Here is a 144,179-nt window from a genome sequence, read left to right as displayed (position 1 = left end):
TTCTAACTCCTTATTGAAAGCTGGTACGGATGACTCAAAGATTCTTGGGAGCAGCAATATACAGCTCACATCTGTTAGTGTGAGTCACCAAACTCAAGAATAGTGCCTACACTTTGATCCAAGACAAGAGCCATAAAAGATGCCTGTCTATAAATATATGTAAAAAAGTACATGCGATGGTTGAACATGTCCCTTCATCTCCATTAATCATGTTTTAACAGTACACTCCACAAATGGACACAGTAGTAGGAGTGGGGAGTTCTATACAGTTGGACATGATAACCAGAGGCATACATGCTGAATGATGGTGTGATCAATGCATGTTTGCCGGCCTATCGTTTTCTTTGAACCCTAAAGCAGCATAACAGGCTGTGAAAGGCCGTTGATGTTTTGGATGACGATGAGGCAGTGAGCTGTAACAACTCTCTCCAGAAAAACAAAATCTCCTACAAGTCTCAAAGGAAAGCTGTGTGAGGGAGGCATCCAATTCCACCTTCCTTTCAGCAATTGTCCGCCAGGCACGGAGGAATGAAAAAGGGGGGATTGAGGGGGCAAGAAAGCAAAGGAGATTGAGACACAGAGAGGAGAGATGGAGTTGGGAGGGAGGGGGTGCAAAAGAGATGCAGACAAGGAGTGGAAAGCAGGGGGATATGAATGCATGGAATAGTGCAAGTGTAAAGTACAGAGAGGAGGAAAGAAAGGTGGTGAGAATACAGAGGATTTTCTTGTCTTCCTCCTCCTCACTCTCCCTTTCCCCCTCTGGCAATGTAGTGGTTATTTACTGAGGCCTTTCCTCTCCCCATGGAATGGGAGGGAAATGGGCTCTTAACTGGGTTTCCATACATCACCCACTGACACTGATGCTCCTAGTTTTGAAATGCCTACATCTGATGTTTCTTTTTAAAATCAATTATTTACAATGTATCCAAAGAGTCTGGCAATTCATCACAGCTAATTGCAGTGCATCGCCCCTGCCATCGATCATGCCAGCACCATCTTATTCTCTTTCAACTCTCTGCTTTAAATGGTGGAGGCAAGGAAGTGAGAGTTTAGAGCAGCGTAGGCAGTGAAATAGTTGAATGTGAGCTCAAAATGTCGAGGCAAAAAAAAAAAAAAAGAAAATTTCTCAAGATAAGATAAAATGTAATTTTTCATCATAATTTTTTAACTTTACCTCCCAAGTTTACATGAGCCCAAATAACATTAGCCATTGCAACCATTAATTACGAGTATTATAGAATACTTATTGACTCATTGGCAATAATTACTTACAGTACCATGGTAGAAGGTAATGCCCATTCCTTGCATTTTTTGGCTTGAGTAATATGTATAGCAAATTGACGGGACTGAAACTGATTTTTTCAAACTTGGAGGAATTCTGGGTGCACGTGTAGCCCACAGGGCAGATAAAGTTGGCATCGAGTGTGCATGGAAATATGTTTAATTTTCTCCTCATTGTGTGTGCGCCCAAGCAAGAGCTTTCACAAACCGGCAATTTTACATGGCGCCAATGAAATATGATTGTATTATGAAATAAACCAATAAATACATTAACCTTTCCAAATCAAAACATGTCATCTCCTCCTAGCTGTTTGGTCGCGTGTTCCTGTTCGATTAAACAACAAAAAACAAAAACACATTTGTTTTCTGTTTCATTTTAGTCAACTTGTTGCTTCTCACACTTTGATGTAAATAATAGCACTACTAATGTAAAAACCCTATCTCCCTCTTAGTAGAGGGAAGTATGTTGTTCACTTTATAAGCAAGCCTGCAGACGTTCACCATGCACATGCAAAAGAGGGGCATTTGAGTTCACTGTTGTTGCTATGAACTGAGTTTTGCATCTACATGACCTTCTCTCCATCACATTCCGCCTGGATAAAATGCATGTCAGGTACAGATCAAGGCAGAGGTAACAGGAAAACGAGGGGAGGGAGGGAGGGCTAGCTAATATGTAAAAGGCTGTAAGAAGAAAAAATGGGGAAGTAAGAGCAAGCAGAATGATGGGAAGATGATCATGGGGAACGAAGTGTGGACAGGGGGTGGGGGGTGGTGGTGGGGGGGGGTTTGAGGGGGAGGGAGAAAGAGCTCTGATTGACAATTTGCATCCTCTTCAGAGAGTATCAGAGGGACATGATTGAATCCAGTCAGGCTGAACCCATTAGGGGAGCGCTGCTGTCGGAGGCCGAGCAGAAAGCCATTCACCGGCACCCAGTCCCTGCTCTTCACCCGTCTCCATTTATATTCATGCTGGGGCTGAGTTATTGAGGAAGAAGAGTGAGAGAGAGGGAGAAAAGGGGAGTGAGGGAGGGCCTCATCCATCCATCCATTTGCTATTTGTGAAGCGTAAAGTTCTTACTGCCTCCAAGATCGCTCACTTAACCTGGGTACGAGTGATCCCATTTGCATGTGATTTTCATGGGTCAATATGTCTATAAATTGGATGCAAATTGTAGACATGTAAAGTCTCAAACCACTTAAAAGCTCTGGGGGGAAAACCACTTAAAAGCTCATGGGGAAAGTGAAAAGGACATCTGCATTTTCACCAGTTAAAATGTCTCTTCTCATTAGCCCCCCTTGTCAATGTTGCCATAACTGAAACCTATCGGCTGCGTTTTCTTGGGAGACGGCCATGTGACACATCTTGGCAGAGCCAAGGCATCCATTTTGCTGAGGGCTTTTATTTGTACTTCTAGGTAAATCTTTGGGCATGATGAAAGCACCAGAGATACATAGCCCTTCAGGGTCAGATCAGCCCAGTCGCCATGGGGTACTGGGAAGAGTTCCTGCCACTTGTCCCACCGTCATCTCTCCATTCACCACGGTCAGACAGCCGCTCCAGAGCAGCCTGAGAGTTTGACTAGGTGACAAAGGAGGTGGAGTGTGGCGGCGAGTCTTCCCTGTGTCACCATTTATCTCTCAAACACAGCACATATGCCCACAGCTACAATATTGCAGCTGCTATGGTTTGCACCAGCTAGCTGTCAGACTGGAGAAGATGGAACCACAGCGACAGACTGTCATCTCAGGGGTGGAAATGAGGAGTTGGGAGGGAAGATATCATCCTTTGTTCATGAATGCTTGGATTGGACTTTTGCTGTATTCAATGGCTGTGCATAACTTGGAAGACAGTTGCAAAACAGGATACCTTGGCATTTGGAAAAAGATTATACTTATGTTTTAGTTTCTACCTTAGAATTGTACTCAGCAGGATTTCAAATGGTCTATTAGGCTCATTTCATAGAGGCTACCATGGCGCCAGTAATCCACTTTTTATACATTTGCTCTTTGCTTTCATGTAATTATCAAGGCACAAATTTGATAAGCACAGACAGAGCATTTTAAGAATTCAGCCATAGCTGAAATTATACTTGAAGTTATAAATATGCAGGAACTCTTCAAGGAGAACTAATGAGATGACCATTCACCAATCTCACTATCCCCCATTACCTTGGGACCACTGTGGAGTAGATTGGCTACAATAGCACATTTACTTCTCCGTGGAGCAATTTGTCTGTTTCTAATGTTACTGTGTCTGTCCAACCTCTCTCTCTCTCTCTCTCTCTCTCTCCCTCTCTCTCTCTCTCTCTCTCTCTCTCTCCCTCCCTCTTACTTACTCTCTCACTCATTTGCTATGTCCTGCCTCTTTCTCTGTGTCCATGAGGTTTAAAATAGAGTCACATTGGGATCATGTTCAAGAGGACGGTGATCAAGTTATGAATGTTCCAATTAGCAGAAGGTGGAGCGAAAGGGTCCTGAAAGTGGTGCTCAAGTGACTGGTGCACTAAGTCTGCCAGGTCCATAGTTTTTATTTAGACAGGCTTAATGCAGGCTATTGACTTCTCAATGAGGACCAGGATTAGGTCAAATATGCTTCACTCACTAATGCATGTCTAATGGTTCTACTATAGATCGGCCATAAAAGTGGATGATCATAAATATCATTGGATTTTAAAACATTTATGAGTGAAATCCAATGCCCTACTTCTAAAATTGTGAGTCACTTTGCAATAAATGCTCAATCCAGACATATACTTAAAGTTAATCACGTCCACAAAATATTTGCAATTGTTCTGTGATTCATTGTAGAAATTTTAATGATTTCATCATTGTTCCATAGCAGTCTAAAACATCTGTTTTATCATGCAGTCTATTGTGTTACACTTTCTCCTCTCGGCAAATCCATAGCAGGGTAATGACAGAGCAGGAGCAGTATGTGTCTAGGTTTGCAGAACTGAGATGATCCCTGACAACCCTGTCAGGTCCACCCTGGTTGTCATGGCTACTTCTATGTCTACATGTCAGCCAACTAGAGCAGAGTTTTACCTGTCACCTGCTCATCTGTCACCTTTGACCCCTGACGAAAAACCAAAAGGATGTTTGGCTCAACATCAGAAGGCCGACACACTCACTCAACACTGTCTGACAGTCTGTTTCTCTGTCAGTGCTGTGTGACATTCTTTGGACTGAAAGCAAGACACAAAAGTACATGGCAGAGCCTTATTCAGTAAGAATTTCCTACCAGTTACAGTTTGACATACGTCACTGCTGGCAAAATGAAAGGAAATAATTCTGTCACTACCTTGCTGACAAAGGCCTGATGAAAGCTGGCGTGGCACAGGATTGGGTTTGGAGTATAGTGATCTAGAGCTAAAGTGTTATCTCCATGTCCATTGCATGTTGTACAACTGATGTACACATATAGTATACAACAACTACAACACCTGCAGCTGTCTATGTATCCTCAGAGGATTAGGCATTTTCATTGCATGCTCTTTCTTTTCATGGAATATAGTACCTATCAGTTTCTGATTTATATTAGACATACACTTTAGTTCATTTCAATATTGGCTTTCACTTCCCTGCGACAGTTCTCTTTTTCCTGTTACCTCTCACACATTTTGACACCAACAGATACATCTCTCTAGCACTCTACTCTTTTTCTTCCTCTCTATTTCTCCTAATCTCTCTCTCTCTTTTACACACATACACATACCTGTGTACATGCCACAGACCAAAACAAACTGTTTGTTTAAACAAGTACTGCTCTTTTGTTCCCTGCAGTGAGTAGGGTCAGGAAGAGGTTGGCAGCAGATAGCGTGTGTCCAATGGATCACTGCTCAGGAGTCAATTAACTTGGGCCTGTGCAAATGAACAGAACAAGGGCGTAATCAGCTCCAATCTCCCGCTAAGTCCTGCCTCCTGACTCATCTATTAAAGCACGCTGGTAAATTGACTGCTCTGGACTTTAATGGAATGAATCTTAAGTGGTGAAGGTTGGAGACTGTTAAGAAACACGGTCTGGCATTTTTTAGAAGAGGCAGAGAGTAAGACTAAGAGAGATGGAGTAAAAGATACAGAGATCCTGGCCATGCCTGTCTAATGAAATGATTTCCTGGACACGCTCCATTCAGATAACCTCCTCTTTCAGCACATGGCATCAGTGTTGCCATTATGAGGCAGAGCAGGGTGCATTACAAGGATCTTTAATTAATTACCTTCCCTTAGTCACAAACACAGCTTTAGTCACTCTGCGCTGTCCCTCCACAAACACTAATCCAGGAAATGCATGCTGACAATCCTCTCTAGGCTGTCCTCTGTCCTTAACACTAATTTATCTGCCCATTTTACGCATGGAAATTCACTCCGGCGACATTATGGGTCAAAGATGATTTCCCAAGGGTGATTTAACTGGCCCCCCTCCTCTTTCCATGAATTCAATTATTTCACTGATTTTTCTAAGATGAGACGTGACTGTATTTATTGTACCACCAACAGATTGTTACTGTACACTACCTACAGTCAACTCTACCAACTCACAGGTCTCTCCCTATGCATTTATACATTGCTATTCTATACATAATGCAGTTATTCCATAGATTTGGATATCTGCTTGCTGTGTGAGAATAATTTGTGTACATTTACTCTCCATGTGGCCTGGATCACATAATTTAGCAGTATGTCAGAGTTCACTCTCAGACTATTTTTCTCCTCCTCTCTAACCTTCAACACAGTGAGTCAGGCTCACAGCTGTGCTTTATTGGCTATGTATCTCAAGTTAATCTATCCATCAGGCTTTGCTCTATTTCCTGTGGAGACAAAATGACTGTAGTGGCCCTGGATTTCTCATACACTTAATTTGTAGGTGGGAGATAAGTGACAGAAGGAGGGAATACAGGGAAATGGAGGGGGGAAAAAACTATGTTAATTGAACCTATTTTCTCTGACCATCAACATCACGATTCTTTCCAAGTTGGACTGCAAGACATCCCTGTAAAAATAACATTGTATATTTTAAAAGCCTTTGTAAAGTTGAAGAGAAATAAAACAACAGAAACTTTACCATGCTCTGTGTACCAGATGTGACATTAGAAGTGAGTAAAACTTTCAAATAAAATATGTCTCCCTTGTTCCTCCCATATTTCATTTCACTGGAGTTCTGCTCAGTGAGCGGCGCAATAAAAGTTTGAGCCATTTTTAAAGGCCTTTAAATCGAATCTGTGGATTGGACACAATGGGAAAGAGGGAAAGAAAGGGCACAGTCATCAGCAGACTGCAAGGTATTAGAAGCTCCTCTTATAGGAAGGCCAGAAGCTTCTGTCAATGTCAGCTGGCACAATGGAGCTTGATCTGAGCTGGAGTACTCATAGGATATCACATTGTTACTTTGTTCAGCCTATATGCACCTATTCCTCTCCACATAATATCCCCACAGAGATGGAAGTTTCATGTTTCATGTATATGTCTGTGTGAGTGGGTGCCACCTACACATAACCAGTACATATTCACAAGTACATGTGTATGCTGCATGCTTGAGTTTTCAAAACACCTGAAGGTCATAGAGTTCTTTATGAGCCAAAGTCTTGTCCAGTGCACATTTACTTAAATGCCAAACTCAGACAGCAAGGCGACAAACTCTAATAACTCTAATACACTACACAGAGGCCTGTTAGTATGGCTTACAGCTGATGATCATTAATGAGTAGAGCAACAGTCCAACCTCTACAGGAACATCCAGATGTATTGAGCCTGTCTTTGTTGGACCGGTGTACGAACCCAGTAGAATCCATTTATCTGTTACTGTAGCTCCCCGGTGAGCTGTGCGTTCTCCGACCCAATAAAAAACTCACAAGCTATGCTGACAGCTCTGTGCTGCAGAGGGCTCTGATCAAAAAGAGCTACAGCCATTCTAATAGCCACATCTCATTGCATTATATTTCACACAGTAAATATGGCATCAACCTGTCAAGCCACAGTGAAATTTAGGACACTGAGCCTGCAGCCCATTTTTTTTTTTTTTACCTCGCCGAAGCTTCTCAATGTAAAAACAGGACAGAGTTATAGATTTATATTCACTTTGTAGAAGATGCCAGAGGCACTAAGTAGCAAGTACATGCTTTATTGACTTGCTTTATAAGGTCCCTGGCATATAAACACGCTGTAAACACACTTGAGGCACATAAAACAATTTGTTGCAAATTGCAGCCATAGTTACAAAATCTCTTATTCTGCACTTGATATGATCTAAAGGATTTAGGTATGATGACAAGAATACTTGTCCTTGAAGAGCACATATAATTCTGTTCTGCAATCTTGCTTTTGCCGGAGCAGTTAGCACCAGCTGTTTCATTTTAGTTTACTGTAGCTGGAGATGGCTTTGAAAGAACTCATCATTTTGCATTATATAGCACACATTCTTTAATGTTTGCTTCAGAGGCAGCGCAAGCATGTTTCCTCTACACTTTTTCTGCTCTATCATCAGTTCTGATTGTTTTTTTCCCCTCCCGACTGAGTCTGTAGTAGTAGATATCAAGGGCATTAGCAGATACCAGATAATCCCAGTTCAAGCTTCATTCCAGAGAGATAGCAGACAAAACGTTCAATTGTCTTCAAGAGATTCAGCGCGGAATGAAATACAGCTGCTCCTCCACCGGCACGGCTGACACAGCCTGCTGGTCTGACGATGGTGTTGTTAGGGTTCATTTAACGGTCAAGACTTTGCACACAAAACCTAGGCCCTTTCAGAAACCTTAAGCAGGTCTACGTGGGATCAGTCTGCAGTACTAAAATGCATCAGGCTTTTCAAACCTGGAAACACAAACCATGTGTGCTCTATGCATTTTAGAACTGTACTTATGAGACTTTCTCCACTAGAGATATTAAAAGCCAGCAGTGAGGATCTAATGATTTCTAAATCGAGCTGAATCGGGTGCTGTTATCCTTTAATGAAAGCCAAGAGGAAAGCATTTCTCTAATGAGGCAATTGGGCTGGAAAAGGGAATGATGGAGAGCTCACTCAGGTGTGCTGCTCTCAGTGGGAGTCTGGTTTGAATTTGAATGGTTAGAAGTGCTGCTTTGAATACATTCTTGAGTTGAAACAGGACAGTGAAATATGAGATAGACTAATTTCCATGGTTTGAGAAACGTTGTGTTAACTGACCAAAATTGCTAAATCTTCCATCTAATCATTCTCTGTGACTACAATGAAAGCTGCTATTTAAAAAAAAAAAAAAAAAAAAAGTGTGCAAAATAAATCAAAATGTCACCTTTTTTGTCTACCCTATTGCCGTCTCTATAGTTGTACAATGTTGCACGTTAAACAAGATTACATTTTTTTCTTTCTTTTTTTCCCCTCATACAGTACAATATAGCAGCCAGTGCTGAGCCAGGAGTGAAGGAGCCAAACTGATTTCATTACCCTCAGAGAGAATATGACAGGCCTAGGAAATGCCACTTTAGGAATCCCGTGGGTGCCGCATGTTCTACCGCCACGCACCCTGCACTCTTAATGGAATCTGTGTGCTTCTGGTTTCCATATCAGTAGAGCTGAAATGTCAGAGGAGTAATATGGACATCCCCTCGTGACACTGCAGACTTAATTAAAGATCCTGGACACATCTTGAAGATTGCAAGAAGAAAAATACTGATGACTGTTTGATGGGAATGTTTTTTGTACTTGTGGGTTGTGCTTCTGTCACATGGTGTTATCAAGGAGGTGTTACAAAACTGAATGTTACATGTGTTTATGTAGAGCCAGGTTATGTTCACTGCATCACTAATGTCTGAATAGTTGAACATGCATGCATCCATATCACAGGATATTTATGAAGGGTTCCTACACAGTGAAGCTTCTTGAGTTTCAAGAAGGTGTGCAAAGTTTTTGCCCACTATAAAATAAACATGCATAAGCCGCCTCTTCAAGCCTTATATACACAGCCTGAGTAGTTCACCAGTGGCCCTGGGCTCCCCCACCTCATTTATAGCCTCATCCACTGCTGTTTGCAGTCAACTTACTGGATTTCTATATTCTAATTTTCACTTTGCAACATGTGGCTCCCACCATGCAGTGTCAGCCTCCCACACAGCTGAGGAAAAGTTTTTTGTTGCTTTTTTAAAAGCTGAAGGCTAGGAATGGTGGAATAGCAGTAGGTGTTTTGGGCTAATGTCAGATTCGAACATGCATCATGCACAAGGATAAACATGAAAACATTTTTAGAGAATGCAGTACCTGTCTCTGATACTTTTCTGCCAATGCATCGATTGTGAATAAGCTGTTGCTGAGTTCAAATGTAGTGGTTACAAAGCAGCTTCAAAGGATGGGAGATAAATCAGGAAACTCTGGGTTTATGCATGTTGGTGATCTTTCTCTTTTGTGTGGGACTGTGTTTTCATCACACCTAGAAGCAGTATCACAGAGCTGAATGCAGGATCCTGGCTGCAGTGAGCATGCAGCAACACAGGGAGCTTTGTATACTCTTACAGCCAACTGATTAATTTGCAGCTAGATTGATATTCTGCCACCGACCTCTGCCAGTGTATTGGAGCACCTTTTAGCATATGGTGGGAGACCAGGAATAGTTCTGACCTAGTTGGAGCTTCTGCACTTCACCATCAAACTTCTGTCTCCCTCCAGATTCTGGGTTCCCGTGTACTGGGCACTGCAGCCAAGTATTCTCACAAACTTAACACCGTAAATCTTGCCATACTTTCCAACAAGCACTCATTTTTCACAGGCTACAGTTAAGCCACCACAAATTTGTCCAATCTTGTATCATAGAAGAGTGTTTTATTTGAAGTAGCTGTATTATAGGCTATGAGTCAACCTCAGATATTAAGAGATTTTAAGTTTCTATATGTGATCTATATTTGATCATGACATCAGCAAATCTTATTTATATTTTTTGCTTAACCTGAAATTGCTGACATCTGAACTCCGTAAGTTTTATCCATCAATCTATCGCTGTGTGGTTTTTGACTGCTGTTGCCCAAAGCAAAAAGTGTTCATGGCAATATTAATGGAGAGGCTCTCAAGGAGAAATAGTAATGCATTTCATACTAATACATTAAAGGAGTTGCAAAATGGAGTTGTTTTTCTCATGTAGTCTATAATATTATTGAACGCAATGCACTTAATACTGTTTTTCATTATTTTGTGATGTGAATCGAAAGATCTCCACTGCAGTTCTGCGTATTGATTGACAAGCCAGGGGTCCTGAGAGCTTTGACAAACAGATATAAGTGGAAATAATCCATGCTGGCCACATTGAGGGGCCTGTCCATTTATATACATGAAGGTCAGTCAATCAATACGTGGTATTAAAACAAGAAACACAAGGTGATGCTTTGTCAGATCAATGTGTTAACAATCCACCACTGCAACTCGACAAAGTTCTGACCTTTTCAGTTAAACTGTAAATCTTCTCCTTGGATCTCTCACTGCTCGGTTTTGTCTGCTTTTAGCTTTGAATCAATTCCATGTAAGGCTGAAGTCTGAATTAAACTGAATGTATAAAATATTTATGGGAAGCATATGAAACATGTTTTTTAAGTTGTTTTTTTATGGCATTTCTGTCCAATAAAATACATAGAGAGACACAGAAAAAGGAGAAGAAAGGGGAGGACGATATGCTGCAAAGGTCTGATTCAAACCCAGGATGTTTTTGTTGCTTTGTATATACCTTAGATCACCGACCTACCAGGATAACATAATCATGAATTATGATAGAGGCTATTAATTATTCATGAATATCCCATGTAGCTCCTATGAAGCTGTTTTCAAGTAATTCCGCATAGGATACAAAACCAAAGCTTATGTGAAGTGTTACAGAAGAAGGTTATCTGTTCTACTGCATTTTTTTCCTCTGAGAGGGTCTCTGCAGCACCATGGACAGCTCTCCCAAAAGTGCTATTTATTCATGGTGCTATGTAAGTTCAGCACCATGGATAGCTCCTGCACATTCACTGCAGCCTGATGTGCTCTCTTACATGGCCAAATCCCACAGACAGAGGCCTTGTGGTTTGACCCCATGATTTCCCCCTGTGTCCTCCTGTTAAGCTGGAACGCTTGTGTGCCGTTGTGTTGTCGCTGTTATTTCATTATGACTTCCCCGTAATGAATAAAACACCTGTTTGATGAGCTGCACCTGAGCACTTTTGGGACAGTTTTGCAATACATACGGTTTTGTCGGAAGATGGGAACTCCAGTTGGAGTCTATTTCACGCTATTTGAGACCTATCTACTTCTGCTTCCACAGTCATCTTAGACGCTGCTCGCGTCAAAAAATAAAAATAAATAAATAAATAAAAATGAAATAACAGGCCCTCTGCAGGTGTTCTCACTCACAGGTAGTTCAGCCTTTTGGTGATATTCTCAATATGCTCATTATAATACATGTGGCTGTGTCTACCTGTGCTGCATAGCAATACATCAAAAGCACATACCTTTGTGAAGCAGATAAGTCTTCCTAAGGGCTGCCACATAACAGTATTTTTACAAACCTGGCGGCTGAAAAACGTTGCTCAGTTTCAAGATATTTCAAACTCCTTGCGGAGGTCTCAATCAAACTCTAATTAAGTTGTTCCTGAACCCCAAGGCTTATAGTTAAGAAAAGTGTTACACTGTGGATACCTGATGTAAATGGCCGGTAAGACCTGGAAAGGTGAAAAGAGGTCTTGAGGTTGATGTAAACCCCAGGTGTAATGCCTGGTGAAGCGATAAGGCCCTGTTTGTTTTTCCCTTCTACTGCTGTAAGCTAAAAATTGACTGGCACTATCTAAGCCTCTGGCGATTATCTGACGTGCCAGAGAGGTTCATGCTGCAAAGACTAATTAGTTTCATTAACTTGCACTCAAGATAAAAAACAATTGCTTTCATGTAATTGAAATGCTGGTTTCCTATCCCTCAGCTCTCCCTTTACCCGCTGCAATGTCTCTGCTCACTATTCTCAGACATTCTTGTATAATGTTTCCCAACTCTCCCCAAAGCCCCCACATGCATACCCCACGCTCTCTCTATAGTTTTATCTCACCATCATCCCTCTCTTAGCCTCTCTGCTAATTAATTTCCTTACAGAGTAACACTTCATTAGCTTTGTGGGCTCCTGTGAGTGCACCACTACTACTGTTCTTTCTTTATGGGGTTTCTGTGACAAAGTGGCTGAGAGCTCTCCTTTACTCACCACTTGTCCCTTACATGTTCATCTCACACATTACACCATATTATTTTCTGCATGCATTTGCTACACTTTACCATTGCTATTACGTTACAGTTCACATCAAAGCACATGAGTAAGTTAAAGCAACATGCAGTCATAAGCTAGTTTTAGTTACTTTTATGTTGCAAGTTAGAACGTAGTTTAACTTTTTGTTCATTTGTTCACACCCACCATGCAGGTCTAGGGGGCCACCCAGCATTTCCTGATTTTTACGGTATCGGTCATGGCTGACATCACTGGGCCAAACCAAATGTGCTGTTTTCCTTAATGTAGTAAAGTTTCATTTGTTTGATGCTTTCTAAAGTAATCTCTGAGGATTACTTACCTTTTTATAGAGTCATTTAGTGATGTAAATGAGCCTGAAAATGTTACATGATTTCCTTGTAATAAGATTACTGTGGAGGTCAACAGCATGTACAAATGCATTAAAAAGGTTAATAGACTAAAACGCTCTGGGGATGGCCAGGCTTCAACATTGTTTTGTGGCACTGAAAAGTGCATTTTCTCTGGACATTGTAAGGTGCCAAATTTGTAGAGTTTTTAATCTTTTATACTGGTGATGGCAATTATTGTTGTGCTATTTTTGCACAGTTTTTCCCAGAGATCATTTTCTCTTAAAGTGTTATTCTGTACAAACCTTTTGCTGCTGCCAGAAGAAATGTGTACTTCCCGTGGACCAGAAGATTATTTCTGGGAAAGACGTACCTGACACTTGACAAATGTAAACACCTCTATGTACTGGGTATATGGTGAAAAACTATTTTGTTCGAGCAGTTGTAAATAGAGAGTAGCAAAACAAACATTTACTTGAAAATGCCACAGAATATTATAACCATTTTACTATCCGATTTTTAGATATAAAAAGGCATCACTCTCACCAGTACATCATCATCATTGCCACCATCGTTGGTACCCATGGCCACCCTGGGGCACACCGGTAGCTCACCTGGTAGAGCGTGTACCACTTGTCAAGGCTGAGTCCTTACCACTGCGGCCTGGGTTTGAATGTGAGCATGCAAGCAAATAAAGCAAAAATGCCTAATAATAATAATAATAATAATAATAATAATAATAATAATAATAATAATAATAATAATAATATCCATTGCCATCTCATGTAACACCATCAGCTACTGTAACATCATCATCATTGTCATCATGAAGGAAACAATAATGACTCCTGCAGCATCAACATCAGCAATATTGATAACTGAAACAGATGTTGTAGGCCACGATATGACTGCAAATGCTAATAACTGACTTCATCCTTAAGGCTCAGCTTGTGTTCGGGAGTAAATCCAGTGGCTCCACTAGGCAGTGATCCAGCGGAACAGCCCATGCAGTTTATCTAGGGCTTTAGATACATACAGACACATAATGAGGTGCTTATTGATAAAGCTGTAAACATCCAGGTTACTGGTCACACACACACACACACACACACACACACACATTGAGTCTAGGTGTGTGTGTGTGTGGTTTACATACCTTCCTCATAATCCTCTCTTTTCTTTTTCTCCTGAATATTTTTCACTGCATTCTCATCCCTAATCATTCGTCTCCATATTGAATATGGCTGCCTCTCTTTACCCCTCTGCTCTTTTATAATTCAAGCACTCTGTGCTAACTTCCCTTGCTCTTTCTCTCAACATGTTCTCCTCTTGTGCTTCGGCCATCCGTCTTTACAGCATACATCACAACTTCCCTGCCCGCTCCCTCTCTTGCTCCCATGATCCATCACTGCTCCTCAGAAAGCGGAGTGATATGTGGCCTCTCCTACATTTGGACTCATGAGCCAAGCAAGGAGAGCTCACTGAACCATACAAATCTCTGGTTCTTTCTCACATTGTGCTCATTTAATTCACCCTCCTTTTCTCCCTTTCTATGGCACACCAGTCATCTGTTTTTCATCTTTTTCTTCTTTTTTTTTAACAAGAGAGATGAGGGATGGCGCTTGATTTTGTGTGGTCTTATTTGCAAAGGAATGCACACCAGGGTTTGACAGAGAGGCACAGCAGGAATTGGCTCAGGCCTGCTTGCCCTATGAAGAGGTATCGGCATTTCGACAAGGGGGGTCTGCGCCCACCATGAATGACCTTTTGAAACAGAGTGTGAATGTATCGTACCCTGTCGAATCTCTAGCTAGCCCATGGCAGCCTTGTTCTCTGAGACCTTGGGCTGCATAAATGAAAGATTTAAAGATTCAGATCTTTCCTTCCAACAAAAACACGTGGCAATGTGTGTTCCCATGTGTTTTTGTCACATTTATGTTCCAGATGTTTAGCATGAGGAGTTTGCCAGTAAACATGAAGAAATAAATCCATCAAAAATAATTTCAAATACATAAAGGCCAGATTTTTCTTGATTAGCTGTTGAAATTATAAAACATTACTTAATAGTGGTTGGCTGCATTCAGTTTTATGCAATCTACAAATTTGATGGACTTTTATAAATGACTCAATAATATGCTGTAAACATTTATGGGCTTTCCTTGAGGCTAGCCACAGGGATGACCATAACCCTTTTAAGGGATCAGCAAAACAGTTAAGAGCATACAGCCAATCTCTATTACCAATAAGAATATTAAATGCAAATTGCATTAATTAATTTAATTAATGTGGACAGTTATGAGATTGTTCTCCATGTCATGATTTACAGGGTGCTTTAAACTCTTGACAAAAACAATTAGTCACATTTACAAGATTTTCAGCTTCTTATTATGGCAAAAAAAAAACTGTCAGAAAAATTTTCTGTAACACCTAATTTTTGGATCTTGCACAGGGACTTTGGAGTAGAACATACTAAAAGTGATTATGTGATGCAGCTATAATTGATTACGGTTTAATATGAACGGAAAGTGACAGTAATAACAGGATGAGCACACAGACTGACAGTCAGAGAGAGAGACAGTCTTCCTTCCTCTGAAGTATTACCTCCTGAATTTCCATTTCAGTCGGTGGCGTCCTCCTGGGAGGGACCCAGCCCTGGAGCCTGGGTGGGCGGAGTCAAGCCCCTTCATTGCCAACACTGGTTAGCATCGAGTGGTGCAGCCTGACATCTCTATGCTGCGCTCCTTCTGCTGCTTTATTCTCAGAGCGGCTCACGCACCTGTAAGGAACTATAGAGAGTTTGCATGCAACACAATACCTGTCTTCCTGATCCTCCATCTCCACATCTCCCTATCTCTCTAGTGCCCTCCTCCTCTCCCTGCACAAACACCTCACTATCTTCGCCTGCTTTAAGCACAACGTGATAACGGTGAACTGTCCTAGCCTCTGTGTAAACTTAGAAGTTAAAAGTCTCACCAAATTCTGCTTTCACTTTCCCATAGTCATCACCACATTAACTGGAAAATAATTGAATGCCTGAGCCTATAAGGACGACTCAGTAGACTCTTGTCTGCCCTGAGGGCTTGTTTCCTCCCAGCTCAGTCATGGGTCATTTCACTTGGTCATTACACATTAGTGTCTGTTGGACTTGAAAATGGAGATCCTATTTAGAGTGTAATCTACCCATATAATCTGGGTTAAAGGGTGGCTGAAGCCTCCCTAAACAATAAGCCTGTCTTCTCCAGTATGTTTTGTGTGTTGTATGCCAGGATGTGCTGAGGAGTTGAAGCAGCGATTTCTGTCTGTAAGTAGGATGCACTGATGCTCACTGACATAAATAGGTCCTGCATATTTGGTAACACATCGCCTGGATATATTTGGATGTGCTGCAATAAAACATCTATTTGCTCTCTCTGTCTCTCTCTCTCTCTCCCTCTCTCTCTCTCTCTCTCTCTCTCTCTCTCTCTCTCTCTCACCCGCTCGCACTCTGTCTCTTTTTTCTATCACCCTCTCTCTTTCTCCTCCAGTGTTTTTGCCCGACTGTAGAAAGTGAAATGTTTGTTTTATCTCATTGTGCAAATGAAGTGTAGGTAAGTAACAGAAAAAAAATTCTACTGTTGTTTGTGGAGGGACAGATACGCATGATATCCTCTTGAATACAGATGTGGCTGAGAGGAATATGGATGAAGTAATCATGCGTAATTTTCGGGTAAGAGTAACTGGTTCTTTCTTTTTCTCCCTCTCTCTCTCTCTTTTCTCTCTCCCTCTTTCTTTCTCTCCACTGTCAATACTGTAAGTAAGATGAAAGGGCTGTTTAGGTGAAATACAATAAAGACATCTCTGCCTCCGGACCCACTGGCTTTGGATCAATTTCTGCCAGGCATGTTTTCCTGTAACTTACATACATGAATACCATTATAAGATGGATCTGTAGTTAGTCACAGAGATTTTTCTCCTTTGATTTAAGACCCAGCGATGTAAAAGAACATCCTTATCTCACCCATCTTTGTTGTGCTTAGGGTTTACGCTGGGGATTAAGGGCATCTGCCAAATGTCAGAGAGATGATTCATTACATTGATATGTACATTACACTGGAATATTTGTGTTTGTTATAGGTGCCTCTACACTAGCATAAACTCCCCTCATAATGAAAACCAAGGAGTTATTCCCTCTGGCTGAATGTGGCATTTTGATTTTTAAGCTTGGCTACTTGTGCTTACTTTGTATTCTCGAGGACTAAAATGTAGACCTGTCATCCTTAAAATACACTGGTTTTATGGACACTTTAATGTTTCCTTTTGTCTATAATACCAGAAATGTTGTGAGCGCATTGCATGACCAAACATTAACTGAAGTAAAATGAAAAAATAAATATATGAATATAAATAAAAATAAAAAATAAGGCAGCCAAATATCATGCCTCCTCACAGGCTTCCAAAATATGAGTCAAATTGTTTCAATCTAGTCCAAAGTTGAGGAATGCTCTGCCAAAACAATTTTGCCCGAGGACTGAAATCGATACCAAAGTGGAGAGCATCGGCACGTCAGTGAAAGATACACAAGACTTCCAGGAAGCCATTGCCTTACAGCTGTATGATAAACTATGAAACCAGATTCTTACAAATCCTAATTCTGTCACAGAATATCATTTCATGCATACAAAAACGCATCTTGACTAGAACATGCATCAGTACCTACATAAATCAAAGAAGGTGTTATGTATTTCCCTACAGTAGGGTGATAATGATGCAACATGCCTTACCATCCTCAAAATCAAGGAAAAAGCTATGGAATTTACCAAGCTGGTATTTGTGGAACAGCCTGTCCTGCTGTGCTGTGCATTTTAATTTCCTGTTATTCACTGCTACTTCAAACTTTAACAGTTTGCAGGACAGAATGTAAGTTGAATGGGATCGTAGTTGGTTAAACACTGCATCTTGTTTTAAAATTATGTTTCAGCTTGACCAGTGGCCTCGCTAATTCCTTCAGAAAAGCAATATCTATAGTCACATGGAGAAATTTTTGGTCGTGGTGGCAAGAGACTCTACAAAGCCCAGTGACTCATACACAAACACACGCTTGTTCATCTTTACCTCTGAGCTCACTACTGATATCCCGCTGTGGAAACAAGTGGAGCAAAAGACTCAGCTCCAACTTTGGTGATTTTCATGTTTTAACATAAACTGACGAACTACATGCTCCCCTACGGGCTGAGAAAATCCATGCAGCCCTTAGGTTTATGAACCCTTTTCAAAACAAATTAAATAAATTCAAAAATGAAATGACAACTTCAAAACAAGGTTGCTGGTTTAGATGCTGAAATATTGACATGCCGAATATATGGGTTTGTCACCCTGCAACAACAAAGTAAAATATTTGGATGCCATTTCTTACTGCATAGTACAACAAATTGTGTATTAAATGCCTGTCTATGAAAAATAAAACTGCATAACAAGACCTAAATATACAAACACCTAAATCATCAGCCTGTTTGGATCATTCTCCGAGCCAGCTGCAGTTGGTATGTGAAGTGATAAGATGGAATGGCAGTGGCCCAATGTTGATCTGAAGGCAGACTATCAAAGCTAAATGTCCATTCATCTGGTGTGCCTCATTCTCGAAATCGTCTCTTTGTGTTTACTCCTTTGTGTTTGAGTACACATCCTTCAATACACAATGGTGAACACATTTTTGCTCCTGTTAATGTGGATTCTCTGTTGCATGTTCGTGTGCGCATGTGTGTGTATGTGGCATGTGATTCTGTGTGCACACTCTGTGTGCAAATATGCTTACAAGTCACAATGTTTCCCTTTCTGTTGGCAACAGCTAAGACATCTTATGAAAGCACACAGCTTTTAAATAAACAGGGAAAGTGTTTGATGTGTAAATGTGTATTCTGCACATGTAAATAAAATGCTATCAGCCTCTCAGCATCAGTCTGTCAGATTTTTGATTTGTCTCCAAGTGTTCTCCTTCTTCACCTATGTACACTCTTCTGTACTTTTTCTCTCTGCTTTGACAAAAAAGCTAACTGGGAAGTGTAGCCTGAGGCATAGCAAGAGAGCCTTTGTTTAAAAGGTTATACGTTTGTGCTCATGCTGATAGAGAACTTACAAGCCCAGTGCCTTAGCAACTGTTTGAAATAATTTCATCTGTGACGCAGTGATCACACATTCAGCTGAATATGACAAAGCAGTGAATCGATAGGCTGGAGATGTTCGTCTTGTGGATTATGGAACAATTATGTATAATTGGATCTTTTGTATGGGTTTACTGCTATATGGCAGTGGAAATGATGATTTTATGTTAAACAAAGAAGAAGAAGAAACAGGAGGTGAGTCTCATAAGCATGTCGTGCACACATACAGACACACACACATACACACACACACACACACACACACACATATGTACATGCACACACACATCAGCATACATTAATGGCAACACAGTTTTGTGCTATTTAATGTTACTGCACCAAGTGAATAGCGATAAAGATTTTTTTTTGTCATTCGTTATTCATTAAGTATGATGTCTATAAATTGAACTGAACTGAACTGAACTGAATTGAATGGTATTGAACTGAACTGAACTGAACTGAATTGAATGGTATTGAACTGAACTGAATTGAGTTGAACTGAATTGTGCCACTGACAGACTAGACCACTTGACCCGTTGAAATCAAGAGACAAGACATCTTGTGTGAAGATGTCTGGTTGAACCGACATTTGGCTTTCATATGCAATAATCTGTCTTTACTGTATATTGACTGTTTTAAAGCATGAACAGTAACATGACGATGAGCTGGCGCTTAATATTACAGTATGTGCAATGAGATTTATGGCTCTGGTGCATTGTTATCACCAAAGGAATAAGAGGTACTGTAAGTGTGACTTGCTTACAGAAAATTCAAGATGATTCAGTGTTTGCTTCATCTTAATCTAAAGGCAGCTTTGTTACAGGGAGAAAGAAAAAAAAAACACCCATACTACCTGTCTATCTCTCTATCTATTGATCAGCCAGCTGGAACTAGTCTCTGATATGTTCGGGAAAAGCAGCCATGTTGCTTTAATCTTGTGGTGACTTTTCACACTACACAAGTACTACGACTGCACACATGCATTTGGTTAAATAACCTGATACATAACCGGTTATCATTCATGGGCATCTTTTTCTTCAGGCTACAAGTCACCGGGATAAGCCGTGTACAGTCTCAACATATTCCCATATTTATTTGACCTACACTGAATCCTTGTACCTTTCCAGATAATATTTATACTGAAAATAGGGAGAATGTCCCTTTGATTCCCTCCACGTTGTCATTAGAATTTGAATATGCTGCCTCTGTATTCAGCTTTTGCCAAGGAGTAGATGCTTTGTTGGTCACTATATATGCTGCAGGTGTTTATGCTTCACATACAGAGGTAGTTGGTATTTGTGAGTGATGTCTGCGGGTGTGCCTGTGTGTATATGTGTGTCTGTGTTTGTGTGTAGTATGTATGAATAAAGGCTGTGTATATGTGCAGTGCAATTATATTCTTCTCTGCCATAAAAAGCAGCCTTTGAAACTAGAATAAACCGAGAATAAACCCCGTCGGATGCAATGAAAATCCTCTAAAGGTCACTACTAACCAAGCTCCACCCTCCAGAGTTGCTCTTGGAAAAGAAAGCAATCGCATTCTCCCCCCTTGATGTCGCCATGATGACTGTTTACTTCGCCACCCAAAACATTTGTTCATTTCATTTGTGGCTTTTAGAGGAACTAAATATCCCAGAGATGTTTAGCCCCTCCGATGTCTGATGTTACCATGAGCTCATTAAAAATGCATGATCTGCATCCCAGCTTTTGGCTGTTGGATAACCGCCTTTCCCTCTCTCTCTCTCTCTCTCTCTCTCCCCATTTGACGGAATTTAAAAGTTGTTATTAATATGACTAATCTTGTCTTCAACAGGATTTTCACACACACACACACACAAACGCACACACATACACACACACACACACACACACACACACACACACACAGCATGATGTCACATCTTCTAGCACAGATTAATTAGTAGCCACTACACATGAACTGCAGTATAGATTCGGCATATGAGAACTGCAAAAGACAAAAAAAACATATACTTGTTTGTTCAGTATAAGTTATGCCATCCATGCACTTGATATTGATCTGCATGTCTCAAGATGTATCCACATGCAGCATTGTATCCACTGTAACATGCTTCTGTATTTTACAGTAACAATGATTAGCTGCATGGGGATGAGGAGAAATTAGCACAGTAAGAAAGCCATTCACGTGTCCAGAATCAGGTTGTGTGTGTGTGTGTGTGTGTGTGTGTGTGTGTGTGTGTGAGAGAGAGAGAGAGAGAGAGAGAGAGAGAGAGCTAGAGACACTCTCCAATTTCAGTATTGATATCCCAGATTTTACACTGCAGGCACCAAACTGTCTGAACACTTTAAGAGAAGCCCCCTTGCAGCAATCAAGCTTCTGCTTTACACCAACAGAAGCTCATGCACCTCCCAATCAATGCTCAGCTGGCCTAATTGTTTAAAAAGCTTTTACTGCATCACTTCCAGGGGCAAATCTATGGCCTCTGTCATTGACCAGATGCAGATGCAGATGCAGATATGTCTTCTTTCAATCATCATAACTCATCAGTTCTTTTCACTTCCACAAACTGGCCCACAAATAGAACCCGGGTCAAAGGTCTGCGATCAAATGTTAAAAGATTAATAAAACAGTGGAGGGCAGGGAACTTTTTCCCCTTCCCTGTGTTGTAACATCCATAATGCATGACCCACTATCAAGGATTGTCACAGCTGAGAGCGACAGACTTGGTGCAGCATGCCGGCCGGTCATTCCAGGTCGCAAACCCAGTAATCTATATTTCAGGAGTTTTCCTGTGAAAGTGAAGCCCCTCTGTTCTTTATGATGAGTTATAAAAGATTCTTTTTTGTTTTCCTCTATACTTTTTTAATCTTAGTTTTAAGTGCCTCATCAATCTTTTATGCTGCCGGTCCTCCTGTCTTTTGTGTGATGGCTTTGATGTTAGCCTGTGCTCTCTGTACCTGGATCCCCATGTATTTTTCATACTCCCTTCAACACGCGGTTGCGCATCCACAATGCACACCATATTTGAATTGTCAAAACTATTAATGCAGTACGCATAAAGCATGATAGCGCCCAGGGAATTAAATGCAGTATTTACAGAGAAGCGCTATCAGATGAATGTGAGGACTAATTCTGTCCAAGCTCAAAAGCCCCAATTTCACAGCACTTGCCTTTTGGAACAGGAACCAATTTGTCCAACACTTTAAGGCTCGCACCCTGGAAGTTTTGATAACTTGTTACGACTCACAGGATGATCATAGTGAAAATAATAGACAAATACTGCAGCAATGAATTGTGGTTCACTTGTTTAGTTCAAGGATGGATGCACTAAGTCCAAGCAGTGCCATGGCAGTTCTCTGTTTGAGGCTCTCGACACTCACGCTGTTGGATGTACAGCACCAAGTAGCACCGGGTCAGGTGGGGGTATCATTAATTAAAAGCATGTGCTCCATGGAAGCGCCTCTCTGCAATGCAATAAAACAAGTTTATAGGCCTCCGCTGCCCACATTCCTTTTCCTCGCTTTTCATCTGTATGACAAAATGCCCTCTCTCTGGTCAGGGTATAACTCTCCGCCTGCTGACAGCTTCAGGATTACGACTGTGGGGAAGGGGGTGAGATGAGAGGGAAGGGGGAGGTAACAACTGGGCTCCTCAAAGTCATCATGGCAGTCATAGATTACAGAGTATCCTCTCCCTCGCTCTTCTTGGCAGTCTGACAGCGTATAGGACCATGCATACTGATCAGTTGGGAAAGACGATGTGAGGAGGAGAAAGGAAGGCAAGACAGGATCATATCGCCTGAATCTTGGCAAGAAAAGCCACCTGATCCTGCAACCTCTGCTTCAGCCCAGGCGCCTCTCACTCTCCCACTCAATAGGTGGAGACGGAGCAAGCTGCGCAATATGTGTGGAGACCTAGCTGTCTCTCTAGTTACATTCACACCAGGCCTTCATCCTCAATTCTGGATTACCTGTTAACATGTAACCAATATCGAATACTTTACATTATATACTTACAGTAATACTGAAAAGACACACATGCTGAGAGCATCATCATTAGCATCAGTTTTTAGAGCTTTTCTCTTGCGTCTTTCAAAACACATTTTAGTCGCAGGATGTGCCTAGTGAACACCTGTGAGGCTGGTTATTCTGCTTTTGTTCCATAGCTTGTTGTCCTCCTGTGGTAATGCTGGCTCGGCTGAACTCGGCACCAAAAATTATGGCCAAGTCTCTGGTGAATGGCATAACATTTATTTATTGTCATAGCAACACTGAAATTTTCAATTTGAGCATTCCGTCTGCCAATCACATATGGGTCGCCTCAGCATGCTTCAGAATCTGATTTTGCACCATACATCCATGTGGCCCAACCTCAAATTGAAAAATATGACTCGATTCAGCCTTTTGGTGTTCATACTGATTACAAAATGTCAGGTCTCTGTCACTTGTGATATGGGAAAAATGAGAATTGGGACAATTTCAGCTGTGGTGTGAACGTAGCCTCCATCTCTCTTCCCATCAGTCTATCTTGGCTCTGTCTTTCCCTCTCTTGGCTCTGTCTGTGTGGCTGTCTATCTGTCTGTGGCTGTCACCTTTGTATCAGTCACTTGCTGTCTGTCTCTCCTCAGTCTCTTTCACCTTCCTATTTCAACCAATTTTCTCTCTTGCTCTGCTCTCTCTTGTGCTCTCTCTCCCTCTGTTAACGACATCATTTTGTCCCTTCAGAACCTGGCTCTACTCCTCCAAATCCCAGATGGATTAACATACATTACACATTTCACAGTGACTCTGTAATAAAAGACTGTATTCAGCTTGTTTCTCTGAGCGCAGAAACCAGTGTGCAGGACTCCCCAAGGTCAGTGCAGACCTGAATGGCCCACCTTAATTGATTTTGGGGGTGTGCCAGTACTTTGGCATGCCGTCTATTTTACATCGCCTAGTGGCCCAGGTGTTGCTTTTAGATTACACTGTGTGCTTGCACAGGCACAGAGAAGGCCTGTAATCAGGTTAGCTGAATAAAGAGACACAGCTCCTCACCCTCTTCATAAAATTACAGCCATTGTCAACACTCAGGACCACTTATCCCTAAGGCTGTCTGACAGGCAACATGGAGCTGTGTCTGATGGGTTGACTGGGGCAGGGTGTGAAGGTAGGCAGAGGATGGAGGTGCGGTGCGGCTGGAAGTGACAGGACAGCAGGCCACAGCAAAAGCGAGAACAGCCAGCTGAATTGCCATCATAACGTGCAAAAGACATGCCATCTGACACCATGGTCCAACACTCACCCAGACCCTGCCTCAACCCCCCCACAATCAGGTCTCTCTCCGGAGACATTTGGCAGAGATCACGGAGCATCTGCGATTAACTCCAAATTTAGTTATGATTCCCTCACTCCCTTATCACTGATCCGGCTGTCTGGTTTATGTGATCGGCACGCACGGAGTATACTTGTATTTACAATTCACATGGCTGACTGTCTGTCTATTAGGAAAATCACTCAAACAAACTGGAGCAGAGCCATTTCACACCATGACCTCACCACCCACAGTCTACAAATAATTAATAGTGCTGTAGGAAGTGGAAGCACACATCATTAACTTTCATCACGGCATCTCTGTGGATGAAAACGAAGCAATCAATGAGAAATTCTTAATAAAATCAGACCTGAGGACAATATCATGTGGAAACACATACATCTATCACTATCCTTGGAGAGATTAGAATAGGAATTATTGATATTGGCCCTGAGCCTGTACATGCCATTCAAAAATATATTTTAGTTGAATTACAAAATATACATTGGAAACAACTCGCAAACATGTGGTAGGCATGCAGCCTCTGGTTACAAAAGTGATAGAGAGCATACACGAGTGCTCATGTAACATAAAATGTGTTAATGTTTCATGCATAAGGAACATTTAATTGATATATTGGGAAATTCAAACTGTGATGCAGGTTTTGTGTGTTAAAAATCTGTTGAGAGTCCAATATTGCCAGAGTCATCCATTTATACGCTATGTTATGGTTCTGGGGATTAACTTGCATTCATTTCATTTACTGACTGGGAATGCATTATATTTCAATAGTTCTCCAGATTTCATTAAAAAGCAACATGAAAAAAAAAAAAACACTGAATTCTTCTCTGATACCTATCTACTTTTTCAATTACCATTTTTCATTTTTCCCCCACTCACTAATCCCATCCCAGAACGTATAGCAGAGGGAAGTGTGAGGTGCATAGGGTGTGCATCACTCCACAGGAAACACGCATCTGCAACATTAAGCCTCAGCATTAAGCCTCAGGATGTTCTCTGCATGCCAAAGAATTCCCACAGCTTTTACCTTTCCCCTGTGACACCCTGGGCTCTAGTTTCCCGGCGCAGCGCGGGGTGGCGCAGTGAGGCGAACCCCGCGCAGAGCTAGTTTCGACCGGCGAAGCGGGAGAGGCGGACAGTGTCCAAGTTTCGCAGGCGGAGGTTCGCCGAGATGGGAGTGGCGGCGCAGCGGGGGGAGGTGCCGACAGATTCGGCTTGGCGTAGTGACAGTTTCGTGCTAAAAGGCTTCGCCGAGGTGCGCCAAAAGCTCGCCGTCTGAAACCACGTCTACTTTCAGCGCAAGGCGGAGCGGAGCCGGCGCAGTGGAAGTTTGGCTGCCTGGCGCACATCACCAAAACCTCACAATCAGCACAAACGGTGCCAATCTCCTTTGATCTGACATCAGCTGTGACGGGACAGTTGATATGGAGATATATGTATGTGCTGATTGTGATCGTAGTATTGAATAGTGTTTTTTTCGGTATTTATTGCATCGTTCATGTGTCTAACATCCCGGAAGCCTGCCTGTGAGGTTTTGGTGACGTGTCCGCACTGCTCGCCGGTCTCCGCTCCGCGCCTGTCTCCTGAGCTCCGCTCCGCCCGCGGCAATAGACCTCCATGTCAGCTGTGTAAACTTTCATTACGCCTTCACGCAGCGCATTTTAAAGGCAAGGACAGGGGCTCATTTGATTGGTTACATGTGAATCGGCTGTGTCAAACCCACTCCATGCCTTCTCTCCTCCCCTCCGCCGGTAGGAGGGATGGCGGAGTACTTGCGCCACCGAGAACGGCGTGCCAAACTTGGAAAATCCGCCTGGCCACACCCAGTTGGCGAAGCGCATCTGCGCTACGCCCCCGCCTCGCCTGGTCTGCGAAACTAGAGCCCCCTGTGTTCACACGAGCGGTGACCGAGGCGCTCATAGGAATTTGTTTTGCCTATGGAAATACACATGAGGTGGAAATAAAGAATGTAGCTAATCTGCACCTGTGCTCAAATATTTATATATATATAGAGATTAAAGAGTGAGTTTTCTCAACCAAAAAAAAAAAAAAAAAAAAAAAAAAAACAGCTTTAAAGGTCACTTAATAAATTGTGGTAATTCACATTGTAATACTGAACGTAAATGTGCAGTGCATAAAGCATTTAGATTATGCATGGTGAATTATGTACATAAGCAAAAGATCTGTATGCATGTGCCACTTTTGCAGAATAGTTCAGTAATTGGTTTTATGTAATAAAACTTTTCCCCAAGTATTTCATCTGCCTCGGTATACCATGACCTCAAAGTTATCAACCGACAACCAGACTTTAGTGGATCAGGGATTTAAGATGAATAACGCAAATCAGCTTACTCACAATAACACAAAAGGTCTGCTGAATACAGAGAGGCGCAGTCAGCACTTTGCGCGAGGCGGCAGCAGGAAATGAGCTCTACTGACAGTGTAAATCATAGATCAGTTCATTAGCAAAATGGCACTGATGGATTTACACCGAGGTCAGAACATTAGCAAGCTCCTGGAGGATCTGGGCTCTTTGCTGCAACTATGTGTAATGATCCAGCCCTGTATGCCTTTTGGCACAAGACTTTGTTCAACACCACAGGGAAAAACTTAAGAGACACACAGTTCAAGTGAGGGCATGTGCACCAAAAATAGGGCTGAGCATGACAGTAGCTTTCTCACATCCCTAATACAACATACACATACACACACAAAAAAAAGAAAGCATCTGACAACATGTTTATCGAATGAGTGAAACATTTGTTCAGCTTGCCTTCCACAGTGGCTTTGTCTCCCAAGGTTGCCACCTTATGTTTCACAATAAACTCCAAAACCTATTAGTTACAAAACAGTATTGCTATGCATGTTACCAAGCAACAATGAGCGTATCTCTTCACTGCATACATTAAAGAATGCGCCTGATTTCCTAAAAGCGGCGTGGCAGCATGGTGGGTTAGTAGTCGGTATTGGCGCCTTGCAACAAGTAGGTCTCTGGTCAATTTTCAGCCCTGGGCCTGAGACGAGTTTGCATGTTCTCGGCATATTTGTGTGGGCTGTGTGGGTCAGGTGGACTGGAGACTAAGATCCTCATAGGTATGAATGTGAAAGTGGTCGTGTTTGTGTCTGTCTGTGCTAGCCCTGTGTTGGACTGGCAAACTGTCCAAGGTCTTTTGCTGCCTTCTGTTCAGTGCTTGCTGAGATGAGCTCCTGCGGGACCCTCAATAGGAGTAGGCGGTTAAAGGCACTGAAGGAATGAGAAGTCTGCTGCTGATGATCTACATATTCTTTTTTTCCAAATCAATCATGGTGTGAGGCCGACATGTAACACTGATTGATGATCCTTTTATAATGCGAGGAGGCTGATGGCTTATGAGGAAATAAACGTGTTTGAGATTGATTTGTGCCAGCAAAAGAATAGAAAGGTTCCAGTGTGCCAAGACGAAGAAAGTAGGCTGTGAGTCACGGGCTACTTTCTTTCTTCTGCACAAAGATTTCTTTCTATTCTTCGCTGGCACGAGTTACATTTATCTGAAACCCATCCTGCTGGAAGTAAAACGGGGCATTGATTTAGATGGTCTTATCCTCAAAAGGTAGCAGGCAGAAAATCACCAGAATCACAATGGTACTGCCGAATGAAATATAAACTCCTGTGGCCTATGGGCAATAACTGACAATTTATTTAGCTAGTTACAGTTCCATGCAGGGAAACTAGCCAGTGGTGACTAATGACTCCCTTAACTGTAGTACATTCTTGCTTTTGCATTTATTACAGCTTTATTCAGCGTCACACAACCATTGTATTCATTCAGTGACTATGACTGGCTGTCACCTGTATTTGAACCCAATGGCTGATATCATTCAACTACCCTGAGGGGATGTGAGTGTCATTGTTCGCATCAGAGCTGTCCAATGCTGACTGCCTGGTGCTGTGGGCCTGCCATGGCATGTTGTAGTTTGTTGCATTTCCTCTTGAGCACCAGCACCCTGCCACTGACTACTGAGTGCACCTCAGTCCATATGAGGTCACGCAAAGGTGAAGCCACTAGCCTCTATGACTCTGGTGTATAGTGTGGTTTACTGCTGTGTAAGGAGTGTATTCCAGCCTTCCCTCTCACTCCAGCAGACTAGAATGAGTGTCAGTCCCCTGAGAGGAGCTGTCATGGCCAGGAAATGTGCCCTGCACTAAGAGCTACGAAACCCAAAGAGGAAAAAGGCCCTTTTTCTGCTACCGCTGACCAATCGGTTACACGTCAAACTGTGAGGCAATGAATGTGAGTTCGAACTGGAGCTGTAAAAGGCAATGACTTCTAATTAAAAATGGTTTAGCTGAGAAGGTATTTATCAAATCTTTGGCCAGGATTTTATGAGACATGAAATGGATTCTGCTCAGAGTTGAACACTCCCTCCTCCAGGATTTGGGAGAGCAGTAGAATGCCAATTACACACCTGGAGAATTCTGCACCACCAATCAGTAAATATTATTTAAAAAAAAAAAAAAAAAAAAAAAAAAAAAAAAACATTTATTAAATGTGAGGTGGCCCACAGTGAATCCCAATGATGACAATATTTTGGTGGAATTCACTACATTATAATTTAAGCAACATTTAGGTGCATTTAATCCTTCAGTGGGACCTTTGTTACCTTTTCCAATTAGAAATGTTTCCTTGGCTTCATATCGCAATCTTTTTTGTCGGCATGTAAGAACCGATTGACTGAAAATTTGAGGTTAACACGGAAATAAAAGAGAAATTTAGATTGGAAATAATTTAGAAAATCAACAGTAACACAAGCAGTCCACAAGTTTTGACCTCAATTTGCCCAAATTAAATTATGGTGTTAGATAATAACACTGTGCACAGGGTGAATTGAGACTGAAAAGCAAAATAATCCTTCAAACAACAACAAGTAAGTCCTCCATCCAGAAAAAGCTGGCCCCACCGATGTTACAGCAGATCTTTATTGGTGCGAATGAGTGTGTTGTGTAAAGTTTACTGATGTCACATAATTTCTGAGACTTGCATTTCCAATCAGTTAACTATCACTGCCATTTGAACCCACCAGCAGTGTGTGAGCTTGCCTTGTTGTAAGCTCAACTCAGTCTTCATATTTTTCTCTCATCAGATGATCCAAACCAAAATCAGTTGCTTCCCTACAGAGCTTCTCTTGTGCACCCAAGGTATGCCCTTTTCATTACAGTTATTTTTTGCACTGTAATGATATATATCGGTAAAAAATATATAACTGAAAATCTAGGTTACCTAAGTAATACATTTCTTGTTAAATTTTGATGCAACCTCTGCCATGGCCCCACACTATCTTGTTTACTTTTCGCTGTCTGGCTGTAGCTCTAAAGTTGGGCTAAATATGTAGTGATATAGCATCAATAACAGCTTGGAGTTGTGTCCAGACAGAAGTTCAACCCCTATGATCTGAGCAAAAATAAATCATTACATTTTTGAGCAACGGCATTTCAAAAGCATTTTTAATGCCCTAGCAACCATGATGGGAGATGACCTCACAATTTTGGCACAACTGCTTAGTCAAACATGTTGCAGGACAGTAACCACCACACATTTTTGTTATGTGGCTGGATGATGGCAGTAAGAACAGAAGCTAAATCATTTTATAGACTTTCAAAAATTCATAAAGGAGATAAAAAAAATTGAAGTAAATAGTAATCATTACTGTTTGCTCAGAACATTCCATAACTTCTCAATATTTTAACCACATTTAGCTGTCCAATTAGATATTAATATTGATGATCAAAATTAATCAGTGTGATTGATGAAATGGTTTACGGCTTGAAAATAGATCTTTTCCAAAAAAGGATGTATGCCATGCTTCTTTGCTTTAAAGAAAGCAAAAAAAACAAAAAAACAAATACAACAATGCTTGGTGAAGTAAATTTCTAATATAAATATTTTACATCAGCATCTTAAACAGCACATTATACACACATAATGCATAATAAAAATAAAGCCTCTTGTTATTTAAGCGCATGCATGTGCACTTGCGAGCCTTTATACGTGTGCGTGACTGCAAGATTATTTTGTTTGTGTTTTATTTTGTGAATTTATGCATGTGTGTGTGTCTCTTTCCCTCTCTGTCCGTGTGTGTGTGTGTGTGTGTGTGTGTGTGTCTGTGGGTGGGAGGGTGGGTGGGTTGGTGGGTGCATGACACATGGGAATGGATAACGTGCGCATGAGACTGCCCCACCAGGGCAAGAGAAACATGCATTGGAAGTGGAGTGGCGGAGGCAAGGGCAGCATGACAGCATGCTTGGCTTGTTCAGCTGATGACCCCCGACAAGCCACGCTCAGCCCACTCATCACCTACCTCCAGGCTTTCTTTCCTCAAAAAACAATAGGCTCTTTCAGTCGGCCTCTCCAAGCTGTGGGCTGTAGATTGGCAGCTTCCCAGAAAAAATATACGGTTTAATAAAATATTTGTACGTGGGAGAGCTGGTGAATATGGCCAAAATAATAGCATTAGGTACCAGATTTAGCACCATTAAAGGTTTTGAAACATTAAGGTTTCAGGAAGCTCGGTAGTGTTGTGGGGGTGTGAACCTGGCACAGAATCATTCCATTTGTCCCTTCACTGTACATCAACACAGCAATTATGTCACCATTCCTCATTTCATTTCATTTTGCTGGTAAGAGAAGAGTGGAAATGGCAGCTATGCTCTGTGTAGCGAGGCATGAGTGGCTATCTGATTGTCTGGACAGTATAACACTGATGTTATGATGATTGCCATATACCAAGGTGTTCTCAGTGACCAGATGTTATTCCACATGCGTGTTTATGGGATGTTCTGAAATGGTGCCTATTAAAGTCATTGCACTGCAACATTATAAATTATGAGGGTCCAGAGTGATCAAATGTAATCCATATACTGTATTAGTACATACATATTAACATGTACTGCAGGAGATGAGAGGACCATTTAACAAAAAAAATACAGAGCTATTATTGATGTGCTGTCTTTAATATGATCCTACCCTGCAGATTTTGCTAAGTAAGTGGATTGGCTTAAAGATTTTACTACCTGTCTGCTTTGCTCTCCTCAGGAATCCTTCTTTATCTTTATTACAAGGGCGGTCGTATAGATGAGGCGATATGCTATTGTTAAAACATTTGCTGTTTGCAATTGCCCACTAAATTGTGTTTCACATTCAGCCGTTACAATCAGATAAATGCTCTGCCGTTTTTGCGAGAGTTATGGGGTCACTGTCTCTACGTTGCAAAGAGTTCATCGCTGAACTGTAGGTCACTAGTGCCAAAGAAAAAGTTGTTTCCTGCATTCTCCCACACAATGCTAGAAATTTCCTCTTGTTGTCACGTCAACAGAGCTGCACAGCATAGCCAGAGAATGGCGGAGCCGACTGAAATGTCAGCCCTTTAGAGGAGGGAAAGCAGAGCTTGCACAAAAAGAGGAAAAACTGAAAAATCGAGGCAGTTAGAGAGAGGGGAGGAGCATGAGGAGGAGAAGCGGGGAGGGTGCGCAAACACAAAACAAAATCCAAATGATAGAACCATGCTGGAATCCAATTTAGAGCGCTAATCAGAGCAATGCTAAAAGAGAGAGAGGAGCAGAGGTGAAGTGGAACAGCGTGTCTGATGGGATTCTGTGAGCACACATCAGAGCCCGTCTAGGCCTGCGTCATGGAGCAGATAGAGATTGTGTGCTTGACTGTGGAAAACTCTGAATGGTAGGGAATCTGACGTAGTTATTTACCACAAAGGGCCTGATGATATGAATCAGAGATTGGATTTCACAGCTGTTATCTTATTTTCACTTTGTGGGCTGGCTGTCTGTCTGGCTGCAGCAGACATGACCAACCTTGTCCTTTTAGCCACAATCAAATAACCTTTTCTCTCCACACATTCAGCAACAATTTATCTCAGGTTTTTTGAGCTGAAAAGTAATGACTAAGTTTCATAAATGCAGTTCAGTATATTATTTTGTGTTCTCAGGCAGCTTTTGCAACTTTTTGCCTTCATTATAGGACGATAAATACAGATTGATTTGTGGTTTGTCCTGACACTTTCACGGCACTCTTGGGAATCTGAACTTGACTCCACTCCTGGTTGAATTGGAGCTGGTCATGTAACTGTGCCCTAACCTCAGACAAGACCTTACGGTAATGTTCCTGTAAGTGTCTTTCGACTCTCCTGAAGGCAGATCATATTTCATGTTTTTATTGAAAAGAGTGCACATTTGAGTTCATAATCGCCTCTGCATTACGCCAGGGGCCCATTCCTCTCTCGCTTTCCTGATTTATGTTTCACTAATCTCTTCTAGTGGCTTGTATAGAGTGTGAATGTAGCTAGTGGCTGACCTGGATATCACAGAGCATTATAAAGCACTACAGGAAGTCTCGGGCTATGAAAAATTGTGTGGAGGGGGCAATGCAGTGAGTACACATCTATTCTTAATGCCCCCTCTGCCCTGAGGGCCACCCCCAGGGGTACCATAGGGGTTTCATACATCTATTAGCTGCAGCTCATCCACAGTTAGCATCCAGACTGGGTTGTCTTGAGTTTGCCATTTACAGTGGATAATTTTGTCCTGTTTTAAGTGTTGAATTTTTCAGCGTTAACATTTTTTTTTATGGTTCAACACTCTGACTTTCTGAAGGCCACCCTGCCTTTTTCTTTTTTTTTTTTTTAGAACTGTTCAAACCCATTTGTGCAGTAGATTTAACTGGAAATTTTGCTAAAGAATTTGAAGCATGTTTGTCTAATTTTTCTTCATTCTGGGTGGTCTTTGTAATCTAATTAGATACTTAAAGCAGTCCGTGCAGCCTGCTTTGGGGCTGGGATTCTCTGTTAAGGTGGACTGGCTCTGTTTGGGTTATGGTTGTTTTCCTGAGTGTAATTTGCACATCAGGGAGAGAGCTCCAGCTGTGATGAAAGGAAAGTGATTCATAATTCATGGAGTTGTAAATGTGGGCACAACGGGCTAATGGGCGATATGGCGTTATGTATTGAAATACAGCATAATACAGCATAATGAAATTTAAGAATATTTTATTAGGTCTTTAATAGCAGCTAAGGTTTTCAAATGAATTTGGAATTTATGGTTATATAGGTAGCAAGGTAATTTCATTTGACAGGACTAGTTTTCCCTCACAAACATAGGTGCTTACCAGTAATGTACAGCAGCCAGCAGCCAAAACAGAAAATACGAGGACCTGTGGGCAGAACAAATAAACTTCTTTTAGTATAAAAATGTGATATCTCTAATCTTATGTTATCAAGGTGTCTTTCAATATATGAGACGGAAAAAACTGGAACTAATCTCCCTTTTGAAGTGCCACTTACGTGATCACAGGTCAGACGTTATTGCAAAAGAAATCATTAAAACATACATAAGGGTACTGTCATAGGACAGATTATAAAGGCAGAGAGGGATAGAAAAAGCGCGAGAGAGAGAAAAAGAAAGAGACAGCAGCGATAGTACGCCAAGGTAGAGCAATTCCTTTGTTCTCATGCCACACACAGAAAAAGGCCACATCAATGATGTCGGCTGTTTCCAGCAAGAAGCATAAAAGAGAGAGAGAGAGAGAGAGAGAGAGAGAGAGAGAGAGAGAGGAGAGAGAGTAGGGGGAAAGTAAGGGGTGATCCATTTGAGATTCTGGAAGGGTCTCAGTCCTCCCCGTCACTCGTCCATCCTTTTCAGGCAACACAAAGAGCATTATGCATGAAGCCCAGAAGGTCTTTGAGCACGCACCATGCTGTCACCCTGCTCCTCCGTACAAAGTCACTCAGCCTCCCTTTCTCCAGGAATACACAATGCTGCATAACATGCTAAAATACATCCAAATCAATGGGAGGTTAAGAGGTGATAATTCTTACAGCTTCCTGCCTTGACCAGCTCCTCACTGTTCCTGCTGAAGAATGATTAACAGCCAGCCACTCATCTTTCAGAAATTACATCGTTTTCCACCTCAGTGGAGTCTGGAGGGAAAAAAAGTGTCTCTGAGGGAGCCCTAAAAGACATTCAAACAAGTTGTGTCCTTCTCTTTTGAAGTGCCAGAGTGCCCTCTTCATTTTTTTTTTTTTTTTTTTTTTTTTCAGATTTCTCTGGATTTCTACCTGGATAGAAGCACAAAACTTTCTTCTCCTGGTGGGAAATTCAGTGATGGGATTAAAGATAGGATTATTGCAACCTCCCAAACATCACGCAGGTGTGTTTTGCAGATAAAGTTAGAAGAAAAAGCTGTATAGGAAGGGGAGATAAAGAAAGATACAGCCTGAGCGAGATCCTACAGAGAGCAGGCTGTGTGCGATGGTATGTCCAGATAAAGAATTGAAGAGACAAAGCTACATTCATATTGTCATACATTTTTTTTTAATAACGCCACCACTGCCACACATCCTATCATACCCAACAATCTGAGATTCAAAAAAAAAAAAATCAGTCAAAGATTTCAGTGTTCACCTGTTTACTGATGTTCTTATTTATGCCGTCAATTCTCAAATATGAATCATTTTATCTTAAAGGAAATGATTTCCTGTCCTCCGATGTTCAGATAGGCTTTTTCTCACAGTCAAAAAATAAGCAAATCCTGTGGATTGGAGACTCTAAATTGCCTATAATAAGTGACAATGTTTGCACATCATGTGTTTTCTATCTGTGCTGACTCTGTGCAGGACTGGTGACCTGTCCTGGCTGTTTCAAACAGCTTTTGCTTAGTGTATGCTGGAACAGGTTGTTGGCCCCCACAACCCTGAATAGAAATAAGTGAGTGAACACAATGAATGAATGAAAAAGTCTGCCCTATTCCTGTCACAACTTCTGGTTGTGGCAGTAATAGGGCTGGTGCATGCACTGCTGCAACAGCACAGATCGTTCTCTTTTTGGTGATGGACATTGTTTTTTGGTGATGGACATTGTCCGCGGCGACGACACTGTGGAAAAGAATTTCCCTGAGGGGACACTAAAGTCTAAGTCTAAAGGTGCCAGTGGATATAGTGCTAATGAATACAACAAAAGAGACAGAGATGCCACGCACTTTGCTCTGAACTCAAACGTTATTGCAAAAAGGCCTAACAGAATGATTTGTCTGGTGATCCTCAATAAACGTCATAAATCTTTGTAACACAATCTATTTGCAGATATTCAATACACTCAATACATCCTTGTAATAGTGCTGTCACGAAAAAGGCTGCATGATGAGTGAGCTTTGCATGGGGCTGAAACACATATGTCACTTAGAATTCAGCTGTGTCGAACCCTGGACCGCACCAGTTCAGACAAATATTGGTTTTGTGTCAAAAAGCTACTTGAAAGTTGGACGTGTTAATCTTCTTGCTAATGGCCTGGCGAAGGCCTCCTTATTATTCTGGCCCCAGACTCCCTCTACAGAGGATATCTCCGCAAGGTTAATTAGTGGAGGGTCCCCTGAGGTTCCCCACTCGATGTGGGCTTAAGATAGTGGAGGTGCCTCTACACACAACAAACAAGGTTAATGGAGCCTCAGATAGCTCCTTCCCACTCTTTCCCTCTTCCACATGCATCCACATGGAGAGCATACTGTGCCTCAGTTATTTATCAGCTTGGAAGGTGGAAGGGGTGGCTCTCTGGGGAGTTCAAACTGTAGGTATTAGCTATTGAGATGACATTCACATCTGCTTGCGGTTATTGCATTATTTAAGTAATACCTCGGTTGGTAATGGAAAACGGCAGAATGGTAAACAACCAACTGCTATTTGTGGCTATATTATAAGATGAAAGCCAAGAAGTTTAATCATCAAGTGTCAGTGCATAGGAACAGCAAAAACACAAAAACATTTTTGCTACTAAAAATGCATTTGGATATTGTTTCCCCTGGAAAATCATTTTAGGTATGACCATCCATCAGCAATCTTGCAGTATAACAGCTTTTCATATGTAGGCCATAATGTTCCGTTCAGTTAATCTCCAACCCATGGGTGCTTTCTGTCAGCAATTCCTAAGGGAGAGAGGCAGACACATAAGGCTTAAATCAAAGAAATAACACACAGAAAGAACGGGGCTCCTCAAAGGTCACTATGTCACAAATGACTTTGCATCAAGAGTCACACTGTGAATCGCACCCTTGTATAAAGTGTGTCTCTGAGCCATTCCCTTAGGCATGTGGTGGAGCACGCAGCGCCTTGCCACATGACCCCCTCCCATATTTCCCCACCACCCCGCCGCCTCACACTTCTGTGATCTCCCTCAGCAACAGCATGATTTATCACACCAATATCCCCTTCAGCACCATCCTGATTGCTTTGATACCTCTATTGACATTTCCTTCCATCCTGACTGCATGCATTTTTCATGTCTATCCCACGACAATGAACATGCATTCCCTTGTGATAATCATAATGATACTCAAAAAAGACCTCCCCAAAACCTTATCTCTCAGCCTGCTTGGAGCTGTACACACCACAGTTGTGTTTACCTTATGTGACACACGCACAGAAGCTGGCCAATACATCACTGTCTGTCTCTTTTCTCTGTCCCCATCTCCTTGTCCATGTGGAGATATAGCCTTCAGAGAGAAGGGGATGAGAGGCATCCTGCTGCTTCTCTGAGGTCACAGGCAAGGAGGGTGCTGATATGCTGCGGGTTTGTAAGGGGAATGAAAGGCGGGAGAGGAGCAGCTAAGAGTTTTAAAGTATGACCCAGTCCCCCTTTGGTGATGGAGGTGGCACAGCATGTGCTGAGAGGCTTGTGAGGGAATTTGGCTCATCTGACTCTCTCATATGCACATCTAAGCACTTTCTCAGCCTCTGCTGGCCCTGGCACTGTGTTTATGAGTGTTTATGTTTGTGGGTATGTGCATGTGCGTGTGCGTATACATGGTGTGGTGTGTGCATGTCTGTGTGTTTATGTGTCTGTATGTGTGTGTGTGTGTTTATTCAGTGATGGGCTTGCTTTTGTTTGGGTTATGAATTCCATGCTCCCCAGTGCAGTGAGCCATGCTGTGTGTGGTATTGAAGCCTGAAATAAAACAAGCCCATCAATTGAAGCCAGCACTTGAGACGTCACCTTTTTATGCTGTTGAAGTTGAATTTGTGAGCATTAGTTTTCTAGTGTGGGAAAAAATCCCCACGAGTACTACTCTGTATGCAGTTCAGTGAAAAAAAAAAAAAAAAAAAAAAAGAAAAAAAAACATGTGATCTGCATAGCATCTCCAATAGATCTTTTGAAATACCAACAGTGTTGTTTTACACATCCACTTGCATGAATACACAATCAGAAGATCAATCATTTCTCCAAGTGGCTCCTTGATATGCCATTATCATATATTATCCTGACCCATCCTGGTTATTTTCATCCAGGGTTTTTGTGCAAAACTTTCGGGAACATCACACACTTGAAGACCTCATGCTTCACAACCTCTGTTTGATCCATCTGTCTCCTAGCATGGAGACCCACTGACTGTGTTATTCCACAGCACATTAATGGAGGGCCTCCAGCTGAGTGTGCCTGACAGAGATCTGGGAGAGAGAGATAGCTAAAATGTGGCAGCTCCCGTCGTCGTATTGATTCACTTTCCAGGATTGACGTTCAGAGCAGACACGATCCAAGGTTCGGCATTCGTATGTTCTTGGGCTGTTATGGATTTTGGGGCGGAAAGTGAAAGTTATTGTGGGTGATGTTGAGGTACGGCAGTCAACAAGGCGGATTATATGCACGAGCCTTATTCTGTTTATCACAGGGAGGAACAAAATGTTCTAGGTGTCATAATCTGTCCAAACTGTTTGGGAGTGCATCGAGGGATGAGGGGAAGGGCTCAGGCTCATACATATGCATAGCTGTGACATTGTGAGCTCCAAGGGTTAGCTTGGAAAATGATGACTAATTATGTTTGCCGTCTGTCATATCAAAAGATGTGCTGAGCACAGGGTGGCAATGACTGCCCCCTCCTCTGCCCCTCTCTCTCTCACTTCCTCTGTTTTTCTGATCCCCATCAGGGCCTTGATGGCATCGCTCTTGCCTATTTTAATTTCCCCATCAGGCATTAGGCTCTGTGTGACTAAGCTTCTAGATTCCCTGCCTGTTGACTCAGCAGTTAAGTGCATTAATTCCCCATCTTTCTGACTCATTTGGTATTCTGGTGGATAGAAAACAAAACTGTTTTCTGGCTGGCTAATACCACATAAATCTGTATGTAAACATATAGTAAAACAAAGTGCGAAACTTTAGCTTTGGATGGGATCACGGCACTGTTACAAAGCTTGATAGCCATTTTCAGAACTTGCATGCACTGCTGTGTCTGTACTCTGCACTTTAGAGCATCAGATACATATATTCATAGAGGTCCAAACTCCATCTAAAAAGTGGATGTCTGGCTTTGTCTGCTTTTCTTAAAGGCTGAAAGACTGGACATAGGAGTGCAGGATGAATAAAATGAAATGGGCCAATTTGCATTCAGTCAGAGGAGGTAAAGGGTCATTAAAGTGGGAAAGGTGTGTGTGTGTGTGTGTGTGTGTGTGTGTGAAAGAGAAAAAGAGAGAGAAAGAAACTCTGAAGGATACCTCTCCAGAGAAGCTGGAGTCGCCATAGTTACACTTATAACACCTGAGGAGGGGAGAGGAGAGGAGAGAAAAGGAAGGAAAGAAGAAGAGAGGAGAGGAAAGGAGAAGAGAGGAGAGCAACAGAATATTATTCACGAGCTTCTCGCTTCATTTCTCTCTCTTTCGCCTCTTTCTGTCTATGGGCAAAGCCTTGCTGTCATTGTCTCATTGACTTCAGAAGAGGGCCCTGCCATCAGTGCTGCACTGAAATCTGGTGTGAACCCACATCTGGGAAGTGCAGTTAACAGGCAGGTCAGAGAAAAGAAGAGAGGGAGACAGAGGCAGAGACAGGAGAAGAAAGGAGACAGAGAACAACAGAAGGTGAAAGAAACACAGCCACAGAGAAAGAGGTGTTCACCTGAGAGAGAGGCTAGATAGGGAGGGAGATGGCAGATAAATGGAGAGAGAGAGTGTAGTCCAGACCCTGTGGGTAGGCCCAGGGTGTCAGCCTCTTGCTGTGAGCCCTGTGGTTTGTTAGTCAAGCACCCCACTGCTATTTAAGAGTGAGGGAGGGGTCGGAGTTGACCACATGGCCTATTGGGATCTGTGGCTCATCGTCTCTAGCATTCTGAGGGCTTGCAGCTCACTGAATGAAGACCTGCAATGGACTATTGAGGGAAACCGCAAAGCTGTTGCTCTGCCTCCACACACACACTCTCCCCTCAGGGGAGGAGCGCTGAGGAATGAAAGAAATTGTCGGGATGAGAAGAAATGGAATGTGCAAGATCATTATCACCCATAAAGCATATAGGGATAGATAAACAAGGAGAGCAACAAGGGGATATCAGCCAACATAAATATATTTTGAAATGATTATTTTATGACTTGTAATGATGGTAATAATAGAGACAGGCAATTTTCTGTTCCTAATGCATTTTATGTATTAAAAAGCAGGTGAGTGAAATCAATGATTTTGATTTGACACAGCTATTGCTTCTCTCCTCATTTTCAGTTCATCACTCTCGTATTCCATGCATGACTCCCCTTAATATCCCCAATGCTTATTCCACTATAATGGCTTTTACTTGGAAATGGGACATTTTGCTCTGTTTTAATTCTCATAATAGTAATGCATTTTGCACTTTCATTTTGAGTGAACATGACTTGCCCAGATCATAAACATGAATGAGATAATCTTGAAGAAGAGGTAAGGACTGTTAGAAAGGCTTTTACATTTGTCAGGATTAATCCGTATGCAACAGTACCAAAACCAGCATTTGACCGACAACAGTTTGGATGCAACATATGCAGACAGAAGCTGTATACAATTCATTCTTTGTCACAGACTTAAAGTGAAATTTCATTGATTTTGTGCAGTATCTTTATTAATTTTTAGCTTTACCTTGACAATTTGTTTGCAATTAATTCCGTCATTACAGTTTTCATGCTTGGATTTAATTTGTTAGTTATGTGGAATTCTTTGATCTGATATCAATTCTTACAAAATGCTGTCTTCTCAATACATAAAATTTGAATTACCTGGTGAGTAGAGATATTTTTTTCCAAAAGTATGGTTCACCTGGATGTAATGAGCCATGGTATGTATTTATTTTCATAATTTCCTCAAGTCTGAGGAGTGAGATCATGTTTATATATACAACACATCAGCTTAGTCTTGTTTGTTTGCTTGGTGGAGCGCAGATTTAATCCCAAACTCACTGCAAAATCGAGGTGGTTTGTTAACAAGAAAAACAAATGCTTTGTATTTTAACAGAGGAACAAGATGACACGATTCCCACCACCAGAGACAAAAACACTGCCTCTTGTTCTATAAGACAGGACAACACCCCAAATGAGAAAGCTGAATTACATTAGTGAGGGGAATTGATATTCTGACAGATCTTGTCTGAATATCAATGCCCCTGAGAGGAAAATGCCCCTGGTGAGAAGAAGAAAAAGGAACTAAAGCCGGGAAGGTTCAAGTACATCATCTGTCAGTCATTTTGCTCGGCTTCGGCTCTTACTGAATTTTTACATTTAAGTCGAGCATTCCAGTCCTCACTGACACGAACAGACAGGGCACACATTTTCATGCATTAGGCAGGATTTGTTGACATACCGAAATATTGTGCCAGTGCTGCACTTTTCACTTCATTTGTGCTCTTACAGTGGTTAGGTCGAAAAGGCCAGGAACCAGAAAATATTTCAGTGTGTGGTATATGGATCACTGAGTATCAAAAGCTCTTACTCAAAAGACCGAGGTTAGGAGGGAAGAAAATATCAAATAAACATGAGGCAAAATCCCCCTCCCTCATTGACATTGTAAAGTGATGTACATTTGCACATTTCACAAGCAAAATTCATAAGGTTTTAAAAAAGCAGCTTTATTTATTTGACTAAAACAGGGTTGGAGAAGACAAGAATGAATCATACTGTACTCATCCTTTTGTGGTAACTGCTCATCATCATCTCCTCCCTTCTGTCTTGTCCTCCCTGGCCTGCCGACACTGACGGTTTTTAAGCGAGTGTCTCATCCCTCGCTCTCTCCCTCTGTCATAATCACTGCTCTTTATGATCGCTTTGCCCTCTCTGCCCTTTCAAGATGCAGCGTGTGATGAGGGCTCTGGAGGACTGTGTGAGTAGGCTATTTAGCTATTCAGTTACACATCCCACGCTCTCTTCCTCCGCTCCCTACCAATACCTCTCTAGTGAGGACAGTGACTGTTTGCCCAGCTCACAAGGTCACACTCCGGATAGAGATGGATTGGCTCGGAGACTCATAAGAGTCTCTGAGCCAATCTGGTGAACCTCTAACTGAGTGCTTGATCCACCTCCGGCCTCCCTTGGCAACCATTCAGGCGCTGTAAATAAAATGAATACAATTAATAAATTACAGGATTAATGCCGTTATCTACAACAACAATCATGTGACTGTCTGCAGCGCATAAACTGAATGATTAATTCATAAAGGCTTGCTGCAGCCCTAGTATAAATGAATATATACATATATTTCATTTTGGCATATTGTAAATCTTTATCCTGAATAATTTGTAGACTAAAGACAAATAAAGACGGTCTATTAAAGACAAAATACCACCAATAAACTCAAACATAATATCACTCATAAATGTCAGTCTTGTCTTTTCAAACAGTGGCAAACTGGATCAGCAAGAGTAAGAAAAATTTATACATTAATTAAATTGCTGGTTGAATGCATACTCTTATTAATGCTGAATTTTGATATATTTTACGTTTATTTATGTCTTTATTTATCTATGAATTAATTAAAATGGTCATGCATTCTTTCATGCATTCATAGCTTGTGTACACAACATTTGGTCAGGTTTTACAAATGCCACCTGTACTTAAACTGTCACAGGGTAACAAACATCAAAGCCTGTGCGTGCTGTGCGTGCGTCCTCCTCACGCACCGCCCACCTCCGCCAGTTGACCTATGGGCTGCGCGATTCTCTCACACGGCTTACGTTTTCTTCCGCCTTCCGCGTCAACATGGCTGCATCCATGGCATCCCAGGCTGTAGCGAGAGGACTGCGAGCAGCAACCTCAAAACATTTGCTTCTTGACAAATGCAAGGTATTGTCGAGTTTTAATACCCTGGCAACCCTTTCCTGTCCCGTCGGCTTGTCCTTTGTCCGTGGTGGCGCGTCCGTCCCCGTCGTCCCCTCGTAACCTAAACACAGAGGGGGTGAAAGGGTAACGTCAGACGGCGTGACAGTCCGCTCATGTAACGGCACTCGCACTGTGGACTATTCCTCAGAGTTACAGTCATTGAAAGAAAAAATAATAAGGATGAGGACATAGCTCTAGGTTAGGCTTATTTTGCAAAGCAGCACAAGCAAAACTCCGCGCTCCTGTCTAAACGCTGCCTCCTGCGCACCTTTACCTTGACACTCTTGTTATGTGAAGGCAGTTTTACACATGTTGAGACGGTCATGTGTTGTGCTGCAAATGGCATTGGGTTGCTCATAGCTAAGTGAGTCAAATTAGTGTGGCACATGAAGAATAGGCTATAAAGTGCTGTCTTTCAAGAACTCTTTTAAATAGTAAGTTAAGGCTTTACTCTTTGTGATCGGTGTCTTCTGGGATGGATTAATGTTTTTGTCAAGCTGCGGACTGAGGGAGCAAGCAGCAAGCATCAGCCTAGTATGACATGTTACAAACACACTGAAAGGCGTGTGAGGAGAGGTGAACTGTACAGTGTGACAGTGTTTTCTGACTGCAGCACCACATCAGATAAAACTAGAGGAAGGGTTACCTCTTGCACTTTGATCCCACCGCAGCCGGGGAAAAAAAAGATCCCCCCCATCTTTTACCTCTGTTATCTGTGAACAACACAGTTCATGCCATTATGCCAATTGTATTTTTATGCATATAGCATATAATATGACAGCAACTGATGTTAGATACAGTTGCATTTACTACTGTCAGTAAATATGAAGATAATAATAACTTTTTGATCTTCACTTTGGACGTTTTACTGCCTGTAAAAAAATGTAATGTCAGTGTCGATGTCCTTACTGAGAGGACAGAACAGGGTGACTGTTGATACTCTAAATACTGTTAAGCAGGCACAGACTGTGTGGCGCTGTGTTAGCTGCTTAGTTGGACTTTTGGAACCTACTGCCATATTTTATTTTGTCGTCTTTGTCCTCTCTGCTTTTGCTGTGTGGCTGTGATAGATTTGCACTTTTCCCTGGACTTGGACAAAGAGTAGGTAAACACAGGAGTGAATACACTGTATTCCACCAGTGCCGGCCTCTGGCCAAATAGCCGGGTGCTTTCTAATGGCATGCTGCTTTTTGAATGATATTTTTTTGTTGTTAATGCCGAGTGCATCCACTGTAGTGTTGCTTATTGTGCTCTTCTGCATTTATTCTGTGTCGTTTTGCCAGAAGGAGACTATAGGCCAATGTCACAAAGATGAAAGTGAAACTTTTACACTAAGTGTCCAAGTGAGTAGCATGCCACTTTGTTGGTCTGCCTTGTCAGTAATACACATGGCGACATCCAAGCCATCAGATAAAACCGTACATCCACACAACTGGGCCAACAGCATTTTTCTTTCTTTTTGAACACATTACTGACATTTGTATTCACTGTAGGGACCATTCAATACACAATACACCCTACAAAGTGCAGTGTTACAAACACATCCACTGGATGAGAGCCACACATTTAGTTGATTAATTGACGATTATGCTGAAAGTATTTTAATGTTTGTTTTATATTGTCTAACTAGACTTTTGCCTCTGAAAGAATATTTGTTGATTTCATATTGTTATCTCAAATCTCTGAATAAAAAAAAGTTATTTTGCAAATAAGACAAAATACAGAGAACACTGACAATAGTAGTGTTTTTTATTTCTCTCTGATGTACTCAAAACAAAACAAACTGAAATTGTGACCCAAAAACCTCAATACAAACTGAATCGTGGCTTTATTAGACCCCTAATTCACCATCAACAATAATGAAAGTGTTTAGTTCAATAATGGAAAAGTGACAAAGGGAATTTTAAAACGTATTTATTACATCCACATAACGCATATTGTTATGGTCTTTGAACTTGTTTCTTAGGCAGCTTGTCTGGGCCTTGTTTGGTATTGGCCTTGTCTTGTTGGCAACTGAGATTCCCTCATTTAAAGTAGTCTAAGTTAATAAATAAAAGAAGTTGAATAATGTATTTAAACCAAAACTATGCAATTTCAGAACCAATAAACATCCTGAAACTAATGTATGCTTTTTGAGATTTCATGTTATGAGCCAGTATCAGTTTGTGTGAACCAGCCATGTTACTGTTTTCAGCCCTTTCTCCTGCTTTCCAGTGTTTGTTGCCAAAATAAATGCCAGACTCTAGCTCCTCCTGCTGCCTCTCTCGCTGTCTTTCCTGAAAATTCACATTAGCTGAATCCATGAAGTGAGTAGGGATGGTTATTGAGAACCTTTCTGAGCTGGAACTGGGTCTGCATTTAAAAGAACTGGGACATAATTTAGAAATCCGACTTTAGGTTCTGCTTATCGGTTCCTGTAATAAATTCGGTCCTTGCCATAGAGACCACCATTTGCACAGGCGGGACGTGCACTTGCATAGGCGTGTAGAACAAAAGTTGCCTCCGTATCAACTGGTAGCAATGGGGCTTTTTGCTGTGGCTGCCTGTCTGATGTTGAGTGCTGTGGGTTTTGGCAGGCAGTCGTCTCATGCAAAAATCTCCAAAGTAACTTGACAGACAGAATAAGCCATGATCATGACGTTCGGTTTTATTCCAACAGGGACAGCAGGCTAAACAAGCGATGCTACTTCCATGGGTTGTTTTGACTGCATAACACACAGAGCTGTTTGGAAGGGTGCGTTGATGTTCTTGTCCTCGCCTTTATTTTCAATCTGTTGATGTTGTTTGCACTGGACACAGACAAATGAATAACAATGACTGATAATAAAATGCTGCACATCCTATCAAAACATGGATCAAAGTTAAAGCTGGAGGAAGGTTTATTGTGAAGCCTGAAAAGTTGGATCTCCTTCACTTAGGTGGGGAATATCTGTGGTGTATGTACTGATATTATTTGAGTCTTGTTAAAAATGACCATGATATAGTATAGCTCTGTATTTTTTATGATTGCAGATAGAATAGGGATTCTGATGATAGCCATCTAATTATAGTTTGGTGATTTGTTGATGTAATATGTTTCAGATACGATAAGAACCAGAATCATTAAGCAGTCAAAACTAGAATCGATAAAAATCTACATTATACCCAATCCTAGCAGTGAAAGAACACATCAGCTGAGGCAGGTGGTAGAACTGAACCGAAAAAGCCAAATTCTGAGTCAAAAAGAACATGATAAGAAATGTAACAAAATACTGACCAATATAGGACTCACACACTGTGTGGACAAAAGTATTGGGCCACGTCTCTTTATCATTAAATTCAAGTGTTTTGTTCAGTCCCATTGCCACTGGTGTATAAAATCAAGCACTTAGCCATGCAGTCTGCCTTTACAAACGTTTGTGAAAGAATGGCTCGTTCTAAAGCACTCACTGATATTGAGCGTGGTACTGTAATAGTCATGTAATGGGATGCCACTGTTGCAGCAAGTCAGTTTGTGTAATTTCTTCCCTCCTAGATATTCCATGATCAGCTGTAAGTGGTATTATTGCAAAGTGGAAGTGTTTAGGAACCACAGCAACTCAGCGGCAGACCAGTATTTGTCTGTATTACCACTTCGGATTTATTGTATTGTAAGAAATGAATTATTAACTTTCCTCCCTTCCCATCCTTGCAGTTCACCTGGGGTAAACTCTAACTCTAAATTTGGATGGCTGGCCAGTAAAAACGCTTCATGAATGGTGATCTCTGAAAGAAAATCCAACTTGATGGAGCCTCTAACTGTTGCAGTGTCGCAACTGTTTGGCAGAGCACACACATAAAGAAGATTCACCTTGGTGTGCTGTCAGTCAGGTGGAGACAAGATTACATGATACTTTTATGCGTGTAGTGATTTGAGACATGCTTAAAAGGCCACACCAGTGTTTTTAGCATTTTCTGACCCATTTACTACAGTGCAAACATACCTTTCAGCTGACCATTTTCCAAAGCATACCCTTTTAGAGGTTTCAGTGTGGTTTTCCAAGTTTCTAGGTGGCCATTTCTTCACGTATATTTCAGTGCAGCATGAAAATCAGTATGAATTGAAACTTGAGATAGGTATTCCATCATGTTGAACATCCTTACAGGGTAAATGTTAATGTATTGTGACATTTTTGTTTAATCCCCGCATTGACTTGACTCTCTATTTCATACAACTTTCACCTAGATGTGGGCACGTATTTTTGGCTAAAGAAGAACCCTTATCAAAGAAACCTCATTAAAAACACACTTGTTCTTCCTTGCTATTTCCAAACTTGTGGTTCATCCCAGTGGATGTCATTAGACCTTGATGATGGATACAATTAATTGTAAGATTGCACTAATTAGGTACTGGTAAAAGTGCCCCCTAGCTCCATTTCAAACCTTTTAATCCAGGCGGAGCCCTCCTGACCTTTTTGAAGTCAAAGTTAAAAAGTGGGCTGTTGGTGTCCTTAGGCTTTACAAACGCCCTGCCTGAAGAGCTTTGAATGGCAAAATGTGTTTTCTATTGAATCAGTTCACAAGACAGATTTTTTTTTTTTTTTCTGAGAGACCTTTATCAGATAGAATTGTAATCTCTCTGTTTTTGTTTTATCCTCAAGCAAATTTGTTGTATTCTTGCCTTAAAATAGTATTGGTTGATATTGTTATCGTTAATATCAGTAGTAGTGTTGTTAGTATTAAAAGTATTAATTGTTGTTAATTACTTTTAACTGTCTTAAACATCACCCTGGTTCAAAGGAAATTCTGTTTGGGCATGTGAGATTTAAAGTGCTGCATTCAAAAAGGACAGAAAACGGCATAGATGTGGGCAGGCATTTAAATGAGAAGCCTCTCGTCCAGAGTCTAGTCCATTAAAAATAGTAAAACTTTATTTTTTCCCTCTTAACTTTCTGTCCATATGCCACATGACAAATTATGCTGCCATCTTTGAGAATTGATTATAGCGTCTCACCATGATGATCAGAATTTGCATTATTGACGTGGTTGCTCCTCTGATTGCCTGGCTGGAAATGATACTGGGTTGAAAATGTAAGCATAAAAAGTAAGGCAAAGGTTTCCCCCTCTGTGCAGCACTATTCTGATCAAGTCCTCTATAGGGGGCTTAGAAAAAGGCTTTCAGTTCAGCGTGTTTTTCATGCCATGCACACACAGAAATACACAATAGCAGGCACACATTTCTTGAATATGTATTTTGTTACACTGGCTATAGAGCTCACAAAGCATTATATTTTCACTTGGCTGGTATAATGAGGTACTCTTTTTTTTTTTTTTTTTTTTTTTTAAAGCAAGGCACCAGCTTCATCTGTCTGGATCAGGGCTTCAGATAGTGAATTTTGTATTCTATTGCACATATAGTTACTGAACAAAAATTTCTGAGTGACTTTTCTGCAAAATGGTAGGATTCAGTGTTGGCTTCCTGATGCTGTGCTTGATGAGCCTTTAACAAATGTATACAAACGTGTACACTATTGAGTTCTGCCTTTCTCACTTATTAATTTGCGTGGATGTTGTCTGAGCTGTTCCTCTTTGATTTGCAACATCAGTCTAATTTATTGATGGATTATTCTTTTCAGTGGTCGAAAACCCACTGCCTTCCGCGGCTGCCTCGCTGCTGCATACAACAGTGTTCACATTTCATCTACATGCAAGGCTCCACGCAATCTGCAACTACCTGGATATCTGCCAGCGTTCCAAACAATTGATCATCTTACTCAGTGTTGCATGCTATACCCCCCCCTCAAACCCACCACCCAACCTCCTTCAGGGATAAACTCATGCAGAACTTCTAATCTTAGGTTTTCTGATTGCTGTACCTGCTTCTGATATACATGCACACTCCATTACTTACTCACTTTCCCCCTCTCTCGCTCCCTCTCTTTCTTTCTCTATTTTGGGCCAGCTGCTGGGGTGATAAGAGTAACGATCGGGGATTCTCTCTGGTCCATAGCACAGTATCAGAGTGTGAGCTGATTGACAGCCAGGTATCTCCACAATAGAATCAAATCAGCCTTGACAGTATGTCAGCTCAGCTGAGGAATTCAATTTGCGATGATTTGTCAATAACAATGCGAGGGACATCACAATATTCAGACGGTTAGGCTCCAGGATGGGGCGAGTGGGATGCCGTGTCTTTTTTTCCCCCCACTCTCTCTCGCTCTCTCTCTCTCTCTTATAAATCAAATCTCCTGAATTCTTGTCTGCACAGCGAGATAATCCTCAGGCTGTTTTTCACTGTCGCTGCGCCGTGCTGAATTTGTAAACATTTGCTAAGTTTTTTCAAGGTGTTGCCGCTCAGTAGTGGCCCAGCAGTGTCGCAGCCCGGCATGGTAGGGAGGGAAACAGTGGGAAGAGAGAGGCGGCTCAATGAGACTCAGTCCTGAATATTTTACAGAGGGGGTGGAGGGCCCTCCGCTAGCAACGGTTTCTTTTGCTGGAACTTCAAACGACGGGCGGCTTCCCCATCTGTCTCGGCGAGAACACATTTACATTTCCTCCCCGCAAGGGATACTGGGGGACCAAGTTAGCTCTAACTGGATTTGAATATCGTTTCACCAAGGTTAATAGCCATTTCTGTAGCTGGTAAGAGGTGTTTAGGCTTTCTCAATAATTTAGAAGGGCTGCAGTCATTAGGAAATGTTGGCAGCCTCTGAAATGTGAATGCAATGAGTGAATGCACCCCTATCAGCTTAAATTCTGCTGCTGTTGTTATAGTGTAGATAATGAGGTAGAAGTGGGAGTGATGCTGTAAATTAGCTGAGAAAACAGTGGTAATGTTTGTCCAAAGCTGTAATTCATTAAAATAAAAGTCCAGTATGTTGAAGATGATGTTTAGCAGCCATACTAAGTTGTCATCATCTTAGCCCATATATTTAATCAAAGGTCAAGTGTAATTTTGCTTTCATATACCACAGTTGGTACCTGTGGATAGTTACCCTTGTAAAGGGCATGCATATCACTGACATGTCAGTTGGAATGAACTTTGACACACTGTAGTTGCTCATCCTTACATTGCTAGCTTCCCCAGTGTTATCTTCTCTTTGGTCCCGACACATTTGAATTTGACTCCATACAACCTTTCTTATTAACTATGCTAATTGCTGAAATCCCTATCTGTAGAGACACAACAGTCAGGGTTTCTCCTCTTAAGCCTGTCTGTGGGAGATTAGACCCACCCTGCCTTAAGACCTGCCAATGATGCAAATCTCACTGATCTAAATCCTAGAGCCATGCTCCGCTGCTCCTTGCTCTTTCTACGCTTCAGTTCAAACCCTGGCTCCCAAACAGACAGACGTCATTTACCCCTTTCATAGTCTAATGGAAGCACCATGCCCAAATCTCTTCCAACCTCCAAATGGCCTGAACATGACCTTGGCGTTTAAGGGCCAAGAACCAAGAAAACTACAGATGGGGGTAATGTGTACAGATTGCAAAACGTTCATATTTTGTGGGCGGCAGATCCCTTCTGAACATGCACATGCCTTGCTTTACAGCCGAATGGCCAATTTGATTTTTGTCATTTACAGGAATTTGCTCGAACACTAATACCTTTCCATAAATATACACTAGAATTTAAAACACAAATTCTAAAGCCGCTTAGTTAGAAAGTATAATTAATCCAAATGCCTACCAGTAGTGTAAAATCCAAATGCAGTTTATTAGCTTGGTACAATCTTATGCTTTGGCAGAAGAGTCGTCGTGCTGTTGTTACTCTGAACTTCAAAGTGGCCTTAAGTTCTGCCAGAATTTGTGAGAATAACATTCACAATATCCTTGCCATGGCTCTTCATCTAAATCTATGGAGGCAGTGCCAAAGCTGAGGATAGAGAAGGGATGTTCTGCCATCAACACTCAATTACTTCATTAATTAGCCAAGACTATCCGTCTGTTTTTTCCAGGCTAGATGTTTATCTGAATTAGCCTGCTAATGCTTCTTGGTGCATGCTACTGCTACATGACTGGCTTTAAGTGGAAAAATACTGATGATTCACACTGGACTGTTTATGCAGAAAATCCACATCAACTCTGCTTCCCTGCCTCCCTTCATTCCCTTAACTGTGTCACCTCTATCATGGCCAACTACATAGCGCTTGCCTAATTGCAATGCTGCCTATCTTTTATGAGTTGCAACTAAGTAGGAAACTGCTACCTCATTAGCAGAAAACATTCGACTGCAATCAGGACAGCAATGATTTTGATAGTGGCTCTGACTACTTCTCTGTCTGGAACGGGCTCTGCTCATGCAAGTGGACACAGATCAAGTTCTTTTTTAAAATCTACCCTGATGGTTAGCAAAATGGGTTGCGAAAAGAGACGGAAGTTCATAACCTGAACGGGAACAAATCAATTACATACAATCGGTGAACTGGCAATCTGTTAATTTATTAAACATTGGATAATGCCCCTTAAGGAGCATTTTGGTTAATTAATTCTGCAGTCATTTGTTGTTACTAATTAGGCAGTGTCATTTCAAAGGGGTTAGGTTCTGGCCATGACTAGTAATGAGGATTTTAACCTCACCAGACATCTGGGGATACCGCTGCATAATATCAGCCATTCAGTGCAAAAAAGAAGCCCCTGGAAGCTCCCACTGGCCACTGACTGTAGTCTGGGATTTAGGTCAGAGTGGACAACCTTGTACAAATGAACGTTAAGGGACTGTATTCAGGCAGAGGAGAACAGACTTAAACAGTGCTCAAATAGTATTGTATAATCACATATCCAATTTTTAGTTTCCATGATGAAATAAATGCAGATTAAATAATATGTAAATGTTTAATTTAAATTAATCTAATTTATAATGTCTGCTGGACTGTCAAATGAAATGTCCTCCACAATTCACAGTGAACACCGACTACTGACTATTCTCAGCCATGGAGGACACTGCATACAGTATCACTCATTCGTGTGCAGGCATAACAGAAACAGTTGATCTGTGCATTTTTCTGGCAGAGGAAACACATTTCTTACTGCTTGAACTGCAAGTAGTGAATAGCCAAAGCTTAATGACTAGCTGGCATGTTATCAGTCCACGTGTCTGGTAAGAATGGATAAAGCACTGATGATAGAGGAGCAAGTCCATCCGGTGAATGTGAGCACGGTCTTTGCAGACGTCCAAAGCAAATCATTGGCATTTGGAAACGATTTGTGTTAATAGACCTTAAATTATTACTATTCTCACATTTTAAGGGCAGTACAGTGTATCCTTGTCTTTAAGGGGTTATGTTGTGTGCTACAAACAGGCCATAGGAGAGTCACAAGGAGGACGTTCAGAACATTTGTGATCTCAAAGGCCCTTTTGAACAACTAAAACCGCCTTTATTGGATCTCATTAAGCTTCTCTTCCTGTTCTTGAGGCAGTGTCAGATAGGCCACATCAATACAAATTTGCAAATTCCTCATGAATATACTTGTTTAAAAAAGTCAGCCTTTTCCTAAGTGGCAAGCAGCGGCAGTTTTTTTTTTTTTTTTTTTTTTTACAAAGACTCTCATAGGAAACAGCCCTGTATCGATGTATTGAGTTTTTCCCCAGTGGAGCAGCACTATGTCCAGCCTTTGCGACATGTTAATGATTATGGGCTCTGTGAGGGTGTTGGACTCTTACGCTCTGAAGGCATGTATTCATTCTGCTTTCATGCAGCCCTTCATGGTGCAGATTAAGACTTTTTTCATATTCATGAATTGTAAAATGTTAAACCAAAGCACTCTGCAACTAATTACTTACTTTTTTTTTTTTTTTTTTTTACTGTTGAATGATGAATGAGTGATGAAGTTGGCTTGTTCAGGTGTCCTGTAAGGTATTGATTGGCTCGATGAGCAAAAGCTTTTTTGCTTGTGCCCTCCACATCATCTCTGAGAGAGCTCTGTTTCTAGCATGTCTGCCGTTATATTGGTGACAGAGCACTGAGTGTCCCTGACTCTCGTAGAAATACCTGTCATTCAATTGAAACATTGCCTCAAACAATGACATGACTAGCATAAAACTATAGGTATGATATGGACTTGTCTGCATTACGAGGCTATGTCTGCTTTACGAGGCTATGTACTGAATGATATACTTCATGGCTAAACCAGGATGTAGGGTGGATTGGATCGTGTGGGATGGATTAAGATGCAGTGCTGAAGTCCTTAGTGAGATAGATAGTCTGTGCTTAAGGATAATGTTGCCTTAATTTCAGCAACTGCTCGGGCAGAATCACAACTTCACTTAGTGTTGGCATGAACCTATCAGGCTCCATGTCTGTTCAAGAAACACATGAGTCTTTTGACCTGTGTTGTCAACCCTCCCGAGTTTTTGAGTGACAGATTGACGAGCAGTTCAGCATTGGCTATCTGCTGTTTATGGCCCTGATCAAAGGTGATTGCCTGCTTTGTAACCTTCCCCTGTAAATGAAGGCTTATGGCTCTAATAAATCTCCTAGAGAGCCAGGACTACTCTGTCAGACGGTGACTGTTTGACATTGTTCTGCTCTCTTGTGGTGATAAAGACAACTGCTTTAAATTAGCCCTAGGATATTGACTCCATCTTAAGTTTAACAGAAGGGCAAATGACAAAGTTGTGGCCTGTCTTGAAATGACTTTGCAAAGTGCCAAGACCAGACATCCCCTCATTGTGATGACACTTCTCTCAACAAGTGTGGTGTGACATTGTGCATCCTGCTCTCACCAAAATATGGGACTGCATGATTTTGTGCCTCTTAAGAGAAGTCCTGATAGTGCAAGTTGCTCTACTGAATACCATATGGACAAGCCAAAGATAAGGGGAACCGCTGAAATGGCTGGGAACAGCATTGCCCCATACCAAGGCTCGTCCTTCAGTGCCACTCCTGGATGAGTGCAAATGCGACAGGGACTTGGCAATCTGATGCAGCTGCTGCCACAGCACTGTCTCACCTCTGTGTCTTTGTGTGAGGGGACAGTCACTCTGAGCACTCTGAAGAGAGGAGCCGTATGGCCATGTATCCAAGGCACAGTATACTCAGCACATTTCAGCATTTCAAGGCTTCCCTTTGTTCATTTTACTTTTGAATGTCAAAAAAAGGTGATTAGTGACTTTCGAAAGTCTTAGCTTGTGAGTTGATTAAATGACTTGGTTACAGAATATAATGACATGTTATTTTTGTTGCTTTAGACTGTTTTGTTATCTGAAGATAGTTTATTATTTGAAGATTAAAATTTTATTTTGAGCCATTAAACGCAGCATAAAAATCCACCTCAAAGCAGTTTTTTTTCTTTTGGGCCTCAAACAGTAAGCACTACCCTAAATAGGAAAATAGTTTGTTTCCACATTTGAAGTACGGCATATTGCTGCGACATTTTGTGATCACTCACTGAATGTCAAGACTTGCCCTCAGCCTGCTGAGAGCAAATTTCTTTAACAGAGTAAGGGCCTCCTAAATATGAATTTGTTTTTTTTCTCTCCGCACCAACCTGAAGTTTGTGGCAAAAGTTTTTGCTGTTCTTTTGTAAGAAAAAAGCAAAACAAAACAAAACCAAAAAAAAAAAAAAAATGCAGTGGCAAGGTTGAAGAGGGTGGTAGACTATTATTGGAGTAGTGTCACATCAATAAGTCTGTGTGGGTTTAGCCAAGGCTTTGTCAATGTATTCATATCTCTAGGAAATTCACTTTTCACTGACCTGAAAGTAAAACCAGGTCTCTGTTTTTTGTTCAGCCTTTGCCTACCTCTGGTGTTTTGTTGGCGAGCTAAGTATTCTCTCAGCATGAGTGATTTGAGCAAAAGATGGAGAGAGAATAGAGGAGGGGGCGCTTTGCTCATTGATGCATAAGCCTGGTTTCTGAAGTGAAGGCTTGCATTTCTAATTTCCACTAACTGGCTTTTTTGCCTTTTGTGTTTTATGACAGTGCCACCAAGGAATATTGTCCTTTTTTCATTTACAAAAATGAATGAAACCTGTTTCAAAAATGCCTTTTGCCTTGTTTTTTTTTTTTCATCTCCATATATTAATGGAGAGTATTGCTCTTTATCATTTCTCCTTCTCCCTCTCACCCCACCCAACCCCACTTCCCCCTCCTCCCCATCACTTTGCTGTGTTCATGAGAAAGATCTTGAGTGCTTTTGTGTGTAGAAGTAAAGAGTGTGCTGTGAATACTTTATCCTGTCTAGGGCTCATATCAGAGCATCTGAGTTTGTTTTTTTGCCATATTGTCTCTGTGCCACTGTGTGTATCCCATGTATGTCTCTGTTCCCGTCCTGTGTGTGTGTGTGTGTGTGTGTGTGAGTGCACATTAGGACTAACTGGGGCAGTAGTTAGGTAGAAGCGCTGGGCAGGATAGTCTCCAGAGCGTTGATGAAGATAATTACTGTAGAGAGAGGGTCTCAGGGGAGGGGAGGCCGGTTGCCTGCTTGCCTGGCTGCCGTCCGCCACTTAACAGCTCTCTCCTGGGGCAGGCTTGTAGCACTTACATCATTCCTCCACTGTCAAAACCTCAGCAGCACTGCACTTGACTATCTGCTAGAATTGAGCATGACTTTGAGTGACTTAAACCCTGACTGCAGTCCACCATGCTTAGCGTTGTGGTGATTTTGAACAACTCTATTTACATGTGAAAGTCCAGACTTGCCAGAGGGGTTGGGCATCTTTATGTGCCAGTTGTCAGGTCTTCAGACTAACTTTTTTAAATGATTAGGAAATAAATTGTGTGTATATATATATATATATATATATATATATATATATATATATATATATTAATATTTGCTTTAATTAAAAAAAAAAAAAAGTCGACATCAGTAGTTTTAATTATACATTATAAGCTGCTTAGAATTAGTGTTAGGAATTTAAACAGGTTATAATTCCCTCTCATATCTATTTTATATTGCTGGGAAAACATCCCCAAATTTCTCTGTAGAACAGCTGAATTTATTCAAGTTTCTTGCCAAACACTACATTTTCAAGATTACATTTGAACACATCGTGATCATCACAACGTAGTAATTTACCTTCGCCTGATACTCATTGTTACCGAATACAGCACGAACATGACATAATCTAAATTAGTGCAACCTAACGATGATGAGGAGTGTTATCATTTTCAGTGTGGATAAACTCTCAGCTTAGTGAGAACTGAGTCTGTGTTCCAACTCAGAGCCCGTTATGGATCCTCATCTCCATTCTGTCCTTACGTGTAGCCGACTCGGGTACGATTCAGTTCTCTTGTGTTGGCGGTCGGTTTGTGTGTCATCTGGGACAGCGCCTCTGTTGCACTCAGGTATGGTAGCTACTGCGGGAACATTTCAGAAACATTATATTCCTCTCAGGTTTTTCGCCTCAGTCAACTAAGTAGACAGTGATTTGGCCTACCAACAGTAACAGCAGGAGCAGAGACTCTCAGTTGTAGTCAGCCCCTGTAGTGGAAAACACTGGTTGTAGCTGCTATCGATACGCAGTTGAGTCAGTCTGTCATTTTTTTTAGGTCATAGGCAAATAATAGCAATGATAATAAAATTGGGAGATATTTGTCCATCTCAAACACATTATTTTCTTTCCCCAGGACGACGGGATGCCCTTAGTTTCCAGCCCTGTTATGTCATGTTATGCCTCCAGAGGGTTAAATGAAGGTTATTCTGAGCTTCAACTTGATCCCTGGGGAAATCCCCACAAATAAGTAAATGAGTAATAATTACAATTTTGTACGGTATAGCAGAGACACTGGAATTATTTATTTATTTATTTATTTGCTTGTTTATTTATTGTCTGGTGCTGGGGCTTTTAAATCACAGTGTTACGTTGGTAGAGGGCTCAGTGGTTGATGGCTGTCAACCATCGGCCATTGAAGATGATGTCATCCATCGGCCCAGCCCTACTTGCCAGCGTAGCTAGACTACATGCTTTGCTTTAAGTAGTTGTGCTTAACATGACAAACAGTAATTTTGTGAGGCCACATTGAGAAAGATCCCAAACTAGGCTAGAATGTAAATACACAGGCTGAATAGTATGCGGCTGAATAATAGGTGCACTGTGCAAAATTGCTGACAGTTGATTTTATGTGAGGACCATTAGACTCCACAAGTGACCAAAAAAAAAAAAAAAAAAACATGGCATAAGCACATAATTTTTCAGTTAATTGATTCAGTGAGAACCATATAGATACAACCATCAAATAACATGCTTATTCCACATTTTTCTCGAGTTGAGTCTAAGGGATCCTCGTTTACACAGTGGAGCCTTTCACTTAATACACTGTTCTCCCATGAATGTTGTTAAATCACCAGTGTGATTTTGCACAATCTTGCGATGAACAAGAGGATGTCTTACTCTTAGGGATCAAGATGATGGGCGATTTACTTTGTCTCACTCTACAAAAAGGATGAGTTTGAGCCTAAGTATTTCTAAAAAAAAAAAAAAAGGTTGTTCAACAGTCTGCAATAATCTGTAATATTCAGCAATCTGTTCATAGTTTACATATTAGACAAGATACATGTGCTACTCAATAAAGACAGATGTAAGCAAAAATTATAGCTGTACAAGGAACTGATACAGCTGAGAACTGGGATATTATTATTCACAATACAGTGTTTGTTCTCCAGGCTCTTGTATTGCTTTGTATTGTTTATGCTCTGCATTTTCATAGCATGTTATGACATTTATATTTTAGCGCTTTGGGCTAATTCTGTTTCAGTAAATTGGAATGGGAATTGTGAATTAAATTGTTCTGAGTCTGTATGTCACCTGATTTATCATATAGTAGTTTGTATATTTTATTAGTCTATCCTGGGTGTTAAGCAGTTGGTTGTCTTTTAAGCTGCACTTATACATTTTTCAGTAATTTCTGTAGATTACTGCAGTGTGATACAAATTGTATCTTGAGGTCCTTACCAAAAGCCAACCCTAGCAAAAATGCAGTTACATACTTGGAGTTAAATTTTGTTGTGAGAGTGCCAAATTAGAGCCCATGTTGGGTGCAGATTAGACTGTGGGTCTGAGGCATGCTGTAAAATGCTCTTGTTGCCTCTCCCTTCTCTGTTGTTTCGCCCAAGGTAATCGTCAGTGCCGGGAGAGACACCGCCAGCCCTGCTTTACTTCTCCAGTAAGCAGCAACTGTTATTTTGGGAACACTCCTTCCCTCTCTTTTTTCCTCCCCATCCTCATTCCTTCCTTGTTTGGGTGACAGAAGAGCCATCTCCATTGGGGTCTGATAGGTACTTAGATGGAAAGCCTAGTAATGTCCCCTGTCCAAAGACTCTGCAGGCTCACACAGTTGCTGCCTCTTGTTCTGCCAAGGTGTTTTTTTGAGTTTGGCAGGAATTGAGGTTAAAAAGAGTTTGTCTTCCCCTGTAGAGTATGGTGGTACATTTAAGGTCAAATTAATATCAGCCACTGGCGGTTTTAGGCTATTTTGTCATCTTTTTGATGATCTACTTACTGTCAGGAACTCCGAAGGACCTTATTCAGTTACTGTGGGGGGAGAGGAGGGGGATTGCTCATTGTGCTTGAGTTTATTTTTGTTAAAAGGCTCAAGGGGGTCTTTGTGTACTGGAACCGTCCTGCTCTTTGTAAGAGCCAGTGAACGCTGTTCATTCTCTTTGACTTCACAGTCTCTGTATGATTTCGCTCTCTGTGGCAGGCTTTCATCTGTCATTTCCTCTAATCGAATACAGACGGATAGACTGACAGATAGAGGCCGTGCACACAGACATGTAGACATGCACAAATATCTAGCCAGCAGAGTTGACTCTCCCAAGGTGAGCGATTGAATGGCAAGGGAAGCGGATGTATTGTGAAAGCGAGAGAAAGGGAAAGGCCTGCATATAACCTCACACCAGTCAGATAAGTCCACAGAATAGGCAGAGTGTGTTCTGCAGCTTGCCTTGTTAGGGCTGTGGGATATGTTCAGTTAAAGTGAAGTGGACGTGTAGGAACGAGCGACAGACAGAGAGAGAGAGAGAGAGAGAGAGAGAGAGTGGAGAAAGAGGGTGACAGAGAGAGAATGCTTTGTGGGACACTTATACAAGGACACGCACCCACACATACTTGCTTACACACTACCACTCCGCCACTTTGCTCCAAAAAAAAAAAAAAAAACACCTTCCACTGTGTTGAAGCGAGGATGGTTAGATTGTCTAAAAAAAAAAAAAAAAAGAAGAAGAAAAAAAAAAACAGCACAGTCTCCAAAGAAGGTCATGTCCAAGTGTTGTCTGTGCCAGTGAATAGCTTAAGCGTGAACAAATGTAATGCGTCCAAAGTAGGACAGCAGAAGGCTTTTGGGATGGAGGGAGGTGTTAAGAAAGGAGCAATTCAGTTTATCAGGCTTCTCTTGCAAAGCTGCATTTAATATATTTTGCCCTGCCATTGAACTCCTAGACTGCTACAAGAGAGGCTGATCATCAATAGTGGTGTACACACACACACACACACAAATTGCAGTAGCTGAAACATATGAATAGTATAGTATTGCAGCAGCGCCTACAGAGGTGACCCACAAATGCCCCTCATTACAGTATTCAGTTATGCGAGAGAAGAGGCCAATATGGACCAACATGTACTGTTCTTCTAGAAAACAGCCCATTTTGGCTCTAATGAAGTCTCCAGTCAGGCTCTGAGGGGAGTTGGAATGGAGAAAGCATGCTAATACACTGTGCTATAGCACGAAGAGGTTTGGTTTTGGCATGAATTGTGAATTACCACTCATGCGTCTCCATTGTGAATTGAGCTGAAAAGGGCATGAATGATTCTGTTTAGGACCGAAAACAAGTGAAAAAAGCCTTTCTTGTCATACTAGCCCATCATTGTACCACAATGGTAGTCTCAATCACACTGTTCCCAGTTAGAGAGCTTGTGTCGTTAATCATCAGTAACTATGAGGGGTTAGCTTGAGTCGGATTTTTCTCCTTTGATCCCTTTATGATTGAAAGATGGTGAACAAGAGCAATCCCTACTTCCTCCCAGTTTTACCATTCTTTATTCCTCATGAATGATGGAGAGAGTGACTTTTGAAAGGCACACAGCGGCCTTGTCAAGCCCTATGCACCACTGAGTCAGATGGCACACGCACACACTCACACACACACAACTCTCCTCATAGTGACAAAATCTAATTTTATTTATTTATTCATTTTTTGTTGTTTTTATGAAGGGTCCTCACAAAATGTGACCTGGTTTGATCAGTTTCTCTGTCTTTTTTGCACTTGAAGACACCTTCATTATTCATTCATTGTCTGTACTTGCAGTGGCTTCAGAGTGGGATTAGCAAGGCATATGAAAAACACTCACACATGCAAACATATTCAGGGTAAAAAATATGGGCCTAATGAAGTTTGCCTTATTTTTTATCCTGAATATATTGCAGTATGAATTGCAGTGCATGTAAATACATCCTTGTGAATGTACTTTTTTTTTTTTTTTTTTTTTTTCTTTTTTGAACTATAACATAATATCTTGATTTTGTGCCACTGGCATGATTTTTGGAAGGAAAGAAAAGAATGGAGCATCAAATTGACGCATTTTGATACTGTGTGATAGTTAAAAATTCTGATTGGCTTGATGGTGGGTGCTGTAATTGAAGGTCACAATTTCTAACTTTGAAATTCCACAACCGCTGCATCTGTTTTGATTTTGACAAAACCTGAAGGGATGACACATTTTGATGCTGTGCTCTGGCATTTTCAAAATTACACTGATGGTGCCACTGTATAATTAAAAAGATACAATTCTCACTTTGAAAGGCCCCACAGACGACGACCATGCTCTCCATGTCAGTCAAAAGCCGCCAGGTTTCCTTTCAACTGAACACTACAGCAGGTGATTTCAGCAGCTGACTTTCCATAAGACAGTCAAATTAACTGCAAGGGAAATATTAAATGCCACAAAGAAAACAAGCAAATTAGTATGTGTTTTTGTTTAAGCAAATAAAATGTAGCCTCCTGCTAGTGCCAAATGATGACATATCCTTCCACAGCATTGTTCAGCATATGACTGATGCTTTGGGCAGCCATTTTGCTCGCCAACTGCACGGCTGTGCCTAGTTTCGCAATGATGGACAGAATCTATCAACATTTTTCGTTGCATTGTGCTGCTGTCTCCTGTCTGACCTCGCTGTTACATTCTTTGCATATATGAGATAAAGGAATGTCTTGATTTCTTCATGTGTCCATCTGTGCATGTTGACGTCAACGCCGTCCACCATGACAGCCAGCTCTGTCTGTCTGAAGTCAGACGGCAAAGAGCAACCTGTCATGTGATTAAATCCACAGTGCATGTCCTGTTTTTTTTTTTTTTTTTCTTTTTTTTCCAGCAAACGCATTCCCCTGAGGTTAAATGAAATTAACACATTTCTTTTTATTGAATGCTTGTTTTGCACACTTAAATCACTAGCTGATGGAGCCCTGCATCCTGGCCTGAGCCTGACAGGGCCCGAGGCTACAATTTTTTTTTTTTTTTTTTTTTTTTTTGTAGGACAGCCTTAAGTTCTCTCTTTATTTCTTTCTCTCTCTTTCACTCATTCTCATACACACATGTGCATGTGCGTGCTCGTCGCTCTTTTCCCCCACTCGGTATTTATGGGTGATTCTTTCTGCAGCAGATGGACTTCAACTGTGTTTTGTGATGATTTTTTATCAGGATGGAGTTAATATTTTATTTCTTTTTATTTGGCTATTCATTTTAACGACCAAAACTGTTAATAGTATACCTATGTACTGTCTGTGCATAATAGCAGAAGAGTCTTAGTCATGCTTTTTGCTTAAGCTTTGGATGTTTAAGTTCATGTTCATCACACAATTCGACAAAGTAAGACAACGTGTTTTGCTTTGTAGCCTTTCCTGTCTTTGTGGTGCAGTGCACCGGGCCAAACCGGCTTTCAAGCAAAAAATTTGCGGCTGCCTTTGTGCAAGACAAAAATTCACTCTGTGTTTGGTTATGAACATGCCATTAGGGCCATGGCCAGGCTAGGCAGGGACCTAAATTTTATGCCCATGCAGCGCTCTGCTAGCTGAGCCGAGCACAAAATTGTTGGTACAATTCAGTCAAAGTGTGAGTTCATGGTGCATGTTTTATGTAATGCACTGTTTTTAATAGTTAGATAAGGTCTCTTTGGTTACCATTATTTACAGCATGTTTTTAAATGAAGACTGATAGAATTAAAGACCTTTTGTGACTGACTAAAAACACCTGATATAGAAATGGCTTTATCTCAAATGGAGCTTGCATTCCACCAAGTCTCTGCACTGGCAACCTGTTTGTCTCAGAATTGATTTTAAGGTCCTTTTATTGGTTTACAAAGCTCTTAAAGGTCTTGCTCCTAAGTATTTATCATATTTGCTTGTAGCCTATGAACCCTCTAGAGCTGTCTGGTGTCCACGTAGTGTCTTTTTAATTCTCCCTAAAATCAGAACAAAAGCTCATGGTGAGGCATCCTTTCATAACTGTGGTCCAAGACAGCCTTCATGCAGACCTGAGGGCAGCAGAGAACGTGGATATTTTTAAAAGCAAACTCAAGGCCCACCTTTTTAGCCTGGCGTTTAATTGCATTTTAGTTATTTATTTGTACATTTATTTATGTGTTTCAGCCTCTTTGTGCTCTTGGTCTATGTTTTTATTTCCTTGATTGTTTTTGTTTTAATACCCTAACTTTTTTATTATCTGGTGACTGATTGGTAAGGAAATGCTTTATACATAGCATGGGATTCAGAACAAGTTGAATATTTAGTATATTAAACTTGTCACATTTCTGACAGAATATTTAGTGTTTCCGCCTCTAACACAAAAACAAGTGGAGCATTTCCTCAACATAATAAATTTTGCAGTTATTTATTAATAGGCACGTAGTATTAGTATGCAGTAGCTTAAAAATGGTGTTCCACTTTAAAGCCATAGCCTAATGTATTGAAATATAGTAATATTCAGGTAGTACTAACATGACTAAGGGCCCCCGGCCTTGCTATACACACTCCTGCTGCATAATAATTTGCATGGGCGCCCCTTGACTATGTTCATTCTGGCCTCCCTGTCCAAGTAATGCCTGGTGTAGTCCTAACCAAACTGATGTAACTGGGCCATAAAAGTGGATTACAGCTCAGTGCAGTCCAGCTGTACTTACCTCAGCAATACAATGCCGTGTGGTCCTGATGTTATTGTTGTGTGAGATTAATCTTCACTACAAATTAGGTTTGGAAATGCACATGCTGAACCATGCCATTTAACTGGCAATCCTTGTTTTCCCTTTACCTTTATGGTCTTTCTTTCCATAACAACTTCCCTAATGATCTTCCGAGTGAATATGTCTACATGCACACAGTCACATTTACAGACATGCTCTTAGTGTTGTGTGCCGGTGCAGAGGGAATCTAACCTTAACAGTGCCTGTGTCTCGCTGTCACATTAAAAAGCCAATTTCTTTTTAATAGCAGCAACAGCTGGAGCTGACGGGGCCTGTGTCTGCTGACGGAGCAAACAGCTCCAGAGCAGTCCTTCTGCTTAGACCTGGCTGGCTCATTACAAGAAAAGGCGTAAGAGAGACTGAGAGAAAGGGAGAAGGGGCAGGGAAGAGTGGAGGAGATGTAGTCTGCACACTCTGAGGCAGGTGTTTGACATGTTTTGGTACTGTATAATGCGAAACACTACAGTAGGTGGGGAGAGATGTTGAGTCGGGGAGAAAAATAGTTATCATTGGAGCATGATTTTCTCACAGTTGTCCACAGATGGATCCCTCGAGACCGGTGCATTTTATTACTCTTAACCATCCTCCACATGAAGGCCTGAATGGAAGCCTTTCACTTACTCATTCTCCCTCTTTACTTCACTTTCTCCCTCCCAGTGCACCCAGCTCAATCCCAGGAGATGGCTCAATTTACAGGAGTACCAGAGCAAGAAGCTGATGCAGGAGAGTGGCGTGGCTGTCCAGCGTTTTTATGTGGCCGACACGGCCTCCGAAGCCCTGGAGGCTGCAAAGAGACTCAGTGAGTGGAGAAGAAACACACACACACACACACACACACACACACACACACACACACACAGCAATTCAGCTCAGCCATGTCCACTCCCCTCATGGGGCAGTGAAAGGACCAGCTTTCCGGAGCAGAATAAGCCTCTGGACAGGGCCTCTATCCACTCCACAGGTAATCTCAGACTGTACAGACTTTCACAAAAACAAATTTTTACTGACACTGTCTCGCATTATTTGAGCCATTTACATTCCTTCAGCATCAGAGTCTGCTCCCTTGGTTAATGAACTGTAATTTAGTTAAACTGTGTAATTGCACGGCTGTATTTCTGTCCCCACTGTGAAACCTTAACAGTCGTATTTGTGCTGGCTCTTTGGCCCTGCTAGCAGACGTGCAAATGGCTATGGCTAATCATTGCTGAAGTCTTATCAAGTTTAATCGTGCTTTTATGTTGTTTGCTTGGATGTGGAAGCCTGTGTTTTTTGCGCTTAGTAGTTGTGCCTGCTTGGGTTTTCATCACCGCAGTCAACCACACTAATTTGTTTCATACCCTCTCGTGTTTTGTGTCTCACGCTTTGGTTATTTTTTGTATTCTTCCTTTTTTTTCTTTTTTTTTTCAGTCCCCGCTTACAGTTTGATTATGGCCTCCACATGCGCACACATGCACACACATGGACAGAGATTAACACACGCATCTGTATTCACCCACACACGGACACATACATCCCCTACCTTCCCAGGTCTACCTTCCCACACACCAAACTGCCCAACACATATACTTACACACTCAGCTTCCCGGCTTTATATTTTATTCAGTGTCCTCTCCAACTACAGCAGTGGTTGTGTGATAGTGCATCTGGCTTGGTTGTCAGCCAGCGAGGTACCGCTCGCGCTGCTGCCTCTGGGCTCCAACGCTCCGCCTGGGGCTTTACTTTCAGTGGCCATGGTTACGATGCAGACCGAGATAAACTGAACAGGGGGAAAACGATATATCTTTTCATGACAATACCAGCCCTGCCAGGTAGAGGCAGAAATGAAGAGACGGAGAGCTCAGGAGAGAGGGCTCGACAGATGCTGGGCCAGACTTTGTTCCCCCAGCGTACTTCGGATAGCCTGGACCTTTGGCTGCTGTAATCTCTCCTTAACTCCAAACACACAGTAAGCTTTGGTCAGAACCCTTGTGTGTGTGTGTGTGTGTGTGTGTCTGGGTGTTTGCACTTGTCTGAACATGTGTTTTCTTGCACGTGTTCCTCAAACCACATTTGTATCCCATGACTACTGCTGGCTCACTATTAAAGCAAGCAAGCAGCCACCAACGCTTCATTTGCTCAGACACACACTGTGCATTTACACGTGAGTGTATTGCACACCCACAGGCCTTGTTTGGTCACATATGAACGTGATATAGAGGGAGAGAAAGAGGTATAAGAGTTACTTCCTCTGTAGTCAAGTTCTTTTTAGCTGGAACACATACTGAGACTGCCAGACTCTTACTCCCAGGGGGCGAGGGGGAGGCAGGCTGTGACGCCAGCACAGGATGGAGCTCTGTTTCATGGGTTCCCTCTTGAGATGCCATGGAGTATGCCACTTCACAGGGTGGTGGGTTGCGAGGGTATCTGAGGTGACCGAGTGAGACTCGAATTGAGTTTTGCATGGTGCTGATACCCTGCTGTGAGGCACTGGTTCCCTAAACAAACAAAAGAATGAACCACTCAAGCATGAATGCACAGATACAGATGAATGACATGCATCGGGTAAGCTCGCTCATATACTCACGCACACACACACATAGCTCACACCAGTCGCCAGCTTCTCTGTTACACTCACTTAACCATGAAGTGGTTAAGCTGACAGCTCAATTGGGACTAAGCTATCTCGAAGTCCACTCCTCAAGTACAGTTGAGCCGTCCAACTCTCCCAAAGTCGACAGAGATTGATTGGCCCTAAGGACAAGTAACTTCAGAGGTCTTTCTCCTTCACTATCAAGCATCAACTCTTACAATAAATGAATAAATAAATAAATGAGTTTCGATATGGATCATTGGTTCCCTGTCATTTGAATGGCAACTCTTAGGGAGAGTTTACATTATGGCAGATGGGTGGCTCATAACCAGCTAATGGCTCATGGAAAGCAGAGTTACTTTCTGGCCCCCATACTGAGTGAATTGAGCAGAGAGGCATCTTAGAGTCCTGACTTTTTATCTCGGTGCTCCGCTGGGATGTTATGAGTGACTGACACGCTAACTCCTGCTGTTTTTCCAAGCTAATGACCCAGGCACTTATGCCCGGGCTCTTTGTTTTTGTGAGCTGTGTGTTTGTGTTGGTGTGTGTCTGTGTTTTTTGTCTTATGGCCCAGGCAGAAGACATACAATAGGAGGACAAAAAAAAAAAAAAAAGAAACTCTGCACTTTGAAGCCATCTGAAGCCATGTGAAGCCATGCAGTGATCACATCTGTTTTTTTGTTTGTTTGTTTGTTTGTTTTTTAATTTGCATTTATCTAGGGAAGATCTGTTAGTCACTCATGCGTGTTTTTTATATATTAATTAATTGATTAATTTATATGGTTATTTATTAATATTATTTTTCTCCAGTAATACCCTGCTTCTTACTCTTGTTGAGTCATATAAATACATAGGAATTTGGGTTGACAGCAGACTATCATTCAAGGTTCATATTCAAAATTTGACTCAAAAATTAAAAATCAAACTAGGCCTCTTGTACAGAATTAAAATTAAATGCTTTCAGTTGTAAAGCTGTTGTGGAGTCAGTGTTGCTGTCTGTCCTTGACTATGGAGATGTTCTTTATTCCCATGCTGTGCTCTTAGCTTATGGTTGTTTCTTGTTATCTGGCCTCTCTTGGAAAAGAGATCTTAATTTCAGTGAGGATGCCTGATTAAATAAAGATTAAATTAAATAATAATTTAAAAAAACACAGAGCATCTCCGTGTAAGCAGATGGGAGTTGTGGAGTCTTGCACAAAGTCTTCTTGATGGTAAGTTGTTAAACAAGGAAAGATGATTTGTATATTCACTTTCCCCTAGCAGATTAATCCACTTCAGGCATTCAGCCTAACCTGCTTCTCTAGCCCTACCATCATCCAGTTTTTCATTTTGCCACGAATGTGCCATACCACTCAGCTGTGAATAATAAGGTAAGAGTCTCACTAGAACCTCACACTAGAAGCTACAGTTGACATGCATCATTTGATGCTACTCTGTCATGCTGTAATCAGATTTCAACGGCACTTGTGTCTCCCTGCTGAGATGAGTAATGTGACTCAAAACAGGTTCCATTCCCAAAGCTGCTTAGTTTGCGTAGTTGGGTCCAAAAACCTCACAAAACAGCCATTTTGATCGTCTCTTGACACTCCAATATTGATTCAAGTGTGGTGTGAATGCATCAGTGATTGGCGTGTTTAGATATGCACATATCTCATGATTCTAGTGCATCTCGCCTTAAGGTATGCAAGAAAGTAATATTCGTTGGGAAGTGGAGCGAGAGCTTTGTCAACTTAATTTTATTTGTCTCAGTAAATCACCTGAGAGGTGTTTGTGATACTTGGCGCACCAATATAGAACTTGAAAATGCTTGATTTAAGTTTGGTTCTTATGTGGATTATGGAAGAGGATGTCTTCTCCAGCAGGTCCTATTCTGCGTTGCCTTATCAATACTAACCCAGTCAATGAAAGAGTGAATTGCTTTTCTCTAAGCAGCGATGTGATCATGCTCACTATAGAGTATATATGCAGCTTGTTGAATAGAGCCTGTCTGCTATCTGGCTATTTAGAGATATCGGAGGAACACCTGTAATGAATGTAGATTACTGTTTGCTTTCCAAATAGATATTCATGGCCATACACATGTGCACAGACATACATGTACACACATACCTGTGCCCAGGCACAGCCAATGAGAGTGTGATTATACAGTCCACTTTGTGTGTCGCCATCCGCTTGACAGATGCATCTGTTGAACAAATCTTGATGGATTTTCAGTCTGAATTCTAAATAAAAAACATATTTTCCCTCCTCTTCTTTCTGCGAGAGCCCTCATGTCTGCCAGGCCTCCTGTCTGCCCCAACAGTGATTGACGAAGCAGAGATGGAAGAAAACATTGCTTCGGATTCTTATCTTCACCATGCGTTGAGCCTGTGTGATGAATGGAAGCGACATGCATTTATTTATTTTCTTTCAAAATGTTTACCATATATTCCTGCTACTCGCTTGAAATGACATGTTTTGCAGTTCAATTCATTTCAATGTAACGCACTGAGGCTCAGGTTTTCTTTTCACAGATTGTGAAGTATACCTTGTGGCACTCAACTGGCCAACTGTATCATGGTTGGAATATGGTTTTAGGATGCAATTTGTCAGTGCACTTGAGTAAAATAATATATATATATATTCTTGTGACTTAAAATACAGAAATGCAGAGTGACTTCTGCTGTTTTTATTTCTAAAGTTATCCTTGTTTCTCTCATTCCCTGTTCATCCGTCTGCCTCTGCTTCTCTTTCTCACTCCTACTTATTCAGCAGACTGACTGCCAGAATTACAATTAACCGAGGTAGGATTCATATTAATTTATTTCTCCCAGATATGAATATTCAGTGTAAACAGGGCGGCCTTTATGCATGTCTGTCAAATCTCATGTGAGCTTATTAGGGATAGTTGGTTTGGTAGGTCGACTTACTGAATAATATGGAGCTGCCTTGACATTACCCAACTCTTTTGATGAGGCAGGTGAGAGAAACAGAGTGGGAACAAGTATGTCTCCATCACTTTAAATCTGCTGTGCTCTGCTATCTTGAGTTGACACCTTTGGAAATACTCAAAAAATCTAGATAGCTGAGGTAAGCATCAGTCCTTGCACTGAATACGTAAAACATTTTAAAGGCCAAGCTCTTTGAACCTCATTTATTTTTTTACAGAAAGCAAAAGGGGCTATGTTCACACTTGGCAATCTTCAAAAACCTTTATAGTCAAGTCAAAAAGGCCCCCACTGTGCCTCAGATGATGTGTAAATAAATGTAGCTCAAGGCCAAGGACACTGTTGTTTTTCTATCTTCATGCCATTGGTTTCAGTCTGCTCATTTAGTTGTCTTCTGTCTGTGGAATCAATGGTAGCACAAAAGCCTCCAATGCCTCTGGCCTGCAACCTGTAAATTTAGATAGATTTCATTGTAAACCAGCAGCATCTCTGCAACGCAGTACTGGATTTAAGTATTTCTGTCATGTATATACTTGCATGCTGCTATGCAAATTGCTTTGGGACTAAGACTTGCATGATCTGTTTTGAATTTAAATCGAATCGAATTCAGTTTATTTATATAGCACATTTAAGTTTGAGTATTGGTAGCTGGACATACATTTTTATGAACAACTGGAAAATATCTCTGGATAATTTCAGTCTGAGTGCATGAGATTCTAAGAGGTTCCAGCAAAGACAGAATTTCTGAATGTTTAAGTGTAGCCTTATTTAAAGCGAAATGAGAATTTTGCATCAACTTGACATGCAGTTCACCCAACCAAAATCAACTTAAGTGATGGCATTGAACAAAAAATGTTTTAGGAATCTTGCAGCAGTCACACACTACAGCATTATTGGTGCCTCTGTAGCAAAAAACAGAACATTTACAGTTGAAGGCAGAGGGAAGTCGAGAATCTGCATCGGGAATGTGCTAGTATGATGTTACAGAGTCAGGCTGATCCATTTGGGGCCACATGGAAAACCTCCAATTTACATCAGATATGTTTGATATTGGCTCAGCTCGAGTGTCGGCTGGACATTTCCTACGAATGCTTCTGCAAACAGCAAAAAGCTGCCTGCCACAAGGAAGATATGTTGATGAAGGTTTTCAGTCACTCGTGGTGGTATATCTACAAGTAGTAAGTTAAAGGCGACTGGACTTTCTTTCTGATGTTGATGTTTCACTACTTCTTTGAGAAACTTCCTTATGCGAATGTGGCACAGAGTTCCCTGGCCTTTAACCCTCTGTTGGTGAATAGCAAAACATCTTTATGATCTCATAGAAATCCGGTTGGTTTTGCCTTACCACGTGTAGATATGCCACCAAGGAAGGGATAGAGAACAGCTCATTGTTAAAACAGTAAAAACAAAATTCTAGTGAACAACAGCGACTGAAAAGCTCTAATCAAAGTCCAGTTCTGGGAGCCAGGAGAATGTTAGAGGTTGGCGTTCTTGGGAGCCAGCAGAATATTGCTCAACAGCATCCAACAAGTGCTGATGGACTAATTAATGTTTGTTTTTAGCATATTATTTTTATATAAGGAATAAGATTGGATTTTGACCCTTTATTCCATTTGTTTTAGTGTCAATATGAGTTGGTGTTCTTGTGGCTTGAGGCTAGAATCTAGTCTGTGCCAGGCTGTAGAGCCATTTTTGCAGTTCCTGTCACCTCCATGCCACTGTTAGGTAAATGTTTAACAGACTTGTAGGCACATTACTCACAATAAGCTTAGCTTAGACCTAGGCTCAAACACACAGTAATAAACTACTGTTGTGATTTTTTTTTTTTTCCATTCCTTGTAAATCTATTCAGGACTTTTAATATATTTTTGCAGTTTGCATAGCTTTCAGCTATTACTTAATTCACCAGCACCTGTTATGGGGAGTGGATTGATACTTGGATCACATTTGAGACTATTAAAAACTACTAATTTTCACTATTTTATCGACCACTCAATTTGTGGAATAAATAACTGAAAATGTCTATCCCTAGTATCAATCTGTGTCTTTGTTATGCTTGAGAAAAATGTCAGTTCTCAGAGATGGTGATGAGTCAGAGTTGTTCATGGGTAAGAGTGTGAAACAAAATACCACAGTCACAGAAGGTATTATGGCAAAACGCACATGCTCACACTCGTTATGCCTCCACCTTCCTGCTGGCGATGACAACGGTTCTGCTTTCTCTGGCAGGCTGCAGAGAAGCATTTACACCTCCGACTGGGCCTGGCGCTGGTGTATGAGATCATCTAGAGAGTACCATATGCTTCTCCACCGACCCAACACACTGCCTAGCCTGTACCATCTGTCACAGAAACTCTCCTCCCCACCACGGGCATCACCACAAGCCGATCTGAGAACTTCCTTATCCATGCGTGACGTTTGTGTTTCGCTCCACTTTTCCCCCATCCCCATTGGCCCATGTTCTACACATCCCCATAAATGACTGCTACCCCACCATGCTTCCTATATCTGTCCCTACACATGCCTTTGTTTTAACTTACTGTTTCCACACTGAAGGGTTTTGAAGAGATTTTGAATGGCATTAAGAGGATCAACACCATGTCAGCTGGAAAGCCCCACTTGTTTGCCTGTTGGGAGAGGAGACACTGAAGAATTGATTGACCAGTGTTATTATGTTGTTATTGTAGGGGGAACGTGTTGTAAGATTAACGTGACATTCCAACTTGTATTTGTGTGCATGCACCAGGAAATATTACTTTTATTCCCTGAGTGCCGATTTGGGTTTGAATGTGTTCAACACCCACAGGCTTTCATAAAGCTTGCAGCTGCAGCTAGCAACAGAACCCAACATGCATGACAACACACACAAACACACACATACGCACACTACCAACAAAGCTTCTGTATCATCGGTAGGTGGGTGTGGAAATTGGACACAAAAAACACCAACCGAAATAAAAATAAAACAAAAAACAAAAACCTCATGAAAATGTGCAGCTTTATCTGCAAAGGAGGCAGTTAGTATATCTGTTTTTTTTTGTTTGTTTGTTTTGTTTTCTAAGCTGAAATAATAGGAAATGACTCATCAGTTAGTTTGTGGTACTTTGGTCCAAGTTGTACACTGTAGTGGGACCTCGCAAATCAAAATGTAATTTTGGAGTCCTGGTGGAGGGGCTGAGTATTGATATGGTACAGTGGCACGCCATTATTCATGCTTCAGACCTCCTCTGTGTCACCCTGGTGCAATGTCCCAACACTTGTTCGGTGATAGAGCCATTATTTGGATAATGTTCGCCCTAAATTGCATGTTTTATTAGGGCTATTCCATGCTCCATTGAGCAGTAAATTTGTAATAAGGAACGCAGTGATTCTTTTTTCCTATTGCTCTCCCACTATGTTCTTCTCTCTCTATTTACAACACATTCATTCCCATTTTTGCATACCTAGATCTGGATAGTGATGTTGTATTAGGCCTGGGCCCGTTCTCATCCAATTGTGTCATGCTGAGCTCTGGATGTGATAATAATGCCATCTCACCAGTGACCTAGAAAAAAATGTGACATGCCTCGCACTCTAATAGCGCTGGAATGAACAGAACGATGGTAACAGCGGTAAAACAAAGCTTGTGGACTTTTGAGGCATGCTTCCCTTCTAACTTGGGACAGACAATTACATCCTGCTGTCAAACTTGGTTTAAACATGGAACATGGCCAGGCCTCTCCTCACTGCACCTCCCCTTCTTGCTTGTTCATGCTCTCCCCACTGGAGGCGCCTTGTGCACTTCGACACTTCAAGCGCCTTTTAAGCCCACTTTCATCTTCTCCCTTCAGAAAATGCGGCAGAGTCTCTCGTGAAAAGCGCTGACAGTGGCAGTTAGTGCTGAGTGGTGTGGGCTCAACTGGGGCCCGTCCTCTTCTGTCTTTGAAGTGGTAGGGGATAAGACGACCCTCTTGGAACTGTGTGTCTGTTTGTGTATGTGTATGTGTGTTCATGCATGCAAACATGTGCACACCAGCTGGACCCTATGTTGTTGTCCTCTTCTAGCTGGTGAAGTGGATAGAGGGAACTGTGGCAGCTGCTCATTTATAGTGAGGGAACTGATCTCACAATGGTTCCTTGAACTTCAAAAGAATGTACTGCTTCAGTTTTGCTGGCTTGTACGCTGATATTGCTTCCAAACATCTTCATGCTGTTAAAAGTAGAATGAGCAGGACTTTCCTTAAAAACAAAACAAAACAAAAAAACAATGTGTATATTCATGCAAAAATAATTCTATAGTCATCACTTATGGTCCACTAGAAGTGTGTGGCAGTGTGTATATCTGCAGAGACCTTGCACTCTGGATTTGCCTGGATTTTCTTGTTTTGCTTTGCCTGGGATGCTTCCGAGCGCCTGCATGGATAGCATGACATTCAATAGGAAGCCACAAAAACCACAGAAAAAGGAAATATAGAAAGGCAAAATGCCAAGCGGACAAAATTGGCTTTCACGTGCAGGTGAGCACTGAAGGAGAGAATGAGGATGAAGAGTGATCGGGTGTTTTCTGTTGGACAGGTAGATGCTGTCCAGCGGTAGCCCTAGCGGGAGAGGTGAGGCCAACTTTGAATGTTGTGTTTACCAACTGCAGTGACAAATCTTTTTCATTCTGCCTTAAATACTGGACTACAGCAAAGCCTTTTGCTGTAGTTCTAAATATTCCTTGATTTGTGCCAGTGTTTACTCTGTTGTGAAATTAGTGACACAGCTACAGAAACTTCCAGAGGCCTTTCCTTTCTAGGTTACACAATATTCAGTACAGTAGATAGGCCTATGTATAACATATTTATAATCATCCCTTGCTTCTGCCAGAAATTGTTTCAGTCTGAACTAGTACAGAGTCCAGAGATGTTGCTTGCTGCTCTCTAAAGCTCAGAGAGCAAGAGGAATAGGGAGAACATGTCTGATGGAAAGCACGGAAGGGACTGAGGTCGGGAGGAGAGGAAAGAGATGTGGATGTAGGCAGTACTGGGTGAAAAACATGGTGGTATTTTAATTGCCAAGGTGTTGACAGGTAGTGTGGTACTCTCCAAAAGTCAGATAGAGGCAGTAGGAGTTACCTACAGATTCTATTAAATGCCTGGTGTTGAAATAGATTGCATCACGCTGTGTCATTCTGGCTGCTCTGCAGCGCCCATTACTTTAAAAAAGGCACACAATAACATAATTGGTATTGACTTGATTTTTCTTTAATTTGATGTGATATGTGTGGATGAAGACATGCACCACCATCAATAGTTTTACCTTGGCTATGTTTAACTTTCTTTTCAGCGTGTCATTGGTTGTGTCACTTCCCGATATCACAGGAGGCATTCTCTCAATAGCTAATGGCAATGTGTGAAACTCATGTTGTGGTTGAGCTTGAGAGTAAATGGTCTGGAAGCATAAACCCAATTCTTACTCTCAATCTGTTCGTGTCTGTATATGCCAACTTTACCCTGAGCATGTGCAGTTTGCAAAAAAGATACATAATTACAGCAGAACAGATTATTATCAATTGACTTTACAGCCTCTTCTGCCTGTTCATGTGTGTGAAATATTTAGCTATTATCGTTAAAGCTTAGATATACTTATGAGTCTGATCGGTCTGTGTACACTAATAAAAGAAATTTACTTCAGACATTTACGACCAAGAACCATGCCGCTGCTGTTTACGTGCCCAGAGTTTGAACTAAATATTATGCTAATATCTCTTAGGTAAATGGGGTTCATTTACATAGCTATTAACTGGTAATGTCAAGTCAAAACACTGCTCTTTCCACTGCATTTTGCCCTGATGTTTCAACCTTTGTCTCCCTCTTTGTTTTGATCCCCCTCTCTTTAGCTCTCTCATCTCACTCGATCTCTCTCTCTGCAGGTCTCTCGTTTGCCTGCTCACTTGTGTTTTCTCCTTCACCCTCTTGTGTTCCCCTCTCCTTTTCTTTTAAGTCTGTTGCTGTTCTCTATCCCTCTCTCTCTCTCTCTCTCTCTCTCTCTCTCTCTCTCTCTCTCTCTCTCTCTCTCTCTCTCTCTCTCTCACTCTCCTCACCCTGCCCCTCTAAAACAAACTCTGTGCCACAGGAGCACATCAGTGTCCTTTTTTGCCACTTTGATCAGATTGTAGGAGGAATAAATGAGTGCAGCGAGTTAACTGGAGCGAGCTGCAGGTATCTCTGCAGTTCTGCCCCGCTCTCATCAGGGCTTTAGCTGATGGACAGAATGGCTGTGGTCCCTTCAGAGGACCAGCCTGTCACACGGGAAGATGGATAGTAGGCTGGAGTTTCCATGACTTCGCTACCTGCCAAGATAACATAAACCCAAAGAGGAGTGGGGACAAGGTGGGGTTGGTTATAAACACAAGGTCATTAGTACCGGCATGATGGTCCACTGACAGGCATTGGGACAGGCTTGAGACCCTCACGCAGGGGAATATTTGCAGGCTGTATAATCACTGCACTTGCTTCAGTTCACACAGGCACAATTTTTGAGGTATGACAAAAGGTGCTCACACGCACATACAATACACGGACTTACGTATAGATGCAGAGGCTCAGACACACAACTCTGCCCTCTCCAAAGACCTGTTGTCATTGTATGCATTAACTGGCTCTTAGGTCTCTCTTCTCGTGAAAAGCCATGCATCTGAAATTGTCTTAACAGCTGTAAATAGGCTTTGCAGGGTAACACAGCCTGTCTCTCAAAGAGCTGATTTCTGTAAGCAGCTTAGTGTTTCCACCTCCTCATTACGCGCCCTAACCTATTCATGTTGTGTGAGACGTGGAATTATTCCTCACACATCCCCTCTATCGTATTAGGATGATACTAATGTGCCACTCGAAGTATACATGTAGCCTGTTTGTTATCACAACACTTTGCATAAATGTAGACTGCCTGGTGCTGTTGGTTTGACATGGGATTGAGAGTTTGTTGGGTTCAATGATGGGAATCACTCCAGTGCAGCAGAATACACAAACACTATTGTGCTTGGGCTGTAGGGAGCTCCAGTAGACAAACTCTATTCTCTATATCAGTTACAACGGCACTGGAGGGTATTTTCTCACCGACTTACGGATTTTGATCAGCATGTCGGAAACCTTTTAAACTGTTTCATCATACATTGTCCATGCTAAAGTGATAATTGCCCACCCAGTCAATATTTTGAACTGAACAACTTATTCGTGTTCATGTCAAGTCTTCATATACAACATTTAAAACATTTTTCTAAGAATCATTGTAGTTTGCGACTAGAGTCAGCCTGGATCTTGGGAACCAGCTCATGATATTGTTTCTTACGACTACATAACTTTGCTGTGCCTTCGTTCCCCTCTGAGATAAATTATTCTCCCTACAGATACCTGCAGGTTCATTTAGTAACCGTCATCCCACAACACCATTATCGTTACAGTCACCCTTCTGGTTTGGTGGAAATGAAAAACCCTCAGCCAGGGCAGGGGTTTGAACAGCACTTCTCTGTCACCGAGTGGAGCCCAGGGCCATTTCAGGATGTCATTAGAAGCGTTTTCTGTGTCTGAAAGCCAGGTGGACCTGTCTTCTAATGAGGACTCAGCTGTCATACAAGCCGTGACTGGAGGAGGTGTCACACAGAGGTGCCACCATTGGTCTGGGACACTCATATTCTCCTCCACTAAGTAACAGTGAGATGGCATCATTAGAGGAGGGGGAGTGGGCTTAACCAGGTATGCTAGAGGGAAAAAGAAGGAAAAGAAACAAAACAGTGAGATGGTAATGATATAGTTAGGTCTAGCGGATCAAAGTGGTCAAATTGGTTTTATGCATGATGCCGGTTTCTGTCATGTTGTTGTGCTAGCGTGTTGTTTCTCCCTTATTAAAAAAAGTCCCAGCATTTGGTCTCATGGAAATCCCAGTGACAAGAAGGTTTCATAATGTTTGGTTAAGATTTATCAATGTTTGTTGACTCTTAAGCCTCAGCTGAAGAGGCCAGAATGTTTTGCCTTTATTGCTACTGCATGAATCCCAGGACCATTGTATGTCAAGGTGGAGGAAACCTGCGGAAGGTTTTTATTTTCTTTTCCTTCCCTTTGGTTCACCTTCTGCTGCATGAATGAAGAGCTATTTTTTGGTCTGACCTTTTCTAAGTCTTGCAGAATTGAAAATGGTAAAAGTTTATGGTAAGCTGAACTTTTACAGAATAATATCAGATTTACTACTGTGGCTTAAAGGAACCATCACAGAAAAAGGCTACAATTTTAACAGGACATGTTCAAATTGTTTGCCCTGCCAGTGCAAATTGTAAGTAAAACATAATGAGCTATACTATTGCAGTGAACATTGTGTAGAAACAAGGGTAGCTGTCATTTCTATACTTGACCTCTGTACTGTATCCATTTATTTCGGGTTCTGCTTTGGCAATTAGGAAAGCTTAGCAGACAGATCACAAAGATAGCCCTTTTGAAAATGGTTAATGTTTCACATTGCCTGTGGTTCTTCTTGCTACAGTAAGGTTATGAGTTAATTTTCCCAATCCCAGTGATCCATGGGCATGACATAACAGAAAAGTACCCTGTGGCGAAGTGAAGCGAGAGCTAAAGCTGCTCCAGTAGCATGCTTTATTCAACTCTCAGTATACGGATGACAAAGCAATTGAAGTTATTTAAAGACTCACCATGTGAGGCCAATTACATTGTTGCTAAGAGGAGAAGCACAGATCGTTGTTCTTTTTACTTGTACTAGTGGAATTTCTCTGAATTACAGACAAAATCTCAGATACCTGGAAGTGATGCTGAACTTCCAAAAAACAACGGAAGAAGAATAATTATGTCCATATGATTCGATCCAAAGGTCTCTCACCCTGCAACTTTTTTTTTTTTTTTTTTAATTATTTCTTCAAGATTAATTTTTGCCTCCTTGCCAACAATCGGCAGTCTTCTACCCAATAAACAGAGTGCCATGACTGGCCCAGATGCTAAAGATTGAAAGGCCATTTTATTTTTCTTCCGCTAGCATTCATAGCATTTATCAAAAGCAAGTCTCAGACTCTCTTCAGCCTTTGATTGTGCTGGTGTGTGTTTGTTGTTTGTTTTTCCCTCTCTCCCAAGAGTTTGATTAGTTCTCTCCATCTAGTTGCCACATTACTTTCATTAAGGCACTCATGCACACTGGGAAGGGCCGCCCTGATCTTTCCTCTCTCCATGCACACGATGGCCACATCCTATTCTCCGTGGATTGGCACACAGGCTGCATCTGTCCCTTTCCAGCCAGCATTCCCCTCATGGCACAGCCTCGACGGCTTAATTAAATATCAGACCAAAGCTAACACTGCTGCTGCCCACCCATGGTCTACACAGAAAAGGAAGAGGAGGAAGGAGCTTTCGAAACTGCAATGAAAGGGAGAGGCATTGTTGGCAGAAGTAGTATTCCCTTCACCAGCTGTTGTCATTGGCAAACAGACTGGGAGTTGATTTGCACTCATTACTGGGAAATGAGTAAGGCCTGCGGATGATGACCATGTTACTTCGATTGCATCCGATACGATTGGAGATGTTGTGCAGTGTTAATCTTCCCCCCTCTGCCTTCAAGTTAGACAGAGTAAATGGGGATGAAAATGTTTCTCTACCTCCTTACAGTGGAGATGTATGTTTTTTTTTTTTTTTGTTTGTTTTTTTTCACGGACGTGGAGAAGTGACTTTGTACAGTGTATGGCCCTCTGCCCTCAAGAAGGGGCTTTTCCTGTTTCTTTTGTTAAACTGCTAATCCAGTTCATGGAGAGGTTCCTTCTGATTGTTGTGGCTGCTACAAGTAAATGTTTTGTCATGCTTTCTACACAGTATAATTTCTCTCTTTATCTTGCTCTCTCTCACACACGCAAGCAAACATACAGTCAGCTAAGCCATTTTTATTTAAGTCAGCTTTTGTGTGTACAGTAGGTTCTCTGGTACAGCATATTCCAAATGTGATTAATGTCACCTCTGTATTAGCATGACCTTTCAATTAACAGATCTAATGTTGCGCCATTTGCTGAACGATCAACATAAGCTCTCCGAGACTGTAACATTGTTCACTGATGTCCTCACGGATTACTTCCAGACATATGTCCTTCTTGCCCCTTGTTCAATGTAGTGTTGAGTTGAGCATGAAAGCACCACTTCTCTGTGATTTTTACATGCTTGGCCTCCTTTTCTGTCCACTTCCTACTCCGCTCTATTCTCATTAGGGACCGACCTCTGTGTGTTAGAGGCCACCTCATGTCTGACATACCGTCCAGCTAATGGTCACCTTGCTCTTTACCATGCACCGTGTTCACTGTGATCTTTGAGGACATCATTACCCTTTCAGTGCATTTCAAAGGATAGTGGTGTTTCATTTACCTCTATCACTGGAAGTTAGTTTGGTTCTATGGAGATCAGACTTTGATTTGGCTGTTTTGTGAAGAAAAAAATAATATACAACCTTTTTGGAGGCAGCATGACAGCATTATATCTCAGTATATGTATTGTTCTTATCTTGTTTCCAGCATTGTGAAGTTTCCTCATATTATCAGCAAATTGCTCTCTCAGTGTCCATCTATTATTGCTGATATTGCCTCATATCTGGTGTGCTGCATAATAAGCAGGTTTCCTATCAATTACTGGTGCAGCAGGAAAGAACACCTGCCTCTTTTTCACCCCATTACCCTCCCTGGTGCATTGCATGCTTTTTAATATATCTAATTCAGCTTAGCTTTAAAAATCATATCTTTGCTTTTTACGGTCCTCATCAGTGTGTCAATACTATCACCTTTTTGCGCTCATCACAGAGAGCAAGCTCCCTATTGGGCCACATCATTTTTCTTCCTCCTCTACTTTTTTTTTTTTTTTTTTTTTAAGCAGAAGTCATTTCCTCTGTGCCGTCCCTCTCCGCTGCACATGCCTGCAGGACACTCTATTTCATCTTGCTTTGAACTCCTTTTTAATTTTGCGCGGTAGCAGTTTTTTATTAACATATTTATTCATTTATGACTCCTTTCAAAGCCCTTTGCATATGAACACACCTTTATTCTTGCTCTCCCTCTCTCACTCGCTCTCTCTCTCTCGCTTTCTCTCTCTCTCTCCTCTCGCCTTCGCTCTCTCGCTCTCTCTCTCTCTCTCTCAGCCCTACACTCTCCACACAGAAAGGGCCTTACTAATGCAGTGTTAGTTTAATCCCTGCCACCCTGTCAGAGGCTATTTTCTCTTGGTCTTGTCCTTACTAGCAGCAGTAACAGCAGCCAGAGCTTTTAGCCTCCCTCATCTCACCAGCTCCTGTCTAGACACTCTCCACCCTGCCTGAAGAGCTTTGTCTCACCCACTCAAGGGAGAATGAGTTCCTCTCTAGCCCAAGGTCAAGGTGCCTTTCCAGGCATGGCATGGTGGATGCTCCCCTTCCGCTCTCCCTACTGCCCACTTCCCACCCCGACGGCAGCCACCTGTCAATGGCTTAACTCCCCCACCTAGATAATAATAAACTAGCCAGAGAGCATCTTCCATCAAATGTCCTTGTTGCTTTATTTGAATACAGAGAGGCTGTGGTCAGGCAGCTGAATTGACAGCTGAGGGGGCCCCCCAGGAAGTCCTAGTTCTCGTATGGTAGCAGTGACAGCAAAGGGGGTGCAAGGTGGTTATTCAATACCTTTTTCAAACCGATGATCACGATCAGAGTTTTTTATTTATTTATTTATGTTTTTTTTTTTACCTTTGTTCAACCTTTCTTTTGTCAATTTAAACTAAGTCAGTCAACATGGATTAATTCCTGCTCATGACAATTCAGATTCAGCCTGGGTCACAACCCGAAAGCAATGTTTAACAACTCACGTGCTGGAAATGGGTGGGGGGTTTACACGTCGTATTCAGTGGACAGTTAAAATTGTCAGTTTTCTGCACAGAAACAACAACACCGGTCAACCAGGGTGCAACCAGGGTGGTGTGCCAATCACACTGACATTAACCCCTGTCTGACCTGTACAGGGCACAGCTGAAGCAAGGTCATGCAAAGTTTTCCAGAAATTGTGCAGCTACTTTCCAGATTCACACTGACATTGATAGCGGTTGCTAATCACAATGAAATCATTGATACAGGTTGTTGTTGGAATTTTTCGCTGGCTATTGTGTGTAAATGGAAATGGCTTTGAAGTAGTCTGCTATGTCCATTTCAATAAGAGTATATAAATCATGCCTGCACTATAATTAGTTGTGCTGGAGGGAAAATGTCCTTGTGGATGAGTGCTGAGCTCTAAAGTCTACTCTAGACCACCTCATCCTACATAGCCCCTTTTCCTTTTACATACCCCACTCAACACCAAGCCCCTCCCCCCTCCATCAGAAGGGCACAGAAGTTAATGGGTACTCGAGGTGATGGGTTGAGCCCACATTTTATGCACATGCACAGAGTCGATGGGGCCTCAGCATAGTGATGACACCTGATTTTAAGGTCTGTAGCCCATCCAGCTAACTGTCCTATCTCTCTCTCTCTGTCTCTGTCTCTGCCTCTCTCTCACCATCAGATGCCAAGGAGATTGTGCTGAAGGCTCAGATTCTAGCTGGCGGTAGAGGGAAGGGTGTGTTCGACAGTGGCCTTAAAGGTGGAGTGCACTTAACTAAGGAGTAAGTATGCCCCTATGTGCTTTTCTCAAAACTGTGATTTAGGAGATAGAACTTTATTGAAGGAGTTTTTTTTCCCCTCCTTACTTCAGCTTTTAGAGACAGAAGGCCAAAAGAGCTTAATGAAGATGTTCCCAAGACACAAAGACACACTCAGGATTTTTAATGCTGCAAGCCAACAGTCTTTCCCCCTTCTCTGTGTCTTGTTTGGGTACAACTACCCTCAATTAAAGTGTTATGCAACCCATACTGGGCTATCCTCTCTCAGGATGTTGAATTTTATGCCATTGCTGAGGCTGATTTTGTCCTAACATAGCATTACAAAATGCATCAGGTGTATTCCTCCAACAAGGACATACTCTGAAACCCTCTTCATTTTTCAAAAGCCCAAACAGCAACTTGAATGAGCTTCTGTGCTCAGGCACAATACAGTTTCCATATAAAGAAGAATCAGTGTCTTTTTACAGTATCGTTTTAGTGAACGTACCTAATAACCACTGCCACCTTAAAGGCAGAAAGGTGATTTATGACATTTGTCCCAGACATGTATCATTGTCATCCTACTTCAGGATTTGGGATGGCTGGAAAGTTTTTCAAGTGAGATGTACTGAAGTTCATCGTCCCCAGACAAGTGACACAAGTGCACAGTTCACCTTGCTCTCATCTATCAAAGGATGCGCACAACCCCTGGCTTCATTTGTATTCACTTACTAAACCAGAGTGGGCTCAGGGAAGCAGCCCAGGCATGCAGGTTGCTTTTAAGCAGCAAGAATAAGGAGAGGCTCATTCAAAGCGATGTGTAGACATACCAAAGATTCTCCAAAAGCTGTGCTTTGTCAGAATATGTTAACATTAATGCCCTGAAAGTGCTGAGGCATGTCTCCTTTCAAATGAGAATAAACTCTGGGGAGTTAAAAAAATAATTATTAATTTGTCTTTTCTCCTATCTTTGTCTTCCTTAATTTATATATCTATCTATCTGTCTATATACGTGTGTGTGTGTGTGTGTGTGTGTGTGTGTGTGTATATATATATATATATATGTGTGTATATATATATATATATAGATAGATAGATAGATAGATAGATAGATAGATATAGATAGAGATAGATAGATAGATATAGATAGATAGATATAGAGATATAGATAGATATAGATAGATAGATAGATAGATAGATAGATAGATAGATAGATAGATAGATCTGTTGTGCAGAAATGGATATCATTGAACCAATCAACTTTCTCTTCCAGCCCTGCGGTGGTTGGCGAGCTGGCCAATAAGATGCTGGGTTTTAACCTCACTACTAAGCAGACACCTAAAGATGGAGTGAAAGTAAAAACGGTAAGCCACTGCGCAGAGTAGAAGAAGGAAAGATACTCATTGCTTTTTCTTGTTTCTGCCCTCATTTCAAGGTAATTTGAGTCCAGTAATGCAGTTCTGTAAAATTAATGACTCCAAAAGCAGTTTAGGCCTATTGTTTTCCTTTGCTAGGTGTAAGTAGTAGATGGCTACTGCCATTTGCTGTTGGTTTGTGCTGTTTGGGGTCATGGTTCATTGCATAAATAATACATGGAACCAGGCCCACTGTGAATTTTAAGTGTTTGGTAAACAACTATTTCTGTGTGCCACTAACAAGCAGGAATATTATTTTCCATACTCACATGCTGCATGCAGCACCGCCTCAAAACACATTTCCAGGTAATGAAGCCTTCATGGCCTGTGGCTTGTGTATAAAGCTCTCTCCTTCTCTCCAACCATTCTTTCTCCCTATATCCCTCTTTCCCTTAGTACCCCTAAACCCCCCACCACTAACCACACCCAACTTAAACGTGGTGTAGCGCTGGCCACCCACCCCCAACCCATTAAAGCTAGCGTCCTGCACCCCAGGCACATAGCTGTCTGTGCTTTTGCCTCTACTGCAGAGTTTTGGTGGAATCAAATGGGTCACACTTGCCATTTTTACAGGAAGCACAGGGGCAAAGGAGGTTCACTGGTGCTAAATCAACGCAAAGTTTCACAGGCAAGGAAAAAGGCAACCAAAACAAGCATACATACAGTGTACACAAACTGGTCATAACCTGTGCCAGATGATGTGTGTGCATCAAATACTACAGTCTGCTCAACATTGTCAGCTAATTGGCATATGGTGATGATAAAGATGATCATAAACTTAATTTATCCCCAGAGGGCACACTTGGTCAGCCACCACACAATCCGGAGACAAGAACATCAAGATCTTCTCACCTGTACAGCACAGAAATCTTAACTGGCCAGACGAGGCTGTGATTGACCAGGAGAATCGAGTACAGTGACAGTGCAGTCAGACCCTGGCATGTCAGATGACGTCCAGATGTTTGCTGTCAAACTGCCAGTGGAGCCTGCATCTACCCTCAACTCTCTCATTTTCGCACCACAGAGCAGTTTGCGCCATAGAAAAGGGGCAGCACTTCTGTATTAACTACAAGGATTTGCTGTCAGGGTACAGATAGAGAGATGAAGAGAGGAGATAAAAGAAGAGGAGAATACAGGAGAACAAAATAGAGGCATGATGGAACAAGGGTTGATGGAAAGGACGAGACAAGGATAAGAGGAGGACAAGAAGTCAAGTATGGAGGATATTTAGTTTGAGTGAACAAAATGGCTACAAGGCAGGCGACAGGGAAGTTGAGAAGAAATGTCTGAGTGACTGGGAAAGACAACATTGGGACAAAGAGAAAGGCCCACTGTCTGTTAACAGAGGATAGAGAATGCTATCCATCCTTGTTCACAGGTCGATAGGATGGAAGCAGAACATGAGGGCTGAGCATGTCCACCCATCCAGCAAGGCTACAAGATGCTGACAACAACACAACTAATAGCTTTCTGTCTTTCTTTTTTTTTTTTTCTGAGCCTCTTGCTTATCCCCTCCATTTCTTGTTGTATCTTTCTCTGCTAATGACTCTTGAATTACTGCTCCCCTCTATTTCTTTTTCTTTCTCATTCACAGCATTCAGTATTGTATATTCCCAGTGGTATTTTGTTCAACCTCAGTTTTACTTGCATGGTTTCCACTTGTCATGGAAGTCTTGAAATATTATTGAACTATGGGATTTACCAAATTCCCTGGGGGAAATTGGAAAATGTCAAGGGATTTTACAAATGGATCATTTTACTGGAATGCAGTATAATGTATTTTGCAGTTTATTTCAGGATACCAAGGATATTTGTTTAACACCTTAATTGCACTAGATGCTTTTATTTTGCTTTTCTCCACAGCAAACTGTAGTTGAAACAGAAATAACTAGAAAGCAATCAGCAGATCTCATACCTCTGCCAACACCATGTAGTCGTCAGGAAATGCCACTTCCACATGTTGGATATTCACCAAAGGTTAATCATGCCCACCGCCGTACTTCCTTTTGGGCAGTCATTGTGACAGTTGAATCAGTTCTTCCTCGGCCTTTGCCCATCCTTCCCACAAAGTTTCACTGTGTGTCGTAAATCCATTTGAAAGTTACATGTCTTTTTATGATAAGCCACGCCCAGTGTCATACAAATCCATTCATATGTTTTTGAGATATCTTGTTATTAAACAAACAGGTGAACTAAACTGGAAGACACCATAACCGTCCAGCTCGGTTGGCCGAGATAACACATGTGACGTGTCAAATGTTAGTGTTATGGAAGCGCTCAGACTTAGTCATGGCAAGCCATGCAATTTTACATTGGGGTCTCTGTGGAAATCCATCATTTGGTCATCAAGTCGCATTATTGCAAATGGCCCCATCAATCCATCTACACCTCTCTTTCTCCCGTGCCATGACCAGGTGATGGTTGCAGAGGCCCTGGACATCAGCAGGGAGACCTATTTTGCCATTCTGATGGACCGCGCCTGTAATGGGCCCGTCATGGTGGGCAGCCCCCAGGGAGGGATGGATATCGAGGAGGTCGCAGCCAAGAGCCCAGAACTCATCTTCAAGGTATATGATTTGTGATTCATACCCCACCATTAAAGCAGTAAAAGGTTAATGCTGAAAAATAAAGTTGCAATGTTCTTGGACTCACAATAAGTAGTTATTATTGCAGTATATCTGCCTTAAGGACCAGTGCAGAAATATTATTTGAAGTAACTGAGTCATCCATCCATATGTACATTTTCCATACCTGCTTATTCCATATTGGAAACTCACACATTCATAACTATTGGAAATTTAGGCCCTATTCACAGCTGGTATTAAAAAGCATCTTGGGTGATCCAGTCACAAGTGGACTTTCCTACATAAAGGTGTGAACTTAAGACACATAGAGGATGCAAAGGACCTAAAGCGTTCTGTCAGCACAGCAACAAACAGAGCAGCATCAACCTTTGACCAGGAATCAATTCAGTGTTTTCCACATGGCCCAGGTATATTAACGGCCGCCCAAATGTAATTAAATCCCCATTAGCGCCATTAGTTTCACATGACTCCCACCACCTCCCCTTTTGTGGTCACCATCGACATGTAACCAGCACTTTGGTTTGCCCAAACGCACAGTCTTAAACATGTTATTTATAGGACTTGGTATCAGAATTAGTTACCTTTATGGTAAATGGGAGGTGCCATTCAGCACCACATTACTTTCCACGGTTTTGATCTGTCATTAAGAACAAATCCAGCTCACCTGGCTCTTGTGAAATTTGAATCACAGGTGGAAAAAAAAATTCAGGACACGAGTTGTGTTTTTGTTTGGTGGTGGTGGTGTAAAATAGACTAGGAACCCTAAGGAGGAGAATAGACTAGAATTAAAATTGTGAAATAAGAAGAATTACTCTCCCAGTTGTACAGTGTCATTCTGTGAAACACTGTAGTTATTGTCATTTTTCTTAACATCGTCTTGAATATTGTTACCACAAATTACCATAAAATATTGTGACATTATTTTAAATCTATATCGCCCACCTCTAGTGTGTACATGTATGTGTTTTGGCTGCATTGAAGGACCGCCTACTTAACTGTCAAGTATTAGTATTGTTTTGATTTTGCCCGCGCACCAAGATCTTTGCAAACAACTTCTTCTTTTAGTATCTGGCAGAGTAGGAGTCCTTGCTGAGAAGTGATAGTGCTCGCCATTGATAACTCAACTTTTGATAACTTTTACTGAACAAGGAAATCCACTTGAGATTCAGAATGTCTTTTGCTGAGGAGGCCTAACTAAGACAGCAGCCACCATCACTAAGATAGAGTTACATAAGTCATAAAAAAAAGACAATGAGACAAAATAATTAAATAGGGAAGCAGCTTACAAAAAGCAAGAGCAGAGTCTGATTGACAAAGCTACCACTTCTCTCACAAAGGCTTTAAACTCAGTCATTGTGATGAGGGTTGAAATGTTTAGATCATTTCGTGGATTGATGTAACAGGGACTGACACAATAAAGGGTTTGTTCCTCATCCCAGTGCAGAACTCAGAAACTGCTAATTGCGAAAAAATATTGATTGATCAATCATCACTAAATTTGACATAACTAAACTCCGGCTTTTTAAAAAGTTCAAAACCCCATCCTCTTTTCACTTAAAACTCTCTATAATTGACCAAACTCTTGTGCTTGACAGCATGCCAGGGCTCAATTACCCAGCAGGTCTAATAAATACAGGAAATGCTCTATTCTCATTTTCTAACAGTTTAGTTAAATTTATTGTCCTGCTGTCTCGCACACCATAGCAGATTAACAGCACACAGAGTACACATTTGAGCAGCATAACATACACACATACACAATGTAGCAGCCAGATGTTGGAACAGATAGGTAAGAATTAATTGATATTTATTTGATTCAGTATACCCACAACTGGCTGCACATGGATCCACGGCAGCTTCCAGACAAGATACGGCAGGCACAGCTGTGGTATTGCCATTGAGCACTTATTGCAGTGCAGTACCCCATTCACACATCCCATTCAACTGACATGGAAGAGACCTATTTAGCTACAAATTATTCCTAGTAGCTAACAAATATGACAGTTTTATACCAGTTACATACCCTCGCAACCACGACACACAGACACACCCACACAAACTCACACAACTACACATCCATACACTATTACCCTTTCATTCCCACTGCTCACCATGAAATCCCTCATCCACATTTATATTTATGAGAAGAGTTAGGAGAGGGAGAGAGTCCTTTTTTTTTTATATGAGTTCTCAGTATTACTGCCCGGTAATTATAAATCGCTTTGGTATCCCCTTTTCCTTTTCCTGGCAGCTTATAACCACTTAAATGTGTTTTTTTTTTTTTTTTTTTTTTGGTGTCATATTACAGTCCAGTGTTTGATCCTGCTGTTCTATCTTTCTTTCTCTGTGCCTCTTACAGGAAGTCATAGATATATTTGAGGGTGTGCGAGACGACCAGGCTCTGCGTATGGCAGCTAATTTGGGTTTCAAAGGACCTCTGGAGAGACAGGTAATGGGCATGCTGCAGCCCTCAGAGAATAGGCAGCAAAGACCTACAACACACACACACACTCACACGTATCATACAAAAAGAGACACGTATGCACACTCACAAAGGTGCATTCACATTAAGCTGCTCAGCTTACGGCTATTAGAGCACTAATGCTGAGTTTTACAGAGACATGATGTGAAGTGTCATTGCACTAGACTTACCCGCCAGATGGTCTATTGTCATATTTGGCAATGACGCACAAAACTGTACCAGGCTAAGAGAGCTGAGATCACTAATGGTGCTGTTGTGGGATTCAGCATGCAGCCCATTGTTTTTGTGGTAGATTGTGCCATGTAACAAGAAACATAACCCAGCTTGAGTGGGCAACCAATGAGTTTGAGGATATCGAGATAAACATTTTTATGAGTCACCTCAAAGTCATATTCAGGCAAAATCACTTGGTTAAACAAGGCCAAGAGGGAGCAGTGCAGAAACTCTCAAAGCACATTTCAGACTGGATATGTAGACTTCGATGTTGGGTTCAGTTTACAATCACTTGTCTCTTGGCATCATATTGCTATTTTCTTTTATTTTCCACAGGCACAGTGGCATGAGAAATCGGATTAGCTCAGAATCTTAACATGGAGCAAGTTTAAATCAACTTAATGAATCTGCCTCTGAGATGCAACTTAAGATTCAAACAGATGTCTTGGTCTTAGTTGCATCCTATTGACTGCGATGCTCTTTTGCAGGCTATTGAATGGGCATTGATTTGAGACAGGCAAGAACAGAAACAGAAAGTGATTGGTTAAGTGTCTGCTTTGTCAGTTTGCTTTTGCCAGATTTCAGCGTGAAAGCGCATCCGTTGTCAGACTGTTCGATTTAGACATAAATGCAGCATAATTGCATGACAAGCATTGTGTTTCTGTGAATGTGCATAAAAATATGTGTATGTGCACATATTTTTATGTGTGACAGAGAAAGGTGAGAGAGCTTTGTGGCTGTGTGTGTTTAAGAGCGCATTTCTCTCACTGTTCTGTCATGCAGCCTTTATTATCAAAGCGCGTTTGTAGCAACAGACAGAAACATCAATTGAGCTCCCTTATTCGTTAAAATGTGGATTTATTAAAGTGTCATGGCTCTCAAGTAGATGTACACCACATTCACTAGAGTACAGTAGACACATTGTCATATTCGATGGCTCTATTCATCTCTTTCCCACATATGCCCTGTTATGAAACAAAAAATACTCTTTCCATATACTGTAGGCCTCAATTTCTGATATGTGGAATCCACTGATGATATGTTATTTGTAATCACACAGGGTCAAAACTTGCCAGCATGGATTGTAATAGAAGTTAGAGTTATTTACCAGTTGTCACACCTTTTGGATAAAGTGATAATTAAAATTTACCCTTAAGCAGTGGCACAGGGACATACGCATGCACACAAAACACTCTCACATAGAGTGATGATGAAGGTGATTTGCCATGTTTTATTTAGCCAATGTGGGAGGCTGAGTGGCCTTGGCGGGGCCGGCTGCTCAGCGCTGAACTGTTGAGTAATTACTGTCCTCTGTGGAACTTGCAGGCAGCAGATCAGATTAAGAGGCTCTATGATCTGTTCTTGAAAGTCGACGCCACTCAAGTTGAAGTCAATCCTCTTGGAGAGACTCCCGAAGGACAAGGTAACTTGTATCACAGAGAATGCTCATCTGTGTGTAAGTGTATGTTCATGTGACTTCTTTAAATTCTCTTTCATGTGACAGTATCTGTGTTTTCATACCTAATTGTATGCGTTTGTGCATTTCTGTGTGAGGTTGGTGTGAGTGTGTGTAATGAGCAAATGATGGGTAATGTTTTTTGTATGATTAAGTGTCCTTAAACTGTGTTGGTCCTTTGTAATATTTCATTAATTCAACTGAGAAGACCCAAAAGCATTTAAATATCTGCATGCGCCCACATGTTGAATACTGACTGAAGAAGCCTGCAGGCCTTCCACATTTCTGGGACTGAATGTGAATGCATTTTAAAATGTGAAGTGTAATTACAGGATGTTGACATCAGTTTCTCTTCAGCATGACCTTGTCTAACTCAGAATACAAGCAGTTTTCAGCAGGGCTTGGAGTGTTGCTTTCTTTAGTCATAGCGTGTTGCTGATTAACTAAAGGTGCAGTGCCAGATAATTCATCTTGGGCTAAAATGAGAGGGAACAAATTAGCAGCTTCACACACATCCCACATTTATTCTGTTCTATGGCAAGAATATGTATTGTAAGATAAAATTGATCAACTCAGAGCCAACATACCAATTCAGCATCACTATCATGCACAGGGTGATCTTCTTTCATTTCTTTATTTGTTATTTCTCAACAGTATCTTTTGTGTAATCATGAAAAGCTGTATTGAAATTAAAACCTCTTTTCCATTGGAGTTATGGCCCAAGATAATTGACTTGTGATGGGAAAAAAAACATGTAACAAACAGAATCATTACCACAATAATGCTACTAGTACAATACAAAACATGGACAAGAACATTTCATAACTAAGCATACAGGGGGAAAGGAAAAGTGAGTGATGGGCAAGCAGAAAGCTCAAAAGAAAAGAGGAAGGAAAAGTACCAAGACACCAACACACAACACTAAAAATACGCAAAATAGGCAAGGTTTAACTGGTTAATGGTCTTTATACCCGATAATGTCCTTAAACTCTTCAGGTCCTCAGGTTTAAATCCAAATAAGGTTTTGTATGGACTTAAACTTAAGTCATGTGTGAACTTAATCTTAAGAATTAAGTCCTAAGGTAGATCCTTGAGGTGCTGACCTTTAAACAAGATCAGCACCTCAAGGGCTCTAAGAGGTGCCATCCCTCTAATACTTCCTTTGTTTCCTCTTTGCGTAACAGTGAATCTGCAAGCGTGGTTTAGACAAGGCTACTTTTCTTCTCATTTTAAATGACTGATCACATAACACTGGGTTCAGAGCTTGCCTCATCCTATTTTCTAGTCTTTGCATTTATTTTACTGTCTCCCGTTCATAAATGTGCCCTGCTCAGATGACAACACTTGAATGCACAAAAATGATTAGAGACAGAGAGAGCGATGGCTAGACTTTAGTCCCCCTGTTGTCACTTGGCACACTAAATTGGCAAAACATGACACTAGCATATATTGGCACAGCAGTGACACATGCAGGTTAAAATTTAAATAGCTCATCATGCAGTTGAGAAACCAATCATGCATGCACACAGGGCATATTCTGTTTCCTTTCTAGTCGCTGTGCTTCTTTTCTGTCTTTACACAGATTTAGAGTTTGTATGTTCGACTTAAAATTCACCGAAATACATATTTTTTTTATGTTGATGTTACACTGAGAGGTTCAAGTTAGCGTTCAACAAACAGGAAGGAGACAGAGCTGTGATAGAGGGAAGTTTTGTAGAGAAGCTTCGCGTTTAAATCAACTCAGTTTTGGTTCGTTTTGTTCACATCATAAGGGAAAAGAGCTATTTTTCAGGAGACGCTCAACGGATGTACGGTGTGAAGGTACGTTTCTGCAGGCTGGAAAATTTCTCATTCTTTTTTTTTTTTTTTTTCTCTCTTTTGGCTGTATCTCAATGTTTTTACTAGAGGGACTGTAATAGCAAATGGGTCTTTAACTCTAAAAATGAAAGGAATTGGGAGTGAGAGTGGGAGACATAAAATAGCTGGAGGGCATGAGTACGCCTTAATCCCCAAGTGTGTCTACCTGTGTGTACCACATATCTATGTATGTCTGTTTTTATATTTATTCATTATTTATTGTGTGTGTGTGTGTGTGTGTGTGTGTGTGTGTGTGTGTGTGTGTGTGCGTGCGTGCGTGTGTGTTTGCAATTCTTAAAGTCTACCCTATCTCATGTTACCTCAAGCTTTTGCATTTCTGTCATGCCATTCATTAAAAAGTGATTTTAAGGTTTAAATTTTGAACACTGGACATTTCCCACTACACTACTACTGAATTTCTCAGAGCCTTCTTTGTGGTATAGCAAAGTTATATTTTTGACGGCTGAGATGTTGAAGGTTGTCCTTTGGTTAAACATGTGGCATATGTTAGTTTATGGTTAAATTGTCTATTCATTGATGCAGCTCAACTGCCCTTGAAATGTTTCAGGTCATTGTACTGTACAGATTTCTCAGATTACTGTCTGAGACAACAGATATTTAAAACAAGAGTCTTGATCAGCATTAAAGTATAGGTGTCTTTATGCAGAAAACTCTCTGACGCCTAATTTAGTACATATTACTCAAGCTATTTTTACAGGTAGCATTATGACTGTGCTCTCTTTGAAATGCATCCTCTTTGAAGTCGATCGGCACTGTCCATTTAGCATAATGGCCTCTCCCTCAGAGACTCTGTCAAAAACACATGCCTCAGTGTGCCAACCTCTGAAATAATTAAAATAATAGGCTGAGGGGACACCCTTCATTTGATTTATTTAAGGTTTTAGCGATGATAATTATTTTCATTTTCATGTCTGAGATCATCCCTCTCTTCTCCTGTTTTCCTTGCCTGACCTGCTCATCTGTTGTCTCAATTTTGTCCTCTGTCTTTATTCCTCTCTCTGTCTTTTTGTCATCTTTCCGTTCCTCCATCTCTGTGCTGCAGTGGTTTGCTTTGATGCCAAGATCAACTTTGACGACAACGCAGAGTTCCGTCAGAAGGCGGTGTTTGCCATGGACGACATGACTGAGAGCGACCCCACAGAGACAGAGGCAGCCAAATGGGACCTCAAATATATCGGAATGGACGGCAACATTGCCTGCTTTGGTATGGAAACAGAACCCTGCTTATGAAACACAGGCACGCGCTCACAGCACTGAATGAATTCTGCCATAATTCTGCCATAAGTGAACCCCTCCTGGCATCAGGCTGTAACGCGTCTCTTAAGCCACATAAGTGAAGAGCTCGGACACGGTTTAAACTTCGTCAAAGTAAAGGCAGCCTGGGCGCTTCTCCAGTCCGCATTACAAGCGGCTTTCTGAGTACTCCAGAAGGAACACTGCTGAAACCAATGCGTTCTAATTAGCCATAATCCACCCAGAAAGTCTCCAGTGAGCCAGATTGTTAGCATTCTCATTAAAGGCCCCCTCTCTTGTCATAAATCAAAGCTTTTACACTGTGCAGCAGCACTTACAGGTGCTAGCGCTTCTTACCCTGTAGCCTCATAAACACATTAGATGTGTTCTGTTAGCACTAGCAACAGCTCTGCCCCCCTTGCTCCACCCTACACCCCCGTCCCACACCCTCGCCCCCTCCATCCTGTCTTAAAGTAACAACAGCTTTTAAGGCCCCGCAGCTTGTTTGAGAGCTCTGTAAGCCACCAAAGTGACAGCTGTTAAAGTGAATTTCCCTTTTATTGAGACCTCTGTCGGGGTGCTTGCCAAGACACAGGCTCAGCTTGGCTAAACCAAATGAGGTAAGACATTTTGTGCACTGAATCACTTGGCTCCCACACAGCTCAGCGGGGTAGCCGTACTGGCGCGGGGCTAAATGATGACACAGGCCGCAAAAAAGCATAGCAGAACCTCTTTTAATCAATGCTCTTTTCTCTGAAGTCGAGAGCACAGTCATAATCAAATTTTCTCTGTGTTGCTCGACTTTAAGTGTTGAATGTTCCTGATTAGAAGATTTTGATCCGAATCGGAGGGCTCTGCCTCTTTAAATGTTAATTTTTTTTCAGCTATTTGCTCTTCTTTGGTTGATAATTTACTGCGGGGTTCCATTGTGGGCGTTCTCTCCGCGTATTTCATCTTTCCCTTAGTACCGTTAATGTTCATTTTAATTAACTTCTGGCTACTGCTGCCATTCTCTTTTCTCAAGGGCTTTGTCTAAATTGCGGGCTTCAGCCAGGACTTGGTGTGCAACTCTAGCTTTGTTATAGTTCAGGTCATTACGAGGCTATCATTAGTGCTGATGATAGTTGTAAAATTAGCACACAAAAGTCTCACTCTGAAAAGGCACCATCCATATAAACTAGATGTCAGTCTTCTTATGATTTATGCTAATTTACCTGACACCTGGCTTCTTACAGTGAATGGGGCCGGCTTGGCCATGGCCACATGTGACATCATTGACCTGCATGGAGGAAAGCCAGCAAACTTTCTGGACCTGGGCGGAGGAGTAAAAGAGAGACAGGTGTATGAGGCCTTTAAGCTCCTCACTGCTGACCCTAAGGTAGGAATCAACTCTTGAAAAAGTGTGTGTGTTTGTGTGTGTGAACTTGCAAGCTCAACTTGAATATAACAGTTGAGCACATCTTGCTGGTTTGACGAGAGTGACTTCTTATGCAAAAGTACCATCTTCAATAAAAGAGAAGATGCTTGACTCGGAAATGATTTCCTAGTCAAGCGTCTTGTCATGGCACATTCATAAAGTCCTTTCTATCTGGTTGGGGCTTTGTCACTGAGACAACGGCACTCATCAGACGAGGGACCCTGGCATATATCCATGTTTCACTGAGGGAAAGGCTTTGGGAGTTTTGTATGATTACGTGCATTCATTGTCAGTTTCAGTGGCGTGGTAAATTGCTGCTCTGCAAACTACAATAAAAGTGTGCTTTTAAAGACGGATGTCACGGATGTTGCACTGTTCCTGAAATGTTCATACCCCAGTGCAGACATGCGGACAACATATGCACATCCAGATGAACACGCACAGACATATATGCACATCAAGATGAATGCGCACATATACAGATTTTAATGAAAACTAATGTGTCTGAAAAGGCTCGAAGCTCCGAGTAAGTGGCAGTTTGGGATGTTTTACAAGTGATTAGGCTCTGTGTTCAGAAAGCTAATAACGCCACACAAAACAATGCAAGCCTTGTAACGATGCTGCAGTGGTGATTGTGTGTTGACACTCATCATGTCGCTAATTCCCTCACGACTGTCACTCCCACATCCATGGATTGAGCTCTGGCTTCCCCTCTGTTAGCATCTCTGGCAGCGTTTAATTTCATGAAACACAGAACAGTATTTGATGCCAACTCCATTAGCCTCTTTTTTAAACCTTTATTTACACATTGCGGTTTGACTTGGCTTTCAACACTTTTTCAAAATTGCCCTGTTTCATAATCATTTAGAATGATGCCTCCACACCTTGTAGGTTTCCAGTATAACCACGGCCTCCCTCTACTAAGCAGACGCACCTGAGCAGGTGAAGTAATGATATAACCCAGTACAAGTTTGCACGTACCAATTATGTTGTTGTTTTCAGTCCTTTTCTCTTCCTCTCCAATGTTTGTTGCCAAAAATCTGTGTTGGACTGAGGCTGCACCTGCTGGGTTCCCTACTGTTTAAAAGAAGTGCTCTCCCGCTCCCATGTCTGTAATTTCACTATAGCGGAAGCGAGTGAGTGCCACAACCGAGGCAAGCAGTAGCTCTAAGCTGAAAAGACCGCATTCTTGAGTCAAAGAGAGAACATGATGAGAAAGGTGGACACAATGGACACAAAATAGGCTTGGTGAGGTACCTACTATGTTGCAGTGTGTTTCAAGCTTGGCACACTTTCTCAGGCATTGTCTGTTTCAGGAAACCTCTCAAAACATGGATCAATGTAGGACTAGAATTTGAGCATTTGAGAAGTCTATGTTCATGAAAGGAGCTCAAAACGAAGGTCACTTTGGTGTTCCTTTTTATGGATTGGCTGGTAACCTGCAAGAATTATTCTTAGCGACCTCCCTTTAGCAGTTGATTTATCTTAACTGTTAGCCGTTAGGCACAGAGCTCAGCAAAGTTTGTCCTATGCTGGCCTCAGTACTGCAATGATACACTATATGGACAAAAGTATCGGGCCACCTACACATTACAACTACAGGAGCTTTTATGACATCCCATTCTAAATCCATAGGCATTAATATGGATACGGTCCCCCCTTTGCAGCTATTACAGCTTCCACTCTTCTGGGAAGGCTTTCTACAAGATTTTGTTTCTGTGTTTCTGTGGGAATTCAGTCCATTCATCCAGAAGAGCATTTGTGAGGTCAGACACTAATGTTGGACGAGAGGTCCTGGCTCGCAGTCTCTTCTCTAATTCATCCCAAAGGTGTTGGATGGGTTTGAGGTCAGGGCTCTGTGTGGGCCAGTCAAGTTCTTCCATGCCAAACTCACCCAACCACGCCTTTATGGAGCTTGTTTTGTGCACTGGAACATAGTCATGCTGGAACAGAGAAGGGCCTTCCCCAAACTGTTCCCACAAAGTTGGAAGGAGAGCATTGTCCAAAATGTCTTGGTGAGCTGAAACATTAAGACTTCCCTTCCCTGGAACTAAAGGGGCCAAGGCCAACCCCAGAAAGACAAGCCCATAGCGTTATCACTCCTCCACCAAACCTTACAGTTGGCACAATGGAGTCAGGCAGGGAACGTTCTCCTGGCATTCGCCAAACCCAGACTCGTCCATCAGACTGACAGATAGAGAAGTGTGATTGGTCACTCCACAGAGCATATTTCCACTGCTCCAGAGTCCAGTGTTGGTGTAAAGCGCACTGATCCTCCATCTGGTGATGTAAGGCTTGCACGCAGCTGCTCGGCCATTGAAATGCCATGCCATGAAGCTCCTGGTGCACAGTTTTAATGCCAGAGGAGGTTTGGCGCTCTGCAGTAATTGGGTCAGCAGAGCGTTGGCCACTTTTACACGCTATGCGCCTCAGCACTCGGCAAACCCGCTCTGTAGATTTACGTGGTCTGCCGCTTGGTGGCTGTAGTTCCTAAATGCTTCCACTCTGCAGTAATACCACTTACAGCTGATGGTGGAATATCCAGGAGGGAAGAAACTTCACAAACTGACTTGATGGCATCCTATTTCATAATTATTACAGTACCACACTTGAATTCAGTTGCTTGATTTTATACAGCTGTGGCAATGGGACTGAATGATTAAAAGGTGTGCCCCAATACTTTTGTCCATATTGTGTATATACTAGGGGGAGACACAGAGAGGGCTGGAGAAAGTGGTGGCTTTTCATACAAACTTGCTGCTGATTTCAAAGCCATTTAGTGGTCAGAGAAAATTGCACAGTGCATGTTTATAATTGCAGATTTTATTACAACTAGACCTAAAGTGGACCTCAGCAGTTATTTGGGTATAGGAAGTCACTGCACCGACCTAGCCCAGCTTAACCTTGCCAGAATATTTTTTTTTTTATCTCAATTTATCTGTCTAAAACAGATGAAGAGGATGTGGATACTGATATATGGACTCCTGGACATAGAATGTCTACCTGTGATATTTATGCTGCTCTTAAAAACAATGTTTTTTGGCAATATTGCACCATTACATATCTTATTTTCATTCATCTCACTCAATATTTTCTTTTTCAAGTTGCTCACTGTTGTTTGTGTTGAGCATCCAGGATCGGTGGCAGTTTCTGCCTCCATTTCGTACACAGTACAGTGAACAAACCAGTGATGCACGCCTTTGAAAGTGATGGATGTTAAAAAAAAAAAAAAAAAAAAAAGCGCCAAGCCCAACACCCCAACAGGTCATGCATTGGCTCTCTCAAATATCCACTGTGTGTAGATTTTATTTGGTTTCACATGAATTCATCAGCACGGTCTGTGGGGGGAAATAAAAATGAAGGTGGGTGACGATAAAAAAAAAAGAGAAAAAAAAAAACAATAAAACCAACAGAAGAGAGAAAACTAGAAAGGCCTGTCATTCTTTTGTGGTGTGGCGCCATCATCCATTGTCAGTGCAAGCCATTTCAAAAGGAGAAGAAATACAGCAGAGGCACTGCCAGGTTTAAAGACTGTGTTCACCGCACTCCCTGCAAGTACTCCCGCATGGACAAGAGGTTCCTCCTACACACTCCTCCTCCTGTTCCTCCTCCTCTTTCTATCTTGTGTCGATTTCTAGATCCAGATGGGGAAGTAAGCCTGCTCCCTGTCCCTCCTGCTGCTGTATATGGAAATAGCGACAGGGAGCTCCTCCCTAACAGGAAAGAAAGTAGAATAGGACTGACATTAAACTGGGTTCGGAGCTTCATTAGCATTTCAACCAGGGAAGCTGGGAAACCTTCTCTAGTCTATGGAGGAAATGTTAATTATTCCATGATAAGAGAGAGAGGTGTCAGTTTTCAATTGCCATATTTCCCCCCACAAATTCCAGCTCCTTATCTCAAATATATAAGCAGAAATTGAAATTAAAATGACTCCCCGGGCAGTGGTGAATATGCAGAGGCAAAAAATGTTGATTGTAAGTTGTCACAAAGTATTGGTGGGACTGCTGTTTTCTTGATTTCCCTCAAATATCAAGGCAATCAGTGTTGATTTCCCTCAGATATGCAGCCCTCTGTTGACAATTCAACATCATTAATTATCTGAAGTTCCAGATATAATGGTTTACTTGGATTGTGCACATTTTTGTTGCCTCTTTTGAAGCCAATATGCTTTCTCCTTTCCAGCTAATTGTTTTTGACAGCATATGTTATGACAATGCTTATTTCCATAGGCGTTGCAATACTGCATAAAATGAGCACGGTAGCTGCTACAGTTTCTCGTCACCCTGCAGAGAAGGCCGTTAATGCTCTGCAACACGCATGAATCTATGTATTTTATTAGCCACTACTCTGACTTTTGATTAGACTTTCAATGGTTTCATGTGCTTGGAAAAAAAACAGCATATCATATCATAACAGTATATCCACCGCAGCCAGCAAATATGATATTATGACAGGAAATGTCCCACTGTAACGATGCCATACACTTCAACAAAACAGGTATTTTTACGTATGTCTTTTCTTTCATTCTTGTCTTCCTCTCTCGCTTTTACTCTCCTGTCTCTCTCTCTCTCTCTCCATCTCTCTCTCTCTTTCCTCCTCTCAGTCTCTGCTTTGATGTCTTTGCTTATTGTGCTGAGAGGAGTGGAGGTGATATGAGTGTACTGCTGGCGCTGAATAGCAGAGACAGGACCTGAGATTGGAGATGACAAAGCCTCCTGTTTGTTGTTTGCTCACTTCTCCGAGAGTATCTACCCTTACAGCATTCATTAGGTAAATTATTATCCTCTGAAAGAAAAGAAGGAAGAGGAGACACGTGAAATCGGCATATGTGGACTGAGAGCAGAGAGGGGAAAAAGCTGAGAGAATGAAGTGATTTGGGGGGAAAATGCATTTTAAGGCTTTATGTAGCAGAGTGTCAGTATTAACTATATGATGTTTTATGTGGTTCAGCTGGCTGTGGGCCATTCAGTTTTGTTTGAATTTAGGCCCCTGGCCATTTTAGTGGAGCCATATTTATTTTCTATGCTAAAATAAACAGCCCCACTTTCTTCATATCCACATATAGAACAGTTTGTTGACAGAATGGCTGAATTTATTGAGGTTTCCCCTCACATCACCTGTGGGCAGGAGCAGGCAGCGAATACCAACAGCCAAATAACCTCGTTATTGCCTTGCACCGGTGCCTTTGAGGAAATGGCGGATGGATGTTTTGCCTTATTTGACGGCCATTTTGTTCTGAACGCTTAAGGCTGTTCTTTCTGTAACATTTCTTGTCTGGAGTAAATTATGGCGTGTTTGTGAGAATCCACCGTGTTCTTGGTGTGCGTGTGTTTGTGTGTTGTGTGTGTGCGCCGTGTGAAGCTCGACTGTGTGTGTGTTTGTGTGTGTTTTCTGGGTGGCGGGGTAATTGTCACCTGTAGGCATGTTGAATGCAGCCGTAGTGTGCCGTGCTGCTGTGTTGTTTAAGGTGAAGCAGTCATGCAAAGTGAAGACGCTCCACTCGGAGGTGAAAAAGGCACAGATTGGCACATTAGCATTAGTTCAGCTGAGCGACCTACCTCCTGGGCAAAGACAGAGGTATGTTTGCAAGTGCGCATTAGTGTTGTTGCATAATCAAGCAGTTGATCATGAAACAGTAAGAGCGTTACCCACTGTATTTTGTCTTCATCTTTTTGACTCGCACAGGCAAGTAATCTCAGCCTGCAATGTTAAAGCTCACCTGTGAGCCTCCTCCAGCATTTCATGTCTGTGTTGTTTCTCTTTATTTCTTTATTTATTTCTTTTCATTCTATCTTGTGGTGTTCCTCACTGCCTCCTCCGCATCTGTGTGGGATTATTATGCGTGTCCTCATAAGTCACAACCACTGTTGCCCTTGAGCAAATTTACGTACCATTTCCCTTCTTTCCTTTCCAGTGCCTCTGCTTTGACTCACCTGTGCCCCCCACCCTTAAACCACATTCTTCCTTGTTGTAGTAACGCTCCTGCGCCCTGCTTCTTCCTCTGTCCTATCTTCACCTCTACAAGGAGCCTACAACTATCAGTTCATCTTACCTCTACCCTCTAAGTCTTCTTTTGTCTTGTGTTCAGATGCATATGCGTTTTGTAGTAGTGTTCTAGTGTTTCCACCTGTCTGCCAGCTAGCCTTCTCACCTTGTTTCTTTTTCTCTCCTGCTTTTTGTGCCCTCTCCCTCTGTTTCTCTTTTTCTATTTCTCTTCTCCTCTCTCTCTCTCTCTCTCTCTCTCTCTCTCTCTCCTTCCTTGTTGCCTTTGATCTGGCTAAATCCTGTTAAAGCCAATGGTGAGGAGCTCCTCTCAGTTTCATGCCTACTAGCTAAGTCCCTTAAGACCCAGGCCACTGCCTCTCTCCAGTCCCCAAATGCAAATGTCCACACCCGTTGTGGTAGTGCCATGCTTCACCATGGATGGAGTCACGGGACAGCAGCATTGCACATGGCAGACGTCTGAGCTGGAGGAGCCGGAGAGATATAATCGGTTGGGAAAAGCTCCTGTCTTCCTTAGGCTATAGGGGACTGGCAGGTTGGAATGCTCTCGTTGGGAACGACCTTTATTTTATAGGCTCGTGTCCTTGGGGTTGGTGTTACAACCTGTAATGGTGATGGAGATGGAAATCACACACCTCATTCACTTATCTTGCAGCAACATAAATAGGAGTGAATACGCATGCAGCATCGCTTGCTTATACATTCCCACTGAAGCTCACACGCCAAACACACACCTGCACAATCCCTCAGCCCACCAGGGACCCAAACAACCTGTCATTACACAAGTCACCTGTGACTTGGGAGCCCTATGGTCTGTTATTTTAGGGGGAAAGAAATCACCTCTCCGCCTGCAGCTGAGGGCTTGTGGGACCCACTGGTCCCCTGTGTCATAAACACAAGCAATGCAAAGCCATTGAAAAAAGGAGAGAGGGAGCAGAAAGCAGGCTCCCACAGTAATGGGGCTCATTCCCAGTGTGCAGAATATTAGGCAAGTACTAAAGAGCAAGCCTTATATAGAGGGACTAGCACCTGAGTCCAGCCAACGCACTGGGACTGCTACACTGCGGCCAGGCACCAGAAAGAGAAAATACTGGTCATAATGGGGGGGGGGGGGGGGTTGTGTGCTTAAAGAGAGAAATAGCTCTTTGAATTGTGTTGTTTCCTGTATTATGGGCTGTGTCGGTCATGGTGTCTGTTTCCCCTTTTAAGAGAATGGCTATAAGTCATGTAATGGCTTTGCTGCAGATTTGCTTACAGTGCATTAAATTCTTTCTTCGGTGACAGATATAGGGTCAGGTTTTGTGCATCATGGGATCTGCTATACTTCAGTGCATTTGAAGTCATAGCAGCAAAGCGTGCAGCTACTACTGCATGCTAAATCCTGTTTTAATAATAGAGTGCACTCACTCAGTGTGTGTGCAGATTGTTTGTTTGCTTTTTTTGTTTTGTTTAGTTTTGTTTTTTCTTTCCTTCTTTGAGCAAGTATCTCGTGTGCAGCTAGGTTGATGTTAAGCCTTGAGCTTCACTTTGTCTTCTGCAAGTGCATTAACACCAAAAACCATGTATCAGACGGTCAGAGCCAACTCCAACCTGTTTTGCAGAAGATATCATATTTTGTTCAGCTTTGACCCAAAGGAAAGTTACTTCACCCAGATATTGTGCAAACACACTCATAGGGACCATGAAGCCGGGTAGTTAAAGCATCAGGCAACAGCAGGGTATATCAATGCATGTGGTATCAATACATTGTTTGGGAAGGTGATAAAGAGAGAAATCCCTAACGGATAATTACAGTATTTCATAACTGTAGGACTGTGCGATATGACAATATACCTGTGTGTGGGGAAAAAATGTCTATCAATACAGGTTTTCCTCTATCATTTCTATCACTGTTGTCATAAAAGCAGCTTCACAACAGTATTTTGCGTCATTGAGTCAAAGGTCAACTTGTACCTAAAACGGGGATACTTCTGTCGTTTGTCATAAATGTCACTTCCAAAGAAAAAGGAGAAAGAGAAAGTGCCTTTTATTTGTGTTTAGCTCTCAGAATTATCAGATGTAGTTGTGGTTATTTTGTATAGCCAGGATTTCATCAGAATCACATAAAACATACTATGTTGTGATATATCATTATCAAGATATGAAATAGTGTATATCTTGATAAAAGATATTTTGTGCATATTTTGCACAGTCCTACATAGCTGCGTGGTGGAATCGTGAAACAAGGCTTCTTTCAAACATTAATACTTGTAGCTACAGTCATATGAATACAGCAAGTTTAATTTAAAATAATGTTTTTTTGTCATCAACATTCAGCATGTCTTTGGCAAGAACCATAGTAGGACAGTCCAGAGTATGTTATGTCATGAGCTCAGTGTGATAGTAACTCATCGTAGCAGATTCTTCAGTGATTGTCCAATCATAAATTATGGTATATGCTAAAACATGATAAGCCACACTTACAGTATTTTAATCAACACGGCTTAGTATTTTGACCTCTACATGGGACTAAAGCATGTTTTTGAAACACTGAGATTTACTTTTTTGGCTTATGTGACACCCACTTTGTGACAACTTTAAAATACTTTTGCATTAAAGTATTTTTAGGAGGCTCTAACATAAAGCATGTACCAAGTTTTTTGATGCAGCAATTATTTATTGCCAGTTGTGTGATAGGTCACATCTTGTTTAAGGGAGCCATGTCATTCATCAGTTGTGGCTCAACTATATCATTGCATTGGCATATCGAGAGGCACATAGGTTTTGCACCAACTTGCTATTGATATAGAAAATTGTAAATAATAATATTAAAAAAAAAAAAAACAATGAATAAATACAAATACCTTAAGGTTTTTCACAGTGGACTTGAGGCAAATGTGCCTAGTAGCTTTGGGCCGATAGATGATGCCATTGACCCTACATCGCTCTTCGATGTAGGGCTCGTTTTGAATTAAAAAAAAGACATTTATGGGTGTTTTGCAGCGCTACTTTGTGGATGGATCAACACCCCATATAGGTCAATTGGACTCCAATGTTTAATGTTAACTTTCTCAGTAGTAACATAATCAGTCAAATAGTTGTATTTGCTGCCTAAATATAGCCTACTTCAAAAATAGCAAAATAGTCCTTTTAATGTGGTGTAGGCTCATTTATTTATGCATGTATGTATCATCTATTTCTATCAGTCTTGCTTTGTTTTGTTTCGAAAGGATCTCAGATTGTTTTGTGCTATTAACAACATAACACCAATCTTTCCAAACATTGTTTATTGGTTGTTTTTTTCACTTGTGTCTTGTTGCCTTCCAGCCTTTCGAGTGTCAGGGGTATCTGTGTTCTGTAATTTTCAAAGTGAAAGAATCACATATTATGTCTGCTGTCTCTTTTCACTTTCTTCTTTTTAACACTTTCACAAATAGAATGCCCTCAGTCGGGTTTCAGTGAGGTGACATTTTCACAGCACCCTATGTAAAGGTATTTATTGTGCCTCATTATTCACTGTTTTCCCACTTGCTAGTCTTTGCGCAGTTTAGTTCATTTGACATCAGCTCACATTCTGGTTGCATTAATGGAGCGTTACATATGATTCCCTAAAACGTGTTTAATTCACATCAAATCAGTCTTGTCTCTGAATCGTATTTGCAATCAGTATTCACCCAGTTCAGACCTTGACTCTAGCACCATGCTGTAGAGCTTAGGCACTCACATGCCTTCATCTAGCACACACGTCAGTTGAATTTCTGAGTTATCATCAAAAGAAAAGCCATGCAAGGTCTCACAGAGGGTGAGGGAATATCTCAGGCCTCTGTCCCTTACTTCCCCCAAAGGATGACTTTATAACCACAGCTGCAGTTTCACTCCAGCTATCCTACTAGTTTGTAAATCCAGGGCATTGGTTTTGTTGGTTTTGTTTTGATTTGTAGCACCAGAAAAAGAATTGTTCATATATATGGGACATTTGTTCTATTACAAATGAGAGAGAGAGAGACAGACAGAAAGAGAGAAAATATTAAAGGTAATGAAAGACTTGAAATGGAGAAAAGGGTCCAGGGTCTGATTTTCTATCAGTAGGAAGAACAATAAAGCAGATTTTTTTCGTCAACTTGTATGTAAGCACATGAAATAGCTGCTGTTTTTCAGTCTGTGCTGGATCCAGGTAACTTAACAGAGTTTACATGGTCTGTGGTCGGCCCTGTGTGATTTGCCCAAAGTTTGTCCTTCACAGTAGAATACTGCTCAGTTTTTTTCCCCTTCTTTTTTTTCAGCACAGTTTGAATACATTCGTACAACTTATATGCTGGTTTTCTTTCTTTACTGATCTTACCTTCTCATTTCTTTCATTTTTTCCCCCTTTTTTTTATGTCTACCTGTCCATACTGCCCTGTGATGAGCAAGACTGTCTTGATGAAGTCTAGCACGCGGTCTGTGTGATGTCGTCGGGGGCCGTGATTACACATGAAGCTACAAAAGCACACACCATAACACTCACTCATCTTGTCACATACACCTACTTTGTTTCTCTCTTTCACACACACTTGGACTCGATCAAACTAGATACATGACACTCCAGCAAACTCAAAAGCTATCATGGGCTAAAGAGCAAATTGATGCAGATGTCATTTGCATGGACATAACACCGATATTACAGACTTTGCTACCTAAGGAGGAAGGCTCAAACCATAAGTGTAGGACAAATGGGGTTGTCAGCCTCCATACATTCTCCCTCCTGTCCCTCTGGTGAAGGTTAATTTGAGGAAGCAGAGAAATTGTCCAGAGATGCACCATGGAGCTGATGACTTGTCAGATTGATTTGCCCTTCAGGGAGCTAATGTCTTGTCTCTCTCCCTTGCCATTTGATCTTGGTTAGAAAGGCACAGCATCCCTTTAAAGACTCTTGTCATTTTCCACAGCTGCGTCAATAGACAGCATTATTACTTAACCATCATGTATACATAAAGGCCATGGATTGTTAATGAATTCACCTCGTCTCAAACACCTTGTCTTGGCACCAATTCGTCCCCCGTTGATCCTCACACACACACATATACACACACGCGCACACATTCATATTCACTGGTCCCATGGGCATGTCTGATTGAGCAGTCTCCTGTCTGCCATTCCTCATCCGTGGGAAATCAATAGCGGATCTGGGATTGGAGCTAGAGCTAATTGAGCTCTGCTGTCTCCGTTCTCTTATTGCTGCCAGGAGCGTTTTGTCATCGCAGCACCTGGTTCACACCATGGGGCCAGGGAGCCAGCCAGCGATCAGATAAGGCCTTTTGCATGCCACGGGGAGGGGGGCAACTTGTGATTGAACGACCTTGTGAAGTTGAGCACTGGGAAGAAGGGCAAAGAAACAGATTCATTTATTCTCATGTACCTCGATAGGAGCTGCTTGATGTATCATCCCCTCCACCTGATGATAGTGAAGATGGAAATGTATGCTCTGTTACAGGCAGTCTTGAGAGTTTGAATGGTAACAGTCGTGACCAAATCAGATTTTAAGGCAACTGTCTGGACCCATTCACTTTTTTAATTGGTGCACTGAGAGCACTACGCAATGGCCATCCCATGTATTTTCACATCCTAATTTTAACCAAGAGACATTCAGAGAATAAATTAAACATAACTTACACCACAGTCCTGGCAGCATCACTCAGTTTGAGACCCACACACACACCACAGTACCCACTTGCCATGAATATCATGGCATGAGAGCAGTGGCCCTGCTGTTTCCAGTGTGCACATGGTTTCAGCATAGACACAGATCAGTAGCCCATGGAGGTGCCTGACATTACTGGGCTGGCTTGGCCATGGCATGCTGTTGCTAGCCAATATTATCCATACAAACTGTGTTTTTTTTTTTTTTTTTCTACTCTGCTCAATTTAATGAATAGAGATTCTCTCTGTCCAAACCATCTGCTGTCATTCTTCCACCCTTGGCCGCCATTTCATTCTGTCTATGTACCGAGAGTGTCATCGTCACAGACAGCCCTGCACTGTGAAACATTGTGGCATTAGACTGTTGAACCTCCCTCATTTCACGCTCCCCTGACACTTATGTGTACACATGCTGGGGACTCATGTGAGGCCATCCACACTCCTAGTTGATGAGATCATCCTTGTGTCCTCGAGGGCCATTTCTGTGGGTTAAGCTTGTGCCATTGAAACACAGGTTAATTGCAGTGGGAGCTGTTGAATATTGCCATAAATTAACGGAGTGAAAAATTAGGGTCTTGAAGCTAGTAAGCTAACACAATTCTGAAGCCTTGAAAAATGCATTGTTGTGTTTATTATTTCTTGGTTGGTTTGTTTGTTTTCTCCGTTTGGCTGAGATGTGGCCATTGAACATCTTGCATTATTAACTGCTGTATGAGTCATCCGAAGACACATAGTTTATGGGAGAGCGATGGAGAGCAGTTCTAACTCAGTAAGAGGTTATTACATTGTTTTATAGATGTAAATGAGCACGGATGCTAATTTCCAGCCAGCATTGAGGTTAGATTTGGTCACCTCGGGTTAAAGTTAGATTGTTTTATTCTGTCTTGCATGTATTTACTGTAAGTGTGACTTTGATGTCCTCCTCCTTGCATCTGTGCATGCATTCATTTGCTGACTCCTGTGCCTAGGTAATATGCTTGTGCCAGAGCTTCTTCAGCTTACTGTGTATTTCGGCAGGGTTGTTGGCTGCCATCAATTTGAATTAACCTCCTGATTTTAGTCAGACACAGTTCTGAGATCCAACAGCTCTGCTGCCCTCTCTCCTGTTGCCGCCCACGGGTTTGGACAAGAGGTTATGGGTTGAGACACTCAGCGCCTCTGCACTATCCACCTCCATGACCCCCTCAGTAAGGCACTTGCAAGGGCAGTGATACATGTCATAATGACTAGGATGAGCCAAAGTGATTGTGATAGGAGCATAGCCATTCCTGTCTGCTCCGTGGATGGCTATGTGCAGCACTGCACTGCATTCTCCTATGCTTCAGTATTTTGCCATTCTGAAAATGGTGAAAGGAAAAAAAGAAGGGTTTGACCATTTCCTAGAAGACCTGTGGGGGAAGAACATCAGTCCTGTGAGACCAACCAGATTTCACACATTGCTTTCTTTTCACAACTGCAAGGCCTGTACTGAAAAGAGAAGGTGCGGTATACCAGACCTCTAACAACACCATAAAACACTGAAACTTACAATATGGGCTTTGTTCCACCAACTACGCAATAAGTGAGGATTCACAAATATACTTTGCTCGGTCTGTTTATGTAGAAATCTCTTGTCAATTCTGAATACCCCTCCTCCCCACTGGCCCTGTTTGTGGTATTTGTTGCTTTGTATGGCGAGGCATGCCTGCAGCAGTACAGAGAGAGATTATTGTCAGTGTAATTGGCTTTTCCAGGCCTGATTTGATACGAGCCTCTTGTCTGATCCACACACCTCTTTACCGAGTATAATGGAAAGACGATGAGGCCCACATGAAACGTTCACCTCATCACATCTCTGGAGAAATCATCTCTTGCGTCTTGTTTCCATGCTCAGGGTCAAAGAACAAAGCGGTGTGTCTCACAACACACACACACACATATACAAAAAAAACACATTTTATACAAACTATAGAAATAAACAGTAAATCGGATAGTCTTGAGTATTGAAAACATGTCACTGAAAATAAAGTACACTTAACTGTGTACACCAGACTCAGCTCAACAGCCTCATGCTTTCAGATAGTTACGTTTTAACTGTGCAGCAAGAAATAATATGTCTGTGTTACATGTGTGCAAGCAACCATGATATGCCACCCCTAAGTGTTGCTACATCCAGATGTTATTGTCCCTTCACTCCAGATGAGTGACAGCTGCTGGGATGAATTTGTTATCTGACAGGATGATCCAGTGCAGTCCCCCAAGCTGCAAAGGCAATGTGGAACATGCTTTTTTTTTTTTTTTTTTTTTTAACCGTGTTGTCTCAGCCAGCATCTGCTATTTCCAGAGAAGGGTAGAGATGGACAAGAGGTTTGTACCAGACTAATACACAAGCAGTTAATACACAGTGTAGTGCTCTATCTTATCTTACGCTTTATCTTGTCAGTCAGTTAGTTAGCTCTATCTTCAGGAAGTTAACTCCTGAAAACCTTTAAAGCCTGATCACACTTTTATACTTCTGTGTGTGTGTGTGTGTGTGTGTGTGTGTGTGTGTCATATACAACTTCAGTGGCGCACAAATCTCTCTCTCTGTTAACAAGAACTCATTTGTTTTCAGTCAAATGATTCTAAAACAAGACTACATTTTTTTTTAATTCTAAGTGAAATAAAGTTTGTTAGTATTTGCAAAAAGATAAGACTATCTGGTATGCCTGCCATTTTCCTTAATCACAATTTGCACTCTCTGACATAATTTCTGTCATTTGCAGAATTCTGCATATAGGCTACATCATTTCAGAATCCACAGTGAGTATCCAAAAGAGTGTCTTGTGATCTTAAGGTATGCTTTTCCACTTTCCTTTTCCTTTTCCATATGTTACCAAAGCTCTCAGGGGCGTTTAGGTCAGGTGACTGTGGAGGGAAAGATCAGCACACCTTGCTCTTCCCTTGTACTTAATATAGTTATGGCACAGCTTCAGTGTATGTTTGGGGTCATGATCCTGCTTGAAAATAAATCCTCTTCTGCACAACTTTCAGTCCGAACAGATGGTATGCTTCTGCAGAATCAAGTGGTACTTTTCTTTGGTCACAGTGTAGTTCATCATGTTATAGTCACCAACTTTGGAATAAGCAAAATATACCTAAATATGCCCACAACATCCCTGACTATGGGTTGATTACATTAACCTCTAGCAAGAATGACGCATAGAGGACTGTATAATTTAGTCAATATCTGGTAACAGTACTTTTAGGAGCATACCTGTTAACATATGAATGAAATACACTATATGATATGACAGATTGACCAAATTCTATGCAAAGAAGGTGTTCAGATATATTGTTTCAACTGAGTTGATTTAAAAATAGATAAATAGACAGCTTTATGATTAATGAAAACAAACAATTACCGGTAGTGGAATCAGACATGTGGAGCCAGCCACATATGGCTGAATGTTACTTTTCCTCCACTTTCTGACGTCTGAAATGCACTGACCTGTATTTAGACTCAGCAAGGTGACATTCAAATCTTAGTTGCTCCCCATTTTTAAAGCTTTTTTTTTCATGCCCTTGTCATTTCCTCTCATTCACCAGTGTTCCAACGCTATTAGGTGAGATATGACTCTGCGCCACAGGGCTTTGGTTGCTAAGACAACAACAGTGAATGGCGCCTCTAAAAACTTACTTTAACCACTGTAACACAAAATGTCATGATTCAAAATTATCAGTCAGTACTTACATACTTAGAGGCTCTTAGTTTTATGGTTTCATGTCTTTGACTATTAGAGACTATTAGTATATATTGTATAGTATAGTACTATAGAAATAATTAGAAAATATTATTTTGAGAAAATATTATCTGGGGAAAATATAAGCTAAGAATAAAATAATTGAAAAATAAAAACATAATCTGAGAAACATTAAAACAGAATTAACTGGGAGGTTTCTTTTGTTGCCACATGGCCTTGCCAAAGACTCATGAAGGGCCAGTGCACTTACTATGAAAATGTTTTCTCACTCTAATGGTAATATAGATGTGTTCATTACTGGGGAGCCGAGTTTAAGTCCCCATTTTGATAGCCGCTTTGATCCCATGTTGAAACCTCCTCTGATCGCTGTTCCTTTTCATTCAATTTTATTTGATTAAATTATTAAGAACGCAGTAAACATTCATGTACAGGTTCAGCGGTTACAGCAGAAACAACAGGCAGCTGACTGTGCGTTTTACAGGAGAAGACCCTCTTTCCGCCACAGTGACGATGTGAATTAGAGTCTGGGCCTAGTAGTAAACCACATGTAACTCACCCCTTTAGTCTCTTAGATAGTGGATTTGTAGTACGCACTTACACATAATGAACTTGTTAATCTTTCTTTAAACCTATTCGCTGTAAAGTTACGAGCATGAAGTTAATTAGCCATATGAGGCCTGTGTCTGCCTTTGGGTGAATGGATAACATGGACATGGAAGAGGAGGGATTGGGGCATTCATATAAGTCAGGAATGGAGTCTATTGTCATAATTATGATTGGTACTGAAAAACAGAAGGTGGGTATAAACAGAAGAGATCAGTGAGTATCCCTATGGAGAATAGAGGTGCAGTCTACCTTTTAGATTGTGAGACTTGAAAATGTGAAATAAAAATGTATCCAGTTTGTGTTACCCTGTTAATAATGCATTACATAAAATAGCGATATATGTGTTATGTATTTATTTAAATAATTTATTTGTTTGTTTATTCCAATTCTCCTCCTAAATGTATGTATACTATTGGTTTTGCTGTATTTTCAGACCTGCTTCCCCTCAGATTGTCAGTCTGTGCTCTAACCCATAGCCATAGGCAAGGGACGAAAAAAAAAAAAAAATCCAACTAAAAGTAAAATAATTTAATTTTTTTAAAAAAAGTAAATAAAAGTTTGTCAAGGCACGATGTGGCAGCTGCAAATCAGATCAGGGTCATATTCAGCGGACCATGACATTGAGGAACGTTTAGATAGAAATGTATTGGGTAAAAAACATAGGTCTCACTGAGACTGGGAATAACAAACCATACTAAATCTACTCTTCACTTTTCTAACTACTTTGCTGGTGCATCAGCGAGGACTGCACAGCTATGTGGTGGTCCTTCAGGTGAGTGAAGGGGTTGACTGACAGGAACTAGTTTAAGTAAGGATCGGGGTTGAGAACAGAAGTCTCGGCCAGTGGAGGCCAGATTTGTTGCCTCAGCAGCAAGACAATACATATCTCCCAGTATGGACACTCACTGCAAGGAGTGAGATTCAGTTTAGAAAAAAAAAAAAAAAAAAAAAGATTGCAGAGTCACCTGGAACACGTCTCTTTGCTTGTTGCATTGCATGACAGGCTTCTCTGCTCATCTAAGCAAATCCCAAGAGCGAGAAGACTATATAATAATAGTGTTGCTGTCAGTAGTGATTAGCCAGTCTGTCATTAATAATTAGTTATTTGCACGATGACTTTACATAAGAGTGTTTACACATTCATTCACTGTCGGAACATTACATTGCATCAGTTAATGATTTTAACACCCAGGGCTATCCTCTGCAGCTGAAGTATGACCTCAAATACCCTTTGGGCATGTCGCTCACTTAATGAAAAACCAGAATACACAGCCTGTGTACTTGGGCCCCAAATATCAATAGTATGTCTGCAACTTTAGGCAAACCAAAGAAAACCATTCACCAACACCGCAGCCCAGGAATAGTTTAAGCTTTGAGTGCCTTGTTTAAATGGACAGCAGCAGTATTCATGTGGAGACTTGAGTGTGTAACCTTGAACGCTATCTGGAGACATCATAATAATCTTAAAGTGTTCACACATGGGTGGAGGCAGAAGGGGTCCCTTTTGTTGATGCTTTTATCCATAGTGACTTACAGTGAATGAGCAGGTAATGGATTGGTGTCTTGCTCAACAACGCGTCCTTGATGCTGAGATCAAACCTGTGCATTTTTGGTTATGAAACTCTTTCTTTAATCGCTAGGTCACCCTGCATCCTGTAGGTGATTCATATTGCGTGGTATTTTGTAGTGTAGCCAATGCTGCTGGATACACTATAAAGTAAATACTGACTATTCATTGTAGTGCAAATAGATATGAAAGTATAAAGTTTTATTTATTTGTTTGTTTGTTTGTTTATTTGCTGATTTATGTGGAGTTGCTGTAAATGGTTTCTGGCTGTTTGTGAATAATCGGTAGCTGCCATCACCGAGTGAAAATCTGTAGATTGTTGCTGCTTGTGGCCTGAATTTTTGGGGGCACCCAACCCTCTTGTCTCCCCTCGCTGCCCTCCCTGCCTTTCATATTGTATTTAGCCGTGTTTCCTCACACCTCCAGCCCAGCCAGTCTGTTTAAACAGCCCTCTCACATTCATTTTTGTTCCAATCCAATGTCTTTTCTTTCACTGGCTGGTAACTAGTGAGAGAGATGCTAATATAGAGATTGCTGGAAAAAGGAGATGAGGTGGAGGGAATAGACAGCAAGGGAGGGAGTGTGAAAGTTGAGTTGATAGGGGAGGGAAAGAAAGCGATATGAAGTGAGCAGAGTGGTAAAAAAGGAAAATGAGTGAGCGTAGAGGGTGGAGAGCGGGAGGGGACGGGTATGGGGGTGGAGGGGGGGTAGCAGTGATTACACTGTCCATCAGGCTGCAGGATGGCCTGCATCAGCCCACAGGATTGATGTTTGACAGAATAATTAGAAAACTGTCTCAGCCTGTAATCACTGGAGCTCATCTTGCCGGAGAGGGCTTCCATTCGCTTACTGCCACAAACATACACACAGGCTAGTCCCAGCCATCCGTGGTTGAGTGGTATATGGCACAGAGGGGTGACAGGCTGGTGAGGTGGGAGTGTTTCTGTTTGCTCTCAAGGAACTGAAAGGGTTTTTCTGCAGAGGAGGGAGATGGGAGGGGAGTATGGCACCTCAGTTCACTGAATGCAAGAATGGAGAGGACACTCCTGATATTTAAGGTGCTGTAGGTAGGGTTTATAGACTGGGAAAATAAAGAAGGGGAATTTCACTCCTGTGGACTGTAAAACAGCTGAGAAATATGAATGAAGAACAGCTTACTTTAACCGTGTTTTTTTTTTTTTTTTTTTTTTTTTTTTAATCATAGTCAAACGTTAACCACATAGAATGCATGCACTCAAAATATTTAATGTAAATTTAATGTAACATGCTTTCCCGCAGCAATGTGTAAGAAGAGCTTTTATGAAGCAGCTTTTTTAAACAGTTTAGTCATGCTTATTTGAGTTGGAAATGAGAATTCAAGTAACAAAAAATACATTTCCGAGTTTCTGAATATACAGAGTCACTCGGGTCAAGCCTTACTCTTTTGACCCAAATGAATAATAAATCATCATAATTTATTGGATTTAACTAAATTTTCTTTATAAATTATGTCTTGCAATTGTCTTTATATATTATTACTCAGAAACAATAAAAAAAAAAAAAACTGATAATGAAGGATCTTTGATGTCTTTATTTGGGACTTACAACTTTTGCAGTATTTAGACTGATTTTTATTGCTTACTGGCTGTCAAACTACTTTGATTAAATGATTTTAAACAGTTTTACCTTGGGTCTTTTGTGCAGTTGTTCACTTTAGTTTTTTTTGATGTTGTTATCGTAGTCAGGTTTCCCTTGAAAAAAAGATTATGAAAACTCAAAACTCACCAAACAAATGTCGCATAAAAAAAAAACAAAACAAAACAAGAAATTGTAACATTGAGATTTTATCACCAGTCCTCTGTATGTGTGTGTGTGTGTGTGTGCGTGCGTGCATGCGTGCGTGCATGAGTGTGTGTGTGTGTGTGTGTGTGTGTGTGTGTGTGTGTGTGTGTGTGTGTGTGTGCATTTGCTATGTGAGAGTCCATTGTTATTGGTCAGAGTTGGTGCAGTTCACAAGCATTCACAACAAGTCAGGGACGGTTGGACCACTGAAGGTTAGATTTTCATTAGGATAATAGCCCCTTGGCTGCCCCCAGGGGACAAAGGTCATATTACGTGTCCACTCTATAGGCTTTTCCAGACATAGAGCAAGCCCGTAGATGAGGCCTTCATTGATCAGGAATGTACTCAGCCTCTGCCTCTCCCTCCTGGGACTTTTATTGGTTTGTCTCATCCCTCTAATACCTGAGCAAACCCTTAATGGCTAATTGATATTCTGTCCCTTTCCCTGGAGCTCTGAGAAGTCTGCAGGGCAGAATGTCAGCCCAGGAGCCATTGGTCGTTTCCTATTTCCTGAAAGACAGCTATCCACCACTCTAGAAGGATCCCTCTCATTTGCATATGAGAACAGGCCACTTCTCATCTCCATATGATGAGGCATGAAGACATGGGAAAATGTCATACAACAGTTCCCACTGCAGTAAGAAAGTATGGGGGGAGCTGTGGTAACACGGCCTATCCGTGTATGTGTCCATGTCTGGCTTTTTGAAAATTAAATCCTGATTGTGCCCATCTGTTTCTACCAGGTTTGTGTGTTAATGGCAATCTAGCCCCCGCTTGTCCAGACCCCATAGGACCAGCAAGGGGTGAATCAGGGCGGAGGAGAGGGGGTGAGAGTGGGAAGCGCAATATGTATATTCTATCAATGTCTAAATTACTCATTTAGCCAGAGCTGAGTAGCATCTAAAAGCAGTCATTGCCTTTCAATAACCGCTGTGATTCGGTCATTGACGAGGATGAATAACAAATTAGTGGGCTTGTAGACAGGAGTTCTATATATAGAGGCATGGAGGGAGCCAGTGGAGGGTGAGAATGCCATATCAAAATAACCTCCCATTTATCAGGATTACAGCTCTCCGAGGTTATTCCAGCCTCGCTAAATTGCCTCTCAGGCTAAACAACCGCTCGCAGAGAGAGAATTACTCAGTTCCTTTTCTCCTCCCTTTATCCATTTCTCTCTCTCTCTCTCTCTCTCTCTCTCTCTCTCTCTCCCTCGTTTGTAATAGTACAAAATGTCCCACCGCTATGCAGTGCTTATCGGTCACTTCAGCCTTTCTTTTTTTTTTTTTCGGTGACAGCATATGGTCTACAAACGCTACCCTACCAAGAAGCGTCTTTTGTTTCTTTCTTGTATAGCCATAAGGCTATGTATGTGTTGCTGATATCACATGGTGAAATCTCACACTATCATCTTCCAGACACTGTTATCATGTGCTGTTTGTTGTTGCTTAATTGGCTGCTTTTGCATTTTTTTACAGCTCTGAGAACCCCATAGCTATGTTCACATCTTGTCTTGGAAAACAATTACATTGTGTTGCTGTGAGACTCGTTAATAGGCTCTCTTTGAGGTGAAAATTGCAGGTATGCCACTTACAGCGAGTGGAAAAAACTACAAGATCAAGGACTAAGACTTTGGGGTTATCTGTAAACACAAAGTAGCCATCACTGTCAACTTCTCAAAAATCAATTAATGTACTCTACAAAAACATGAAAGCAACTTTGACGTGATCTCACACGTTCTCTGATGTTCTGGATGACCTAATTGGCTCTAACCATGATAAAATCGAGCTTTTGACCAGAATTAACCCAAAGTCAGCCTTCACTCGAGTTTTACATCAGTATTTTTCTCTACATCTTTGTTTACCCTAACATGCAAACACTATCAGACATGACAACTTTGTGCTTAATTAATCGAGTTGGCCATGTAATACCGTGGTTAAGTAAGCCTCAGATGGCTATTGTGTATTTTCTTAAATTGTAACAACTGATCAAGGCTACACCTATATAGTACCTTATTTTGTGGTCCAGCTGCCTCTGCACAGGTTAAAATGTTCAGTTGTTTACCCATTAGTACAGTCGCTTCACCAAAGGTGAGTGGATGGCCTGCACATTTAGGAATGCAAATGGTTGGGAGGTGACAAGAAAAGAGGTTGGGGCGATGATTTGCCTTGCAAAGCACACCCAGCTGCCCTTTCGATGGCTCATTGGCTCCCAAGATCAGGTGCAATCTAAACTGGAATCATTTGGATAATTGACCTTCTGTGTGCATACATTAGAATAAATTAATTTTGATTGGCCGTGCAGCATTAGGAACAAAGCGGGAAATGTTGGCTCTTTTATATTCAGCTGCTGGTTTGTTGTACCCAGTCTCTGAGGTGATTATGTATGCCATTCGCCAACTATTATGCATTTCTTCAATTTAATAATATAATTCTTGCTTTGAGCTGAGCACAGTAGAGCACACTACCTAGCAAGGCAGAGAACCACACTCAAGTTTACAGGTTAAGTTTCACTCTGACTGAAAAGAAAAAAAAAAAAAAAGTTTTATAAATGGCACTGTCTGTGTGGGTGTTTGTGCACACAGATTTACACAAGAATAGGTATGCACATTTTTTTGTGCGCATGCTTAGTTTTGTTTGTGTGTGTACTTGAGTATATGTGTCCGTGTATGTGCCTGGTATATGTGCCTGCAGGCACATGTCTTCTTCACTTTTTCCACTCTCCCCATATGACCTTGCTATTGCAGTGAAAGTAGCCATACTGTGTGTGAACCATGGGCCCATGTGGCCCTGCATGTCTCATTGCTGGCTGATGGACAGCCATTAACCCTTGGCGAAGACGTTGAGGAATATTTATGTATGCCTGTCAGCACTGACACGACACCCTCAGAGGATGAATAACATGCCTGCCCTACACTGGCTGCTGTTGTTGAATCTAATTCACAGCACAGCAGTTTGAGTGTGCATCTGAGTGTCTGTGAGTACTGATATGTTCTTCACCTCTGTGAGTATGTGTGTCCGTGAGTTAAGAGGTGGAGGAGGTGGACATTCATACACCCTGAGGTAGCAGCAGGAGACAAGTTCTACGTCCCTGACTGACGTCTGACAAACCCTCCAGTAGCTGTAGTTGTCTCTTTTCTTTCTCTTTTTTATATAACCTTGTTTTTCATCGTGTATGTTTTTTTAGGTTCTTTTTTTTTTAGGTTAATAAATGAAGCTGTCTTGATTCCTCCCTCACCCGATGATAGAGAAGTGGAGTGAGAGAAAAAAAAAATATACACACACACACACACATAGATAAAAAAAAGATATAAGTTATTTTTAAGTTTTATTAAGATAAAAGTTAAGTTTTAAGTTTTATTAAGATAAAAGTTAATAAAAAAAGTGTTTTTTATGGAGCAAATCACACAATTCCCCTTGGACAGCTGAATTACATTCAATTTTTGAGGAGCTGGATCTGGTTTACATATACAGAAATAACCTCTACTGTAGTGTGAACCTTGTAAAGGCGAAACAAATTTTTGAGGCAAAATGGTCTGAAAATGTTATCTCAAAACCTAAACTAAGAACTTACCTGCAAATCAAACATAACTTTGGTACTGAACCCTATGTCACCTGTCGATTATCCAGAAGCAAAAGATCATTGATGGCTCAGTTGAGAACTGGCATCCTCCCTCTGTCTATAGAGGTGGGACGCTTCCAGGGCATCCCCGAGGAAGGTCGACTGTGTGAAATGTGTGATCTTAATGAAATTGAGAATGAATCTCATTTTTTGCTATATTGCTCCTGTTATGATGATTTAAGAACACCATGGTTCCATCGTATTCTATTAAAAAACCCTGAAGTATTCTGGTATTCGGACTACATTAAACTAGAGTGGCTGTTCACCCATGATCCTTTTGGCTGTGCTACCTATGTGTCAAGGGCTTGGAGGAGAAGACAGGATGCTTTGTTTAATCGATAATCTTCTGTTTATCCTAAGTATATTGTCTTGATGGTCTTGATTGTTTGACCTCCTTTTAGTTATTCTTTTCCTTTTTTTTTGTTGTGTTCATCACCTGACCGGGAAAATTTGAATAACACCAGTTATGGTGTCCTGTAAGCCCATGCGGGCTGGGCTATGTTTATTAGCATGACACCAAAATAAAAATAAATTCATTCATTCATTCATTCATTCATTCGATATATATATATGTATATATATACACACACACACACACACACACACATATATATATATATATATATAATGTATGTATATACATATATGTATATATGTGTGTATATGTGAAATATTGCATTATCAAATCACTCTTAGATCTTCAAGTGCAATTTCTTTTAGTACAGTCACAGCCAAAATACTAAACAAATCCTAGAAAAGCCATTAAAAACTTAACATTGATTTGGTTCCATAAAAATACATAAGAAATTTTGAGTATTGGGTCATTTTGGTACCAGTGATGAAGGTCGTTCTTTTTATTAAAGGACACAATTTTTGTTGCCAGGCTTCGTGTCTATATAAAGCCAGCACATTTGAAAGTTCTTCAGACACAAAAATGGCTAAAACAAGGAACCTAACGCAGGAAACACGCCTGAAGATAAAGATTAAACTGTCAAGAATTTAGTTTTGTTAGTGTTTCTTGTAAACAATAAACAAACAAACAAACAAAAAAAATCGTATTTGTTTGTATCTGTCTAATGCAGCCACACCTTTTGAAACACAAAAAAGATTTTTCCACAAATATTTCATGATAATATTTTAGATTGTGAGATTGTGTAAAATTTTAAGGGTGTCTGAAAACTTTTTTCCACCACTGTATGTATGTGTGTATACACTATCAGTCACTTGTATCTACATTGTAGATACATACTGAAGACATCAAATATATGAAGCAAAATATATGGAATTATGTAGCAAAGAAAAAAATTGTTAAATAACTCTAAATATGTTTTATATTTTAGATTCCTCAAAGTAGCCACCCTTTGCTTTGTTGACAGCGCTGCAAACCCTTGGCCTTCTCTCAATGAACTTCATGATGTAGTCACCTGAAATGGTTTTCACTTCCCAGGTGTGCCTTGTCAGGGTTCATTTGTGGAATTTCTTTCCTTCTTAATGGGGTTGGGGCCATCAGTTGTGTTGTGCAGAAGTCAGGTTGGTACACAGCTGACAGCTCTATTTGACAACTGTTAGAATTCATATTATGGCAAGAATCAATCAGCTAACTAAAGAAAAATGAGTGGCCATCATTACTTTAAGAAATGAAGGTCAGTCAGTCCGGAAAATTGCAAAAACTTTAAATGTGTCCCCAAGTGGAGTCGCAAAAACCATCAAGCGCTACGACGAAACTGGCTCACAATGAGGACCGCCCCAGGAAAGGAAGACCAAGAGTCACCTCTGCTGCTAAGGATAAGTTCATCCGAGTCACCAGCCTCAGAAATCACAAGTTAACAGCAGCTCAGATCAGAGACCAGATAAATGCCACACAGAGTTCTAGCAGCAGACCCATCTCTAGAACAACTGTTCTAGAGATGGATGCGCGAATCAGGCCTTCATGGTCAAACAGCTGCTAGGAAACCACTGCTAAGGAGAGGCAACAAGCAGAAGAGATTTGTTTGGGCCAAGAAACACAAGGAATGGACATTAGACCAGTGGAAATCTGTGCTTTGGTCTGATGAGTCCAAATTTGAGATCTTTGGTTCCAACCGCCGTGTCTTTGTGAGACGCAGAAAAGGTGAACGGACGGATTCCACATGCCTGGTTCCCACTGTGAAGCATGGAGGAGGAGGTGTGATGGTGTGGGGGTGCTTTGCTGGTGACACTGTTGGGGATTTATTCAAAATTGAAGGCATATTGAACCAGCATGGCTACCACAGCATCCTGCAGCGACATGCCATCCCATCCGGTTTGCGTTTAGTTGGACCATCATTTATTTTTCAACAGGACAATGAGCCCAAACACACCTCCAGGCTGTGTAAGGGCTATTTGACCAAGAAGGAGAGTGATGGAGTGCTGCGGCAGATGACCTGGCCTCCACAGTCACCGGACCTGAACCCAATCAAGATGGTTTGGGATGAGCTGGACCGCAGAGTGAAGGCAAAGGGGCTAACAAGTGCTAAACACCTCTGGGAACTTCTTCAAGACTGTTGGAAAACCATTTCAGGTGACTACCTCTTGAAGCTCATCGAGAGAATGCCAAGAGTGTGCAAAGCAGTAATCAGAGCAAAGGGTGGCTATTTTGAAGAAACTAGAATATAAAACATGTTTTGAGTTATTTCACACTTCTTTTTTTTTTTTACTACCTGATTCCATATGTGTTCATTCATAGTTTTGATGCCTTCAGTGAGAATCTACAATGTAAATAGTCATGAAAATAAAGAAAAAACATTAAATGAGAAGGTGTGTCCAAACTTCTGACTGATAGTGTATGTATGTGTGTGTGTGTGTGTGTGTGTGTGTGTGTGTGTGTGTGTGTGTGTGTGTGTGTGTGTGTGCGTGCGTGTATATATATATATGTGTGTGTGTGTGTGTGTGTGTGTGTGTACAAATAAAATTTCACACAAGTGCACACTGCCTGCTTGATATCAAATACCCACTACTGCCCTAGTGTTTTAATAGGCACTTCAAACCCCCAACAACAAGGTGATCCGCTACCTGCAAGCCAGCTACATGTACTCACTGCCTCTTTCTCCATGACAAAGGTAGAGGTGAAGTGCATTTCACAGTGTGTGACAAAGTACCCTTTAGAAGTGGCCTCCAAAGTCAGCTTCCAAACCCTCCAGACATCTGTGGTGACTCTTTTAGTGCAGTAGACTTTCATAGGCATCCACAAGTGCACTGAGAGACACACACACACACACATGTACACATGGCATAGAGAAACTGTTAAAATTGTGTGTGCATGGGAAAGATTATTAGTGGATTACAGTATAGCAGAGTGCTATGTGTAACTGGAAGTTTACAGTCCAGCACAATTAATTTTGATCTTATTGCATAAAAAACCTGAGGGTGATACAAGTTGGAGCCTACAGTACTAATGGAGGAATATTTGAACATAAAAGCATGCAATGTGGTCAAACAGGATATATGCAGCACAAATTTTCTGCAGAAAACATCCACTGGAAGCGGTTAACATTATCAGCTCAGCATAGTCAAGACCCCTGTGCAAAGTTTCAGTTCCCTGTTGAGTCCATGCCTTTCTGCAGTTTTTCAAGGTGTACCTAAAATGACAGCCATATATGGAGATATATTAAAGACCATGCATTTGAGTGAGTGCTCAGTCTCTTTAAAATGCTTTTTTTCGAGCTCTCTCAGCTGAATAGAACCCCATTATGCAACCATTGATTGAAAATGGTGTGAAGGACAGAGTGGACAGACATACTGTTGATTAGAAAAGGACAGATGGACAGTGAAGAAGAAACAGAGCCGTGAGGCAGCTGTCACAGCCCATGACCCTGCCGCTCACTCACTAGAGATGGCAGACCTTGAGGCAGTAATGGTCATCTCCAGAAACCATTCACTATTCACATGGGCTATGCTGGCTTTCACCTTTTCTTTCCCTCCTCTGTTCTATACCCTCTCCCTTTCTTTCCCTTCTCTGTTCTATACCCTCTCCCTGGTACTGTCATGCAAGCCTTCTTTAGCTGGAAGGAAAGTCATTTCTACCTTTTATTGGTTTCTATTCTTTGGCCTGCAGAGAAAAATAGAATGAGCAGGGGTGGGGGTTGTGCTTGAGACCTCGTGGCTAGTCTCATGACTAAAGCCTGAGAAGACCCAAGGACCTAAATGAATGTGCGCAAGGTTGGAAAATGGTTCATATCAGAAGGCACATGGTGGTATTGGAGAGTTTGAAACAAAACTGGAAGTTTATGTGCAGACCATGGGCCCTATCTTGTGCCACCCGCTATCCGCTGCCACTACCCGCTACCCGCAAATTGCGGATTTAGAAGCTTCCGCTATCCCTAAACGGTATCTTGCGCCACCCGCTACCCGCTATCCTTATGCCGACTCCGTCATTTGCGCCTGGAGGTGTGTTCGTGGGCGTGTTTCATGCGCTATCCCTAAGGTTGCTATCTTGCGCACACACTTTAGGGATAGCGGATAGCGGGTGGTCCTGACCACCCGCTATCCGCTATCTCTAAAGTTTGGGCTGTTAGGAGAGCGCGCCCAGGCGGCTTCAATGCGCGCCCCGACGGAGCCTCACCACGCACACGGTCGGACTGATACCGGGACGCCGCCGGAATGGACTGAGTATATTACTCATATAGACTGTTTAGAGGAAAGACTGTTTTAATTGGACACTTACGCCAGCACGTTTTATTGTTTTATCATAAGCCAGCAGCTGTGCTATATTTTTATTTTTAATATTTTATTTGCCCAATCTACCTTGTCAATAAATTAGTTTACACATAGGGCCCTATCTTGTGCCACCCGCTATCCGCTGCCACTACCCGCTACCCGCAAATTGCGGATTTAGGAGCTTCCGCTATCCCTAAACGGTATCTTGCGCCACCCGCTACCCGCTATCCGTTATGCCGACTGCATCATTTGCGCCTGGAGGTGCGTCAGTGGGCGTGTTTCATGCGCTATCCCTAAAGTTGCTATCTTGCGCACACACTTTAGGGATAGCGGATAGCGGGTGGTCAGGACCACCCGCTATCCGCTTTCCCTAAAGTTTGGGCTGTTAGGAGAGCGCGCCCAGGCGGCTTCAATGCGCGCCCCGACGGAGCCTCGCCACGCACACGGTCGGACTGATACCAGGACACCGCCGGAATGGACTGAGTATATTACTCATATAGACTGTTTAGAGGAAAGACTGTTTTAATTGGACACTTATGCCAGCACGTTTTATTGTTTTATCATAAGCCAGCAGCTGTGCTGTATTTTATTTTTAATATTTTATTTGCCCAATCTACCATGTCAATAAATTAGTTTACACATAGTTCCACCTCTGCCTCTTGTGTGTGTGTGGTGTGACCCGGGGATTTTACTCAATCAGTACAACCTTGTGACACGTCCACTTGGACACATGTGGCTCCACCTCCCGAATTAACTCGCCTATAATATAATATATCATATGTATATATATAAAGCCAACTTGCTTTAGCCTCAGTAGAAGCCCTGAGAAAATCTACCTCCCTCTCTCCATCGCGGGTTTAGGATTTAGGATTTAGGATAGCGCATCCTGGCCTTAAAGGCAATGGCACCTGGCACACTGGTTGGCATAACGCCCAAAACACGCCTATTCATAATATAGCGGGTAGCGGAGGTGTTTTGCGGATAGCGGGAGGTGCACAAGATAGCAACTTTTACGGGGGAACGCCTCTTCCTAAATCCTAAATCCGCAAATAGCGGGTTTAGGGAGTCTGGCGCAAGATAGGGCCCTATATGTAGAAGCTTGGAATCGCTAGTGGCACATTTTAGGCAAAAAGTTTAAGGCATGTAGATGGTGGACTGAATTTCCAGTAATTTTATATTTCTCTCGCTGGATGGGACCTTGTCTTCACCATGCATCGATCGATGTGTTTGTTTTTTGTTTTTTTAACATGAAGTAAAACTTCAGATGGCGCTGTCTGTCAAGAGGTGTCTACATTGGTGACATGGCCCGTCTTTGACATAATGCTCGGTCTGTATCACCGCAGTCCTGAGAAGGAGCTGTCATGCTTCAGCAGGCCGGATAATTATTTCCTTCTTATCCCTCCTCGCCAGGGCCAATCTGAGCCTTCAATAGAAGACAGGGACCGCACCGCTTCCCCTCGCCTCTCCTTCTCTTTTTTTTCCCCATCTCTCTTCCTCCATCCGTTTCAGTTCGCCTCACTTTCTGACTTCAAGACCTTCTCTTTTCGCTTAGTCTGTCTCTGTGTCTTTCTCTCTTTCTTGTTCTGTCTTCTCTCCAAGAATAGATTTGCACAGGCAAAATAACTCCTATGAATTGATGCTCAAAGTCTTAAAGTTCGATGGAACATTGCCATATGAACATCTTTATTATTTGGGTCACAGTACAGATATAATGTTCTCAGTGCACATGACAAAGAAATTTTCATCACACATGTAATCTTGCTGCTCAATCTGCCGCAGAAACCCAGAATTCTGTTGTGACCTCAAGCATGATTGGGCACTGTGTGCAATTTCAAGCAAAGAATGATTTTTAGGCAAGAAGGAAAGCTTCTTTTGAGCAGCTCTCTACTATGTCTAAACTGTGGAAGTTCTGTTGTGACAAAAGTGCATCTGACTTCATCTAAGATACTCCGCATAACCTGCTGGATATTGCTCATTGCTCACGCGGCTGTAAGCTGTACTGTTTTTTGACAACAACATTAAAATGTGTATCAACAATTTGCTACAATAATACTTCATCGCTTTTATGTGGGGAGGAAATGTCATATCTATTCAGTAGCGAATAAGTTTGGCATGGGTACAAGTTTAACTAGTCCTCACGTCCCTTTTGGCTGTTTCCTCACCTAAAGTGAAAGCTAGGCTGGATGCCGTCTAGGTGGGATGCAAAATTGCTGATAGGAGCTGTGACATGAAGTCAAAACAAAGGATATATTAAGAAGTCTTAAACAACACATTGACTGTGTAAGGCTGTGTTCTCCCAGCCTACCTCAAACATGAACTGAAATGGAACAAGCGTTCCTCTCCAATAGCAGTTCTGTCATCCCAAGATGTGTGATTAGAGCCAGCAGGCCTGTCTTGATTTGGAAACCATGTCTGTTAACCTGTGGCCCCGGGGCCGAGCGCTGGGCCCCCAGCAGATCGGAAAGGAATAAACAAGGCCCACCAGAGCAGGCGGTGACAGTACAGGCTGTCTCCAGTAGATAAGACAGAACAATAGCCCCTAATAGGCCACAGAGAGACGCACGCCCATCTCCAGCCCTGCTTTTTCTTAGTCCTATCTTCTTTCTGGTAACAAAGGAAACGAGATGCCTTCCCTTTTCTTTCTTTCCTGCAGACAGATTAGTGGTGCTTAACAGGGGTATGGGCACAAAAATGTGTGTTTTTGTGATAATTCAGCAATGCACACACAACTCGCCACAGGGAGCCTGTCAGAGTGAGAGGAAATACAATGGTTTTAGATTCCCCCTGGGTTAAAATTTGGAGGAGAAAAGTACATAATATTTTTAGCAATTTATTAATCTGTGCATGGAATCTTAAGACTTTTCAACTTGAATGTGTTGCAGCCTTGTGTTGTCTTGCATTTTAAAATGCACTTGCATTTTATACTTGAGGTCATGAAGATGGCCGTTCGGTGGTAATTGCAGATGTATAAGTAGACCTGCCTGTGTCTGTAATAACAACCTACATATTTTGTCAAACATGGATCCAAAATACATATCACAAAAACACACAGACATTCTTCTGGGAATATGCCATTGGGCCATGTGGGCATGTCAAATTGGCTGGGTTACATTTCTTTCTTGTCCTAAATGCAGTTAGTGGGGTGTATAATGGCAGGCAGAAAAGCCTATTTCTCCTGTGAAGGCCCCTCTTTGAGTTTGACGCAAAAGAGCCTTGGCAGGGTAGCGGAATGCCAGCTGCTATGATCCTATTTTGTGAAATTTGAATCATTTCACTGGGACCCAGGTAGAAGGCACCAGCTCATGCCGTAACACTCACTGAAAGAATGCACAAAGATCCTCTTAAAAAGGAGACCTGGCATATTATACCTGATGCCTTTATGCTGCGCTCTGATGAAAGGCTTCCGCCCTGCTGCCAACAGTTAGCTTGCCTGAAATGAATGCCTTCAAGGAAAAGAGGCTCTACTTGGCTCTGTACCAGGAGGTAAAATTGTTAGGAAAGTGTGATGTTGGAGTTATTCAGCTAGATTGAAGTGCCGAATATTATTTCATGTCCAAGGTAGGATTTCTCTGAGCCTGAGCCTGAATGTAGCAGAACAACCAAGGAGATTGACCCTAACTTTGCCTTCCATACTTTGGACCAATTCATCAGAGTGGCATTTATAGGCTCTAGGCCAGTGTGGAGGATTGTCTTTAGAGCCCCACATAGCTTTCTAGATTCGTAAAAAGTAAAAATGTATTTTATTGCTAATATGCTTTGTGCACTCTACCAGCAAAATGGCCAATATGCTTGACTATATCATATATTCTGCCCTGTGGTGCTAGATGAAGTGATGTGGTATAGAAAATTAATAGATAAGAGGTAATATGCACACATTACTATCCTTTCCGCTCTTCTCCCTCTCCCGTTTGTAGTATTTTCTAAATCAAAGCCCATATTTAATACGTATTTATCATATTTCAACCCAGTGTTCACAATGTGTTGAAATTGTGTAACTCCGTAACGTGTTGAATTGGCAGATTTTATGGAACCCTTTTATTGTCATATCCAACCGCTCGCTTGTGTGTCAGTTGTTCACTTGTACAGGGAAAACAATTTCCCTTAGGCTGCATTCACATGCAAACCAAAACTGGAGAAATTATAAAGAAAACTACAGAACTTCCAGCAAAGTGCAACCCAGTCCTTGCCACATCCATATTTTTGTAAACTGCATTTACTTGTGTGCCAGCCTACATAAATCATTCCTTATGTATCATTAATATACATGGGTGTCAATAGGAGACGCATGAATGGAAGAAATATGGTGCTTCTCAATAGAGACAGAGTTGAAAAATGGGCTGCAGATAGGGAGAGAATAGAGCTTTCTCTATTGGGGCTACAGACGCCATCTAAATCTCTACTGCCCCCCAGTGGGGACGGGGCAGTGTGGCTGGTAATGTGTGCCTGTGTGTGTGTGTGTGTGTGTGTGTGTGTACCTGTGTGTGTGTGCACACGTGTATAAGAGAGCAAGAGAGAGAGAGAGAGATGTTTACCCTTTGCAAAATCCCACAATGCAATATGTGAAGCCAAATAAACCAAATGTTGTATGTGCGAGGATCCCTGTTTATGTGAAGATTTTTTTCACACCTTATCTAACTTCGCTAACCCAGTGGAGATACTGTTGATACAACCTACTGCACGTCACACCACACACACACACACACACACACACACACACCATATGTGCATGGGTATGCGGGTGTGTTTTGTGTTTTTATTGGTTGTTTATTGGCTACCCTTGCATTTTTATTCATTAAATTAAATGAGACAATTCCCATGACTCTGACATAACTTGGAAAACAAAAAGGAAAAAAAAAAATCATGAATACATACATATGCTAGAATCAGAATGACAAATGAGTGTGATGATAACTGTCACACTGTATTTGGTGTTTGTCAGTAATTCTGTACGAGCCATTGTTTGACACAGTTGTCAGTTGGGCAGGGCAGTATGGTTGAAATCAATATCACTGTACTCATGATTTTTTTTTTTTTCTATTAATATCCGTCATATGACTGATGTATGCAAAATTACATTATACTAAATCAGGGATCAAATCACTGAAGCAAATGGTAGAATTTTTAAAGAAAACTTAGCGTGGTGATAAATGATCGTATTGAATTATCATCAAGCTCTTGCTGTCAGGTTTTACATCGATCTGACATTCTCACAAAGATCCTTTTCACCTCTCAGTCCAAAGCTGATGCAGAGCTTTTGCTGTCCAAAGGAGCTCTGCTTACTTTAAAAGTCAGAGAATTTGGCAGATTTGCAGCTGCATCATTTTATTGCAGATGCATTGCACTTCCATGCAGATGTTACATGAACTGAGTTTATTTCCAGACTGCACTGATAATGCGAGCATAAACTAAGCAAATGTTGCTTTATGACATTTTTTGCTAGTTGTGCTGTGCTTTTGTGAAGCACGAATTTCATCAGTAAAAGCTGAATGTTCATGTTTTGTCAAATCATGTTTTAATGCCAAAATAAATACACATAATCATTGCAATCTTCCCTGTGTAAAACATAGTTTGCAGCAGTATGTGCTCACAGATAGTACAGATACATTATGCATTACACACACAATCCAGTGTGAGTATTGACAGTATTGCAATATGCATCTGTCCCTCAGTGTAATTTTCTCCATTTGTAAGGATTTCATTTTGTGCAGACATAGAAAGAGGTGGTAGAAAGAGTGTCAGTCTTTTGCCCCTGCCTTGGGCCACAAATATAAAGGGCCATGGGGAAACATATACTCACAAATGCAGCAAAGAACACAGATGTGCATGCACACACACACACACACACACACACACACACACACACAAAGTCACACACAGAGTGAGCTGCGGATCACACCTAACTGGCTGTCTGTGGAACTGTTTGATACAGGGCTAGGATTTGAGAACCAATGAGGCAGTATAATTTCACACCTCTTTCTTTCTGTTTGCCATCCTCACTTTCCCGAATTGTCACACAGCCCTTCACTGTCTATGTCTGCCTCTCTCAGAAACACAAAGTCACACTCAGGCACACGCGGTTTCTTTTGTGAAGAGTATGGCTGTATCACACATGCAGCAGTTTCCTTTTAGCGATGTGTGTCTACAATTCTTCCCTGCCCATGTATTTCTCGGAGCATGGCTGGGTGTGTCTGCAGATATGTCTATGTGTGCACCAAGAGGCGTTGATCACCTGTGCTCATGCTTGCTTGCTTTTCCAGTTAACATGTGGGTGCCACGCACATCAGTGTGTGGTGAGTTCATGTAATAAGCAGGGCACCATCTGTTGTTGCACTAACAGTGTGGCATCAGTCCTAGATGGCAGGGATGAACAGCCTGGAAACCTTGGGTCTTGGTTTCTCCTTTGACAATGATCGCCATTGTGATTTATCACAGCTTAAATACAGTATTAAAAGCGGCACATCGTTATGCACTTAAACAAGTGCTCATCCATTCCTAATGTGAGATTACAGTTTCCCACCGTTGTCCTCGATGTGTTCACAGTCACATTCTTGCCTAATACACTTAATCAGCATGGAGCAACTCTGTCATTTTGACCTAATAGCTTGTTCACTTACTTTATATGGTGTCTGACTCTTTAAGCCACTGCCTCTGCCTGTGTTTGTTTTGGAGCTCTCTCCTGCTCTGGTGTCATTCTGTGCTGTTTATAAGGAGATGCTCATTTGGATAGGATGTAGAGGACAATGCCATGGCTGTCGCTCTGATAGCTATCCAAGTCCTTGATCTTCTCTCCCTGTAAACATCATTACCACACACCGAACCATACAAACACATTCACAACAGGAACACACACAAACACACACGGTCGCACACACGCACGCACACACACACACACACCCCCACAAGCTGCTCATCCAAATCGGTGCTAACAGATTAGCAGAGATTATAAACAAACATGGAGGATTAATCCTGTGTGCTCTCACTCTACTTTCCACTGAGCTATCCAGGGTAATTACCAACTGCTAGATTGTTAGTGTAATCACCTTGGCTCACTACCACACACACACTAGCTGCCCTGCTTCCCTACTTAGCGATATCAGTTTCATGCTCATTTTGTCAGCAAGTTGAAGATTTCTTTGACTTACAAAGAAACTGCAAACCACAGTTGCAGTGTAATGTGAAAGTGTAGTACAACCAAGGAGATTGTGTGCCACAGATCAGCAGATTGCAGAACCGGTGGGGCTGTTTTTTTGTTTGTTAGTTTTTTTTTTTGTTTTTTTTTTAAATGCCTGCAAGGGCAAAATGCATTGATTAAAGCAAAGGTTGTTTTGAGTGTACATATTTGTGTGAATGTGTGTGTACCTTACCTGCTCAATTTGACCCTTTCCCAACATCTTCCTTCTCAGGTGGAGGCTATCCTGGTCAACATCTTCGGAGGCATTGTCAACTGTGCCATTATCGCCAATGGCATCACCAAGGCCTGTCGTGAGCTGGAGCTCAAGGTGCCACTGGTGGTCAGACTTGAAGGTGGGAAATTAACACCACACGCACACATACACACCCCTTCCACCCAACGGCAAGCCCCGTATACATCATCTCCCTCATAATCTCGATCCGGTGAACGTGTCGCTTTAAAACATAGAAGTATGATAGATTCTGGTCTCAAAGCTACAATATGCAGCTTTTCTTATTGAGACATGAAGTGCATTGTTAGTCCCAACCACATACCCTTCAGTTGATCAAGTTCACACCCCAGCTCTTGTCAATCATCTTGATGAGCTGTTTACCTTCAAACAGCATCTAGCCCAAGGGCAGAAAAACCAGCATCTGTAAAGCCATCAAGGCAAAAAAGTGGTTTAAAAAAAAAAAAATCTGCTGTTAACCCCTGTATTTTTGAAAGGGTCTTGCCTGCAGCGTATTCAACTTTGCTGTTCATTTGTTTCTTACTGCTTTTTACTACTGTTGACACTGCTATGTGTCCACTAGCCTGACATGAATAAATACAATAAAACGTGTCACCGGCTACACCCACAGCAGATAGTTTATTCTGCAAAAAGTCCCAAACATAGCTTGCAGCTTTAATTGTTCATCATTACAAGTATACCAGCAGGCAAAACACCACATTCCTGTCTTGTTTCAAATGTTGGAACCACTGTATTATTACTGCATCAGACTCTGGGGCCTATCCATCTTCATTGTGGCCCGGTAAGAACAGTTGTGCATTTCTCACGTGTCACGTTCTGCCGCAGCCATTGTTAGCCCCGGCCGGAATAACAGTAGGGACAGCACTGATTGGCTCACCTTTCACTTCTCTATGCTAATGAATCCTGCTCGTGTACATGTGTGTGTGTTTGGTGGCAGTGACTCCCGGAGGCATGGAGCCAGCTGGTGGTTAGCTTAATTGTCAGGAACCTGCTGAGTGGCATGTCCTGAGCGGAGAGCAGGGGAGATCATGTGTGAGGGTGTGTGTGTGTGTGTGTGTGTGTGTGTATTAGCCCTCAGCACTTCATCCTGAATATCCCTACACACTGCTAGCACAGTTTGTAGGTCAGGGTGTGGTGGGTGTTTTTAGAAGCAGCCTGCCCAGGTGCTGTACTGCAGTATGCACATGGCTATTCAGAGCAGGTTGCATATAGATCGTTTCATCACAATTTAAAAAGATCCTGAGATGCATGGGACCTGTCAAAATATCCTCATCTAAATGTTTGATGTAGGCATACCTATGTGGTGCAGTCCTGCTTTAATTTAGGAGTGGTCAGTCATGCATCAGAGCCAGACAATTTCCCACTTAACTAAAGAACTGTGGGATGAAAAAAAAAATGTTCTCACAAATATGAAAAAAACGATATCCCACCACAAATAGAAGCAAAGACAGAGCTACTGTGTAATCTTAAGTGCTTTCACCATGTGCAAGTTACAAATAATGTTGCACTAGAACCAAAACTGGTGCTATAACAAGGACAGGTGTGGAGCTTAAATCCAAATTCCCCGAGAACACCACTGCCACACATAGTTAGAGGAAATATTCTTGCATTCTCAAGTAAGTGGGTGTACTGTATGAAACTGTGCTTTGTATCCACTGCCTGTCCTCGTGTTGCTGATTGATCTCACAGCTAAAGCTATATTTAATTCACTATGTGTTGCCATATGGCTGCAGAGTGAGAAAGCAGCTGCAGAGAGCGAAATAAACATTTTTAATACCATCATCGCAGTTGGCTCGGTATTCGAAGTCAACCAGTAATTGGCCACTGCACAGTCTACTCCGTTCACCCTGACTCACAAATAGGCTGAGTCCAGAAGGTCAGGGCTGATGGTTGGTCTGACTAGTTTCTCCTGGCCCAGGCCTAATCCAAGCTTTAGCTGTGGGTCATTACATCCTGGGCCTTAGACTGGTGGAGAAGATTGGTTCAGAATCAATCAGCTCAGCTAGCTAGGCTGACCGCAGGGCACAGAGAACGGCCCAGCGCTCTTCAACAGGATCAGAACGGATTAACTGGCACACTTTTAATTGGGAAGGCTTTTTTAAAAAGACAGGGTTGATTACATTGGGGGAGAATCATGTATTCCCGTATGCGGAGAGGTAGGGGAGATGCAGGCTTGGTCCCAATAGGGTGGAATCGGTTGCATCAAGTGTTTGTTGTCTGCTGTTACAAATTCTAATTGCAGGTATTCTAACTGAGACATGCACTGATATATGAGCTACAGTATGGGCACCTGTGTTCATCCTCTGCACATTCATGCAAGGCTGCTCAAACGCTGCAGCACAGACAGGCAAATATGGATGCACTTGTACACATAGCCAAATGTGTCACACAGTCAAATACAGTAAAAAGGCGCTCACTCTTTCACAGATGCACTTACACTGTGCAAAGTATTTATAAGAAGAGATGATTGAGGAACTGCTGCCACACTTGGCCACAGTGGAAAGAGGCGTATTACTCAGTGAAGCTGCAGACTGCCACTGTGTAGAAAATTCCCCTTAAATAGCCCTCAGGGTCCAGGGAAAAAGGTGACTGCATTCGCTTAACTCTATTCCACGGCCGATCGATTTACCAGGCCATTCCACGACTGTCTGTCAAGTAGTAGAGGCTGTTTTCCCCTTAAAAGAAGATTTGGCCATTTTTTCGCCATGTGATTAAAAAGAGACACAAGGTCCTGCAGAAGGGTTGAGATGATTCCCTTAGTCCTGACAGTGTCGTTAAAGCTTAAATAGAGCCATCTACTGATGCTATACAAACATACACAAAGTGCATGTGCACACACACACACACACAACAAAACACTTGGACACACACCAGTGGATGTTAATGCTAAAACAGGCCTTAGCCTGAGGTAACTATCCAGGTATAAATTTAATCTGCATTTCAAATCAGGGTCTCTGTTGTGTCTTTGTGCTTCTCATTTTTATGAATGCCTAATTTGCAGTATTAAAGGATGTTTTCAGATATCATTGATTTTGTTTAGACTTTTCTGTTTGCTTTTTTCATCGTCAGGGGATCTTGCTCAGTGGCACAGTTATGACTGTATGATCAAAGACCTCTCATGGTTGTGGCGATTAAAAACCTTTGAAAAACCTGTTGTATGCCGCAGCTGAGTGCTAGCTCCACACCTTGTTTTTCACCTAAGTTGGAGCGCTGAGAAGGAGAGATGCGCAGGCAGTGCGTCCGTATTTTCCCTTCTCCCGCTCAGCAAAATAAGGGATGTCTTTTTGCCTAAGTCCAAGCAGCAGAGAAAGGAAGATACGCCTGGCAGAGATCTGCACTCTACTGTCCAGTTTCTTACTTGATTGATTGTTCTAGGGAGCATAAGTCATACTGAGGAACATTACTCTTGTTGAGCTGCGTTGATCCAACTGACCACTCACCCACAGACACAGATGTAGACCCTATATCACCTAACGCAGTTAAGGCCCTTTGGTTTCTCTGTCTCATTAAAAGGAGGATATCCCACACACTGTTCTTGCTCAGCGCCACCATCATTTTATTTCGTACCAACATTTGCATCTATCAAGACGGATGGTCTTGAGGTTGTGGGGTAATTATGGAAGTTGAGCCCTTTATTTGAGAGACTAACAAAGACATTTGCAAACACTGCCACACTTGCTTCTAAAAGCTTTTGCCACAATAAAAACCTCTACATTCAAGAATATCAAAACAAGAGTACATCCTGCTTAGTCAGGCTATTTTGTATGTGCTCTGATGTCCTCGTTGTTCTGAAACATTAGTGGTAAATAAATTTATTGCACGGTTGAGCATCGACGGTGTGTATTCAGTTTATACTCCAAAGCACCTACACCAAACAATTTGACCGGATGTGCAAATGTTGCCCTTTTCACAGTTTTATCTCACAAACAAACACGCACATTCCCATGCCCACAATGGTGAGGAAACAAATGGAATTGTTGTGTTGCTCTGCGAGTCCCAGGCCATTGGAGACAGTGCGCTCCCTTTATCAGAGTACAGCTCTGCAGAGCGCCGCCTGGTTTATCAGCCTTACCATAATCACACGGACGGGCAGAACTCACACTGTTAGACAGGTTTCACTTTACTTTTAGTCTTGTGACTTCACTATGTACTAGTTTCAGCTGAATTTCAATTATTCAATCTTTTTTTTTATTTTATTTCATTTATGTATTTACTTCTTGTTTGTTTGTTTGTTTAATCAAGTCTTAGATAACATAATTGAAGCAGTGGTATGAATACCAAGCACCTAAGCACCTAGGAACTGGGCAACGCCTTCAAAACTGCTTCAGTCTCACTTTTCAATGCTGCCATGCAGGTTCTGAGCTCTGTGTAGCTGGACATTGGACCATTTTTCTGGGTGAAAAAAACGTCTTATTCTTTGAGGGATGAAGGAGGTGGAAATCTGGTGCACTGAATCAGTCTGTTTCTCAGTCACTGTAGGTGTTTGACTTCATGCTGGTCTTCATGAAACCGCTGTTTAGCAGTGTGTATGTGAGCATTATGATTTGAAATAGGGGAACATCACTAGAGAGCAGTTTTTGTATCATAAAGTGCAGCCGGACTATCTTAGCCTCATGTTCCTCAAATGAGAGCAGAGCAATCACAAGATATTGACTCCCAACAAGGTTACTGCCCATACGGATTCACAGCCAGGTTTAATCTCTGGGAACAGACAATTTATGTTGAAGGCAACTTTTTCCTCTCTCAAAACATGAACCTGTCCAGATCTAGGAAATAACATGAAGATAATTCATGAAATCCATCTCAACGTTTTCCTTATGGGTTTTTGCTGAGAGTGTCTTGGGGATTTTGATTCAATTCTATGATGTTTTTAAGTCCATAGTTAAATGGTGTTTAGCAGCTGTCCTGTTTAGTGAAGTACGGTAGTATGTTCATGTTGTTGTGATTTTAAAGAATGTTCCCTGCCAGTTTAAAAAATTGCAGTTTTTCTGACCATTTACTTGGGATCCTGGTATTGGCATTCAGCTTGATTGTGTAGCTTTCATTATATCCTCAAGCATGGATTAACAGCTCAGAGACCCGTGGGCTGACGGCCCGTGAAGCCCCCCTCCACCACACAGACACACACACATCCTCACTCACGCCAATTTGATTAGAGGGGTCTCTGGTTAGAAGATATTGAGGGGAAAAACAACAACAGTTTATAGCTCTCATCGCTCTCCATCGTTTTATTCCAGTGTCGCTGTCTGTTGCAAACTTTTGAGATACACCCATTTATCATGTTGTTTTTTCATTTTTCTAAATAGGTTTACCCCTCAATGCCACAGACATGTATAAAACAGAAGATTGGGAATTAGTCTAATCTTTGCTTAATGATTTTGCTTTAAAACAAACAAATATGAAAGCATTTTTTTTTTTTTTTTTTTTTCCCGCTTCGGTCAAATTCCTTCGTAAAGGCGTGAGTCTGCCCCCTTCCTGGCATTGTTATTTAAAATTTGCATTTATTTAATTTTTTTTTAAAAGACTGTCTATCACTCAGTCAACTTAATGTTTTTATTTTGCCCTACCCTTTTCATTTTCATTTTACCTTTCATCAACAAAATTAACATTGCAGCAACAGTAATTACTCTGGCACAGTGTCCTTCTCTCCCCTTTGAAATATGGTGGCCTTTAAAAACAGTTAAGTCACATTTCCACAACAGAGCTAGCTAATTAGAGCCAGCTCTGTTGGCCTGAAAAAAGATTGCTTTTTAACCTCTGGAACTGAATTATCTGGTTCCTGTGGCCACTCACTCACAGCCCCATCCTCCATTGTTGAGCAGCTGAAAATGCATAGAGAGTGGTGGGAGCAGAACAAGGAGGATCTTTAAACTCCAGTGGGAGTTAATTGTTCCAAAACGGAGGACAGACCAGTAAGTGATTTATGAAAGTCCAAAATCTCAGCGCTGGGCAAAGTAATCATTAACTCATAGGGACTCATCAGTAACTCTCTCTATGTTATGGTCATTTGTGACAGTGAGACAGTGAAAATCTTATTTATCGGCCGTTTAAAGGGATATTTCATCTAAAGAAAGACTAGAAACTGACACAGAAGACAGGACACATTTTCCTCAGTTTTCTAACATCAAATGTTGACTAATGAGCACAGAGGTAGATAGTGGAGATTCTCTATAACTTTAGATGGAATCTCTCCTTAAAAGGAAAGTCCCTGCTGGTGTGTGAGCTTGCGCACGCGTGTGCGTGCGTGCGTGCGTGCGTGCGTGCGTGCGTGCGTGCGTGCGTGCGTGTATATTTGTGTGCGTGTGTGTGTGCACGGACCCCTCTCTCTCTTGGTCCAGGCTGTGAGTAGGTCTCTGGCAGCACCTAGTGGCTGCAGGTGAACACACACATTCACACACTTAGCATGTACTACACACACACACACACACACACACATCTAGTGGTGTTGAATTAAACTGGTCTCTGTCCTTGCCTCTTTTGCTATGAGCTGCCACTGCTCCCTACTGCTCACAGTGGAACTGCACTCAGTTCACACACACACACACACACACACACACACACACACACACACACGCAGGCAAAGCCCAACATAAATGCCTGTCTCCTCTTTCTCGCTCACACAGATGTGCAAATTCCCCCTCACACATACACTATCACAGATGCAGCATCAACAAAATAATGCTGCGCACACTGTTGCTGCCTATGAATATTTATAGTCTTTATGGTCTGAAAAACTTGTAAAGGTGCATATGCTGTTTACATTGTTCTGGTGCTCTATACAGTTTCCATAGGAAAGTTTGACTGTTTAAAATATTCTTTGCATTATGTATTTTCTGTTTGCCATATGGTAGCTTCCTCACAGTTATATGTCCTCTGTGTTCTGCAGCAATTTTCTTCTGGCTGTCAGTCATTTCTTCATAGGAATCTGGTGGCAGGGATTTGTCTATCCCGATGAAGTTGATAGGTTAGCCTATTGAACATTTACTGTCCCCCTCTCCCTACTGTGAATGAGAGAATTGCCCTTTGAGAATATAGATTTGTCGGAGGAGAGAAAGAGAGAGAGAATATTCTGTGCTGTTTGATTAGAAAATGACTTTGGACACCCTATCCCCTGTTTATATATCAGAGCAAGGTCTCTTCCTGCTCCTATTCTAATTAATTACATTGCGCAATTGATTGTTTAGAGCGTGAGCCTCCAGAAATGTGTTTGGAATGACTTATTATCTGGCCGGACAAAAGCGATGAAATATTAGGCGTTAAGTGGCAGTGGTAATAGAATTCCTCATGAAAGGCCTATTGATCAGGGTGGCCAGGGCTCCCGAGAATTCACATATCATGCCGTCTTAATTACACGCCAGCCACGAGGACTAAGGTCGACCTGTAACTGTCTGAGAGGACACACACACACACACACCCCTATCCAATTACCTATCACAGAGAGGTGATGGTGTGCATGCAGAGACACCAACGCATGCATTTACATATGCATATGTGTGTGCATCTGTACAGTGTAAAACATAACTTTTAATATTGTTACTGTAGACACAGTGAGGGCTATTTTCTGTCACAGTTATTTTAAGAAATACTAATTGGATCACTGGTAGATTTGAAAAAAGTGTTCATTTGATGGATGTCTCAAAGTTGTTGTCATTATAAGAGTCGACACTGACAGCACGTCTTGATAACGATTGGGTCGAGATGACAATACGACTGTACTAATCACAGTGTGTTCTTTTAATCGCAATTAATAGGACTGTTCCTTTGATGTGGTTCATTTGCATATAATGGGCAACTGAAAGTAATCAGATTACATTATGCGGTCTGAGTGCCCCAGTGGGATATGTTGCTAATAACGCTTTAAGCAGATAATTGGAAATCTGGAGTACACTTTGATGGTCACCTCTCCGAGCCTTTATGTAAACAGAGTAGGGAGCTGCTGACGCGAGAGGGTCTGCAAACGGCCTTTTCTTTGCCGTTATATCCTCGTGTGTGAAATCAGTGAATGGCACATAAACAGCTGGCTGCTGTTGTTTCGGCGGGCAGGGCGGTTCTGCTTCATTTGACCTCTCGCTCTCTCACCCTTACTCTCTCTTTCCTGCTTCCTTGCTCTCTCTCTCCTTCTTTCCCTGTCTGCCTCCCTCCCTTTGTCCCTCCCTCCTTCCAGTCTAATGCCCCCTGCCCTGTGTTGTGACAGGCTTGTCGGGGCTGTGTTTGGCTGCGTAGTGTGCGGCACTGGGAGGCAGCCGGTCTTGTGTGCAGAGCCCCAGGGCTGCAGAGAGAGTCTCCGGGTGTGTCTCTCTGCTTGGATGCAGCTCTACCAGGGCATGAGCGCCACCAGAGAGTCCAGCATCTGCCTCCCCTGACCTCACTAGAGCCAGGGGAGGACAAGCACACACACACACACACACACACACACACACACACACACACACACACACGGACACGCACACAGTGCCCTTTAGTCTCATTCAAGTCTCTCACACACAAAGCTGCTTCCGGATCAGTGGTTGAATTTGCCACCGTTCACCCATAGCTCCATCCATCTGTCATTGGTGTGAATTGATTCCTCCAAAGGAATTCTGTGTCTTTCACACCATGTGGTTTTGCATCACTACAGATGGCAGATCACGTTCAGATTTGTTAAGTTTGTTTATTGTCTTCTCTGTTTTGTATTTGTGTGTGTGTGCATGTATGTGGGTGTGTGTGTGTGTTTCTTTTTTTTTTTTTTTTTTTGAAGTCCTTCCTCTTCTGATAGTGTTTTCCATTCTGTCGTAGGGACCAACGTCCACGAGGCCAAGAGGATCCTGTCGGAGAGCGGCCTGCCCATCACAGCAGCAGACGACCTGGATGACGCTGCCAAGAAAGCAGTGGCAGCCATCAAGAAATAGAAAACCACACCACGCCACACCTCGCCGTCCTTGTTGTAACCCCACCATACCCTTTCATAACCCATCACTGCCATCCTTACGTTGAATCACAGCAGCCTCATAACACTACCGTCGACCTTTGCTCACACATGGAGACCTCGAAAAAAACTCAAAGCCTTTTCACTCTGAAGCCATTCAAACTCTGAAACCTTACTTTATCACCAGCTGCCTTCCCATTAGGGCTGTCCAATTAATCAAAATATTATCGAAACTGCAACATGGCGACTATCCAAATCGCAGCAGCTGCAATGTTTTGCTGAAGTTAAAATGTGTGATAAAATATCATTACAAATGAAGGATTGCGGTGCTAAAGGGACACCCTGGCCTACAAATCGTATTCCCCAGATGTAAGAAACCATGTTTGTTTGGTAGAGATCCCAGCGAAAATCTGATGCAAAAATTACTGTTCCAATGAAAATTGTGAATCATACTGCAATCGCACTATCTGTCAGAATAATTGCAATATTTTTTTTTCTTAAATCCATAACATTCTCCTGATCTGAGGCAGTATATCTCCTCACTACCTGCTGAGCCTGAGTTTGTAACATGCAACACCCTTCCTCATGTCAGATAGAAATGACTTTGTGAAGTAAGCAAATTCTTGACAGAGCCTCTTTTAGCCTCTTTTGTCATATATATATATTTTTTTTTGATGATTAAATACACATTAATCAGGTTAAATCAGCTGATAATAACCAAGTGTTTCATTTTCACATTATGAAAATTCATGTAATCCGTGTCATAACATCATGAAGCTCTTATATTTGGTCGGTGCTTTTCTTCGAGATTAGATGTCTTAACATCCGTTTCATAATGGCGCATTCCATTTTACAAAGCAGGAGTCATGGATTTATCTGACCATATCATGGCATTTGTACGGAATATTGATTAAAACAGATATTTCCATGTTGTCCCAATGTTTTTGTTAGTAGCGTTGTTGCAGGCACATGGAAAGTGCATCTGAAGGACAACCTCTCCATGGTTTATTTCTGTGGAATCATCAGATGGCTTTTAAAACGAAAGGCAGCATCACACCTCATAGTTAATGTTCTGTTGGAGACTTTATTCCACTCTGTGTGTTTTTGTTTTTTTTGTCAGTCACTTCAAAAGAAAGCTTTTTAGTTTGCCTTGATTCAAGTCACCTCCTTAATCACAGGTTTCTGGTCATTTTGAAACAGTAATACATCCAATGCCAGTATTCAGTGTGTGAAATAACCATGCTTACTGTATGCGCTGTGAATTTTGTCAATCCACATTTATGAAAAAAAGGTGTGATCGCTGAGTTGTGGATGTATTTCACGAAGGTAAAAGGGGTTTGTAAACTGACTCTTTCAATCACAGTAACATTTCCATACAGATCTATTGAAAAAGGAAAATGAAAAAATAATTTTAGTGGGATTTTTTTTTTATAATTGTGAATGTATATTGACCGAATATCTTGAATACAAGTGTATCAACTTTGTATATAATTTGAGAGATTAATAAACATGACTATTTCAACATTATATTCTTGTGTGTTATTTAGCCTCTATACTGGTGTGAATCCAAGAAAGAGAGAGAGAAAAAAAAAACAAAAACAAGCGGAGATGGAAAGTAAACGAGACAAGGAAATAAAAATGCAATCATGCTATCGGCTTTTTTTGTGGAGAGTTCATTTGCAGAATAAATGTAATGTCAGTAGGGGAAAGCAGGCGCTCAGCACTTTGTATGGTTGTGTGCCTTTGAGCCCACACCATTGACTACTCAAGCAATGGAAAAACAGAATCTAGCCTTGAGATAACCTTTATTATACAGTAGATGCTGGACTAATGGAAGTCTTCATCGCCAACATTGCTCTTGCACTACCCCAACCTTCTTTTAACTTTTCTATGCTAGTTTGGATGTAGGCAATGTTTACTTTAATACATGATTAATAATACATTTAGATCAACTGCTTGTGTATTTATACAAAAAGTCCCGCGGGATGATCCTACGCGTTTGGCTTCAGACTATTTAAGAATCCAATCCTTATAGATTCCTGTTATTTTTTTAACCTGATGGAGTCAATTTCTGTTGTTTTTTTTTTCTTTTTCTTTCTCTCTTGCTGTCTTTCTGAAAATTGTTTCTACATGTGCCTTACTTGTGCAAATTGCCACACGCACGCCTCTCAAATCATTACACACCTGAAACTCAGGTGTACATGAGAGGCTTGAGAGGAGCGACTGTCCTTCATGGGCCCTGTGTCGGTCGTCCAGAGAGAGAGAGAGAGAGAGAGAGTGTTGACTGAGACCTCTTCCTGTCAGACAGACTGACTGTGTGATGGATTATCTGTCAGGCCATCTGAGAGCTTTGCCAGATATACAAGATCGGCTGCCACCACAATGAAACACACACACACACACACACACACACACACACACACACAAATCAGATCCCCTCCCATACAGTATGCACCAGAGAGGGACACTGGAGAAAAATGCATTGCCTCTGTCCACTTCTCCAACCAGAGCCTGTCTCTCATACACCGGTAAGATGTTTTTATAGGACAAGGTTGTTTAGCCCTTCTAATACAAAGTCAAGAGGACTCACCTGAGAGGGCCTGCTATTGCTCAGTATGCACTTCAAGTCTGGCTGACACATGTTTGTGTTAGAGAAATGTAGAACACAAGCGACGGCCCTCCAGCCATGCCGCATATCAGCCACCAACCTTGACGGTGTGTAAGTTTAGCTCTTGGTGGAGTCAGCTAACTGAACATGTTGAAGTGGCAAAAAAAAAAAAAAAAAAAAAAAAAATATGTGAAATGGCAGGCTAGATATTGTAATTTGTTTGCGATTTAATCCCTATCGACAGGAGTCATCTCAAGACACAAACTCAAGCCAAAGTTGTGCGGCTCGGTGCTGCACCATGCCAGGCGTCCTAGCCGTAGAAATGGGCTGGAGGGTTCAATAATTGCCTTATTTCATGCTCTTCCTGCCGTGTGTCAGAAATATCCCCGCTGATGGATTGGACGGAGGAATTTAAGGCTTGTTAAAGCGGGCTTCTCGGGCGCTGATATTGTTTAATTCAGTGTCAAGCTAGAGGTCACGATGAAATGTGCACACTGATTTACTGGGCAAAATTAGTGCCGCTCCTTCATATAAATATAGATGAGGGTAGAGAAGCTTTGGAGGTCAGCCTGAAGACTGCTATCATTTAGCTGCAGCTTTTAACTTGGCTAATACCTCGGGAGGTGAAAGAAGGAGGGGGGGTGTTTTAAAAGGCCCTTTGGGCGGACTGCTCCTTTAATTAAACAGAATTATTATGCCGGGGGAGTATTATTTTTCACCCTTGGTGGCTCTCTTTATTTGTCCCTGTAATTGTCCATTTTGCTTTCTGAAAGCACGGCAGGTTTTTTATGCGGCTTAGAATTGATGTCAAAATGGTAATTGCCACTTTATGAAGCTGGCTTTAGTGTTTAACCATAGCGAGAGAGCCGGTGCTTGTGAGAAGCATTCTTTCAGACAACAGGGTCAAGGCCGTCTCTCAGGAAGTATTGGATATTTATTGAGTAATTTGGAAGCAACAACTATGAACATATTAGTTCATAAAAAAGCAATGGCGGTATGAATTGCCTCCGGCTATTGTGTGCTTCATCTCTCAGGGACAAGGGTTGCTCAATATTTACAATTTTCTGCCTCCACGTCTGACTACCAAGATAGTGGATGAGATGAGGGGCAGAAGCAAATGTGTGTGTGTGTTTGTGTGTGTGTGTTTGTATATCTGTATGCATGTGAGTGTTTGGTCAATTTCAGTGTGGGTGTGTTACAGTAGCATGCATCCATTTGAGTAGTTTTTGTCTGTGTGCGCTCGCTCCTGTGTGGTGTGTGAACATGTGTTCATGCACACGTTGGCTTTCTTGAGAGCTCTCCATAAAGACAGTAAACATTTACACCCCCACAGGACCATCCAAGCACAGAAATGGGCTTTTTTGGTTGGTGTGCTCGCTTGTTTGTTCGCTTCTCATTCCTACGGCTCGTCTCTCTCTCACACACACACACAGAAACCGAGCATATAGAGCGAGAGCAGGTCCATTCTCACCGCTCCGCAGCAGTTATTGTCTTGCCACCAAATTCAAACCATAAAAAATTGTTGTTGACAGGTTTTATGGAGGAAAACCAAGACGGTCTGGAGGAAAGAGTAAAAATGTCAACAGTGAAGGAGGAGCCGAAGATGTTGGCATCGCGCTTTGTTACTGTGCCGGCGTTGAGGTCCTCACATTTGGCCTTGGCTCACACACGGGCAGAAAAATCCATTTCCCTCTCCCCAAACTGTTGTCAGTGTGTCTGTAATTGAAGGACTTTGAATCGATTTAAATTACCTTAGCTGTCTCTTAACAAGGGATTGAGCGAGGAGGAGGCAGATTTAAAAAGTTGCAAATAAAGATCACACCTTGCTCTTCACTTTTCCATAACAATCTGTTGTTGTTTTTCTGCCTCTGCTGGTGCTTCTCTCACAATCGATACAGTTCGAGTTAATTTTGCTGTAGCTCTCGGAGTGTTTGCTTCCAAACAGAAAATAACTCCACTCATGAAAAGTGAGAATTAAAACGTACACAGACACACTGCTGGGGAATCTGCACAAAGTTTGACGGTACGCTATTACAATGAGCTGAGGTCGTGCGAAAAAATATTTTTGGGGGATGTTTGAAGACTGACTTCTGTTTTGCAGCGTTATCTTTCCCTTCCTTTCCTTTCCTTCCTTCCGTCCTTCATTCCTTCCCTGCTTGCTTCCTTCCTTATCCTTCCCTCCTTCATACATTACTTTAATCAGCATATGCCACTTTTTTCTTTTTGTATCTTCGTTTTCTATCCTTCTCACCCAGATATTATTCTTGCCTGCCTCCGTTCTTCCCTCTATCCATCATCCATCCATCCATCCATCATCACCCTTGCTTCCTTCCCTTCCTCCTTCCTTCCTTTTCATCATTCTTCTTATCATATTTCCTTCATTGCCACCTTCTCTCTCTCTCCTCCTACTTCTTCCTTTTTTTATCTCCACACTTTCTTTGTCACATTATTGTCTCTCATCTCTGTTTTATCATTAATTTATCCATCAATCCCTCCTTCCTTCCTTCCTTCCTTCCTGCCTTTTTCCATGTGCCTGTCCCCTCTCTTTATAGCATCAGTGGACAGGTAATGACCCTTTATTAATTCATTTGCACCGGCAAACAAGAGCATGATAAAGAAACACTCCAACCACTCGTTTGTCATCTTTTGAAATATTTGTTAGCTCCTGTTGGTCCGATAAACTTTCTCTCCGTCAGCAACTTTCGACGGCGAGCCTCGTCGGTGCTGCTGAAGCGCCTGTGATGCCGCTGTCTGTGAGGAGAGCGGCCTTTGGTGACGAAAAACCCACTCCTAAAACGACAGTAATTAAAAGCTCACTTGGTGTGACCTCTGAAAGCCACCCCCCAGCACGCACGCACACACACACACACACATACACACACATACACACTAATTAAAACAGCAGCAGAGGCAACAGAATGCTGTTTCAAATTGCTTGATAATTAAGCTCCCGAGCTATCCTGGCGGAGCGTTCAGCAGGTGTTCGAATGACACCCTCACACGCTCGGCAGTCCCACAATGCAGCGCTCTCAGGTCGGCGGCGGAGTGAAAATAGAGGTGATACGCGCTCCTGAGGGGCCGACGGCGCGGCGCGGTGACGACAACGCAGTGCAGGTATTCTTGGAGATGCTGTTTGTGGGGTTTGTTTTCATCCTACGGCACCTCACACTTCATTTGTTGGTTTGTTTTGTTTTTTGTTTTTTTTTTCCTTTTTCCTGATGGCTGACGGCGTGTTTGCTGGAGAACAGTAAGGTTTTCTGAGGTCTCGCTGCTTCACTGAGGCTTCACTGACATCAGTGTGCGCTATAAACAATAAAATATACTCACTACTGATGACTTGATCTGCCATGTTCATGAAGCATGCCAGCTGGAGTGTGTGTGTGTGTGTGTCTTTGTGTCTGGGTGTTTTGTGTTCAGTGGTGGCTGTGTTTCGGGTTGAAGGTGACTTTGACAGTTAATAGCAATAACGGTAGGTTTTCACTGCCTCTTTATCCCCCATACACCCCCCCCCCCCTTCTCATACTCAGGGTGAATATATGAAACGTGTGTGTCGGGTGCTATTGCCATCAAGTGATTCTGACTGCAGTGTGTGGTGAGAGGAGCCTGTGTGTTGAGCGCTCAGGAAAAGTGGCCTGTCACCCGTGATTCTGGCAATGAGATAAAGCGGAACAGTAATGGCAAGATGAAGGCTGCAGACTCGCTGGCGCATACTCAGACACACACGCTCACGCACACACACACACATGCACATGCAGACACAGTAAACAAGGTGATGAAGTTTGGCATTCATGCCTGTGCAGAGATCTCCCCCGCTGCTCAAGATTTTTTGATGCAAGAGCTCTGGTTAATCAGAGTAGGTGTGTTTGTGTTTCTGTTTATTTTTGTTTGTGTATGCACGTGTCAAAAGGCGCTTGAAGATCAAATGTGGCTGTGCATATGTGCGTCCACATGGTGTGTGTGTGTGTGTGTGCCTGTGTGAGTCCATAATCAGGCATTCTTTCATGTTTGTGAGGGGTCTGTTTATCCTCTATGGAAAGATATATGCAGACACACTGATGACTATGATATGCATAGACACATTTGATGAAGCTGTTTGTGCACCAAAATATGTTTGAGGGTTTGTTTGTATTCGGGGTTTGGAGGGAATTACTCCTTGCAGAAAGGTAAACTCATCTTGGCTTAACTCATCTCGCCTGGTAATATTTTATATCATATGGCTGCAATTTGCATCAACTAAACGGCCCAGACAGACAGCCTGATGACTAATCAGAAACTTTGTTTTACCTTTGTTT

The 144,179-nt window shown here is 41.8% G+C and overlaps 1 protein-coding gene across 2 annotated transcripts; it reads left to right on the top strand.

The window, feature by feature from the left end:
* Positions 1–42,244: 42,244 nt before the first annotated feature.
* On the top strand, positions 42,245–138,806 carry suclg2 (succinate-CoA ligase GDP-forming subunit beta). Of its 2 annotated transcripts, XM_030052042.1 has the most exons (12): positions 42,245–42,349; positions 63,177–63,318; positions 80,527–80,626; positions 81,876–81,966; positions 82,300–82,323; positions 84,432–84,584; positions 86,962–87,051; positions 88,624–88,720; positions 91,674–91,835; positions 93,100–93,242; positions 128,357–128,477; positions 137,150–138,806. In XM_030052042.1, the coding sequence occupies exons 1-12, from the start codon at positions 42,266–42,268 to the stop codon at positions 137,260–137,262; spliced, it is 1,320 nt and encodes a 439-aa protein (XP_029907902.1). In that variant the 5' UTR covers positions 42,245–42,265; the 3' UTR covers positions 137,263–138,806. The 2 variants fall into 2 exon arrangements, with proteins under 2 accessions (XP_029907902.1, XP_029907903.1); XM_030052043.1 differs by lacking the exon at positions 82,300–82,323.
* The last annotated feature ends 5,373 nt before the right edge of the window (positions 138,807–144,179 follow it).

Source organism: Myripristis murdjan, chromosome 5 (assembly GCF_902150065.1).
Source record: "Myripristis murdjan chromosome 5, fMyrMur1.1, whole genome shotgun sequence".
NCBI lineage: Eukaryota > Metazoa > Chordata > Actinopteri > Holocentriformes > Holocentridae > Myripristis > Myripristis murdjan.
The sequence above is the reverse complement of the archived record's forward strand: the minus strand, read 5'-3'. Positions and strand labels throughout refer to the sequence as shown.

Bases quoted from the DNA above. Each gene is read 5' to 3' on its own strand.
- suclg2 (XM_030052042.1), top strand. From the start codon at position 42,266: ATGGCTGCATCCATGGCATCCCAGGCTGTAGCGAGAGGACTGCGAGCA. The intron at 81,967-82,299 runs GTAAGCCACTGC...TGCTGCATGCAG, and splicing joins ATGGAGTGAAAGTAAAAACG to CACCGCCTCAAAACACATTT. The intron at 84,585-86,961 runs GTATATGATTTG...TGCCTCTTACAG, and splicing joins GCCCAGAACTCATCTTCAAG to GAAGTCATAGATATATTTGA.